Raw genomic sequence first — 144,179 nt, 5'->3', positions numbered from 1 at the left:
ATGTAAAGGAATATTATTCAGCCACAATAGTAATAAGATATTCATATACGCAACCATGTAAATGAAGCTCTTAAATAGTATGCTAAGTGGAAGAAGCCAGGCTCCATGTGTAAAAAAAAAAGTCTAGAATATGCAAAACCAAAGAGACACGAAGTAAATTAATGGCTGTTAAGTGTTAGTACAGGAGGGACTGCAGGAATGACTTACTAATGAACACAGGATTCTTTTTGTGGAGGCAAGGGAAGGTTCTGAGTTTAGATAGAGGTGATGGTTGCAGTGCACATCTCTAAGATGTCAGTTCTCCCCAATTGACCTAAAAATTCAATGCAATCCCATTCAAGATTCTAGTAGGCATTTTCACCAAAACTTACTAGCTTATTCTAAAATTACATGGAAATATAGCTGACTAGACTATTTAACATAGGCTTGAAAATAAGGATAAAGTTGAAAGACATAATACCTGAAAAATATAGCTGACTAGACTATTTAACATAGGCTTGAAAATAAGGATAAAGTTGAAAGACATAATACCTGAATTTAAGATATACTAGAAACTATGATAATTAAAAAAGTATACAGGAGTTGCCATCGTGGCTCAGCAGTTAACAAACCCAACTAGTATCCATGAGGATGTTGGTTAAATCCCTGGCCTTGTTCAGTGGGCTAAGGATCCACTGCTGCTGTGGTTGTGGCTGTGGCTGGCAGCTGCAGCTCCCATTTGACCTCTAGCCTGGGAACCACCATATGCCACAGGTGGTATTGCTCCCCCCACCCCCCCAAAAAAGTATACAAATTGATTCACATATGTATGACCAATTGGATTTTTTTTTTTGTCTTTTTGCCTTTTCTAGGGCCGCTCCCACGGTATATGGAGGTTTCCAGGCTAGGGGTCGAATCGGAGCTGTAGCCACTGGCCTACGCCAGAGGCACAGCAACATGGGACCCGAGCCACATCTGCAACCTACACCACAACTCAGGACAACTCGGGATCCTTAACCCACTGAGTAAGGCCAGGGACCGAACCCACAACCTCATGGTTTCTAGTCAGATTTGTTAACCACTGAGCCACGACGAGAACTCCTTGATTTTTTTTTAAATAGGTGAATTTCTAATTGTAAAAGCATAGAGTATAAAAGTTCTTGATAAAATAACAGATGAAAATATTTATTTCCTTAGAAAAATAAAATCACAAGCCATGAATTGAACAAGAAGATAGATTGAAATTCATGAAAATAGAAACTTTGGCTCTTTAAAAGGTAATGTTTAGAAAATTAGACAGATGACTCACAGAATAACAGAAAATATCTGCAAAACAAAGAATGCTAAAGAATTTTTCAATGCTAAAAAATGGATTAAAATACACATTTTAGATAACAAAAATGAAATATACTAATTGCAAACAGTCATATGAGAAGAGGCTCATTACTCAATTAGGAAATGAAAATTAATTTTACACTGAGATACCAATATACACTCACTAGAATTTACATAGTTAAAGGGACTGACAATAGCAAACGTAGGCAAAGGTGGAGAGAAACTAGAATCCTCATACATTGTTGATGGGATGAGAAGGGGTACAGGAACTTTGGAAAATGGTTTTATTGTTTCTTAACCTTTTCCTATGATATAACTACTACATTCCTACATATTTATCCAAGCTAAATGAAGAAGTATGACACTTAGACTTTTACTCAAATGTTCATAGCAGCTATTCACATAAGCCCCAGTCTCAAAGGATCATAACCTCATGAATGGATAAACAAATGGAGGTCTATCCATACCACCAAATACTACAAAGTAGTAAAAATGAATGCTACTCAGGAGCAATATTCAGTAGTAAAAAAGAGTGAGCCACTGATACAGCAATACAAACATATTATTCAAGCATTATGCTAAGTACAAGAAGTTATAACACAAACCATTCTATATGGACTACATATAAAGTGGCTGCTTATACATACTTGTGCAACTACATCCACACAGACTGTCCACATAAAATTTCAGAAAAGTCAAAACTAGAGACAGAGTAAATTTGTGGTTGTCAGGGAATGAGGATGAGGTGGGAGGATTCCATGAAAAGAGGTGTGAGGAAACCTGTGGTGATGCAAATGTTCTCGACCATGCTGTATTACGAGAGTAAAATACAAGCCACATAGTGATTTAAAAAATTCTAGAGCCATATCTAGAGAGGTAATAAGGGAGTTCCCACTATGATGCAGTGGGTTAAGAATACAACTGCAGTGGCTCAGGTCGCTGTGGAGGCTCCATGCATGAATGGCACAGTGGGTTAGAGGATCTGGTGTTGCTGCAGCTGTAGCACGGGTCACAGCTATGACTTGGATTCAATCTCTAGCCCAGGAATTTCCATATGCTGTGGGTGTGGCCAAAAGGTAACAAGAAAAAGTATAATTAAATTTAATTAAAGCATATATTTTATATAACTCAATACATCTAAAATGTTATTTTCCATGTTTCAGTAGTGTCTCCAGTGCTCAAATACCACATACATCTGGTTGCTACTGTATGGAATAGCATAGCCATATATTATGATTTTGCTGGTTTGATCCCATGCTCAGATTGTGATAGACTGACAAAACTCATAAAATCATGCGCCGAGATTCATACATTTTACTGTATGTAAATTAAAGGGAGTTCCTGTTGTGGCTCAGTGGTAACTAAGCTGACCAGTATCCACAAGGACACATGGCCTCGCTCAGTGGCTTAAGAATCTGGCATTGCTTTGAGCTGCAGTGTATGTTGCAAATGTGGCTCAGATCCCAAGTTGCTTTGGCTGTGGTGCTGGCCAGCAGCTGCAGCTCCAATTCAACTCCTAGCCTGGGAACTTCCGTATGCTACAAGTGCAGCCCTAGGGAAAAAAAAAAAAAAAAACCTACCTAAAAATGAACAACATAAAACACCACCAAAAAAGTAACGATGAGAACGAATGACTCCTGTGTATACTTTCAGAATATATTCATATATCTATCTCCATCATCTATCTATTTATCTGTGTTGCATTTGTCAACATTCATAAAGGAATCAAATGTTTCAAAACTAGTTGTTCTGTATACAGAAAATCAGACAGCAGAGTAAAATAAAAAGTGTGCCTGGAATTCTTTTTCCACAAGTGAGAACACACTGATATATTGTTTTTCACTCTGCTTTCTTGACTGTCTACTTAAAACACATAGTTTCGAAAACACTTGATTGACTCTTGAGTGTTGAGAAATGCAAGACCTTAACATGATCCTAACATACACTAGAGAGAAGACAGAGTAGCCATGTTCCCTTAAGGTATACATACCCCATTAATCAATATCAGTGACAGCAAAGAAACAACGGCAAGGGAAAAGAAGTAAATCCCTTTATTATGGATTCATTCTTCAACAGAATCTTTTCAGCCAACTGTTAATTTGAAATTCAAGGCAGAAATAAAAAATGGCATCTTGTCATGTAGCTTCAGATAAACGGTTGTGCGTTCGCCTGGGCCTCATCGCCCTGGGACTTTACTCTCCTTTATTTCAGTGACCTTCTGGGATAATTATGGTCACCATTTACAGAGCTTATTGATTAAGTAATTAATAAATGATGATAAACCCAGGCATTTCCAAGTGAAGGCATTGCAGCAGCAGCAGAACAGGTGTTGAATACTAACCTTCCACCTGGGTAATTGCAGAGTAAGAAGGACAAGCAGGGAGCACTAGCATTCCAAGGGCCTAGGCTCTAGTTGGGGAAATGGAAGAATTTCAGCCTTTTTCTTCCATCTGCCTTTAATTTACAAATGTTTAAAGCACTGCCCCAAAAGACATATAGAATAGCTACTTATCACACAAATGGGAAGATTGAAAATGCTCACCCTCCCACACTTTTCACACAGAATTACTGTATTTATTCTCTAGTATCTTTATTGTCCTCGGTATCCTGAAAGTCCTCAATAATTTTTTTCCTCAAAGTCCACAAAATGAAAGATCCAGGCTAGGGGTCAAATCAGAGCTTCTGCTGCTGGCCTACACCACAGTCCATGGAATCCTAGCCACATCTGGGACCTACACCACAGCTCACAGCAACACTGGATCTTTTAACCCACTGAGCAAGGCCAGGGATCAAACCTGCATCCTCATGATACTAATCAGATTCCCTATTGCTGAGCCATGACAGGAACTCCAAAATGAAAGATTCTTAAAAGAAGGCCTTTATTTGAACTCAGGAGCAGTGTTAAGATTTTCTATAAAAACATTTTTTAAAATCCACTTGAGTTTATTTCTATGCTTATTTGCGTATACAGTAAACATGAATATGTATAAGCATTAGGGAGAGTATATATGCTTAATATTGGTTATGATTAATTTAAATATCACTTTAATTGTGGAGATATATAAACTGAACTTAGTTTCCTGTTGGAGAATGTAGGATAACACTTATATATATATAATTTAAAATCCTTTACATTAATATTTTCATGTATTCAAATACACATTTTAAACAGGGTTAGAAAATCTCATTGATGTTATGATTCTTTATAATTTTAACAAAAAAATTTTAAATGATGATTTAATCTTTTTAACAAATAATAAACATGATGCGTTATACCTTTATACAATATTTATGTTCTTATGTTTATAATTTCTCCAAAACTTCATGTATATATACAAAAATATACATGTATGTAAATTGTTTTAAAATGAGTGATTATTATTGATATATTTTTAAATTTAAGATGATTATTAAAACCATGACCAGTCAATAGACTCTAGTTTTAAAACAATAAGGTATCAACAGAGCCAAAATCTATACTTATTTATTAGCTAGGGTAATCACAGTTTGTCTCCATATACCTATGGATATTAAGTCTATGCTTTCTATTGCTAATTTGTTCTTTATGTTATTTTAAAAACAAGTCGAACTAGCAAGATGCCAGTCCCATCTCGTTAAGCTTAGACATAATCAGAACCCACCAACAAGAATCCTCGAATGAAGCTAGTAGAATAACTTTCCCTGGTACAACATTTTTCTCCATAGCTAGCTCCAGACACATCTGAGATCCCCAGTAGTTTAGGATGTGTTTCTTGCTAGCTGGTGGGATGGCAAAGTTTATCTGCATACTCTCCCAAGTCATTTACCCAGTAAGACAAATGGGCATTTCCTGTCCAGCTATCTAACTAAATAATGTTCTTTATACTCAGATGTGTTCTTATCTGAGAAATCGAAGAAATAGTTAACTCTCTCCTATTAACTAATAGAGTCATAAAGCCATTAAAACACACACACAAAGACAAGCAAAGTGAAACTTTTAAAATTAACATCCAAACAGATTTGTTTTATTTTTATAGACGTACCTGTGGCATATGGAAGTTCTAGAGGTCTAATCAGAGTTTCAGCTGCCAGTCTACGCCACAGCCACAGCAACACTGGATCTGAGCCACATCTGCAAAGTATGCAGAAGCTCGCAGCAATGTCTGATCCTTAACCCACTGACTGAGGCCAGGAATGGAACCTGGATCCTTACAGACAGTATGTTGGATCCTTAACCTGCTGAGCCAAATGGGAAGATTTTTGAGTTTATGTGTTTAAGTAACTCCCCTTCTGAAAGAAGGGGTACTCCTCCACATAATGCAGGAGTAGAGCGGGAGCTCTCCTGTTTGCTAGATTAGCAGTACTGACAGCTGAGTTTACCACCTGGCGGGCCACAGAGTGAGTGCCAGGTAATCTTCAAATTCACTATGGCTGCAGGATCCAGTAGGTGATCCTGATCCAGCTTCTGTGTCTCTTTCTGCCATCCTGTCATGGATATTAACAGGTTGTTCAGGTGGTCAATTCCTGTTTTCCTGAAGTGAAATATGAAGGCAGATAAGTTTCAGGCATCCTCCAAACTACAGAGAACAGAAAGCATTTGGAGACTTGAAAAACCTCTTCAAGGTTTATTCAGAGGTGAATAAACTGTTCTACTGTTCCTTCCTCTCACAACCACCTTTTAAGGATGTCTATCCAGAAGGGCTTTCCCACTTCAAGGAACTGCGTCTTGGTGAGGCACTGTCCCATCCAAGAAGAGAATCCATGAAAAACACACACCAGGGGCTGACAAGGGAGTTGGACTAGAGTTCCATGCCCAATAACCTCATCAGCCATGAGCAGACTACGAAAGCTTTCAGATGAGTACTTGGCATTGGGCGGTTTTCCTTCTTTGCTCCCACTCCAATGCAGCAGAAACAAAAGAGAAGGGAAGTGATAACCTGTACCTTAGCCTCTCTCCATGAAGAATTTCAGCCAAGCTAGAACTCAGGACAGGAAAAGGGGTAGGCACTAAATCAGATTTGCCTTCTGAATGTTTTCACATTCACTTACTTTGATATTTTTTTTTATTAAAGTGTAGTTTATTTACAATGTTGTGTCAATTTCTGCTGTATAGCAAAGTGACCCAGTCATATATATATATACATACATACATACACACACATACATACATATATGTGTATATGTACATATATATAATTTTTCTTATGTTACTATTTACATTTATTTTTTATTGAGATATAGTTGACATATAACATTGTATTAGTTTCAGGTATAAAATATAATGATTTGATATCTGTCTGTACTGCAAAGCCACACTAAGTCAACATCCATCACCATACATAGTTCAAAATTATTTTTCATATGATGAAAATTTTAAGACACACTCTCTTAGCAATGTTCAAATGTGCAATACAGTATTAACTATAGTCCCAAGCTGTACATTACATCCCCAGACTACTTATTTATTTTATAACCAGAAGTTTGTAACTTTTGACTCCTTTCCCCTAGACTGCCCCCCCCAGCCTCTCTCTGGCAACCCCCAATCTGTTCTCTGTATTTTATAAGCTTGCTTTTTTTTTACTTTTTTACATTGAAAATTATTGTGTAAGTTGTAGATTCTGCTCAGATATAAATATCCAAATGTCTTTAACTTGACTGCATAATTTTTCACCTAAGCTGGGGCCCCTTTGAAAGGGAGAGTGAGAAGTTGCCACAAATAATTAGCACACATTAACCAGTCTACAACAGGTGTAAACTATTATAACTTCGATGCACACAGGAATGTATTGTCATCTGATCTTGGAGAAAAAAGGGAAAAAATTATATTTGTAATCTACTCAGTCAGATGGTTTTAAAAAGTGATTGAACTTTGCTTCCTCAAAAGTAACCTCAATGATAATTTAAAGTAGCCAGCGTACTCAAGCAGGGTCAAGTACATATAAACACATACCAGGGCTTGTGACCACATCCAATTTCCCCATTCCCTTAGAACCGCCAAAAGAAAACAAATCCGTATTTAGATAAGTAGACACTATTCAAAAGATACTGCAATAGTGAACTATCAAATCTCAGGATCTGCAAGCATCTCAAATTTGAAGAGCAAAAGGCTGTTATAGGGAAGGGTAAGCAGGACTAGCAGGAACTTAAGGAGAAACTAGGTAAATGAGTTGGTGAGCGGACAGGTGGTCTGATAGGAAGTGTTTTCTCGTTGTGGTCAGCCAGTTCTCAAGAGGTGCTGTGATGGGTATGTTTTGCATTTTAGTGTTTGTTCAAACTGGGGGAAAGCAAGCGCTCAGGGGCTTGCGTGGAGGAGAGAAGTAGATTAAAATTTGGTCCAGCAACGACAGAGGATAGAGAACAGGCAATAGTGATTATTTGGTTAAAAATATATATGGGGCACCAGGGCCATGGCCTCCCAGTTTAGCCATCTCTCCATCTTCCAATAAGTCTTTAGTCATTTTTCTTTACCTTAATCATGAAATATTTCACTCCTACAGAAAATCTCAGAGGCCGAGATAATAAATAAGCCACCAAGTTATGTTGCTAGATTTGCGTCAAATATTTTTAAGAAAAAAGAAAATCTTCTAAATACAGTTACAACCCACTCAGTGTAACACATTCCCTAGCCTACTCCTGGAAAATGTGACTGTGATTTTTAATTTGTTGTATTTTAATCCATGAATGCTTACATACAATCCACAATATCACTTGCATGTTTCAGACATTTTTATAAATGTTCCCATACTGCAGTGGTTATTATTCCATAACTTGCTTATTTGCACTGCACAATGTTTCATAATTTTATACATTTGATTTATGCAGCTCTAGTTCATTAATTTCAACTGCTGATTGGAGTTATACTTCATGAACATTTCATAATATTTATGAACTCCTTAGTTAGCAGACATTGTTTCTTTGTGAATTTTTATTATTTCAAATCATACTAAAATGAACATTATTTCAGATGTCTCACTGGGTGCTTGTGTAAGAAATTCTGAGGGCCATATATCCAGAATGTGGGGTGTGAGTGGTGAAGCTAGGTTACAGCCCTTGTCTATGTATGAGGGCTTCCTTGCTTTGGTGTTCACTCATACTTGGAATTAGGGCTCTTTGACAAATTAACGTAAGTGAAAAGAAATCTTATTTTTAAATATTTTGTCTTTCCTATAAGTTTTCTCTTCAGATATTTTGTCCCAAAGAGTACTTTACTAATCCTTCTCTTTTTTGCTGTAGAATTATTTTGTGCATCTCATTCTAATATTTTCAATTTATATATTTATTTATAGATAGATTTGTAAACTTTTAACATTTACTCAATTTAATTACACTGAGGTCAGAGATCATATTATATTGTTTAATGATCTTCAAAATTTATTTGACTTTATTCTTTCATTTAGTTTGAAGCCAATATTTGTAAATTTCAATGTCTTTTCATTGAATATATAACTAAATTAGTTAGGCAGAAGATTATATAGATCTATGTTATTTATCTACCTAATCTCTCTACCATATATCTACATATACATAAGCAAATGTTTTTAATTTTACTTATCAAACTTATTATCCTCTTGGAGTTCTCATTGCAGCTCAGTGGGTTAAGAACCCAACATAGTGTCTGTGAGGATGCTGGTTAGATCCTTGGCCTCCCTCAGTGCGCTAAGAATCTGGCATTGCCATGAGCAGTGGTGTAGGTCACAGATGCTGCTTAAATCCAGCATTGCTAGGGCTGTGATGTATACCTCAGCTGCAGCTCTGATTTGACCTCTAGCCTGGAACTTTGGAACTTCCATATGCTTCAGGTACATCTCTAAAAAGAAAAAAAAAATTTCCTATACTCTTACTGAATTTTGTTGCAATCATCAGCTTCAGAGAGAGATATTTAAATATTCCATGTTTGCAGATTCTGTTGGTTTCCACTTACTGTTTTTGATTTATATTTTTGAAGCTGGGCTTTTAGGTGCAAGAAGTTGATGATTTTTATATTTCCTTTTTTTTTTTTTTTTTTGGCTGTGCCTGCTGCATGCAGAAGTTCCTGGGACAGAAATCGGATCCTTAACCCACTGGACCACAAGGGAACTCAAGTTTTTATATTTTCTTTAGTGACTCTACTCCTATTAGAATTTATTAATTTATATTCTTTTTTATCTGCTATTGCTTCTACTATTGCAGCTTTCATATGATAAGTTCTTGGCATATGTTTTTCTATTAACCTATTTTCAGCCTATGTCTGCTTTTGTCTTAGAATTTTTTTAGGCAGCCTATAGTTTCACTATTTTTAAAAAAATCTAAAACCCTGGTTTTGAATAGATTCTCATCTGGTTACTTTTATTGTGTTTATTGATATATTTTGACTCATTTACATTGTCATCTTGATCGGTGTAATAATTTTTAAATCATTGCTGCCTCTTCTTTCAATACCCCTCACCATAGTGTGCCTTCCTGCAAGATTATACTTTCTAGTTCTATTTACAGCACTCTTGCCAAGTGGCTTGATTTCCCCACCGAAACTGGAGTGAAGGTAACGCTTATTATCCCCGAGCAGAAGCATTATAGGCCAGAGTGTGATCTGCCATGATCTCTTCCTTCCCTGATGCAACACTAGAGATTCCTAGATAGAAGATCTTCCATCAGCCCTGAGTCCCAGAGTGAAGATTATGTGGAGCAAAACCAGGCTCAGCTCAAGACAGACATTTAGTGGGAGCAAAACACATACCTTTAATGCTATAAGTGACTGGGAATTGGGGGTCACATTTTAGCATAGCAAAACACTCATGATATCCGATTGAAATATTGATCCTTATGATTCACTATGGTCCCATCATTTTCATCCTTCACTTGGGCAATGCTTGAATAGATAAAGTTTTCTGTTTTCCCCTTTATTTAACTCTGTCCATAGAGAAACTTCAAATTATATTGACAACCTTTCCAGTGGCAGACCTTAAATTTTCAACCCACGAGGTATTTAGAAAGCATTAGCTACCTATTGATCACTCCTCCTCCACAATTGTGGTATTCCTGGCCTGATTTTTAAATTAACCTTTATTTTAAACCATGAGTAATAGTCTTTAGTTTCTTTTAGGTCAGTAATTTATTAAATTTACCCATGTATTTTATAGAAGGCCTATGATGTTCACTTCTGATTGTCTTTCTCCCTCCGGTTTACTGCTCCTTGCCTAGTGATTCTATGGTTGCTTGAATCTTGTCCCTGGGTCTTCTGTGTAGAAATAAGTGTTGTAATAACAGGTTGTGGTTCCTGTCTCCACACTGACATTGGAAAACTGAAGTGCCAATGCAGAGGCAGCAGGCAGCTTTGCTCAGGTCCCGATTGACATGTTGTGTCTTTGTTCTCCTACTCATTAATCCCATGTTCCTACATAAACCTGAACCCCAAGATAGGGGTTACAGTGCATTTTCCCCCAGCCAGGGCCACCATGAACACCCTGAATAGTCATACATTTTGTGCATGAACAAAAGCTTCAAGCCTTATAACTACTCAGAGAAAGGAATTATTTCCCCCCTTGTAAAAGGTGACCAATGCCCCATCCTCCAATCAAACTTACACCTAAGGGGAGGGAGTTTTTCTAATTTCCCTCAAGTTCCTCCATAGCTTAAAGAAACTAGTTTCCACCTCCTTTTACCAATTTTTATTCCTGTTTTCCTCAAAGGTTGGACTCAGCTGGAACTCTCTGCAGCTACATTCATCTCTCTCTCTTTTTTTTTTTTGTATTTTGTATATTATAAATTTTTTCAAACTGGCTTGGTTGTTGAGCTTTCTCTTTGTTAGTGCTGCCTGCCATCAAATGTATTTAGAGCAGGGTAGGTCTTCAATGCTTACACTAGCTACAATCACAATGACATCTGAGTTCTCTCATAATTCATCTTTAAATGCTTCCACCCTCTCTTTGATTTGATGTCCTTATCCTGCTCTGTGAAACAGCAGTTCACCTGACATGAGAAAGGATTCTGTACATTCATGTACTTTTAATAGTTTGTACATTTAGCTGTCTTTACTTTAGCCAGATGTTAATAGGGCTTTGTTCAAGCCAAGGGACTATGCATTGGGTTGGATTCTGGTCCTGTGGAATAGGAAATGACAGCTCGAAATCCAGTTAATTTTATCCAACCACAATAACCAAGGCTCTTTTTCTCCTAAATTAACTAAGCAAACACCTCTACCAAGTAAGTATTCATTTTCTTCCAAAGAAAGCAAACTTGTTACACGATGAAAGTCTATTGCTACTCTAATTAGCATGGTTTGTTGCTCTTTCTTTCTCCCTGTCCCTCTCCCCCTCCTTCTCCTCCTCCCACCCCCGGCCCCCTGCTTATGTGTGAAATAACAATATTGGCTAAAGGAGTATTTCCCTTCTCCAGAGTTTTCTTTCATTCCAGGGCTCTATATTATGTAAAAAGATCTTTGGCTGACCTGTCTGAAGCAGATGGCACAGCTTTCCCAAACCACTTTTCTGGTACGTGAGATGTTTGATGGCTGGATGTAGCCTGTTCTCTCTGGAAGGTGGTCCATATCTCTTCAAAACAGATAAGAAAACTACTCAATATAATTGGAATATCCATCTTTGCCACAATTCTCTCCTGGAATAAGTCCCATCTTTATTATTCCTCAGATGTTTTCTTCTTCTCTCTTCATCTGTGTTAGATACCGCTGTGATTCCTGTACTCCCAAACTCCTAGCAGCTCTCATTTCAATTGCTTGCTCTAACTAGGCTTAATGCAAACACTGGTTTAATGCAAGCTCAGTGCTTTCCTTTTGGGGATATCTGGGAAAGACACAGCAAGAGTTTTCTTAAAATTTTTGGAGGATAATAAATGTTCTCTCTTAATATCGCCCTCATTATAGTTCTTGTAAACTCTAGCTTTGACCATCTACTTTCTGCCCACCTGTTATCTTCATAATTCAGCGCCCTTATTTTGGTGACCTACATCTAATCAGACTTATGTTTTCTATACAGCAATTTTCATTTGTTTCTCTAGTTGAGCACATGTTAGGGCTGAAAATTCCTGTTAGGAAGGATCTCCTATCTCAGAAGGATAGAATTAGTCCAGCCTGAACCAGGATAAAACTACTCTCTACCAGTACCACTCTTGAAGCAAGAACATAATGACTTTAAAAAAACTGACACTTCCCATAAATCAGAAATTAATTCCTGTAGGCATGGAAAACACAGTTATTCATAGCCCAGAACTATAGCTGTCTTATTTATTTATATCAAACGTATTAGTGGTATACACATAGTACATTACTTAGGCATTATTGTAAAAATAAAACAAAAAAAACTGATTTTGTGTATTAGTTTTCTATTGTTGTATAACAGATGACCACAAGATAGAAGCTTTAAAACAATTCTCATTTATTATCTCACAGTTTGATAGGCCAGAATGTTGTATGGGGCTGGCTGGGTTCTCTGCTGAGATTCTTACCCAGCCGAAAGTGAGATATGGTCCAGATTGGGCTCTGATCAAAAGGCTCTGGAGAAGAATTTACTTCCAAGCTCATTTGAGGTTACCATTTCCCTGTAGCTGTAATTTGAGGCCACCATTGCTCTACAGGCTGCTGGCTGTGGACTTCTCTCTCCTCCTAGAGACTACTCGTATTCCTTTTTACATGATTCCTTTCTCTTCAAACCAGAAACAGAGTGTCTGAGATCTTCTCAATCTTGCAATCTCTCTGACTTCCTTTTTGCCACCAAATGGTTAGAACATTGCTTTTAATAGGCTCAGGTGATTAGATTAGATCTGGTAGAATAATTCCCTTTGGTGTAAAAATGAAAATCATGATGGGAATAATACCAGAGAGCAACAGTCATCCTAAAATTCTACTTTATATAGTATGAATTCATCCAGATAGTATAAATCCATTGAACACATCCACTATGAATTATATTCTGGTTTTCTATCAAAGACTTAGAATAGGAAGATGAACAAGATGATGAAAAGGTATCACAAATGAAGAATTATGATTAACCAACTTCTGTGCATCTAATTAAAAAGATTAAAGATATATTAGTACCTCTTGTTTTCATTTCCTTTGGATATACTCCAAGAAGTGGGATTGCTGGATCACATGGTAGTTTATTATTTTCTTTTTAGGGCTGTGTCTGTGGCATATGGAAGTTCCCAGGCTAGGGGACAAACTGGAGCTGCAGTTGCCAACCTATGCCACAGCCACCTATGCCAGATCCCAGCCATGTCTGTGACCTACACCGCAGCTCAGGGCAATGCTGGATCCTTAACCCACTGAGTATGACTAAGGATTGAACCTGCATCCTCATGGATATTAGTCACAATGGGAACTCTCCTATTATTAATATTTTGAGGAGCCCTCCATATTGCTTACTATGGTGACCATACCAATTTCTATTCCCTCCAACAGTGCAAAAGATTTCCCTTTTCTCCACATCTTTGCCAACACTGGTTATATCTCTTGTCTTTTGAAGACATTCATCCTACAGATGTGAGGTGTGAAGTAATACCTGCACTCCCATGTTCACTGTAGCATTATTCACAGTAGCCAAGATATGGAACAATCTAAGTATTCATCAATAGAAGAATGGATAAAGAATATGTGAGATATATATATATAATGGAATATTCTTAGAAATATATTGATATTTAAAGTAGATAGATATCTTTAAAATATTATGCAGCCATGAAAAAGAAGAACATTCTGCCATTTATAACAATATGGGTGGATCTTGGGGCATTATGCTAATAGAAAAGAGCCAGATAGAAAAAGACAAATATTATATGGTATCACTTACATGTGAAACTAAAAAAGGAAAACTCAGACTGTTGCTTGCCAAAGACGGGATAGGGAAAGGGAGGAAATATTGATTATAGGGTACAAACTTTTAGTCATAAGATAAATAAGTCCTTGGGATCTAATATAGAGCCTGGTGACTACAGCTAATAATATGTATATTACATGCTTAAAAGATGATAAGAGAATAGATCTTAAATGTTATCATCACCAAAAAAGATAATTATGTGACACGATACTTAACTAACGCTGTGGTAGTAATCATTTTGCAAAATATAAGTGTATCAAATCAACACTGTGAACATCTTAGACAATGTCATATGTCAATTATATCTAAATAAATCTAGAAAAATTAAATAAGTTTTATAGTGGATGAGTAAAACATGGATCTGCTATCAATGGTCTGCAGCCTAAACAGAAAAGGGTAACATAAGTAGTGTGGTATGTAGCCACATTTACAGGTGTCCTGACAATAGTAAGTGCAGGATTACAGGGAATTTATAAGAAGAGGCAGCTCCATTCTACCAAGTGTAGGGAGGACATGGTAAATCATCAGGAGTTTCCAAAAGAAGGCCACACATAGCTGAAGAGAAGGCTATTATTAAGTTTGCAAAGTAGCAAGGACATTCTATGACAAGGAATCTGCATAAGCAAATTGGAGGTAAGACTTATATTGACCTCTTTGCAAAAAACTAATGAGCCATACAAGGAAGTAAAGATGATATGATAATTTACTCAAATTACTTTTGGAATCTCCATGAATCATTACCTATCCTTTGATAAAGATCTAGATGGGAGATCATTTGTTGACATGGTATTTCTTGTCTTAAAATCCCTCAATGGCCCAGTGTTCCTTTTGGTAGCAAATCTAAACACATTTTGCTCAATAATAAGATATTTAATAATGACCCCATTTTATCTACCCTGATAAGAATACTTCAAAATTTTATCTGTTTGCAAAAATATCTCATTTTCTAGTTGATGTGATTTTTTTTTTTTTTTTTTGTCTTTTAAGGGCCACACCTGTGGCCCAGGCTAGGGGTCAAATCAGAGCTACAGCTGCTGGCCTACACCACAGCCACAGCATTGTGGGATCCAAGCCACATCTGCAAACTATACCACAGCTCACGGCAATGCTGGATCCTTAACCCACTGAGCGAGGCCAGGGATAGAACGTGTGTCCTCATGGATACTAGTCAGATTTGTTTCCATTGAGCCACAATGGGAACTCCTGATCGATTTATACTATGCTAAGACACGTTTCCACACATCATCTTACATTTTTTCAAACTCTTTCTCTGTCCTGAAATTCCCAGTCTACTCCCTCTCCTACTCAATTTCTGTTCTTTATGAGGTAATTTTTATTCCTACTCTACAAAGCTTCCCAGGCATCTGATTTTCCCATCTTTTAAATTTCCTTTCCATGAAACTCTTGCAACACGTAATTAGCACTTCAATAGACACTGAACTTTTTAAAAAATAGATCTTATTATTTAGAACAATTTTAGGTTCACAGTAAATTAAGTACTGGTACAGATATGTCCCATTTACACCCCTCTGCCCCCCCACACACATACATTAGCCTCCCCCATTATCAACATGCCTTACCAAGAGTGGTACGTTTATTACAGTTGATGAACCTTACACTGACATCATTAGGGGGTCATTCTTGGTGACATACCTTCTATGAGTTTGGACAAACGTATAATGGCATATATCCACCATAATAGCGGATACATGTAGAGTAGTTTCACTGCCCTAAAACCCTCTGTGCTCTACGTATTCATCCCAACCTCCCCCCATAACCCTGGCAACCACTGACCTTTTTACTGACTCTGACCATTTTCCCCCTTCTTTATCATTTTACTTGTATAACACACACTTCTCTAACTTGAATCAAGACAGTTTGTACCTTACCCTTGTTGATCTCTACTAAATTAATAAATGTGTTCGTTAGCTATTTACATATCAACCTGCTGGAGTTTCACAAGTCTTTCGGCTTCACAAGTCCATTCTGCCCTTAAAATTTATATAAAAATGTCTGAATGCCCCAGGCGCAGTTGATGGTGTTCTTTTGGTGTCCACATGTACCCTTGTGGCATTTAGCCCCAATATCCAGCTTCAACTGAATTCCTAATCCTGTCTCTATCTCCAGTATATATTGTCTGCGTTCCATAAAATGTCACCCTCAAACTAGATACCATGCTAATCTATTTACTCTCTGGCAAAAGTTTAATAAAATTTTGGATAAATGGGAAAGATATTACATTTGTAAATTACCATCTAAAAATTAGATATCAGTAATACAAATTTTCCGAGTACTTGGTACTATAGATTATCCCACATGGAGTTCTGTATTCCCACTGTCCTGCTAAATCCCTCTTTTGTTCTCTTTATCCACAGGACTTTTGAGGTTGAACTTGGTAGCCCAACACTGCACTTTATTATTCATAGTACACTAATTCTTCCTGGCATCACACCATCCCTACCTTTTGGGCTACCAAGCAATACATCTGGCCAACAGAGGTCATTACCTATGTGTAGCAGAGCCCTCTGCTCCTTGCTAGCTCACCAAATCCTCCCAATATAAAAATTACTGCTTTTCTGCAGTCTTGGTTGGGTCACATTCTTAGACAGAGCCTCTCCAATGTATCCTGTGTGCGCACAAGGGAGGTAGTGTAAGGATTTATGATCCTCTAGGCAAAAGAATAATGGAGGGACTGCTCTTCCAATTATATTTATTAATTAAATTAAAGGTGAGTTTTGCCCCTAAAGAAAGGTGAGATTCTAAAACTAATGATGAAGATATTCCCTTCTGTGTGGGCTGAATTCTTCTCTCTTGAATTCTTCATTTTACTGGAGCTGTGACTCCCACTGTTGCCAAGAGGAATTTTTCACCATACAAAGGTAGGAATGTGGTCCTGGGAATTTAATTATTCCTACAATAAAATTCCTGTTTTATTGAATATAAATAGGTATGCCTAGTTATGTTAGTGACTTTATAGTACTTAAATACCAATAATTATTCAAACAGATTTATTGAAGTTTAATGGCAATGTAATAATAATGTCGGTATGTTTTATATGCAATAGTTGTTACACCTCATTAAACAGGTTGGTAAATGATCCATTGCTGTTTAATTAACATGCAATGACTGTGTTATTAAATCTTAAACTGTAAATTAAATCCTGATTTGAGACACTTAATTTTAAAGTGTGATTGAAAACTTCTTTGGGCAGGAGCCTCCAGAGTCCCTTTCATTTTCCATGGTTCCTTCCTGCCCTGCTCATATCTCACACTTATACCTTAGGAACTGGAAAGAGGGCTGCACTTAATTTATGTGGCTGAATTCTTTTTCTTAATGGAGGAAGGCATGCCTTTCTAGTAGGTGAGTGAATTGTGAATGGAGAATAATTTTATTTCATACCCAATATCTTACATATGGAAGATTACTTTTAAATATATATATATACATATATATGTGTGTGTGTGTGTATATATATATATATATATATGAAAAAAAACAGCCTAAAAACTTACAACAATTCACTCATACTTTCATAGCAGGATATTTTGCAAGGTTGGCAGGCTTTATTCAGCTAATTCAGAACTAAACACCCACTTATTCACCAACAGAAAGATCCATGGTGCATTCAGGACTCTTCAATTTTTGCTGAACCAGCTGGCTATAAAAAAAGCAATTTGATGTTAAGTGGGCAAGGGTAGTTTCTCAATTTTTAATAGTGAGAATCCAGTCCTGTCAAGGTTTATATGTATTTCAGAAACCTACAGACAAGGCTTTCTGAAGCATATGTTGGACTTTGTGTGATAATGGTCCAAAGAATAGTAATAAAATATTCTCCAGATGCTGTGTAACTTTTTACATCTTCTTTTGTGTTTTTCCATCTTGTAGAACACCAAACAGATCCCTAGTGTTAGGATTTATATTCTGTGCATCTGTTCTCCAATGCTAACCTATGATGGATTTCAATAATGTTTTAATGTTGGATAATATAAAACACCCTAAGATAGGTGAAAACTGCATTTTCAAATAATTTCCAATCTCTTGGCTAGACAGTGTTGAGTTATTTTTCCATAATTCTTTGGATAATATTAATAGTGCTAAAAGGTGTGTAAATTTTCAACCTGAATTTTTAAAACATTTAAAAATATCTTCATTAAAGCTTATTTGACATACTTGTATATCAAATTACATTCTTCTCTTCCATATCTGTAGACTGAGAAAAAATAAAACAGATAGTATTACAGAATAATAACTGCAATATTTCATAGAGCAGCATAATCAAAACATTTCTCCTGGAACCTTGCAAACCTAAAAGTAAAAGTGCTGCCTACATTCTACCTTCATGCAAGTATTTGAGCCTATTTGTTCAAAATGCTTGATCCTGCAGTCCATCTGGAAAACGTTCTGCACCACCCACTACCATTATCTCCACTCCACATCTCATCATATCTTTCTGGTGAACATCTCTTCTTTTGAAAATCAGCTCAGCTTGCTTAATTTTTAGAGCCTTTCCTGTCTACCTATAAGGAATTAGCTTCTAATGTGGAATTCTTCGCTGTCAAGGCACTAGAGAAGTATGAAGTGCTTGTGTTTTTCCACGATGGCCTCTCCCTAATTGACTGTAGACAACCTGCAGGCACAACCCATTCCCACGTTGTCGTGAATCATCAGCCTAAGTATGATGGATGCATACTGAGGACTCCACATTTTTATAGAGTAAGTATTTGCCTCCATGATATGTATAAGCATTTTCAGAGATCACCATGATTGCCTTTTGCCTTCTTAATTGGATGCATCCCTTGGTTCTGTGTAAATGTGCATCGTTTTCAAGCTTCCCTCCATTTTCTCTTTTGTCAAACCTTCTTACAGGCAAAGGCTGCCATCCATCAGTTTACGCTGGCATAATTCTATCAGAGTTTCTGCTCTGAAAGATGTTTAAGATCTCATCAGTCATAATGGAGAAGGCACTGAAATCATTCCACTTGTACCAAGCAGGGTCTTAGAACTGTTGGAGCCTTATACTTTTGTGAATTATAGACAGGCTAGAGTTACGTATAAGGCAACACATTATTGCATCAGAACAATATAAATAAAAGTGGCCTAATTAAACTATGAACCCCTCAAATAGTGTGCTATTTAGACACGCTATGTATCTAAGAAAACAGTCTTTATTATGTGCTTTTCTCTAAGGTGAAGAAATCATTAAGAACTGTGTTAATTTGAATTTTCATTCTCATTTCAGCTTAAAATAAAATCTGAGATGGAATTTAAAAGAATATATTCTTATGTAAATGTACAATTAAGTTGTATTAATACATTTTTTGATCCTTTCCTGTCTCCACCAATAGAAGATAAATTCCAGGAGACTTGAATTTTTTTTATTTTTTTGTTTTTGGCAGTGAGCGTGGCATGTGGATGTTCCTGGGCCAGGACTGAACCCACACCACAGAAGCAACTCGAGCCACAGCAGTGACAACACTAGATCCTTAACCTGCTGTGCCACCTGAGAACCCTGAGACTTGGAATTTTTTACTGCTGAAACCTGTCTGCCTAAAATAATAAATACATGTAGAAACCATGCAGATTCATTTCCTGTTTTTATAAATTATATTTAAGTATAAGATGTGTGTGACAGTCTGCATTTATATAGTATGTTTTCATTATTGCTTTTAGTCCTGCAATGACTCTGTGTGGTATGTAATTCAGATTTAAAATTAATATAATTTGTCACATAAGGAAGCAGGTAAATATTAAGAGACCAGATAGTAGCAGGGTTGGTAATAAAACTAGTGTGCTCTTACTCTTAATTCAGGGTTATCTCTTTCCCCAAGATAAATAATTGCAAACTCACTTAAATATGTGAAAATATTATCTGTTCATTTCTAATGTCCAAATACATAGCTTAGTAAAAAAAGTTAAAATTTGAGAGCCATCTTAAGAAAATTTTTCTATTCTCTCTCCTTTCTGATCCCCCTTTCATATATATACATATATGTATACACATCTTTTAAAAATGGCAATTAATACTTGTAATTAACTCATATATGTAAACATTCATATATACATTCCTCCATTTGGGCAAGCTCAGTAACCCTTTATTTTCTTTACGACTATTTTTTTTGAAGGGATATAAAGCACTTAGGAAAAGATGAAGCAATGATTATATACTCTATTTTTTTTTTTGGCCATGCTAACAGCATGTAGAAGTTCCTGGGCCAATGATCGAACCCACTCCACAGCAGCCACCCAACCTGCTGCAGTGACAATGCTAGATAATTAATCTGTTGGACCACAAGGGAACTTCAAGAGGTATATTCTTATTTGCCAGTATTTGGAGAACAATTCACTGGACTTTCCAAGTGATTACTGTATCTCATGCTAAAAATTCTAAGACTGATCTCTTCATATAAAATTGAAAATGTCAGACAACCAAATATCCTATATGTAAAGAAGAGAACCCACTGATTGGCGTGATAGCATGAGGCGTTTTACTGACCCACCGGTGGGAATTATTTATTTATTTATTTATTTATTTATGTTTGCTTTTTGCCATTTCTTGGGTTGCTCCCATGGCATATGGAGGTTCCCAGGCTAGAGGTCTAATCGGAGCTGTAGCCACTGGCCTACACCAGAGCCACAGCAATGTGGGATCTGAGCCACGTCTGCGACCTACACCACAGCTCACGGCAATGCCGGATCCTTAACCCACTGAGCAAGGCTAGGGATGGAACCCAAAACCTCATGGTTGCTAGTCAGATTCATTAACCACTGAGCCAGGCCGGGAACTCCTGGTGGGAATTATTTTAAAAAACAAAAACAAAAATTAAATCTTCTGTAAATGATCCCAAAGGGGGAAAAAAATCTGAATAAATATCTATTCATGAGAGTCTATGAAAATTTGGTAACAAAAACAAGATTCAAATGGGATTACACATTCAAAATAATGAAAAAAAAAAACCAATAATCTACCAAAAATCCTGTAACAAGCAAATCTGTCTTTCAACAAGGAAGACATAATTAAAATATATAATAAAGCCTAGATAAAACACTAAAATTCTTTCAAAAAATGCTGAAAAAATAATTTAAATCAATCATATACCTACATGTAAAAATGCAAAGCTATAAAACTCCTAAAAGGTAACATAGGGGGATTTGTAGATGGCCTTGAGTCTGGCGTTGAATTTTTAGATTCAATACCAAAGACATGATCCCCGAAAGAAATAATCAGTAAGCTGTTCTTCATTAGAATTAAAGACTTCTGCTCTGTGAAAGATATCTCATGAGAATGAAAAGACAAGTGATAGATAACTGGAAGAAAATATTTGCAAAGGTATATCTCATAAAGGACCATTATCCAAGATACACAAAGAACACTTAAAACTCAACCGTAAGAAAACTGACAACCTCATTAAAAATGAGCCAGAGTCTTGAACAGACCTCACCAAAGGCTTCATAAAGGCGTATGAAAAAATGTTCAAAATTATATCTCATTAGGGTATTGCAAATTAAAACAATGAAATAGCACTACACTCCTATAAGAATGTCAGAAACCCAAAGCACTGGCAATACATGCATTTGTTGCTGGTGAAAATGCAACATGGTAAGCCACTTTAGAATACTGTCTGGCAATTCTTATAAAACTAACCATGCTCTTACCATATGATTCAGCATTTTTGCTCCTTAATATTTATACACATGAACTGAAAACATGTCCACACAAAAACCTGCATGTGGAAGTTTAAGCACTTTTTTTGATAACTGCCAAAACCTGGAAGCAACTAAGATATCCTTCAGTAGGTGAGTGGATAAGTACACTGTGATACATGTGAACAATGGAATGTCATTCAATGCCAAAAAGAAGCAAGGTAAACTATCAAGCCATGAAAAGACAAGGAAGAAACTTACCTGAATATTTCTATGTGAAGGAAGCCATTCTGAAAATACCAAATACTTTATGACAGTGTGGAAAGGAAAAACTATGGAGACAGTAAAAAGATCAGTAGTTTCCAGAAGTTAGTGGGGAGGGATGGATTGGCAGAGAAGAGATTAACTTTAGGGCTGTGAATCCAGTCTAAATACTACAGCAGTGGATACATGTTATTGTACATTTATTCAAACCCACAGAATGTATAGCCTCAAGAATGGACCCTAGGTTAAACTACAGACTTTGGACGATTATGATGTGTCAATGTGAGTTCATAAACTGTAATAAATGTACTACTGTGTTGGGGGATGTTGACAGTGGGGAAGGGTATGCAAGCATTGGGGGAGGGATTGTATAGGATAACTTTACACCTTCTGCAGTTTTGCTGTGAAACCAAAACTGTTCCAAAAATTAAAGTCAATGAAAAATCATGTTAGAAATTAAAATACCAAAAAGAGAGAAAAGCATTATACAATTAAAGAGAAAAATCCCTTCCACAACATCCTTATACAACATATTGAGTGCCAAATATTTTCAACATCCTTCTTTCTGTTAGGGAATCAAAGTTTCATGTGAGTTTTGTTGGCAAGATACATTCTCTTTGGTAAGATGAAACACATACATACACCCCCCCCCCCCCGGCAATATTTCAAGGCAATGGACTGGAGATTTGAGAACATATGCAAACTGAAATTAAGTATTCCATACAGAGACAAAGTTTGAACATGAGAAACTGAGAAGGGGAGAGAGGGGAAGCCAGTCACCTGTGCTGGTGGGAGAGGGAGGTGACAAACAGACTGATCCCAGATGGGAAGGAGGATACTTCTTTCTCAGAGTCAAGAGGAGGATGGATAAATATTCATCTGGAGTAAACAGAGGTAGGAGAAATATAGATCAGACACATTTAAATAATTTATTTCATTAAGATAAGAAGCAAAATCTTTCACAGAGGATCAGAATGGTCTGGATATAGTTTAAGCCTTGGAATCAGGAGAAAAGTTTCAAAGAATGGAGAGGAAATAATGTGACAACTATTCGATTAGAGATTATTTGAAGATGCTATCTGGTAGAGTCGAACAGACTGTGGTTGCCAAATGGTGCCCAGATGAGGGGGCAGAGTGGAGGCTGAGGGGTGCTGACTAAGGCTGGATCCACCAAGAGGAGCACCTTTCTCTAGTTCACACAAAAGTGCCCAATGGGTGAATAGTGGCCCTGAAAAAACTTTAAGATGAAATTGATATTTGGGTTTTACTAAAGACCTCTACTCTTATGTGAGCCTAGAGTAGTTGACTTAAGAGAAATAAGTGTGTTTGTGTTAAAAAGTGACTTTTTTTTTTAAAGAGCATCATTTAAGTTCCATTAGTCCTAGAATCTAGAGCACAATAAGGCATTCCAGAGTCATGATGTCTAAATGCTGTAGTGGAAGAAGTAGTCACTTTTAAAAAGCAGGATTTCCTTACATCTTACTTACATTGGCAACATTCCCAAAGCTATTGAGCCATCTAAATAATTTGCCAATATATTTACAGTGTGGATTTAATTGGATAAAATTTCACTGTAGCCAAATGGGTTTTCTCAATCAGTTTAGTCTGGGACTTCCTAGTTTGAATATATAGCTAGTGTTTTTTTGAAATTCTTAAGGACTTGTCTAGTAGGCAAATTCTAAATAAAAGACATTCTTCCAGATGCTCTGGTATTTTAGGTTAATTGATACTTTCATGGAGAAATTTAAGTTGTTTAAAAGGTATTAAAGGCAGTATTGTATTAGACTGGCATAACTTCAATATTGAGGGTGTCTCTCTTAGCCATCTAGTTTCTTTTTCTTTTCTAGGGCTGCACCCACAGCATTTGGAGGTTCCCAGGCTAGGGGTCTAATCAGAGCTGTAGCTGCTAGCCTACACCACAGCCACGGCAATGTAGGATCCTTAACCCACTGAGCAAGGACAGGGATCGAATCCACAATCTCATGGTTCCTAGTTGGATTCGTTAACCACTGAGCCACGATGGGGAACTCCTGCCATCTAGTTTCTAATACCTTTGTGTCAGACAGGAACACAATGAATCTTATCCCAGTTCATGAGGAATACAGAGAGATTATGTGAATGTGAAGGAGGAGAAAGAACATCCTGCCTTTGTATGCCTATCTTTTTTACTACTAAATATCAAACTATACACAATGTATTATTTCACGCCTGAATTTTAGAATTCCCAAATTAATAAAACTTAAATAGTTTAAAATGATTATAACCTCAAAGTCATTTAGGTTTGCCTACCCTGCCTTGGTAGGTGCTACAGAGGATCAATCAACTAATACACATAGTACAGGAGAGCACAGAGTACTGAATGATCCCAGCAAACTGATTTTCAACTGGTGCTGATCAACTGAAATGAATGCAGGTTTTAGTTTGGAATAGTTTATTTCTTGCATATTAAGACCGTTAATTTGATTCAATTATTAGTTTTCCTGTCTTGTGACTGCTACCCAGTATAAATGTACTTATCACTTCTATTTGTTAGTGAACAAACAGCCTTGGGCTGTGCATGTAACCTACATATTACAAATTATATTTTCTGGGCTATCATATGTACAGAAGCAGGGAATTTTATCTAAAAAAGTCCCCCAAGTAAATGTATAATATAAATCACGTGTTCTTATTTTTAGAAGTGAATGTTTCTTTTAAAAACGTAACCACTTTGGTTTCCCTAATTCTCACAACAGTTCCAGAAATATAATCCTTTCTATTTAGCTACACTGGCTCCAGAACTTTGTTTTTACATAACTCAGTAAAGATGTATTTTCCTTTATTTTTTCAACTTTTATATCCATCTCAGTCTTTCCATAATTACAGGGAGAAATAAACTTTCTACCCTTAACTACTAAATTAATTGGATATCTTTCCATAAGACTAATGACATTTCAATACTGTGGCTTTATTTTTTTTAGCAAAAACAACAATAATTTATGTTATAATACAAAGTATTTCCTTAAAAAAATGAAGCTCCAAAGAAAATATTAAATGCTGCAATACTCTCCCATTCTCCCTTCCATTGCCCAAATCAGTCTTTTGGCTTCAAATCTGTTATGCACAGCATGATATCTGCTAAAAATGAGTTCAACCCAACATCTTGTCAGATGTAGTCCATGTTTTGTGTTCTCTTATCTTCTAAAAAGAACAAATAAACCCAGAGCGTAGGGAGGTACTTAGTTTCTAGGGAAGCTGTCTTTTCCACTGTAGCTTTGTTCTTTACTGCAGAGAGAGGCTGATACTAAAAGCTGCTGGAAGAAGAGAGAAAAATAACATCACTAGCACTGCTGATGATCTCAAGTAGAGGAAGATACTGGACCACAAAGCAAACATGACTATGGGTGCAGATACATAATGGGAATAGAATATTTGAATATTTTAATGAATATTCAGATCTAAGAGGATAGGAATAACTTACAGAAAAAATTCATGAGTGAGAATTTTACTTGATATTTAGCTCTCTGGTTATGACATTTCCAAATATTTGCCTAAAATATCCTCTTTGGTTTATAGAGATTGCATACACACACACTTACACAATATATGAGTAATGTAATATGTATGTATGCATAAATTATTATCATTCATTATATGAAGGGGAAAAATGTTTAAAGTGTTGAATAATATAGAGGAATCTTTTCTACAAAATACTTGCACACATATATACAAATATATGTATAAGTAAGCTCAGCAACATTGCTAGTATTAGGAAAAAGAAAAGTAACTGAGAGAAAGAGAAGAATTATACAATATCTACAAATGGAAAATTTGTGCAGCCATTAAAACAATTGAATTAGATTCTGACTCAGAAAAATATCCGCTGCATATTGCTAAATTACATAACAAGAATCTGATCCCAATTTGTGTAAAAGATCAACACAAAATTGTAGTTGAATCTATAAGACACATATTTCTATGCACAGAAAAATTCTTAGAGAATAATAAACATGGAACAATTAAGGGCAAAGAAGGCAGAGAGGGGCTTACACTTGTTACTATATACACTTATATATTGTTTTAATTTGCCAAAGTAAGCATGTCTTTCTTGTTTAACTAAAATAAAAAGAATAAAAGAAAAGTGTACACTGTTTTCAGAATAAATGCATTTTTGCATAGTTCAGAGGGGGAGGAAAAGTGTCAGACTTTGAAATAGTCCCTTCCATTTAAATTTCCGTACATCCGGCCATTTTTAAAAGGTAATAAATATATGTAGTTGATGGCTACAAAATGACTTATTTATCCTTTTCCCTTTGCTTTGAAGTCAAGAAATATTTGTGTTCCCTTCTCCACATGCCTCCTTTCTGCACCCCCTGGTTTCCACGTGGTCTCTTATTACAACATCTTGGAACGGGCATAATAAAACCCCAACTGTTGTCTCTTCACTTTCAACTCCATGATTAAAAGAGGAATAAAATTACAGTAGGGAGTTGCGGGGGCAAGGTATGTGTGTGTGGAGTCAGTTCAGAGAATTCTAGCAAAGCGTGGCTCTGAATTGGACTGAAGAAGCAAATGTTAAGTGGATTCGTTGAATAGAAGGAGATAAAGGAATAACAATTATTCATTTAATCCCTGTTGGGGAAACAGAAACATGTTAGATGTCTTTGTGTATAACTGTAGAAAATTAGTTTCTGGACATCTTCAGAAACTCATAAATATCTGATCCCTTCTTTTCCCTCCAAATCACCTAAATCATGAATAGTGTGGCCATCATCAATGCATAGGAAGCAGGACACTGATGGATGCTAGTTATGTAGATAAACAGAAAAGGGATGCTTAGGCACAGTTTGTTCTTCATCAAAAAAAAGCGTATTATGTGGAAGGGAATCCGTGGTAGGATGATCCCACTTTTAAACCCACATTGGCCTGACTTATGTGTCATAGCAGCTATTGCCTTTGTAATACATGTACATGGAGTTCCAAAAGCATTTGCAAGGCACTTTCACATGTGTTCTGTAACTTTTTCAATGTGCTTGGCAGGTTCTGGCAAAGGATAACTTAACTACCCATGTGTCTGGCATACCTTTACATATTGCAGTTATGTGATTACAGGAAACAAATGAGTACTTCCCTTACTATTTTCAGAATGATTGCATTCAGCCATTGGATATAGAACATTCAATTGCACACAGTGATAGCACAGATTTACCTACATTGTGGTTCAAATTATGTGTCAGGTGTACCAATACCTATTATGGCAAATATTTGTTCACTTCCTTCTATCTTCACTGCCAGTACTTCAATTTGGGAATTATTATTGTTACTACCACTTAAAACACTGAAATAACCATCTGCTTCACTTCCCCAGGTCCAGTTCCTTCTTGATTCAATACATCTCATGTCTACCACGGCCAGGTTAATCTTCCTTATGCCTAATTTTGATAGAGTTCTAAAGTCTTCCATGCCTTGCTTGTGCCTGATGAATTAAGGATAAACCCCAGAGCCTACCACTGGAAGCTTTCATCACAAGGGTTCAACTTACCCTTCCTGTCTTTGTTGTTTCTCATCATACTTCCCACTTGAAATCCAGACAGACTTTCCCCATCACTTCCTTTTGAAGTTCAACCAATTCCTAAATTGTGTTCAACTGGCAAAACACCCAATTTTTCTCAGTGGAGTCAAAGACTGAATTGAGTTTAAAGTTTCCATTTTCGTATTTCTGAAGTGGGCATCTACATCACAGAACAGTTAGAGAAGAGCAGTAGGAACATAATAGTTTATAAATAATTATTAACTGTCTAGTTTTTCCACCAATGACCATTAGATGACAAATTATACCCTTATATTTTAATTTTTCATTTTCTTACTATTACGTTCTTTTCAGGTTTCCCACTTGTTCCCTGACATATTAAATGCTTTTTAAAGAAGCAACTTCCATTTGTTTAGTGTGTCTGCTTTAGTTAAACATTGACAGATCCTAGATTTGAAAACAGGTCATCCAGATTTCAATCTCATCTCCTCTCAGATACTTATGAATCCTACTTGAAATCTCTGCCTTCAATTTCCTCAACATTAAATATAGAGTATCAGACTTCACTTGCAGGGCTCTTAGATAACTCAATGGAGGTAATGTATGTAAAATGTGTGCCCAGGACAATGTAGGTTGTTGATGGATATTTGTTGAAAATAATGACTTGGCAGGCAAAGATGACAGCTGTGTTACTCATTGTATCATCACTCCGGATTTGTGTGATTTGTAATCAGTGCTGATTGTAGATAAAATGAGTAGGAGACAAAATCATTGCAAACTAATAGAAAAATAACTAAACTTGAACTTGAAGTGCCCTCACTATTAGAGACTCTTCTGACATTGCTGCCAGTGTTTCTCCTGGCAAAATCCTGAACTCCTATTCTCTTAATTTCCTCATCTATTAATCAAGGGGGTTATATTAAGTTGCCTCCTAGATCTTATATAATGTCAATATTCTACAGTTATGTTTTTAAAAAATGTGTACCCCTTCTAACTCCAGAAAGAAGAAGGACCCATTCCAAGGTCCTTGGTCACTTATATCTGTATCAGTCAAAATATACCAAGTTACGCTATGGAAATAAACAACCCAAAATTATAGTGGTCTGTAACAACATTTACTTCCCTCACAAACCTGCCCAATTAGCATCTGTAGCAGTAGTCACTGTGGTCACTGGGGGGATTCAAGTGGGAAAAGTGGTGGGGAGCTCTCTTCAATGTAACTATACATACTCTAGGAGTGGGAGAGTTAATTGCTAACTGATGTGAAGGATAAGAGATTATTCCTCCCTCTCACATTTCATTGGTAAAGTAAGTTTTACAGGCAAGGTTGTTCTCCGTGGGGGTCCACCTTGGTAATTATATAATACAGTTTGCTGCATATTTTGATGGCTCTCAGTCTTCTATTTATTTCTATTTTCAATCTTCTTTTTTCAGCTCTACTGTGGCTTTTCCCATTGGCAACTAAATATTTACATTTCAATATTATATTTGTACCTCAACTATTCATTATGTCAGAACCAGCTTGTTTCCAACTTCTGTATATTCAATAATTTCAGAATGATTTTAAACTTCATCATTGCCCATGTAATCACTCTATTGATTATGCTATTGAAATTTTTTCATACTTGCACCCTTACTTTTATTTTTCCCCTTTTCTTTAGTACATGCCTCCTATCTCCTCTGCTATAATACAGTATGTAAATATAATACAATAGCTACACTGCTGTATTGATAGTATAGAACACAGTCAGCTGGAGTAAGTTTTGACTGTGCCCTTCCTTTGCTCAGAGGCATTTAGTGACTCCTCATTACTTTAAAAAACTTGTGCTCCAAACTCCTTAATGTGCCAGTTAACACTTTTCATAGGATACTAGCCCCAACCTATGTTCTCTTGTTTCCATATGTTTTTACTCTGTACTATCCCAATTAAAGAATTCTTCATCCTCTGCTCTCAACACCACAATTTGTGCTTCTCATATTCTTGTCTTTCACTCTTTAGTTCATGAGTAGTTTATATAACTATATATTTCAGAGAGAGTTCTGTACATAGTAGGTTCCCTAACATATGTTTAAGAAGGGGAAGGAAAGGGATAGTCTTTTTTTTTATGTGAGTATTGCCAATTGTCTAGTATTTTGCAAAATACTTTCAAATCATTACCTCATTTATTATTTACTTCAATTTTATGGGATGACTACAATTATCCTTATTTTATGCATGAAGAAAAATGTGGCTCAGAAAGATTAAGAGGAAGGACCAAAATTCAAACATATGTCTGTTGATTCAAAGCCAGCCAATACCTTTCTGTCTAAAACTTGGAACATTTTTTTTTTTTTGGCTACATCTATGGTATATGGAAGTTCCCAGGGCAGGGATCTAATCCAAGCTGCAGCTATGATCTATGCTACAACGCAGCAATGTCAGATCCTTAGTCCACTACACCACAGCGGGAATTCCTAATATTTGGAATTGTTCTAGATGCACCTTAGTTTAGTGTGTCTTTAACTTTTGGGGCCCAGGACTCTTTCTTGGATTTGGAAATTCTCTATTTAGAGCATGCTGATCCTATCAAGTTAGGCTGATTGCCCTTAAAAAGAATTAGTTTTAGAAGCAAATACATTATTGGCTCTCAAGCTCCCTGCTTATCCAGGGTCTAGGTGAGCTGGCAAATATAGTGTTTCCTGAGTTCCCTTGTGGCACAGTGGGTTAAGAATCCTGTGTTGTCACTGCAGCAGTTCACGTCACTATTGTGGCATGGGTTCAATACCTGGCCCAGGAACTTATGCATGTGACAGGGTGCCAGCCGAAAAGAAAATATATATATATAGTGTTTCCCAGTTTATATCATATTGTTCAGTATGAACAATATGATACAATGACAAATATAATGACAATTTCTCAAAATGATGGCATTTTGATATCTCCTTCCACTATTCTACATTTGTAACAATCCCGAGGAACTAAGGAGTATTCAAACTAAATGACATGTATAAAAATAATCAAGTCAAAATTCCTCATATTGTTTAGTAATGGAAACAATATATAGAAATAGATTATTCTAAGATACTTTGCTATATATCAATTATAAAACAAAAGGCCTAAGGGGTCCTTTCTCTCTTTCTTTCCTTAAACAATCTATTATATTTATTCATTGCATTTCAAAATACTCAAAGAATAATTAAAAGTTTAACAGATTTTTCCCTTCCCATCTGCATATCTAGTTCATACTATCATTATCGGCTCCCTTCCTAGGACAAGTTTTCTATGTAAGTTCTTTAGGTAGTTACGGGGAAGGTCAAAGATTCTTCCTGAGATTTTTTTTTTTAGCTTTTTAGAGCTGCACCTGAGGCATATGGAAGTTCCCAGGCTAGGGGTCAAGACAGAGCTGTAGCTGCTGGCCTACGCCACAGCCACAGCAACGCTGGATCTGAGCCATGTCTGTGACTTACATCACAGCTCATGGCATGGTGGGATCCTTAACCCACTGCTTTGAGGCCAGGGATCAAACCCACATCTTCATGTATACTAGTCAGATTTGTTAAGCTGAGGCACAATGGGAACTCCTCTTCCTGAATCTTTTGGGCTTTGTTTTCAGGTCAAAATAATCCTCCTGCTCAAGAGACATTTTGGGGTGGCAAATTTTGCTCCCTTAAAATTGTGGTGACTAAGCTTTAGAATCTCCTCTTAGTGTAAGCCAAGAAAATAAACTTATGAGCTTATAGAGAAAGATGAATGCTTGATACATACCTGAAATTCACAAAGGGTCAATCTTCATTAATGTAATTTTCAATAATAGTTAAACAAAATAGAAGACGCACGTTTTAATTAGGATTCTCTATTAAAAAAATAGCCTGTGCACTGCAGTCCCTAATTGGGACTGAATTCTTTATGTGTTTAATATATAAAAGGCCTATAGCAGGAAGAATAGGTGGTAACAAGAGTTATTTTAATAGCAGTAGAAAGAAACTAAGGAAAAATCAGACCCACCTAAAGAGTGAACTATTAGTATAAAATTAGGCCTTCCTTAATTTTATGACCGTAATATCTCTTCTTAAAGTTTCCCTACCCCTCAGGAATAATTAGAGCACTTCTAACTTTTAAAAGCTCCACGTACTATGGCACCACATATTTTCTTAACGCTCTATCTCTACTGCATCAGCTAATAAGCACTCCAGGAAAAGGATACTTTCATTGGTCTCAGATTTGAAGGAAATATCTTGGTAAAGGAACAATGGGAGCTATTCTTTCTTGCATTTTGATTACTCGAAGTTTTATTTTCTAAGTTAACAAAAAATAGAGATAAAAGTTCCTTAGATTGTCTACAACAAAACAATCTGTGACACAGTTTCCTAGAGTGAATTCAAAGTATATGTAAACAGTTAATATTTCACTTATTGAGCAGTTCACTAAGTATCCTAGAGCTATTTTCTTAAGTACGTATAATGCTTATTACTGGAAATAGGAGACAGGAGGAAAAAAAAAAAAAGCGAATCCCACAACACAGTGAATTGTGATTTAGATATCAAAATTCATCTGGCTCTGTTCAAGAATCAAAATTGAGTTGCAAAGATGATACTGAAAGATATCACTTTTACCTTCCTTTCATTAGCTACCTGCGAGACATTCTAGAGAAGTCAGAAGAAGTCTTGATGGGTCAACCTGTCAGTCAACATAGTAAAGCCATTTAGATATCAGTCACCTTGGCAGGAACAATCTAGAACTGGAAAATTTACTAAAGATTGTACTTGGGAAGTAGTCTCCAGTGTTGGCTTCCTACAACTGTCACCAACGTTAAAATAACTTACTTTCTTAATAAAGAGAGAGCTAGAAGAGAAGAAAACAGACAGAGACAAAATACAAGAGAGAAGAAACAAAAAGAAACCACAGAGAAGCAAAGAAATATGTGTAAAATATATGTGAGCGCCGCACCTGTGTAAATACGTGAGGGTTCTATGAAGTCAAAATTCTCTTCAGCCTTGACACAAAGCAAAAAAAAAAAAAAAAAATTACTTTAGCAACTATCACCCAAGTGCCCTAGGAATCTTCTTATAAATAGATCCTTTGTGAATTGTATTAACCACCATGTATGAAACCTTTCAGTCTGAAAGGTAAATTTCAAGGTGTTGAAGCAAACTTCAGTATAAAGGGTGTTGCTTTTGGAGGAAGGCTGTCAGTTGTTTCATGGGTGCTGTCCAGTACAAGTTGTCAATATGAATAATAAGAGACTATAGGGACACTTATAAGGGGGAGTGTGAGGGTAAATGTTTGAAGAGGGAACTTGGAGTTAAATTGCTGGTAGCCCTTTATATTTTTTTAATTAGAAATTCCATCTAGCAGTTTCTAGCCCACAGGGATTCTGAGGCCAAACCTAGAGGAATGTGTTTACAGAGCAACTGAAATCTGTAGGGTCAGAACCACAGCAATATCAATAATTAAAAACCAGTTTGACTTAAAATTAGTGTCATTAATCGTGTTTTAGAAGTTAACATCTTCTGAAATCTCACCCTCAAAGTTTTCTTCTACCTTCCTATTTTGCTAGTTAAAGCGTGGTTAATGCGTAACTGAAAAAGCCGTGTTTGAAACACGAATGGCTGTACTTGTTAATGTGGAATGGGGTGTTTGGCCTGGGGTGTGGAATGTGCCAGTCAGACCAGCTCATGCTACCCAGATGAAGCCAGTGGAGCCATCTCAGTTCATAACTTTCACACCGCTCTGTGTTTTTCTTTGGGTTCCCTTAATTCAAGGCCTGTGATCCTTGGAAATGGTTTTGTTTTCCCTTGGTCTTAGCTGGGCTTCCTAGAGAGCAGTGCTTGGCACCAGCCCTCTTTCCCAGCCTCACTTGAACTCTTAACAACAAACCTCTTGTAATGACTCCAGCTCAGGGGTAGGATTAGGATATTCAGCCAAGAGACCTGGCCTGTCTCAGCCTCACACCCTCTGAATTTGAAAAGTGGCAAATTTGTCAGGATTTTGGAGAAGATAAGACCTTTTTATTCTCCTATTGACCCTTAGACTCAGACCGTGGAGACAGCAAAGGGACTTTTTAATATATTCATATTGTCATGGTAGTGCATGAAGATTCCAGCACAGAGAGCTAGTTTCATTTTTCAACTCGCATCAATTCAAATTGGTCAAGATAACAACTGTCTGTGAACGTTCGAATTGCTATAACAAAATACCACAGATGGAGTAGCTTATAAACAACTGAAATTTATTTCTTACAGTTCTGGAGGGTGGACATCCAAGATCAAGGCGACAGCATGGGTGGGTAGAGGCCCACATCTAGGTCATAGATGGCTAGTCCTACCTGCACTGGTAGAAGAGGAAGGGAGTTCTCTGAGGTCTCTTCTATAAAGGCACTAATCCCATTCAGGAAGGTTCTGTCCTCATGACTTCAGCGCTTCCCAAGGTCCCCACCTCCTAATAACATCACCTTTTAGGGTTAGGATTCAACATATGAATTTTACAGGGACATATTCAGACCATGACAGCAAAATTTCAAATTCAAAGCTGTGTCTCTCATATGGGAACCCTAAAAGTAATGAATCATCAACCAAATGGACAACCTGAAAACTGTAAAGCAAACTTCATATCAAACGATATTTTCTTTTCTTTTCTTTTCTTTTTTTTTTTATTGTCCTTTGTCTTTTTAGGGCCATATCCATGGCATATGGAGGTTCCCAGGCTGGGGGTCCAATTGGAGATATTGCTGCTGGCCTACACCACAGCCACAGCAACATAGGATCTGAGCCGCATCTGCGACCTACACCACAGCTCACTGCAACGCCGGATCCTTAACCCACTGAGCAAGGCCAGGGATCGAACCTGCAATCTCATGGTTCCTGGTCAGATTCGTTTCTGCTGTGCCATGATGGGAACTCCCAAACAATATTTTCTAGATAAGGTATATGTGAGGGAATAAATTATTAGCTTCTACAGTGCTAACAGATATTCCTGAGCAGATAAAGAACATACTATGGCAAGCCAAACAGAGGAGATCAAATCTATAATCTATAATCTCTCCAGAGAAGTTCACAAGCATCCTGACCACCTACATGCAGCGTATACTGCCACGACTTGATGGTACTGGTCACCTCAAGAAAACCCATGGGCTTGACCTGAAGAACACTTAAATGATGGTTAGTGTCAACATGCAGCTTCTATGAGAGTGTCGGTAAAAACTGATTTGTTTGGCCCTTTCCCATTGGCAAAACTCTATTTTTCCTCACTTTGGTTCTCATCAGTGAAATAACAACTGTTAATGATAATGCTATGGCTCATAATTGCAATTCTGTAGTACCAGTAAGATACTAAATCCCGCTCAGAGCAACTTTAGAGAAAAATATGTGTCCCATTTATTCTTAAAATGTTTCCTTTAAAATTTGAAAAGCAATGTTTGAAATTTTAACTAGTCCCATGAGTATGATATGAAGATATTTAAATATCTAAACAAGGCACATACTAGAAAATAGTTAAGAATTAGTTCACTCTACCCTACCTGATAGTAAACACAAACCAGCTAATGGTATACATAAATATTCTGTTTCAGTCAAAATATCTACTCTATGAATTTACTAATTATGTACAAATGAATATGTACTGGTTAATTTTTTGGGAAAATTACCCATAACATGAATTAAACTTGAAATAATATGCACGTGTGTTTTATAGGTACACACACATATATACACATGTACATATGATATATTTATGTTAATTTTCTGCTCAGGAAATTATTTTGTATCACAATACTTGATTTTTATACCTTTATTCCCAAACTTTATCAAATAGGGAAGAATTCCATGTATTTCTCTGACAAGTTCACTCAGAAACTAATGTCACTAAATCACAGCTTTTTTCTTTTCTTTTTACATTTCATGAGACTTTATTTATGTGTTTCTTATATAATACACATAGGTTAAGTAATTGAAATAGTACGTAAAATTAAATATGTGTGTATCCAAATTTAAAAGTATGTGTTCCACTTTCAAAGATTCACTGGTTAAATTGTTTGTACATATGGGAATGTTGTGTGTGTGTGTGGACAAATACATTTTTTTGGTATACAACATCAGAATAGCCTCTCAATGTATACCGTTATTACTAATAGCCATTAAAATTTATAATAGGCCTTATGAAGAGCAGTTGCTAGAGTTGCCTGATTTGGGATATTGACCTAAAAAAATGAATGTTGATTTTTTTAAGAACAAAACTTAATAATTAAAAACACACAAGCCTTTTTTTGCACACTTTTTAAACTTTATCTTTACTATCTACTGGTTATAGTTTACCTGCCCCAAATGTATTGCAATGGCATAACATATTAAATCACATAAAGACAAATATTAAATGTCTACTAATTACGTAGTTTGGAAGTATTGCATGCCATTAAATTAGGGCTAAAGAATTATTAAAACTGAATGTTGGTATTTGTTTTAAACTTCCTGTCAGCCAAGTTCAAAATAGAAAACACATGGGGTAAAATGACAGCAATAGCGTTTAAAATACATTAAAGACATATATCTATATACATGCTTTTAAAATGGCAATATCTTCGCCATAAACATTATTTGCTTCCTAGATTAAAATTAAACACACATTTTTTTTGATCATCAGTCTAGTTCTGCACTAAATTCAAGAAGGAAATTGCTTTGTCTCACTTTATGTAAGTATTATTGAATAAACTGCATTAAAAACCACACAATTGTGCAGAAGATATGGAAACCACTTTTCATCAGATTATCTTTATTATGGAATAATCTCAGGTATAAACCTTTCACAGCTAAACTTCTATGAAATATTTGTGCTTATGTAGATGTCTAGCATTCAAGTCTAACAGATACACTTCCAACACAAGAGGCACAATGACCAAGTAGAAAGAATTTTAGCTTCACAATGAAAAGACTTATGTTTCAATTCTAGTTCTGCAGTTTTCTGCCCATTTTACTTTTTTGTGTCATTTACACTCTGTAAATCTATTTGTTAGAAATAGTATAATAAGTGGACATTTTAAGAAAATATAAGAATGTATGTGAATTACATGACACTGGATGCATTCAATTTATATATGAATGATACATTCTTCCTAATTAAGGGATCAATATTTTTTCTAAGTAATAATAGCACCATGAACTTGTAATTTATAATTTAAACACTTTTATGTGTATTGTTTAATTTGTAAATTTTAGAAGTATCTATAAGATACGATTATTTCTATTTTTATCCATTATTGAGATGTAATTATATACAAGGTTTATTCATTTTAAGTGTAAAACTGAATAAAACTGTTAATTTTATGCAGTTGAATAATACTACCATTATCAAAATATAGACCAATTACATCACCCTAAAAACTACCCTCGAGTTTCTGTAGTCAATCTTCTCCCAAGACTCCTAGTCCCAGGCAACCACTGATATACGTTAGCAAGGGCACTTTTGCAATTTCTAATTGTGTGTGGTGTTAGGTAAAAGCAGAGAGCTTCTTTGTCTTATTCTTTTTCTTTTTATTCTTATCGAATTTCATTTTTTCTAGCATTATTTATTGACAAGACCATGTCTTCTTATTGAATTACTTAGGCATTTAATTGAAAATCAATTGCCTTTATATGAGTAGGTCTACTCTCTATTCTGCTCCAATGAGCTATATATCTATCTGTATGCTAACACCACACTCTCTTAATTACTATGGTTTCATAGCAAACCTTGAGAATCAGGTAGTGAGTTTTTTCTTTTTTTTAAATCATTTTGGTTTTTCAGACCTATGTCATTAGTCAGTTATTTTAGAATCACATGTTTCTTGCAAATAAAATTCTCTTATGATATTGATTCAGCTTACATGAATCTATAGATCAATTTGAAGAAAACTATGATATTAATAATACAGGCTGATTCATAAACATTGTACAGCTAATTATTCTGGTCTTCAACTTTCCTTTGTAATAGAGTAAGTTTTCAGTATCTTGTAGATTATTCATTAAAACGTTTCATATAAGGTATTTTAAACAGAGCTGTCATTTAACTTAATATTTTCGTACCTTGCACTCGTGTCTTAAATTCATTCATAGTATTTTTAAATTCATGAATTAATTCTGGTAGGATTTTTTTTAAGTTCTTTGGGATATTATATAAACAAAATGTATTAATCATGTCTTTTAGTTTCTGAATTTGATGCTTTAATTATGAGAACCTTACTGACCTTGGACGGACTGTCTCTGCCAATGTTAGCATATTCTAGAGATAGACAATAACTTGCCTCCTAGAAGCATACCTTTCATATGCAAAATAACCAATCCTGAAGATATTACCTAACAGCCTCCTTTATTAGACTCTTAGAATCCAGGCCACTAGCCTCTGCCCTTATCACCCCAGGGCCTGACATCAAACAAGGAAATGCCAAAACTTCTCTGAAACCTCTGAAATTATTCAAACCAGCCAATTCTAAACCTGCTTAGTTGACTTAGCCTACCTTGCCTATTGCTTCTCAGAAAAACACAATAAAGGCTTAACATTCAGTTCCCCTCTCTTTTTGCCTGTAACCAACCTGTGTTCTTTGGTAGAACCTGTGTCTCAAGGCATGCATCCATCTTCTTGATAACTGTGAATAATAATTTTTTTTTAATGGCAACTGTCTCATTTGTTGGACTCACAGTACCTGATTAAAAATAAAATCTAGGAGTTCCCACTGTGGCTCAGTGGTTAACAAACCTGACTACTACCCATAAGGATGCAAGTTCAATCCCTGGCCTCACTCAGTGGATTAAGGATCTGTCATTGCCTTGAGCTGTGGTGTAGGCTGGGAGCTGTAGTTCCTAGCTGTAGCCTGGGAACAAACCTGGGAACATGCTGTGGGTGCAGTCCTAAAACACAAAATAAAGTAAAATAAAACAAAATCTACATTTTAAAACATATGATCATATTGTCTGCAAATATATTGTAGCAGTACTTCATCTTTTCAATATTTTTCCCTGCCTTAATTCAACATAATGTTCAATATAAATGATTACAATATATACTCGTGCTTTTTCCTTAATATAAAGTTGAAAACATTAAGTTGGATGCTAGCTGCAGTGTTTTTGGTTTTCTGCTTATTTGTGTGTGTATATATATATATACATATATTTATCAAATTTATGAAGCTTCTTTTATTTATAGTTTGCTGAGCATTCTTATCATGAGTCAGTGTTGAATTTTGTTAAGTTCTTCTTCTGTATTTATTAGAAGTATTGTTTGATTTTTTAGATGTTAAACCAAACTTGAATTCTCTGGATAAAATTCACTTTGTCAGTATGATATATTTATGGAAAATAATGCTGCAAAAAGGGGGTGCATATATCATTTTGAATTACTGCTTTTCTTTTCTTCAGGAAATATCCAGAAGTAGAATTACTGGTACCATAGACTATGTGGTCTGGGGGATCCCAGGGCTGATGTCAGACTACCATTGTGGGGGGGTGGGTAAGACCCCCGTGCTAATAAGCTAGAGAGAGAACTCTAAAAGGTACTTGTAGGAACCAGTGTCCTTGTGATAAAACATAGTTGCCAATGTCTATGTCTGTAGGGACATGCAAATTGCCTTCTGCCTTTCTGAGAGGCTCTCTGAGATCAGCAAGAGAGTCTGAGCCAGGGTCCTTTCAAATTATTGCCTCTGTGATGGGACCTGGAGTGTGTGAGATTTTTATGTGCACCCTTTAGTAGCAGTCTCTGTTTCCTACAGCCTTCTAACTCTGCCATATGCAAGCCCCACTAGGCTTTAAAGCCAAATATTTCCAGCACTTTTCTTCCTGGTGCAGGTCTCCCAGGCTGGGGAGCCTTAATTTGGAGTTGGACTCTTTGTTCCTTGAGGAAAACCTCAGCAATTATCCTTCCATTTTATGGGCCACCTGCCTGGAGGTGTGGGTCTTGATGTGCCACATCTACACTCCTCCAACCCATCTCTTTGTGATTCTCCTTTATAACTTTAGTTGTGGGAGATTGTGAGCACAGGATCTTCCTACTCTGCCATTCAGGTCCACTGGTAAAACAGTTTTCTTATAAAAAGTAAAACTTCAGGTCTGGTTTTTATTTTCTACTCCATTCTGACAATCTTTATATTTTAGTTGCAGTTTTTGCTCACAAACATTTAATATAAGTATTTGGGATTAGCTCTACTCTTTCATTATCTGTTTTCTACCTCCCTCATTTTCCTTCCTCTGTTACTCTTTTTCTGACTTTTAAAAATTATTTAACTTTTTTTAGAATAACATTTTAATTTTCCTGTTAACATTTTAACTCTGCTTCTTTTATGTTTTATTGTTTGCACTAGAGATTAAAATACATATTTTACCATTTCATGTAAACTATGCAAAATTGCAACCATATAAATTCATAGCCTTCACTATTTATGCTGAAGTGGTGTTGAATATTTCTTATGGGGGGAAGCTTTCAATAATTTTACTGTCATGTGATGGGGCACAACTTTTTGTTTTTTCTGCTTTTTAGAAACATTATATGTTGAATTTCTTTCTTTAATCAAGTTTAAGAAATCCTTAACTGGTATTTCTTAATTTTTCTTTTGGTACATTCTATCTCTCCTTTCCTTCTAGGACTTTAATGACATGCACATTTGATTATTTGCTATTACCTAAAAGGTCCCTGAAGATCTGTTATTTTTTTACAATCTTTATTTTTCTTCACATTAGATACATTCTTTCATCTTCAAGTTCATTAAAATTTTTCATCTATCATTTCCATTCAGTTGTTACATCCATTCAGTAAAATTTTAACTTCATGTGTCTTTAATCATTTTAGAACCTCCATTGATTTCTTTTAGATTGCCAATATTACTCTGCTGAGAATTCTGATATTTTCATTTCTGTGAGTACACCTGCTTTACTTCTTTGAGGACAACTATGATAGCTATTTTAAAACTCTTATTTGCTATTTCCAACATCTAGGCTATTTCAGAGTCAGTTTTCTTTTCTATTGAAAAGTGTTTTATTTTCGTGGCTCCTCTTATATATTGAGTGATTTTTAATTATACTCTGTGCAGAATCTGTTATTTTTTTCTGATTAGTATTGCTTCCCTTGCTTTAACAGGCCATTATCCTAGACTTGAAATGTGAACTTTGTTTCTTGGGTAGAATGTCATTTCGCACTCAGCCTTTTGTCTTTAGCTCAGCTGCTTTGCGTCTATATATATAAGTATATGTAGTTCAGGGGTCTATGACAGACTTTGTGATTGCCTTCTAGGAAAACCTGGTTCTCTTCAGTAGCCATAGCTTCCCTGGCTTCATTTATTAGACCATCTAGGTCAAAATACCACAGTTAGTATACCACCAGCAGCACACACTCTGCTTGTACCATGCTAATTACTCCTGGCTCCAAGCTAAAATCATAGGACCGGGAATTCTGTGTATACAACTCCCTTTATCCCAGTGCCAATACTTCCCAGCAGGGTCTGCCTGAAGCTGATCAGTGTCCAGTGTACTGTGTTTAGTATTACGCCCAGATTTTCTAGTTGTTTTCTTTAGGGAGGAGGGTATGTTTGCATAACAAACAACTAATTATGTAACTATCAAAGCATTATTCCCATTCTGTATCTGAAGACACTGGTGCTAGGTCAATTAAGTAAATTTGGATAGTTAACAAGAAACAGCAATGCAGTGGACTATGTTCTTTATATCATGGTAATATATTCTTACATCACTGTTTGTTTTCAGAGACTATGCTTTTAAAATTAAAGGTATATTTATCAATATCCTGAAAATGAGCAGTTACATGAAGAGCCTGTAATAAATTCTATAGCTACTAATTATAACATCAAACTACTTAGTTTAGAAACACGTGTTAGCACAGTAAGAACTTAACATTTCCAAAGCATCAATATGTTTACTGCAACAAATATATAAATATCAAGAGAAAATAGAATCTATCAGTTGTACTCAGCAACAATTATTACATACAGGGAGTTCCTGCTGTGGCTCAGCGGGTTAAGAATTTGACTAGTATCCATGAGGATGCAGGTTCAATCCCTGGCCTCGCTCAGTGGGTTAAGGATCCGGCGTTGGCTTGAGCTGTGGTGTAGATTGCAGATGCAGCTCAGATCCCATGTTCCTATGGCTGTGGTGTAGAGCAGTTACAGCTCCGATTGGACCCCTAGCCTGGGAACTTCCATATGCTTCAGGGGCTGCCCTTAAAAGCAAAAAAAATTAAATAATAAATAAAAGCAACTCCCCCATTATTACATACATATAGTAGTTATCGTAATAACAGTGAGTCATATGAATATTAATATAAAAATTAATTTTAAAAAATCTTTGAGATATATATATACATATATAATGTGTACCTTGTAATACCAGCCCTGAAGTATATTTCTAGAAATAGTTGAATCCCCACAACACACTAATCTTTTGTTCAAAAATTTAGTTGATATAAGTATGGCCTATATATCCAGAAATTTCCATTTAAAGATTAATCTCTAGCCTCATGGTGAGATATTCTCTTAGGACCAGTGCCAACCTATTAAATTACTGCCTATCCTAACCTATTAGTCACTTCTTTATGTGGTAATGGTGATGATAATGATGACCTTGGTTTTGGAACAATGATAGTTGGCCCTATAAGGGAGAATTTATTGAAGCACCAAATATTATGACTTTATACCCAGGGACAAGAAGTGTTTAACAGGATGAAGATAGCATTCCTTTTACTTCTTCATTGTTTTTCTAGAAGAATTCAAAGCTACTCGGTACTGTAACTTTAACTAGAGTCACTGACTGTGATGGAAAGTAATTTGAATGAGATGCATATTCAAAACTATTTATTTAACCCAGAAGGTAGCAGACAGGGTATTTAAAATAAAGCTTCTGGCACAACATGTGATAACTTTAATGATCATTGTGCTGGAAAACAGGTGTCATCCTGCTTCCCTTCCATTTCTTTCCACCCCTCCTTCTCCCTCTCCATCTGTTTTCCCTTTTCACCAGCTTCTTGTGTGTTTCTGTCTGTGAAAAGCAATTTGCTATCTTCAGTTTTGGGGAGGGAATGCCCCCAAACACTGGGAACTAAGGATGAAGAAACACCTCCTGTTCCCACTGCCACTTTTTTCTATCCTATGTGATAAGATGCTCTGCTCTTTCACAGACAGATGAAATTGATAGATGTGATTTTATAATGAATGTTAAGGTGGTATTCTCTACAGGAATTCCTCAAAGGTTAAATTTTTGGTAACAACTGTGTATTTAATTATTAAAGTTTTCCTTTTTGAAAGAGAATCCTGAAGGTATATCATCCCACTAATGCCAGATTTGAATTCTCTGGATTTCATTGGATACTTTTTGGTTATTCAATATTAGCTTTAGGGTTGGCCTACACATGGTCAAATATTTGGATTAAAAACAGTAAATATTTAAAAAAAAAACAACAACAGAAAAGTCATTCATGAAATTTTCAGGGTCAAAGTGCCAAGCATTATAGCATCTATTTCTGTTAACTTAGTCCAGAGCATTACTGTATTATGCCTAAATAATTGGTCTGCTTGCCTCTAGCCTGACTCTAAACATACCATCTTCAGTGTTTCCATAACCATCATCCATAAACAAAAATATCATGAGGTTACTCACCCAATCACAAATCTTTGACTTTCTACTACATTTAGGACCAAAGCAATTAATTGAAGGGATATTTCTGTCTCTAAACTCTGGTCTGCAAGAATGCAAGAAACATAAATTATTCACCCAATCCTTTATTCATTCATGAATGCATAAAACATTTATTGAGGGCCAACTATGTGCCAGGCATTGTTTAGATATTAGAAGAGAGGATAGTATTACGCATACTAGATAAAAATCCTTGCCTTTATGGAGCAATGAGGGGAGAAAGTCAATGAAGAAATAAACTGGTTTTAGAGTGTCTTAGAAGATGATAATGTCATGCAGTAAAAAACCAGGCTGAGAAGAAGATGTCCCTGTGTGGAGTGAAGAATCACTTCTAAGTAGGATGATCAGAGAATTCTCACTGAGACATTGGATTTATAGGCAGCCTAAAGAGGCTAGGGAAGAGGCTGTATAGATATCTTACGGAGATTCTTCCAGGAAGAGGGATCCTTGTAAGAGTATCTCAAGACAAGAAAGTGTCACATTCAAAGAGCAGTAAAGAGACCAACCTTACTGAAGTGGGGTGAGTAAGAGGAGCGAGAGGGTAGATAAGGACAGGGAGTTAAATGGGACACAGGCTAGGCCAGTGGAAGGGCTTTGGCCTTGACACTGAGTGAAACAGGGAGTGACTGACAGGTTTCAAGTAGAAGAGGGGTGTGGCCCGGATTAGAGTTTATTTTATTTTTTTGTCTTTTGTCTTTTTAGGGCTGCACCTGTTGGAGGTTCCCAGGATAGGGGTCTAATGAGAGCTACAGCTGCTGGCCTACGCCACCGCCACAGCAATGCCAGATCCAAGCTGCGTCTGTGACCTACACCACCATTCATGGCAGAACGGGATCCTTAACTTGATGCTGGAGGCCAGGAATCAAACCCGCAACCTCATGGTTCCTAGTCGGATTCGTTTCTGCTGCGCCATGATGGCAACTCTGGATTACAGTTTAAAATGAGAACGCTGACTTCTCTTTTGTAAATTAACCAAAGAGGGGCCCAGGGCAAATCAGGGGGCCTCTGTGGCTTCTAGGTTAATTCAGATTAGAGATGAATGGACATCTAGAACAAGGTGATAGCAATCCACACAAGTAGATATGAGTATTGCAGGGCCCTCTCAAAAAATAAGACATTACAAATGTTAAAAGCTGACAAATAACACAGGCATCATTAAAATCTTAGAATTTATAAATTATTGTTGTTATTATTATTATTAGCTGCTTGATATACTTCTACACTGCTTTTTCCCTACATGTCGAAAAGCATTTTCCTTGATCACTTCTTCATGTAACAATTTTATGGTAGAGCGAGTAGGAAGATAATTCTCTCATTGAAAAAATCAAAACTTGTTCTTTTGCGTAAGCTTGCTTGAACAAAAGTTGTCTTTTATTTTTGACAGTGTAGAAAACAACTTTTCAATTTCACAATTTCCTCTGTAGCTCTTACCGATGGATGCAAGCCCTCTGAATCTCCAGCCCTTCAATCTCCCTTCCCCTGACCCTTGGAGAATTTCACTGTCCCCAAAACTGCTTTGCCTTGGCTTAATCTTTATCTCCTGTGGTTTATTAATTCCACCTACCATGGCTACCACAGGGCCAGTCCTAGGGGCTGGATAAGCCTGGGTCATAGTGGTCATCCAGTGGATAGAAAAGCCCTGATGCTGTCAGATCCTTCCCCGTGGTGAGTGACAGAGTGCAGATACCGGTAAGGTCAATCAGGAGCAAGTGTTGCTCTGGACTTGGTGGTTACAGAGGTAGTGCTGCCAGCATACTGCCCCCTATTCCCAGCCTCAGGTCCACCTCTGGAATGAGTTCCAGTGCAGGCTGCACTCTATACCTCTAGCACATGGCTAGGCTACCTTCTCCCAAACCCCCACAGGGGTAGAAAGGGCCTGTACAAAGGAGGGTACATGAAGCTTAAGTTTCATTACTTTTAAGTGGAGTCTACTTTTGGAAGTGGAGATGGGAAAAGTAGTCTAATCCTTTATAAATGTTGATGATAAAATCAAGAAGACTTGATGATTGATTGAGAAGTGAATGTAGAAGAAGGAAAGAAGGCAGGGAAAGCAACCTGGTAGTGATCTTTGCAGATGAAAAAGACAAAAGCGGATACTTGTGAATGAGAATAGAAATTCAGTTTTGAACATATAAAATTTCCATTGGTCACTGATGTACAAACAGAAATGACAAGAAAGGCAGCTGGATGTACGAGTCTAGAGATCAGGGAAAATAAAAACATAATTTTACAATGTGTATAGGTGTAAAACTGTCATGTTATATACTTCAAATATACAATATTAATTAATCCATTCATATATAATAGGTATTTGTAAATTATACCTCAACAAAGCTAGAGGAACAAAAAGAGGGGTGGGGAAGGGGAAGGAAGATGTAAATTTGGGAGTCTTTAGCATATGGATAGGATTTAAAGTCTTGAGACTGTGTGAGATTAAAAGGGAAAACAGGAGAGATTTCCAAGTGCCCTACAGTGCACTCCCACTTTAAAGTATCTGAAAGATAAGAAAGAGTCCTGAAGAAGGAAAAAAAAAAAGTAGTGGCCAAGTGAGGTAGGCAGAAGAAGACAGAGACTGAGAAAGATAAATGCTGCCCTTGAACCCAAGGGAGGAAAGTACAAGAGGTGATCAGCTTTGTCAACTGCTGTTGACAGATCAACTAGGAGAAGAACTGAGAACTGATGACTGAACTTTAACAAATACACAGATTTCACTCACAGCCTTGAAAACTAGATGTGGATAAATACTCCCTTGCAGCAAGGCAAGTGAGGGATTAAGCAGCTGGTTTATGGTCTGTTTGTCTACCTTTACTTGGTTAATGTTTCTAGGAAAGAATGAACTCAGTAACTCCATAGTTTTCTACCCTTGCAGCATATTAATAAGAACCTTGTAGAAAATAAACCTATGGTACTGGAGGAGAGTCTTTATCCATCAAATTATTTCAGTAGAGTATCATTGATTTACAGGTTTATGAGGCTTGGGTTCCTGAAAAATGTTGCATAAACTATGTAATTATATGAGTATAGAAGGGAAATGTCTCACTGCCTAAATCTCTCCTGTCATGTAAGATAATGGTCTATTTCTAATGGTCTATATCTTATGTGTAAATAAGTCTCTATTTCAATTAGAGACTACTTCTACTGACCTGGGCCAGAGAGACCATCTAATGTTGCAACAAAGAACACAGGGAGACCCTCTGCTTCACTGATGCTACCAGATTGCTTATATTCTTGAAATTAGTAGTGATGCTTGATGTAGTAAGAGATCTCTGTAAGTCCAGACAATCTGATCCTTAGTTTTAGCTAGGACCTCTCCTAGCTAAAAGAAAAAAAAAAAATCGAGAAAAAAGTAAGGGTATAAACACTCTCTCTAGGATACTTTTTACCAAAAATAGTAGAGGAATGAGGCATAGCTATAGGGGAGATATGCAGTCAAGATATATTTTGTCTCTATTTTTCATTCCATGTTTAGAAATTCCTCTGAATTATCTAAAAGTATTAAAGTCAGGGGAAATCCAACCTGCCTTCAGAAATGCTTACATAAGTTTTCCCAAATAATGGACTAGAATGTTTAGAGCAGCATTATTATTTTTAATAATTCTAAGCTGGAAACTGCCCAAATATCCATCAACAGAGGAATGGATCTATCAATTATGATATACATATGCAGGGGGAATACCATACAGCAATGGAAATGAACAATCTACAAACACATGCGATGGTATGAATGGGGCTTACAGGCTTAATGTTTGAGCAAAAGAACTAAGGCAGTAAAGATGTGCAAAGTTTTAATGTAAAGTACAATAAATTTATATAGTTTACTGTATTTATAATGCATATCTATCTCCAAAGAGGGTCCTCATCAGAGGTACTGAGCATTAGCACTTCAACACAGGAATGGCTAGGGGCACACAATTCCACCCACACTAGTAAGTCTCTCAAAAGGAATGCACACACAGTTCACCACAAATAAGCAGCCAGTATTTTCATCCTAAGCTATCTTAACACCTATAATTTTAAAGATATGCTTATTTGTTATGTGCGTCCGTGTGACGCGTGTTTTTAGACATTTTATTTGAGGTACAGTAGTTGACCCTTGAACAATGTGAGGGTTTGGTGTGCTAACCTGTGTCAAAGTCGAAAAATCCGAATATATAGTCAGCCCTTGGTAAGCATGGTTTCTCTGTATCCCACAGTTCCTCATTCATAGATTCAACCAACCATGGGTCATGTAGTAATGTTGTATTTACTACTAAAAAATATCCACTCTTAAGTGTACCTCTGTGTAGCTCAAACCTGTGTTGTTCAAGGTCCAAATATATATACACATACATATATACATATTTAAATACAAAAGTCTTTATGGATCATAGTTGTTATACTTTTACAAATGAGAGAGATTAAGTTACTTTCAAAGATCACAGGATGGGAGTTCTACTGTGATCCAATGGTTAAGGATAGGACTGCAGTGGCTTGGGTTGCTATGGAGGCTAGTGTTTGCTCCCCCCATCCAGCATAGTGGGTATAAGGATCTGGTGTTACTGCAGCTGTGGTTCAAATGCAATTCCTGGCCCAGAAACTTCCATACACTGCGGGTGTGGTTAAAAAAAAGAAAAAAGAAAAATTACAGGACAAAGAGGTAAGAGTCAATGTTTAAACGGAAGTCTTTCTGACACCAAACCTGGGACTCTTTCTCTCCAAAAGGCTACTTTATCCACTTTCAACTTATTTTGTCATGTCTTCTGTGATTCAGATGCTATGCCATAAAGGGCATAATCCAGAAATTTGGAAGTAGATATTAGTCTCTCTAGAATGCGATGCCTCACTTGCTTCTACTTAGCATTAGCACACTCAAGTCCCTTGAGGTATTCCTCAGCTTTCCCTAAATTTAATCCCCCCTCATAGTGACAGTTAAATGATTTAACACAATAAAGTGCTGTGTTTAGAGCAGACCAACTACTCTTACAAATCACCCGGACATCTCATTGGCATACCATAGGACAGGTTTATATCTCATTCATATTACAGTCCAACGTAGGCGGAGGAATGGCACGAATCAGCTCTACGCAGTCATTTGGGGACCCAGGTACCTTCCATCTAGTAGACCAGCCATTACTTAGGTCTTAGGGTCCATGCTCTACTCTTTGAATATTACTGACAAAAAAGAAGAGAAAGAGGCCATGGAGAATTGCACTGGAGACTTTTAAGAGCAGGATTTGGAAATGTGGATGTCATTTTCAGCAACATTCTAATTGGTACAACTTAGTCACATGGCAAGGTCAGGTGAGAAATGTAGACGTAAAAAGGAACAGGAAAATGTAAACTGCTAATCCTTTTTCTACAAGTGCTCAAAAAAACTCTTGGCATAAGTAAGAGCTCAGTAATGGAATCGATTAGGTAGGAGCCATTATTCATCAAGACATAAATTTATAACATCATCATGACCCAACTAAGCAAAGAAGATGGATTCAATTATCCAAGATATGTTAAAGAGAGAGTGTACCAATTGTCTGCTAATCCAATTAATTTACATTATTGAGGCTATAAAGAAAATATGGGCCCTTACCCTTAAGAAATTTTATGTACTTTTAAAATACCAATATCAACAGTAAAAATAAGTATCCAATTTATATTCATTAAAATAGCTTTATAAAAATACTATCCATGATTAGCTGTGTGTTACCTTAGAAAGAAAGAAATGGAATTAGTTTCATTTTACTAATTCACACATTAGGCAGTTCCTTTTCGTTTCTTTTTTTTTTTTTTTTATGGCGGCAACTGTAGCATATGGAAGTACCTGGACCAGGCATGGAATTGGAACTGCAACAGTAGCCCACACTACAGCCACAGCAACATGACACTATGTTGGGTTCTTAACCACCAGAGCCACAATGAGACACTACGTTGGGTTCTTAACCCTCTGAGCCACAATGAGAACTCCCCTTTCCTTTATAATACAATGTTATAAACAATGTCGAAAACTTCATCAACAAGAATATACGCAAGAGTAAAATCAAATCAGACAGAAGTGAATTAACTCAGACTGGACTCAGGCAAGAAATAGGTGGGAATCTGCAACACAGATCAGTAGAAAGGGCCAAGAAATTAGGCTAAAATGTGATTGAGGCAAAGTGGGCATAATACAGTGAACTAAAAAGAGAGCAGGATAGAGATGAAATGCAGTTTCAATAAGAAATGTCAACTAAGTGTGATGTGATTGAGACTGGAGAAGGAAAAGGAAACTAGCCTAAGAGAAGGGTATGTCCATTAGAAAATAAAGACTAGGAATATTCTAAAGACCTCATCAAACGTAGACAGAAGGAATGATACCGGCAGAAGGTACTTAGCAGGGTAATGCGTTCAGAAAACAAGGACAAGGCTAGTTCCAAGGATGTTGATGCACCATGCCAAGGAGTTCCCAGATAAACTAAATTCTACTGGCTGTGACGTTTAGTGTTTACTTCTGGCTGAGGGGCTGAATATTGTTTCTAGAGAAGAGAAAGCTCTGAGGCTAAAATAAAGTGGGAAAGTACAGTGTAAATAATGATGAACTGCCGAGGACCAGGGCTTCAAAGCCATGATATCTGCAGCAATGGGATTAAAGTATATACCAAAACAAACAAATAAAAAAACAGAAGAAAAACATTGAAATGTCCTTATTAAGCAGAATCTCCTCCTGACTCTTTCTTGATTTGCCCTGACATTTAATTTGCATGATCAAATTTTAAGGGTTTCTTTCCCTATATATATATTTTTTTTTATTTCAGGAAGGGCTTTTTAGAATATATACTGTCAGGAAGAGGTGACTAAAAGGAGAGAGATGTTTGGCAGGTTGTGGTTCTCACCAAATGGGGTGACAGAGGAAGATCTCCTGCTCTAAACAGCAGCCACTACACAGCCTTGTTCCCCACATCTTCTTTGGCAAAACAGTGGGTATAGAACTAGATGCTTTCTTAAATCAGGTAGAATTGTTTTTCAAACAAGATCATTGACATCTTAACTCTGGATAATTTAGAAAATTTCTCACATATCTTACAGCTCTTTAAAGCCTAAAATTTCTTTGCATTGCAAAATGGCTATGGACAGTAGAGAGTAAATATATATTGCATCTTTATTTTTGACAAAAAAAAAAAAAAAGACCGAGAGAAATGAAATTACTGTCTCTAAGTCACAGATCTTCTAATTGGTGATTCTGAATATGAACACTGATTTATAACCCAAGGCTCTTTTCATAGTCATATTGCTGACATTAAAAGCCAAATTAATCTCCTGATTACAGTGCAGGTAGGATTGCCAGGCAGGATAAATGAGGTTTGCCAAGTCAAAAGATGTCCAGTCAGGAAAACCATGAATCCATGTGAGTGCACACACACACACACACACACACACACACTTACATGTGTACACACACATACCACGTTTAGTTATAACAAAACAAAAGGGATCATTGCAGTCACAAGGTAGGCAGTTGACTGACTTTAAAATATTTAAGACGCAGATATGACCAAAGAAGATTTTAAATCTTTATTTTAATCTCTCCAAGCCCAATAACTCACTGACCTATCTAGTTTAAAGAAAAATAATAATGTGGGTGGCACTAGTTGGTGCCAATATTGCTTAGACATTTATTTTGAGTCTGGAATGAGAAATAGAATCAATAGACTTTAATAACTTATTTTATTCTTTTATTTAGTCATTGATTCTACAGATATTAACTGAATCCTTCCAAATTTTCAAACATTTTACTATGTGTCAGGTCACAGTGAAAATGTAAATTGCAAAAAATAAAAAAGTACTTATTTTCATTAAAAGTATAAATATTATCACAGGTCCACCTCTGATTAATAAGCATTATCACTTCTTCTGACCTAACTTTGCTTACTTTTACACTATCCTCTGCCAGATTTAATTAACAACATCTATGAATTATCAAAACAACCGAATAATATAGAGAAAAAGGTGGCATATATCACGAATCTAGCATTTTCTTTGCCTCAATTTATTTCTTCATTTTTTTTCCTATTATAAATCCTCGGGCTTTTTAATCTTCTCATCTGTCAAGTTTGACTTTATTACAAGGCATATGCTTATAACAATGAGTGCGGTGAATCTGTGTTTGCCCCGAAAAAAGGGTTCAATCAAAGAAGGTCATTTTATTCTGATTTGAGAAAATTTAATTATCTGCTGTCTTGATAATTTGCATATTTTACCCAGAATGCACTGTAACACATTTTCCTTTAAAATTATCATGACCTATAGATGTGTCATTTTTATCCTTGTGGTTACTGTTGAGTAAAGTGATGGACAGATTGCAAAAGTTCTGCAATTACTGCTTCAGTCATATCTAACTGAATACATGTTAGGGGAGAATGGCGGGCAGATTCCAACTGTCCTATCTGATTCTTTTTTTTCTTTCTCCAAATCTGTCAGCGACTGTAATAGCATTGATACAATCTCTGAGCTGCTTGTCTACCATGACTTATACATTTTAAATTTAAACTAACTTCCCTTTTTGTATGTATCTCATATTTCCTAAAGCAGTGGACTAGTAAACAGAAAGGTATACACCATGAAATGGGCAGGTAATACTTTCCTTATAAACATCTTGAGAGAACAAAGAGATAAACAAAACCAAAACCAACCACATAAAGAGAAACAAAGACTGAAACAAACAAAAATCTGCTATAACATTGTTATAGCAAACAGTGGGAATTTATAACCATACTGTATTGCGCATCACATTGTGCTGAGATTAAGAAAATCACTTTAAACAGCCTTTGATTAATGAGACACTCAATAGGTTAATTGCACTAAATTTTGACCTGGATTTTCTTCTAAAGACTAATTATAAAGTTTAAAAACTCAATCTATAGCCTTAGAAAACATCATTTTCAGAACCCTTATTCTTTCTTTCATTCTGTTTTCTATTTTCATCCTTTATCATTGTGTTCTTGTTTTGTTTGGGCTTACTGTTTTAGGACAGGGCATTTAGCTCAGGGTCAATAGGCCAGTCTTGAGTTATGATGAGAAGAAAAAAAAATGCCCCATCGTTATATGCAGATCTCTAAGGGCACTACATTTTATTATTAGTAACTAACTATGCAATTTATTAGCATATTTGACACTTTCACAAATGAAATGGGTCTTTTTCTTTTAGGGCCGCACCTGTGGCATATGGAAGTTCTCAGGCTAGGGGTCAAATCAGAGCTGTAGTGGCTGGCCTACGCCACAGCCTCAGCAATGTCAAATCCGAGCCATGTTTGCAACCTACACCACAGCTCATGGCAATGCAGGATCCTTAACCCACTGAGCAAGACCAGGGATGGAAACCTGCATCCTCAGGGTACTAGTCAGGTTCACTACCACAGAGCTACAATAGGACTCCTGATCTTTTTTAAAAAAAGTGTAGTCATTTTTTTTTTTAAAGCTCACATTACTTGTTTATTTATTTATGGTCTACCTGCTCTACTAGATGGTGAATTCATGAGCACAGGTCCATATCTGTTCAGGTTGACTGTATTTTTTTTTTTTTTTTTTACAAGACGCCATCAAACTTCTGGAAGAGAACATAGGCAAAACATTCTCTGACATCAACCTTAACAAATGTTTTCTCAGGTCAATCTCCCAAAGCAACAGAAATAAGAGCAAAAATAAACAAATGGGACCTAATCAAACTGACAAGCTTTTGCACAACAAAGGAAACCAAAAAGAAAATAAAAAGACAACTTATAGAATGGGAGAAAATAGTTTCAAGTGATGCAACTGACAAGGGCTTAATCTCTAAAATATACAAACAACTCATACAAGTCAACAGCAAAAGAAATAACCACCCAATTGAAAAATGGGCAAAAGACCTGAAAAGACATTTCTGCAAGGAAGATACACAGATGGCCAACAAGCACATGAAAAAATGATCAACATCACTGATTATCAGAGAAATGCAAATCAAAACTACCATGAGATACCACTTCACACCAGTCACAAATAATAAGTAATAATAAATGATAATAAGAAGAATAAATAATAATAACAATAACAGCCATCATTAATAAGTCCACAAATCACAAATGCTGGATGGGGTGTGGAGAAAAGGGAACCCTCCTGTACTGGGTTGGTGGGAATGTAAGCTGGTATAACCACTATGGAGAACAGTATGAGGTACCTTAGAAAATTATACATAGAACTACCACATGACCCAGCAATCCCACTCCTGGGCATATATCCAGACAAAACTTTCCTTAAAAAAGACACATGCACCCACATGTTCACTACAGCTCTATTCACAATAGCCAAGACATGGAAACATCCCAAATGTCCATTGACAGACGATTGGATTAGGAAGATGTGGTCTATACACACAATGGAGTACTATTCAGCCATAAAAAAGAACAAAATAATGCCATTTGCAGCAACATGGATGGAACTAGAGACTCTCACACTGAGTGAGATAGGTCAGAAAGAGAAAGATAAATACCATATGCTATCACTTATATCTGGAATCTAATATATGGCACAAATGAACCTTTCCACAGAAAAGGAAATCATGGACTTGGAGAAAAAAATGTACTCATGGATGCCATCTAACTCTCACATTCCCCACACAAACCTATTTCAGATACAGAAAGTAGAGGGACCCTTTCATATTTTCAATTTTATTAATTTTACTTGTGTTTTTTTTTTCCTCCCTGAGAATAAGAATCCTTGTTTCAGAGACTATGGCTCTCTTAAATAATCCTGAGGAGCTTTTTGTTTTCGTTTGTTATTTTCTCCCTTTGAAGCACGTTCTCATTTTCTTCTGCTGATAGGAAAGCTTCAGATGTTACTGGTGCAAAATGAGCATTCAAATAGTTTTAAATCTCTGAGAATGTCTTTATTCTGTAATATACAAGACTTCCATGAAGGCAAGTGCTATACTTCCTTTGTTTTCCTGCCTCAGTCCTTAGCGCTCTAGTGGATTGTCATAAATATTTGTCAAATGAGTTTTTCATTACATAATATTATTGAGCTTCTGTGCTAAACACCCTCTGTGCATTATTTCAATATAGTTCACAAAAACCCTATGGGGTATATACAACAATTACTTTCATTTTTAAATGGAGACATTGGGTTTATGAAATTTACCCAGATAAGCAAACAGAGCTCTGACAGCAATCTAACTAAATGTTTCAGGCTGCAAAGCCCGATCTTTGGGCATTTCTCAGTCACCAATGGAAATGATTCTGCTGTCTGCTAAACAAGTCATGTGTTTCCCTCTAACCTTCAGTCTTTCTTGTAGTTAGCTTGAGACCCTGTCTCTCTAGCTAATGGGCTGTGATTTAAAATATTGTATGTTACTTTCAGTCTGAGATAATTTACAATGGGTGTGTATTTTTCTCATCTTCTCTTCTCCTGCTGTAGCAACTCCAGACGCCAGATGTTGGTAATATCCTAAGATGGTAAACCCTCCATCAGCTCAAGTTCCTGAGTGTCTGTGTGAAACAGAGTCACCCTCTACTCCCAAAATATGCTTTAGACTTGTAAGAATATAATGAGATTTGGGGGTTAATTTGTTACTTCAGCAAAATCCAACCTTTTCTGACTAATAGAGTTTCTTGTGAGAAAGAATATGATCAATTATTAAGTTACTAAATTAGTAACTGATTGATTTCATTGGTTCTGAATAAGAATATATTATGCTGGAGTTCCCGTCGTGGCGCAGTGGTTGACGAGTCCGACTAGGAACCATGAGGTTGCGGGTTCAGTCCCTGCCCTTGCTTAGTGGGTTAACGATCCGGCGTTGCCATGAGCTGTGGTGTAGGTTGCAGACGCGGCTTGGATCGCGCGTTGCTGTGGCTCTGGCGTAGGCCGGCGGCTACAGCTGCGATTCGACCCCTAGCCTGGGAACCTCCATATGCCACAGAAGCGGCCCAAAGAAATAGCGAAAAAAAAAAAAAAAAGAATATATTATGCTAAGAACACACAATTTTCATGATTATCAGTAGATGACATTATATTTCACACTGAAAACTTATTCGAAAGTCATGAGATTTCTTAGTAGAGGAACAAAATAAAGGAACAAAAAATAAGGATACAGTAAAATACTATCCATAATAAATTTTTGAGAATATTTGCTCAAGCATTTTTTTCTTCCTTTTAATCTAAGAGGACACAAGCTATTGAATTTTAATATTCTGGACATTTTTATTCTTCAGTTAATAATATCTACTTTATTCTATCTGATTATAAGCCACTTTTAAGTCAGGCCTGTCCGAGACTTACAGAAATGTGGGAGAAAAAGGTTCAAATGCCTGCTGGAGATGTTAAGGTGGAGGGGGGAGAAGAACCAGGCTAATAGATAGCTGCCGTAGAAGGCCTTAATTCTTTTGTATAAAGATTTCAAGACACATAGGAGTCAGACTTTCAGTGTTAGTCTTTGCAAACTATGACTCATTCATGTAATGAGGTTCATTTGTTCAAATTGGAAAAAAGATGGTTAGTCACCGAATTGTCTTTTTTACCATAAGAAACTTTACTGTGGGAGCAGAGAGAGCGTATTGTCTCAACAAGGCAGAATGCAAACTATGCATTATGGCAACAATGACCTATGTGGGTAAGTTATCAGTGAAGTTAGGTTGCTTAAGGTCATGCTTTGAGCTGGGGTCCAGGAGACAGAGCCTTTTATGTGATCTCAGCCAAGTCACTAACCTGTGAGGCTGTTTTGTGTAATTTGTAGAAGTTTAAGTGATATGGGGAAATAATGTCTAGGCCTGCTATTCTACAAATCTCTACAATAAATCTATAAAATAATAAAAATAATGCCTAGGATTGGTATTCTAAACATCTCTAAATCTTATAGCACAGTGGTCAAAACATATGCTCTTTAACAGTTTTGTAACCCAGAACATATTACCTAACCTTTTCGTGATGAGGTTTCTTGATGTGTAAACTGGGAAAAATAATAGATATCTCATAAGGTTATTATGTAAATAAAATTAGGATAAATAAACATAAATAATTAGAATTCTGACATGCAATAACCACTTAATAGGTGAGTAATGTTGTAAAGAATACATATTTTCCAAATTTTTTGTTTTTGATTTATCAGACAATTCAGCTAAGTCCTCTCTTAAGAATGATCTAATTTGAGGTTGGCTAGGATTGTGCTTACTTAATGCAGTCATAAACTGTATAATCAATCAGTCAAGTTCTTATACATTAATTCTTAATGTCTTTCTTCATGTTTTCTCCCTACAGAGTCTGATCTCATGTTCTCTTCAGAGTGATTTGGAATTGACTGAATGTTAGCATGCATGATATTATTTTGGCACATTTGCATAATTCCTTTATGCTTGTTTTATGATTGAAGTAGTGCTCTAGTGAAAAAGTTCTTTAATAAAGTTACTTTTTTTTTTAGGGGTGACATTACAGCTTAAGAGATTTATTTGTTTTCTCTATTCCCAGTACAAAATCAATAAGATGTCTTCCTCAGCTGGAAACTGATCTAGAATTGGAGGTAACATACCTGCACTAAAACTCAATGAGTTTCCTTGCACTATTTGTGGCTGGGACTAGAATAATCAGTGGTCTGTTCCCAGGAAGCCAGAAGTATGATAAATACAAACCTTGAAGGATGGGAAAGCACATTAAGTGACAGTAAGATGAGGCTTTTGCCAAAATTGTGGCTTTCTCTGATGATTTAAAAAGAACTCAGTAAGAACAACTGGATTGGTGTTTAAACAGAAGTAAGGGAGTTCCCGTCGTGGCGCAGTGGTTAACGAATCCGACTAGGAACCATAAGGTTGCGGGTTCGGTCCCTGCCCTTGCTCAGTGGGTTAACGATCCGGCGTTGCCATGAGCTGTGGTGTAGGTTGCAGACGCGGCTCGGATCCCACGTTGCTGTGGCTCTGGCGTAGGCCGGTGGCTACAGCTCCAATTGGACCCCTAGCCTGGGAACCTCCATATGCCGCGGGAGCGGCCCAAGAAATAGCAACAACAACAACAAAAAAAGACAAAAGACAAAAAATAAATAAATAAATAAATAAATAAAATAAAAATAAACAGAAGTAAGAAGAGGCAAGCACGGTGGTAAGGACAGAAATTAACCTTAGTGGATGCTTATGGAAAGGTAAATGTCCTAGAGACTCAGTCTTCTCATTCTCTTAGCAGATAAAACCTTATCCAACTCTGCATTTTACTTTAATACAAATGATTTTTCTCTTATGAAACCAGAGGAAACACACACACATACATATATTTTAACGTCAAAAACTTTTCTTTTACGTATTCAGGTGTACCATATATTTTTGGCCCCTAAATTACAGATTAAGTTAGAGAGATATGCTTAAGTTCTACTATTATTCTTCATTCCTTTAATACCAAGGCAAAAAACATTGCAGTTGAAGACTCAGAAAGATGTGTATTGGAAAATTAACATAACAAATGCACATATTTTGAATGTACAGTTGCTCTAAGGCTTATAAGTTCTACATAATTCCAAGCCAATCTAATTTCCAGGTGCTCAACTCAACAGAATCTCAACCAACAACCTTGGGATCTTCTACGTTATCTTCCAACAAGGATTAATTTAGTACCTGGAAAAGCCTTGCTGGGGTGTCAGAAATTGCTAAACCACTCACTGAGAATATAGTCAATTTAAGACAGAAACGGGGTGCTCTGCTGACAGTATAATAGGTGAGCTTTGTTTATACTGTAACTCCAACATTAACTGAAAGACAAAGGAGAAATAACTTTGTAAGGAATTTTAGAATTAAAAGAGTCAACTTACAATGTGCCTTTTTTCCTAGAACTCTGCCATGGCCAAACATAGGTTATTCAAGCTGAGGCCTGCCTGTCTCTTTCACAGTCACACTAGCATCTGACACATTCAGGGGAGAGGAAACTATAATCTGAGCCAAGATACTAATTATAAAGAACATGAAAGGATGCTAAATTTGGGTTCAGAACAAAAGCAAAGAACTGTTCTTTTTAAAATCAGTTTTAACATTTGATCTTCTTAATCATTCATGGTGGTTTAATAACATTGGAAAATAACTCTGCATGAAAGATTAGTAAACACTGCTAAGAAAGAATTGGCCCAGAGATAAGACTACATTTGGTTAAGAAACCTGGCTTCCTATCAGGGTCTCCCTCTTCACATAGCCAATCTTTGTGTGCTTTTTGCAATAGAAGACATCTCTGGTGTGTCAAATTGTCACTTGATTTATTCATAACAATTATTCATAACAATTGTTTTACAATTTTTGTGCTTGACGTGAGGGGGAGGTTCTTTTGAGTGAAACCTTCATGATAAAGTGCAGTGTACAGACGATTGTCACCTGAGAGGGATGGGAGCTTGTTCTTATTCATGTTTTCTCATTCTGTCCAGCTCTTTGCTTCTTAACTATGTTTTAATGGCACCTTGCAGTCTGCTCCCCTCTTCCCTTCATCCCTTCCAGCTTCACAAACCCAATTCCTTTTGAGCTTGTTGCGCACCCTCTTCCCAGAGGAGGACAAATTGGTTTAGCTTCAGCACACCACCTTTGTATATCGAGATCTTTACCAACTACAACTCACATTCAAGCCTGGGAAAGATTCCTCAGTAGTAGAAGAGAATCGTGTACTGGTTCTGTCAGTTATCAAAGAGAGCCCAAATATTGTCAAATTGTCTCAATGCCTATAGAATTTATAGTATAGCTACAGGAATTAGTATCAAAAGCACTTTGAGTATATTTTTTTCCCCTAAAAGCTTAGGTAAAGTTTAACTCTTAGAACCAACATGAAACCCGGATCCTCCAGGGTATAGAGGTAAAGTTGTTGCAAAGAAAATACTTGCCCAGGGAGAGACAATCGATTTTGAACCTTGCCAGATGAATCTAAACCATAACATGCTCTAAAATGCTCCAGGGGAAAAGAGTCCTCTGTGTTTCCATTCTCTGAACTTTCTTCCTGGATAAATTCAGGCAGTTTTCCAATTCATGAATATTTCCCTCCAGCAAGGTCTGATCATTGTAAATGCATTGCTGGGATGGAAGATTCCCTTCTTTGGCAGAAACCCAAGAGTAAACAGTTATGTGCCCAGGAAACCAAGCTCCCGGTCCCGGGAAGGTCAAACCGAGATGAACTACAAGGAAGTCACTTTTCAATCATACTTATTTCTTCTAAATTAAGCAGGGCTGGAAAGCAGAGACACCAGAAACACTGCTATGAAGATAAGTTTGACTCATTTCACAGCAGTAGTAAACCCAGGAAGCTGACTCAAATGAGCAAATGCCAGTAACACAGGTAAACAAGTGTTCATACCTGTTAACAGCTGTGTGGGTTTGCTGTGCCAGGTGTGCTCTATAAACTCAGCTCAAAGCTACATGTATCATTTATTAAGAGTTATCAAAATGCATTGTGCAGACTATCCCTCTGGCAATTGTCACAAATAAAGCTGGGTGTCATTTGTCAAGAGCCTCAATTAAGAGGATTCACAAGTACAATGTAAATCAGAGATCATATCAGAAAGGCTCCAATAAAAATTCTGTACTATTACTAATAGTTAAGGATAGCTCTTCCAGAGCCATAGTCCTAGAATATTTCCACAAACCACACAATGCGCATGTTCTTAAGAAAACAATGAAAAACTTTTTTTTCTTGCTATTTTTTTTTCTTTTTTGGCAACTACAGAGAGGGAGGCATTTACAATCATGTTTAAAAATTGCAAACTACTGATTAAACTGCTGCAAAGCCCATTAAAAACCAGACTTTCCAATGTGTAGATTATATTATATATTCTGTTGTAATAACAGGAGAGAGACTGAACTGCAGTGTTTCTAGGTGTTAGGTGATTAATTCGATTGTAAATTTCTCCCACGGCTATATGGCATACTTAATAAACTAAATATTCCTAACATGAATCTGAACCCCTTGAAGACTGAATCACAGAATTTATGAGCTGGAAATTACCTCAGGAGTTATCAAATATACCCTCCCTCTGATATGTTAAGCTTTTCGAGAGAATCCTTTCAAAGTTGCTGAACTTCTGCTCAAATATTTCTAATGATAAAGGACTCAGTACTTCACAAGAAATATTTCTGAAGGTCACATTCCCCAATTAAGCTAAATTATCTTCCCCATAATTGTATACACTAGTCCTAATTTGATCCATTTGTTCCTTCTGCTTCTCATGGGAGTGCAGATTTCATAGAGGCAGAGGCTGTGTTCGTCATGTGCATTTTTACCTATATCGTTCAGTATATGTCCTGGCAGTGGACAAAAATACTTACGCTTTTTGGATGAGTGAAGCAACAGAACTAAGCCTTCTTATCATATCTAGCTAATCATGAAATGGAAGGTCCCAGGCTAAGGGTCGAATCAGAGCTACAGCTGCTGCCCTGTGCCACAGCAACACAGGATCTGAGCAGCATCTGCAACTTACAGCACAGCTCACAGCAATGCCAGATCCCTGACCCACCGACCGAGGCCAGGGATCAAACCCGCATCCTTATGGATACTAGTGTGATTCGTTTCCACTGCACCACAATGGGAAGTCCTCATGAAATTTTTAAGAACCATTAAAAATTCTTTAATTTACATCTCATCTTTCAATTTTTACTCATATTTTTACTATTCTGATGTATGTGTGTGTGTGTATTTTGAGAAAGAGAGAAAATGTGCCTTATATTAACACTAGTATTCCTTAGCCATTAACAACTTTAAGATGGTGAAATCACTTTTATTTGGTCAGAAGTGCTTTGTCCTTGTGTATCAAAATCATGATCTACAGATATAACTCACAAAGAGGACACCATCCATGCTGTTAATTTCCAAATTTCCTATTTCTATCAAAGTCATAGATTCAGTATTATAAAGAACATGCATTTCTTCATTTCTATCAGTTTTTTGAAATTTACCTAAAAAATAGTTATTAAAACAAAGATAATTGTAATTAATGCTATAGAATTCTCTAGGGCCCTACTAAATTTAAATCATAGTGAATTTTACATTTTGTCTTTTTTTTTCTTTCTTTAAAATTCAAGACTTCAGAAAATTAGAAAATTCAACATTTTATCACTCCCTCCTGACTTTATGTTGTATAATTAATTCCCAGATTCATTAGCAGCTAGAGTTGACATTTTTGGGCCAATCATTAACAAAGATTATGAAAAGTTCCAGGGGTCAATTCTTCCTAAGAATAACAGTTCACGTAATAAGACATTTATTTAATACCTACTATGTACCAGAAACAATTCTAAGTACCATCCCTTGTAGAGATTGTTTATTTGGAGCGGGAGGAATCAAAGAATAAATACTTAATTATGAGTGAAGAAATATGTATTAGATGATGACTGTGGAAAAATAAGGCAAGTCACATGTTCTGGCCAGTGGATGGGAGTGACAATTCACTGGTCAACTTGCAAAAGTGACATTTGAGTAAAGAAGTAAAGGAGAAAGGGCTTGGTGCTAAGTGGGTAATTTAGGAAAGCAGACAGAACAGGCTATTTAAATGCTATTCAAACCTTACTGTGCATATAAACAAAGACTAGTATAAAGAGAGTCTTACAGATAAAGCCTGCTGGGCAATATAATTTGTTGGTACAGTACAGTCTGATGAAAAACAGATATAAAGAGGAGAGGAAAAGAGAATGATTTTAGTTATAAAAATCAGTCTTTCTTATAAAGTAGACAAGCACATCCCCCAACCCTTAATCTCAGCATGATACTCAGCTTTTGCAATTTTCATTTGCGGCCATTATCTGAACCTGTTTTACCATACTTTTTCATTTTCATGTGCCATCTCTCTTTTGGATTCCATTAGGTGTTAAATGCATAAGTGCAAAGAATATCACTTGGGAGCTTGATTCACATGAGAATTCTAGAGCCAATTTTGCATTCAGAAAGGATGGGAAAGGTTTCAGGAAAGCTATTGAATTTTCATACAGGCACTCAAATGAAACCGTGAAACCATCTGAATTTATTCATTGCTACACACATATCAAATAAATTTGCATTACTATTTACTGATTTTTCTTGGCTCTATGCTAAACCAGGAGTGCAACTAGACTTTATAGAAATTCTAATTATCCAAAAAATTTTAAAAATATTAAATTATTTTAGGGTATGTTATGCATGCAGTATATGTGTGTGAGCTTCCTCTCTCTCTCATAGACACTCCTCTAACAGATTTCTGGAAAACAGTTAAACCAACTGTGTCGGAAAGAAAAAAACCTATTAGAGATAGCGTAAATCTTCAACACATTATCTTTTCTTTTCCTTCTCTTGCCTAGGTAACATAATTCAATTCTGCCTTGGCCACTCACCTTTGACAGAAAACTTTAAGGTGATGATTCTGTGGAGGAATTAACTTTGATAAAATAATCCTATCCTTTGGATATCTGGCTTCATGTATTTGTCATCATTTAGAAAAGTGGTTGAAATGATACCTTCAGGATGGAGACTTAAAGAGACTGAATAAATGCTGAATGTCTTTAGCAGGCTTTGCCCATGGCTTGAGTATAAAATGGATCGCAGGAAATATATTTTTTTTCCTTCTGCAGAGAGCAATTCAACGTTTATCCATTATCATAGAAACAATTCAATTAGCGGCTCTTTGGGACTAGAATATAGCCCTACTATCTACACTTTAATAGCATCTATATATCATTGCAATCTAATTTCCAGGTTGAACTGAATGGAAATGGCAGTTGCTCATAGTTTTTTTTTTTTTTTTAAAGTTTAAAATCATACTATTTTGGTTTCATATCCATAAAGCTCTCCTGGTATACATATTAAATGTTTTCCTCTAATTCACACTCTGAGTTCTGTAAATTAATATTGCTATTTTGATTTTAGTTAGACTTTTTAATTTTCAGATAAATCATTTGGATGAAAGGGAATTGTTTGCCAGTTGGAGCCTGTCTGCATTATCAGTGAATTATTCAGCAGCATTCTCCCCCATGGTGCACAGAATATCAGGCCCGCTTTTCCCCTTCACCCCCTGGTGGTTTTCTCCTTCTTACTACTGCATTTGAGTAGAGCAGAGAAAGCAGAGGCCATGCAGAAGAAGGATTCCATTTTACTGGGGTAGAACAGTCATGAAACAAGGGCCTGTGTTTAATGCCTCTGGTAGAAAAACAAAGGCGTTGCAGTTACATTCATCTGCTCTCTCCTGACTTGATGCTCCAAGCATGGAGCAGATGAAAGGGAGGAAGAGTTCCCACTGCCAAAGTTAATGAACATGAAAATGTTTACCATCTCCTTCATAAGTATTGTAGCTTGAGCAAGCTGTTCCTCCTGGTCTCTTCTGTTTCATTCTCCAAGAATAGAAGATCTGGTAGAAATCTGTGCTGTAAAAAGTAACTGCAAACAGGGTGGTGCTCCTCTGTAGAGTAACTGCAGGCCCTGTCTGCAGTCCATCCTGGCCTAGCTCTCCTAGATCCAGAGGGGACAATGTGGCTTAGTGGAAGAGCTGGAAGATAAGCTACACTGTATATATAAGGGCATTCCTTATGGTCACTGTGTGATCTCATTTTTCCTGACACCATCCTCATTGCAGCCTTTGCCACTTTAGCTTTGAAGTAATAACTTGTTCCCAGCCACTGGCATCCTGCTTATCCCTCCAAGCCATTACACTCTGCCAGAATCTTCCTACCAGTGGGCTTTGCATATGTCCTTCCTCTGCTTTAATGCCTACAATTGACCCCTCATGCTCCCTGCCAGATAGAGCTGATAACCCCTTAATCAGAGCTTTTCATATATTCTGTTCTTCTTTTTCTCTACTGTTTTAATTAAGGCCTCTGTTCAAATCTAGCTTTCTGGGTCTTTTTTTCTGAATAGACAGAAATATCTTTTCCTTATATAGTGTGGAAAGCCTTCTTGCCCTTTCTTTGTGTTCTGCTTTTTTTTGGTCGTCTTTTTGCTATTTCTTGGGCCGCTCCCATGGCATATGGAGGTTCCCAGGCTAGGGGTCGAATCGGAGCTGTAGCCACTAGCCTACACCAGAGTCACAGCAACGCGGGATCCGAGCCACGTCTGCAACCCACACCACAGCTCACAGCAACGCCGGATCGTTAACCCACTGAGCAAGGGCAGGGACCGAACCCGCAACCTCATGGTTCCTACTCGGATTCGTTAACCACTGCGCCACGACAGGAACTCCTGTGTTCTGCTTTTATTAGGAATCAGCTTATGCCCTACCTGGCCTTTACAACATGCCCCCTTGGAAAAGCGTCTCTTTAAATCTTATTTCCCAACACTTTTCCTTCCAAATCTTGGCATGCTGAACACAGCCTGCTTTGCATGTATGCTCTGCTTGCCTGTGCCTTAGAGAACAATCTCCCTTTCCCATTATCACCATCACCTCCCTTTCCTCTTTGTCTCCTGTGGGTCTAGGGTATTCCTACATACACCCCAAGGCCCAACTCATTTATTTACTTATTTTGCCCCAGAGTTTTCTCAACATAGCCCTAAAAAGAATTAGACTCCCTCTCATCTGCATTGCCATTAATCTTTATCTTTTTACACTTTTTATTGCATGCACATCTTTTTCTTTTTATGGCTGTACCTGCGGTATATCAAAGTTCTTGGGCTAAGGGTCCAGTTGGAGTTGCAGCTGGCAGCCTATGCCACAGCCATGGCAACAATGGATCCAAGCTGCCCCTGTGAGCCATGCCACAGCTTGTGGCAATGCAGACCCTTAACCCACTGAGAGATGCCAGGGATTGAACCTGCGTCCTCATGGACACTATATGGGGTTCTTAACCCGCTGAGCCATAATGGAAACATGCATGCACATTTTTCTGAGAGTCAGTGTTTATTTATTTATTTTTTTTTCTTTTTGTCTCTTTAGGGCCGCACCTGTGGCATACGGAGGTTCCCAGGCTAGGCGTCAAATTGGAGCTGTAGCCGCCAGCCTATGCCAGAGCCGAAGCCGAGTCTGCGACCTACACCACAGCTCACAGTAATGCTGGATCCTTAACCCACTGAGTGAGGCCAGGGATCGAACCTGCGTCCTCATGGATACTAGTCGGGTTCGATAACTGCTGAGGCATGACAGGACCTCCAAGAGTCAGTGTTTAAATGTTTGTTTCTTCTACTTTTAACTTCTCTCTTTTTTTTTTTTGTCTTTTTGTCTTTTTAGGGCCACACCTGTGGCATATGGAGGTTCCCAGGCTAGAGGTCCAATCAGAGCTGAAGCCGCCGGCCTATGCCACAGCCACAGCAATGCAGGATCTGATCCAAGTCTGCGAGCTACATCACAGCTCACGGCAATGCCAGATCCTTAAGGCCCTCAGCAAGGCCAAGGATCAAACCTGAGTCCTCGTGGATGCTAGTTGGGTCCACTAACCACTGAGCCATGACAGGAACTCCTACTTTTAACTTCTTAAGGATAGAGAAGATGAGATATATTTGTTTACAAATACTCCAACCTTAGCATAGTAATGGACACACATTTGGTGCTGGGTAAGGATTTATTATTAATAACTATTTGCCTTGGTTTTCCTTTTCATAAATTTGAAGTAAATTTCTCTGTTTACATAATCATAATCTTTTTATCTACCTCATTAAAAGTAATCATCTTTATAAGTGCTGCCCTTAAACCGGTGAGTATCTTTTTTTCTAGGCTGTCCAAGCATGGCGAAGCTGGAGGGTAAGAAGTTATCCAACCAGAAAGAGCTGGAAAAAAGTGCAGTATTTTCTTAAAGCAATTCAACAGGCAGGAGAGAAAAATCTCTTTCTGATTTTTAACAGAAACCAGGCTTAGGTTACTGCACAGTGACAGACTGTGATAGTGACCTTTCAACTATCATCCCAAGAAATAAACACTTTACCATATAAAGCCTAGCATTAAGAGAAAAAAATAGATAACAATAGCTGTAACTATGGGAACCCTCACTTCCCCAGTTTTGAGTTTAAAAAGAAATAATAAAATCTCAGAGGGATTTGTTCTATCATCCCTAACAAAAGGCTCTTCTCAGAAAAAAAGAAATGACAGCTTGTAAGTTATGAGACATACACATCTGATGCAGGCCTATCAGTCAACCGGCCCCTCCATGGGAAGAAAGATGAGTGATGAAATTCTGGGATCAGCAGGCAAACTCAAGAAATGGAAATTCAGACAGCTATCCCCGGGCCCCTACTATTTTGTACTGGTTCTCTTAAAATCCACTTCATCCCAAACACTACAAAAAGTTAGCAAATATTAGTGATATGGATTCCTATTCTCAGCAGCTCAGGAGGCAGAAATGAAAGAGTTATAATACTGTGTACGATGTTGCTCTGAAATAATTTGCATTCCAAACGGGAGCAGAAAGTTATAGGGAAAAATTACATCCCTCTCGGCATGTTTTCAAGCTAAATTTGGGAAACCAGAAAAATCTGAATAAATTATAAAGCCTACACCAAACACCTTAGAAAGTGATTTAAATTAAATCTAAGTCTTTAGTGTTCCCAAATGACTATTTGACACCTTGACTTTTATGTGTTAACAACATTCAAAACTGTTCTTTTTCATTACTAGATCTGTCTACTTAAAATTAGATCATAAATACTTTTTGAAAAAAAAAGTATAACAAAAGATTGTGCCTACATAGGAAATCTCAAAATGGATAATTTACACATAGGGATTATAATCTTTTTAACTATTTTGACTCTAGGATCCCTCTCTTTCAGTCTTCCTATTCTTCTCTCTTCCTCTCTCTCTCCCCCTCTCTCTCTCCCTCCCTCTCTCTCTCTCTCTCTCACACACACACAATTTACATACATATAAATATAAAGCTTGTTGCTGAAAATAAGAACTTGAAAGGATTTACATTCTTATATATATATATATATATATATATATATTTTTTTTTTTTGTCTTTTTAGGGCTGCACCCATGGCCTATGGAGGTTCCCAGGGTAGGGGTCCAATCAGAGCTGTAGCCACCTGCCTATGCCAGAGCCACAGCAACTTGGGATCTGAACCGAGTCTGGGACCGACACCACAGCTCATGGCAACACCTGATCCTTAACACACTGAGTGAGGTCAAGGATCGAAACCATATCCTCATGGATAATACTCTGGTTCTTTAACTGCTGAGCCACGATGGGAACTCCCAGGATTTATATTCTTAATAGTGCAGAAATACAGACTGAAATCTTATTCTCAATTTCTTGAAAGATTTTTATACAAACTAAGAGTCAAAAAAAGAAAAAGAAGAAACAGATGAAGAAGAATGAGGAGGCAGAGGAACAGGAAGCGAAGAGAAGCAGGGGAAGAAGAAGGTGAAATAATAGGAGTCTGACATCATGGTAAACTCTATAGTAATGACAGTGAGCAAGGGAGATGAACCCTGGGCTGGCAGCGGGGCATAGGACTAGGCAGTATTTAAAATGTGTTCAAAATGATTCACTTGGAGTTCCCGTCGTGGCTCAGTGTTTAATGAATCTGACTAGGAACCATGAGGTTGCAGGTTCGATCCCTGGCCTTGCTCAGTGGGTTAAGGATCTGGCATTGCCGTGAGCTGTGGTGTAGGTTTCAGACTTGGCTTCAATCCTGGGTTGCTGTGGCTCTGGCGTAGGCCGGCGGCTACAGCTCTGATTCGACCCCTAGCCTGGGAACCTCCATGTCACGGATGCGGCCCTAGAGAAGACCAAAAAGAAAAAAAAAAATTTACTTGTGCAGTTAAATTATTATTCAAGGGCAAAGGGTCTTGTTTACCCTGTGGTCTCAGGCACCTCCTGGCAACTTCCTTCTCCCTTCAGTGGATATGGGCACTCAGTTTGAAGAGCAATTTCATAAAGAAGGTTTGCAGTTTGGCCCATAGATCCTTGCCACTCCTTCTCTACTTCCCTGATCCTCTCCTTGCCTCCATGTTGCTCAACTGCTTAGTGCTTTAATTTTAAAGCAAAAGTGGTCAGTGTGAAATGTGAACAGCCATGTGGCAAAAAAGACTTGCCAGATGTATTCAGTCAGGGTTTTTCCAAAGAAACAAAACCATAGATCTACAGAAGAGATTTATTCTAGGAATTGGCTCTTGTAGTTATGGAGGCCAAGAAGTCCCAACGTCAGCCATCTGCAAGCTGGAAAGCCAGGAAGCCAGTTTCAGCCCAAGTTGAAAGGTGGGAGAAGCAGGGGCATGATGGTGTAAATCCTGATGTAAGTTGGAAAGCCTGAGAACCGAGTGCCAACGTCTGAAGGCAGGAGAAAAAGAATATCTCAGTTCAAGCAGAGAGAGAGTGAATTGGCCCTTTCTCTGCCTTTTTGTTATATTTGGGTCCTCAACAGATTGAATGATATCCACCCACATTATGGACGGCCATTTGCTTTCCTCGGTTCACCCATTCAATCACTAATCTCTTCTCAAAATACCCTTACAGGCATACCCAGAAACAATGTTTTCCCAGCTAGGTGGGCATCCTTTAGAGTGGTCAAGTTGACATGTAAAATTAACATACGCACACACACACCATGTTTCCTCACTTATTCTGGCACGTGGTAAATGAGAATATGTGTATGTATATTTCAAAGTCCTCCTGGATTATAAACATCAAGAATAAGGAAAGTATTTTTCTGCTATTTAATATAAAACACTAAGCTCACTGTTGCATCGACTTCTTAAGACAATATTGTAGTCAGAATAATACATATGAGATATCTTTTCTGTAAACTAATGGAGGGATTCTACCTCTGGGGCTGTCAATTACCTTTCAGTGATGCTAAATTCATTTGAAAAACAATCTGTTTCTGAAGCATGGATTATTTATCGGAATAAACCAAAACGTTATGCTCAACAGTTAATTGTAGATACTGCCTCAGTTACAGTGTTGCTCTAATATTATGTAGTTACAGATTTCTACTTTGGTTACCTTTGACAAAAACTTGAATGCTCTGCTTCTTTTGCGTTAAATAATTTATACTGTATTTCATCACCAAATAGAGGCTAAAATCACACTAAGGTATCTAAATAAACCTATAACCAAATCAAGATTTGTCTTGACTATTTTTACATCTTCTATTGAGGCTTCCTTCTCCTTACCTGTTACCTCTCTTCTAAAAAGCTAAGTACTCCTCATTCCTAGTTTCATTCTCACCTGTTTTCTCTTTTATGTCTTTGTTTATCAAGTTTACAAGTAATTATTAACATAGTAATGTTCATAAAACTGGTCTTTCCCACTTTCTCTCCATCATGTTGTCATTATACATATGGCTCCCAGGGACAATTTTTAAATGAAGCATAGAACATTTGGGGAACAAACAATATTCAGTATTGGACACTGTGGTTGCCTGCAACATATTACCCCACATGCCACCACTGAGTTGTCTGGATGAACAACTCCATCTCTAGTTTGATAATTAAGTCTTGACTTTATCCTTGAGTTAGAATATTGGTTCTCAAGTATTTGAATCAGAAGGAAGAAATTTAGTGGAGTAGTAAAAGGGAAAATATCTGTAAAGAAGAAAGAGTTAAAGTTAGGGATATGATAGTGCCCATCTTTTAACCATAAGAAAAGCCACCTAGGGATACAGGAGACATAGAATAGGACAAAGATAAAGGAGTTGGAGAGAAATATATTTGTAGTAGTCCTAAAGACATCATAAACCTCAGGAATAAACCCTTATCTGGAGCTTGCTCATACTTTGTAATTACATGGAACAATAAATAGCTTTAATTATTTAAGCCAGTTGGAGTTGAGTTTGCTATCATTTGCACACCAAACATTTGATTGATATGCTCTCAGTGTAAAATCATTTAAAATTTCTAAAATGCCTCCTATAAAGCTTGACTATGGCTTGACTGAATATATCGACTCTAGCATTACTAGCCAAGTGGCTTCAAGTATAGTCTCATCAGCTGAATTTTTTTCTTCTGTAAAATGGGTATTACAACTCTTTTATAAGAGTAGTTGGGATTATTTGATAAAATATGTAAGTGATTAGAAATCAAATAAAATAATTGGTAAATGATAGCAGCAATTAAAAAAAAAAAAAAGGACTTCAGGCTTGGTTGTCCATGAATGTAAACAAATGGCAGACACTGATAGTGTTCCATCAAGTACTAGTTAACAGAGAGAAGCCTTTGACAACTGACTACCAGCAATATTATCCCCTTAGGAGGGGCATCTAGAAGTTATTCATTCAAAGAATACTTATAATGGATTTACTGTTTGTCACCAACCATTCAAGATATTAGAGATACAATGGTGAACAAAACGAACAGCATTTTCTGATTTCATGAAGTTTTCCTTCTAATGATGGTAGTCAAATAATAAAATGCATATAAAATACATATAATATGCTATATGGTGATGAGTTATCTCCATGATTGATGGAGGAAAAATACAGCAGGAAAAAGGAATGGGTAGTTTGGGGAAATAATCTATTTTAACCTCACTAGGGAAGTGCTCATGGAGAATGGGTGAGTTGTACAAGGTCTGAAGAAGATGAGAGTGAGCCTTGCAAACATCTGGGTGAAGATCTCCCAGGGTGAAGGTACAATGTGTGGAAAGTGCCTGGGGAAGAGCAGCCTCAGTGAGCTCAAGGCATCATTTCACTCTAAAGTGTCCAGATTGAAACAATAAATTCTGTGGTCATTCCACTTGTAGGTGAATTCATTGACCTTTATATTAGAGCAGAGGTCAGCAGACTAAAGCCAACTTCTTTTTTTTTTTTTCCCTTTGGTACAGTCCATGAGCTAAGAATCATTTTTACTTTTTAAAATGGTTGTTAAACTAAAACAAAAGAATTATATTCTGTAACATGTTAAAATTATACAAAATTTAAATTTCAATATTTATGAGTACATTTTATAGGAACACAGCCTTGTTCATTGATTTGTATTTTGCTTATGGCTATTTTCCTACTACAGGGTTGTAGGATCCCTACTGCAGTTAGGATTGGGGCTGCAAAGCCTAAAACATTTACTGACTACCTAAGCCTTTACAGAAAAATTTGTTGACTCCTGCATTAGAGTATAAAGCTTCCTATAAAAATTATCTTTCACTATACATTATTAAATCACCATATTATCCATGTGATATTGATTAATTTAATTATCCCTTATAACATAAACTTCAGTGCTAAAATATAAAATTACTTAGATTGCAGATATGAGGGCCAGAACCTGATTCCTGGTAGATGTATCAACTTAATGAGTTCCATCCAGTTAAGCTTCTTGGAATATTGTGTGATAGACTTATTCTGCATCATCCAATGATGGTTTTTATGGTATCTTTTTTTTTAATTTGCCAATTTCCAATGACACTATTTGTAAAAATATTCCAAGGCTCATTAGCTATTTGAAAACTCACAGCTCTGAAATTACTTCAAATGATAAGTGTGTTCTAGTACCAAGCTTGTAAACAGGTATTACATATACTGCTGCAAGCTTGCATAAGTACTACTATTCATGCATTATTTAAAATAAGAGTAGATCAATGAGGCCTGCTAAACATTTCATAAAGAAATATTTTTATTTCCAAGAGTCGGGGCGGGAGGAGGAATAATTTTCTCTATGTGAGAGTACCAAACATTTGGGTCAGTGTGGTATCAATTTTCCATCTGTTTGATTACTGTCTCAGCTACTTTATGCTTAGCTAATTAAAATTAAGTGCAAAGTTGTGCTATTACTGTGAAGCTATGGCACCATTCACACAATTGATTTAGATAGGGAAAGCAAATTTAGTTTGGGAACCAATGCCCAGGCCCAGTGCTTAGAGAAAGACTGGGACAAGACTCACTTTAATTATCTACTCTAACACAGGTTTAGCTGTCAGTTTATCTCTATGGTTTAAATAAAGTTGCAGCAATGGAGAACCCAGGCTAGAATTTTCTAGTATATTTGGAAGTAATACGGAAGAAAAAAGACACGGATGAATTAACTGCAAAATTTCAGGCTTTTCGTTACACTGAATTATCTTCCTACTCTAATTTTAAACACGATTCAAATATATATATATATATATGCATTTTATATATATATATATATATATATATATATCATGCTTTTGCTCAACAATTGCAGATGCTATTTATTTAGTGTCTGTTATACATTAGTTTTTGTAAACATGAGCTCTGACCCATAGCGCTTATATTTACTCCTAATCCTACCTCTTAATGGCTGTGCAGACTGGAGGGAAATTACTTAATCCTTCTGTAATTTCACCTCTTGTACACATTAATAGGGTTTGAGAATAAAATGAGATAGTACAGAAAACAAGTTCAGAAAAATTGTGGCATCATCATTATTACTTTACTTTTCATCTACACACCAACACTTCAAAGTAAGAATATCATCTTTCTTGCAAGGAAGGAACCTCATGATTAAGCAGGCAAGGGGGCTACAGTAATACAGCTTATAAGAGACATATTTAAGAGTTCCCTTTGTGGCTCAGTGGTTAACTAACCCAACTAGGATCCATGAGGATGCGGATTCGATCCCTGTCCTCTCTCAGTGGGTTGGGGATCTGCCGTTGCCGTGAGCTGTAGTGTAGGTTGAAGACGCAGCTTGGATTCTGCATTGCTGTGGCTCTGGTGTACAGCTCCAATTTGACCCCTAGCCTGGGACCTTCCATATGCCGCAAGTGCGGCCCCAAAAAGCAAAAGCAAAAAAAAAAAAAGGAAAGGAAAGAAAAATAAGAGACACATTGAAGACTGAAAGACAAGACCGACTGATAAACTCCCTTTCATTCTTCCTACTTGATCCCATTGACTTTTTTATGGATCCCTCTATTTACACATGCAGTGATTCTGTCTTTAACAGCTTACCTGATAAATGTTATCAGGAAGTTTTGAAGTTTAAATACTTTTTTTTTTTTTAATTTGCAAAGGAACAAGGTATGGAATTATACACAGAGGGAGTTCTTTTCGGTGAGGGTAGTTTCTTTGAACTCTTCAAATTACACACACAGCAAGCCAGATACAACAACAACAAAAAATCATCTACACATCTCTCCATGAGAGAAAGTGACAAGAACATTAGAATAAGTTCTTAGTAATAATCTCTACTGCAGGCTTACTTGGAATTCCAGAAGCAAGTGAAAAACATTTGGATGCATTTTAAGAGATAATTGCTACCAAATAATTTATGGGTACAAAGCAATACTGAAGAAGAAAATATCACTAGTTATAACCTAGTAAATTAAAACCAAACAGTCTACATGCCTGGTATCGTGTTTAAGATTAATTGGATCATAGCAGAAAGTGCACATTATGAAGATCAAATACTAGGAGAAAAGTCATAAAGTTTGAAAACATATCAGTGTGTCCTCATCCCTGTGGATGCCTTTTATTTATTGTCAATGTAAACAGATGTTAATGACATTCTTAAGAGCTAGAGAGAGAGAGAGAGAGAAAGAGGGAGGGAGAGAGAGAGGATGAGAATTTCCCTGAAGATAAAGGAGAAATATGAATCATAGAAAAGTCTATAACTTAGATTTACAAAAAGCTTATCTTCCAACCTGAAACCAAAATGTGTTTATTTTCTCTGCATTAAAACTAAAAACTCATTTCAAACTGTAAGGACAAAGGCAAGGAGGCATGGTAAAAGGGGAGAAGAGGGATAAATAGGTGGGGAGGTGGTTTGGGTTATTCCACTTATTTATTAGCTAACAATGTTACGTTTAGTTGGCTAAGGAGTACAATTTTTCTTTGAATCATACTCTTTAGAATAAAACAACATTGGCTTAATGAGGTTATGCTGTAAAATAATGATTCTATTTGATTCTTGCTTAGAACTTGTTTAGGAATATTTCCTCTTTTATTTTTCCAGTGAATACTGAATCCTACTGCACCATAGCTCCCATTATTTCAAAATACACTGAGTGATTTAGGGGTCTGTTTTATTCCAGACAATAAGCTCTGTCAGTAGGAACCATGCACAGATTTTAATATGTCATTAATGTTCAATATACACTTCAGGATTACAAAACGCTACAGATGTGTGAGAATGTCTGCAATTCATTTAGAGTAAGGTTATTCAACCTTGGTGCTATTGGCATTTTGGGTTGGACAATTCTTTGAGCTAGGAGGCTATACTCTGTTTCATAGTATGTTCAACAGTGTCCATTACCTCTACCTACTAGGTGCCACTATCTACTAGATGCCTCTGCCTACTGATGTATCACTCTCTTCCAGCCACAGATTTTTAAATGTCTCCAGATAGTTGCTAAATGTTCCCTGGGGAGGGGAAGGACAGGTAAAATCATACCCAGTAGAGAACTTATCACTTAAAGAATTAACACACACACACACACACACACACACACACACACACACACACACACACACCTCTCACTGAAATACATTCTAGCTGAGTAGAATATGAATTCACATGTGCCTGGCAAGTTAACTTAGATAACTCACTTCTTTTTCCTCATCCAGGAAGCATTTACTGATATAAAAAAAATCACAGAGACAAGCAAACCCCCTTGAAAAGAACTTATAGTTTACACACACTTGCTATTATTATAAATCTGCCTGATAAACCTACATGGGCGAAGCTGGGTAACAGAAGCAAATCACAAACAGGCAGGGTAGAAGGAGCAATCCATAAACAAGACTAAACAATAGCACCTGACATTTTGAGGAAAATATTGAACCCACGCACGGCCTAGAGACCCTGGAGAGTTTTACGTATCCTAAAGAGGAATGTGTATAAGCAGTAAAAGACCTTTAATTCTTGGAAATCCAAGATACTTCTTGGGTAGAATTCTATCCAAAGACCAAAACACAGAGAAAGAGAAGCTATTTCTCTTGCAGCAGAAAATAGCCAAGACCTTGTTTGAGAGGATCTGGAAGCATCCTTTGGTGGCTGTGGGCATTGTGACTGGCCATAAGGAGCAGCAAGGAAGGAAAAGCCCCTGATGGTGCAGTTAAATGACATCAATGTAATGTTGCACAAGGTTATCAGGAGTCTGGGCCCAAGGAATAGAAGGAGAAGAAGCCATGAGCGTGCAGGCAGCAGAGCGAGTAGAAAGCCAATGTAGTCCTGACAGTCCACAGGGGCTGAAATGGCCCTGAAATCTCACTAAAAATTTACATGGTAGGATCTGCATCCTGAAGGAGACTGGTGATGCCAGTGATGGTAAGGCCCTAAGTGTTGGTGAGCACATCTTCCATACCCCTTGAAGTTTTTCTAAGGGGACTGGAGGGGGAAAGAAAATTTGAAAGGGGTGATGAGTGTAGGTTGATTCTCTGCAATTACTTAGCTGAGTTTGCCAACTCAAGAGCAGAATTTCCTCCCATTCCCCTTAGAAGCTATACCTATGATGCAAAGTTTGTTAGAGGTTAGGTAGTACATCAATGGACTTAATGGTATTAACACACTAAAAGAGAAAATAAATAGTTACAGAGTCATTTCAATAGCTACCAAAAGGTGTTTTACAATTTAACACTGACTTACGACTGAAACAAACAAATTCTGATGAAACATTTATTAAAGGTAATTGCCTTGTACAAATAAAAGATAGCCAGCAAATACATATGGCAAACACACTAATTAGAGATGGAAAATTAGAAGCATTGCCTTAAGAGCAATCCACAAAACAAAAATTCATACTTTATACTTCAGGATTAATCAAAATTTTACAAATGTTCAAATATGTGATAAAGAAAGATAGAACAATAAGAACAATAAACCTAAGAATTGGAAAGAAATAAGTCCATTTCATTTTCATTTCCTCTTGTCTCTCTCTTATTTATTTATTTATTTATTTATTTATTTATTTATTTATTTATTGTGTTGATAGGATTGGTGCTGAAAGCTTTCATAGGTATGAAGAGTTTAGGTTCTTTTAATGTGGTTTATCTCAGAAAGAGTTCAGTGGACTTTTCTCTACATAAGAATCCCAAACTCTAAACTAGAAGCTGAGTGTATAAAGTAAAAAATTCCAGAGCTCTTTGGTGGTACAGCGCGTTAGGGATCCAGCACTGTCACTGCTATGGCTTGGGTCACAACTGCAGCACAGGTTCCGTCCCTGGCCCAGGAACCTCTGCATGCAACAGGCTCAGCCAAAAAAAAAAAAAAAAAAAACAAACAACCACTTTTCTCAAAAAATCCATATGCTACAGAGGTTAAAGGTTTCAATAATTGAGATCTACAGTCAGAAAGATTCTCAGTTTTATCATCTTAATAACTGTGATCATGGGTCAAGTTAAATAATTTCTTCGTGTCAGTTTCCTCAGGTTAAAGAGAGGATGAAGGTGATTCATAAATGTATGTATTGTCAACCTGATCATTTAAGCTGACAAACATTAATTCAAATTTCTACCTTTTACTGTATTTATATATTTATATAATTTTCTTTTGCAATTATTTCTATCACACATTTCAGAGTCAGACAATAATATTATTTTCATCATAAATTTTAGAGCCACTGTACAATTTTGTTTTTACTTTATTAGAAAAATTTGAATTAAAATGGTGATGAAATACCACTACATACCTATAAAAATGGCCAAGATCTAGAACAGTGACAATACCAAATCATGGTAAAGATACAAAGCAATAAGAACTTTAATTCACTGCTGGGGAGAAAGCAACATTGTATAGCCAACTTAGAGGATCTAGCAATGATGCTCTTTGACATCAAAGGAGCTAAAAACTTATGTCCACACAAGAACTATCAAATGGACATGTATAGCAAGTTTACTCCACACTCCCTAAAACTGGAAGGAAACAATATGTTCTTCAGTAGGTGAATGGATAAATAAACTATGTTACACCTAATGAAATATTATTCAGTGCTAAAAATAAATGAAATTTTAAGCTATAAAAGGACATGGATGAACTTTAAATGCATACTAAATCCATGTGTAAAAGAAGCCAATCTGAAAAGGCTACATACTCTATGTATGATTCCAACTATATGACATTCTTGAAAAAGTGAAATTATGGAGATGGTAAAAAGATCGGTGGTACCATAGGTTGTAGTGGAGGGATAACAGTTGGAGGGCAAGGAATTTTTAAGGCACTGAAATTATTCTGTATAATATCATAATAGTGGATGTACATAATTATACTTTTGTGCAAACCCATCGAATGTACAAGACCAAGAGTGAAAGCTTATGTAAACAATGGGCTTTGGATGATAAGGATGTGTCAAAGTAGGCTCATCAATTGTAAAAAAATGTACACTCTGTTGGGGAATGTTGCTAACAGGGGAGGCTGTGGATGTGCTGGGGCAGGAAGTATATGGGAAATTCTATACCAGCTTATAAATTCTGCTATGAACCTAAAACTGCTCTGAAGGAGTAAAGTCTTGAAAAAAAATCCCCTTGGAAAAGAGCAAATCACAACCAACCGTGAGTACCTTGAAATGGACATGTCAACAGGCAGTGGGGTGTCCAGGACCCAAACACAGGCCATTTTCACTAAAATACTAATTGTAATAGAATGCTCAGTGTGAATCTAGTTGCTTATTATTCTGTGGCACTAATAAATCAAATTATTCAATGACAGCTGTGAAAAATTGTATTTTTCTTTTGTAAAAAAGTTCACAGAAAAATGTGAACAGTTGGAAAATTAAAAAAAAATAGCTGCAAATCAAATTGTAGCAGATTTTGTGATTTTGACCTTTCCTTCCCCACTCCCCTGCCACCTTAAACTGGTAAAACATGGGTAACACTTATAGAAAATTCTGACAAGACCACATTAAGGAAAAGTGATTTCCCTTCCCTCCTAGTCCCCTCAAAAAAGCCACTTATTTTGATAGCACAATCAATGAAATACCACTTTTTCCAGCTAGTCAATTTCCCTTATACATGTTTCATTCCAAAACCAAATGTTTGACATTATTTTGCTTTAGAAGGTTACTTTCACCATCTTTCATTTTCTAAGCACTGTTGCTAGGAAAAGAAAACAGATTATAAATTACTACCTCTGAGTATATGAGTTAATATAGTTCTGTGTTATAAAGGGTGTCGTCAAGTGTTTCTTTTATAATTGTTCCGCTCTATAGGGAACTTGAGTAAGTGAATCATTTATGAGAAAGACAAACTCAATTTGCTCTTCAGCATTAAATTTAATTTTGGAGAATTAAGCATTTATTCATTTAAAAAACTTTTAATGAAACTTACTGTGTTCCAAAGACAGTTCCGAGAACACAAAGAAGTTAAAACAAAGATCCTAGCCTTCAGGAACACACAACAGAATAATGGGGAGAGAAATGTAACTCATCCTAGAACAGGTGGTAATATAATATGTGATGTGCTTTAATGTGATATGTGCAAGGTCTAGTAGAAGACATCTGAATTTAAGTGCCAGAGGTGAAAAAATCCAAGGGGTAGACATTGGTTAGAATAAAATAGAGACAGGGTGAATTATAAGGAGAAGAGTGAGCCAGGAGGTAACTCAGGGGCTTGAGGTGGCTCAATCCTGCAAGCTCTTTGGCCTTGCTGGAGAGCAATTTATAAGATGATTATGCTATGGTCTGAATGCTTGTGTCCCTCCAAAATTCATGCGTTGGAATCCTAACCCTGAAAGGTGATGATATTAGCAGGTGGGGTGTTTGGGAGATGCTTAAGTCATGAGGGTGGAGGACTCATGAATGGAATCAGTGCTGTATAAAAGAGAGAGAGAGAGACCTCCGGAGAGACCAGTAGCCCCTTCTAGCATGTGAGAACAGTGAGCAGGTGCAGGCTATGGACCAGGAATAGGGTGCTCACCCAGCCATGCTGACACATTGATCTTGGACTTCCAGCTTCCAGAATTGTGAGAAATAACTTCCTGATTTTGCAAGTCATCCTATCGCGGCACTTTGATACAGTAGCTTGAATGGACTTAGACAGGATAGTATCAGGAGATGATGACATCCATAAGGACGCTATAATTGTGTGAGCCAATTCCTGTAATAGTTTTCTTAAAAATCTCTCTCTCTATCCCATTGTTTCTGTTTCTGTGGGGAACTCTACTAATATAGCAGGTAATGTATAAGTCTCCCCAGGCCTAGGTAATGATGAGGTTTAAATAAAGATAGGAAAACTAATGGGCAACTGTACTTGAATCAGCAGGATAGAGCTGAAGTTTGGGAATTTGGCATCTGTAGTTTTAAATCCTAGCACCTTTCTTACCTTCCTGGGTAAGCACATTTAGAAAATGAAATACCTTTAGAAAATGAAATATGCTTTCTTTATATTTATGGAAAAGAGTAATTCTCTATAAGCATCAATAATATCAATAACTTATATTTATTAATCACTCACTCAGTGCTAGTACTCACTTAAGCCTCATCCCAAAGCCGTGGGAATAGACAGAGTTATTATCTCCATTTTAGAGCTTCAGGATTGGAGGCACAGAGATGTGTAGTAATTTGCCCAGTGTTACACCACTAGTCAGTGATGCACCTGGTGGCCAAGTCCAGGCAATTCACTTCCATTTAAAAATATCACACTTCACTGGCTTTCTAAGTGGAGTCAAAGAAAAAAGACTTCTCTTACTTTATAGGCTACTTTGACAACTTGATCTTCTTCCTTCACTTACACATTTTTGCCATTCCCATGTTCTAGATCTTCATGAGCTAGTTTGATTATACTGCCAATACACCCATTTAAAATATCTACAAAGAGATACCTCATGATACAACCACATTTCATGTATTTTGGTAGAGATTACCATTCCTTAAGAAGCATGAACAGCAGACACATTTGCAGGTCATCAGTATCCAAAGTAAGACAAAAACTTAAAAGCGTAAGTTGTGGAATACATTTGAAATGTTTTCCCTCCCAAAAAATTATTTTCTCATAACTGATTTTTAAACTCAATTCTTCATAACTTAACCACCACCTGTATGAAAATAATAGTGTATACTAAAGAAACATTCAGAGGATATTTGAATGAGATGAAGTTATATCCTGTTCTTAATTTAAGTGGCCTTGGAATCACTTCTTGAAATAACTGCTCATGAAATCTACAAGTAGTCAACTTTTCTGAATTAATATTGGGTTGCCTCAAATACAAACACTTGAAAAAAATAGCTCTAAGGGATTATCCTTTATCAAAGGACCACTATGATTTCAGAGATGTCATTAAGACTATTAAAATCTGGATAGGTTTAACATCATTACAAAATAATGTTAACTTCCTAGTTTTTTCATCATCATTATTATTATCATCAATGTCACTTAATGACTGGTCTTTTGCAACTGACACTTGTATAAAATAAAGAGGAATTTCTGTTAGAAATTTTAGAAGTCTAGTATTATTAGAAAATAGATATGGTTATCTTTCAAATTCTGTAAAGATTCATGATATTTATGTATATACTTTTGAAAATTTACTCTTGTGTACATGGGCTAATAAGAAACTAAACTTTTGTTATAATATTAATACACTGATTGTTTTATTTGTGATTTATGATACATCCAATGTGAAGAATTTATTGTCTGTGATTTGGTACTTTAATACTGATCTAAGATATATTCTGTTTCAGTTTGACACAAATTGTTATGTTAAATGGGTTAACATTGCTTAACATATGTTGGTTGTATTTCAAAATGATTTGGCCCCCTTTAAAATGTCAAATTGTCGAGTCATTTTTAGACGATTCTAGTAATTTACTCAGACAACCTGGGTTGTAGGTAAGATGGATAATAAGAAACAGCTGGATCAGCTATTCTGCCATCAAGAGATATTATCATAAAAGAGAGAGGTTTATAGATACAAGTCCACAAAATTTTAAAATGACAAAGTATCACAAAGACTATATAACCAAACTGATACAAGGAAAATGAGGTCAAGAAGTGACTTACCCAAAGACACATGGCTAGTTAGCAGAGAATCAGCCTAGAATCCAAGTCTCTGTTTACCCACCCAATCCGAATGAAATATGTCCTGCCATTTGAGTGAAATATATTGTGGTACAAGCCAAAAAGCATGATTCTTCTAGTATTGCTTTACTTGCTCTGAGGAAAAACAACAAAATACACCATTTCTGGGAAACAGTAAGTCTCTGGGGAAAAAATATAAAAAGAATCTGACAAAGTTAAGTCCAAAACTGTAGTTAGCTCTGGTGACAAACAGTAGTCTGTAGCTTAAACCTTGCCTTTAAACTTTTTTACAGAATAGGCTGTGGATACTTAAATGTTGCAGTACATTGAATAGCAGTCATCCAAAGATATCAAGCCCTAATCCCATGAATTTGTAAATACTGACTTATTTAGAACAAAGGTTTTTTCAGGTATAATTAATTTAAGACTATTGAGATGAAAGGTTACCCCAGAATATCTGGGTGGACCCTAAAGGCCATCAGGAATATCTTTATAAGAGAGAGGCAGAGGGAGACTAGACCCAGAGGAGAAAGTATGAAGATGGAGCCAGGGATGTAGGGGTGAAGCCACAAGCCCAGTGTATTGGAGTTCTCTGGAGAAGCAGAACCAATGGGTGGGTGTGTGTGTGTGTGGGTGTGTGTGTGTGTGTGTGTGTGTGTGTACAGGGAAATTTATTGGAGGGAATTGGCTCTTGTGATTGTGGAATTTTGGCACATCCAAAACCTTATGGGGAAGCTGGCAGACTGGAGAACCAGGAAGAACCTATATCATTAAGTCCTTAGGAAGAATTTCCTCTCACTCAAGGGAGGTTCTATTAAAGCCTTCAACTTGACTGGATGAGGCCCTTTCACCTTATGGAGAGCAAGATTGCTTTACTCAAAGTCTATTGATTTAAGTGTAAATCTCGTCCAAAAAACACACTCACTGAAACATCCAGAATAATGTTTAACCACATCTGAGCATCATAGCCCAGGCAAGATGACATAAAATTAACCATCACACTGAAGGTTGTTGGTGGCCACCAGAAGCTAAGAGAAGCAAGGGACAGATTCTCTCCTAGAGGCCCTGCTAGGAGCATGGGCCAGCTGGATATTGGACTTCTGGCCTCCAGCACTGTGAAAGAATAAATTTCCTTGGTTTTAAAACATGAAATTTTGGTTTTTTTGGCTACACTTGTGGCATACAGAAGTACCTGGGTCAGGGATTGAACCCATACCACAGGAGTGACCCAAGCCACAACAGTGACAACATTGGACCCCTAACCTGCTAAGCCACCAGGGAACTCCAGAACCACTAAATTTTTGACAATTTGTTAGATAGCCTCAAAAAATAAATGCAGACATGTTTTCTATTTTCTATTGGCTTTTTTTCTTTATTCTACCTTTTGTAATTTTTTCCCTAAACCAAGTATACTTAAAAAATCAAAATCCACCATTTAAGTCTCTAAGTCTGTGATCTACAAATAGCTTTTAGCTGTGTGTCTTAAAGTTGTGACTGTCTTAATTCATAAATTTCTATAGAAGACATTTACATTATCAACATAAATATTTTAATAAAAAAAATCAGAAAAAAGTGACTCTTACATAAATTAACTCAAGTCCATCTCTTTAATAGTCACTCTTTATAATTCTCAATGGAATGTTTCCTTAAAATCAGCTTTGCTAGAGGCGTGATAAGAAAGTAAATTTTAGTTTTGACTGCTTCAGGATATGGAGGCAGTGAAACATTTTGTTCATGAATTTTAATTACACCATTTGTAAGTAGTTTATTGTGGAATGGCCCAGAGCCAGCTCCTGTGCCCTGACAATGCACTTAGGTGACAGTGAGGTTCTCCCCTCCATATGGCACATCAAGGAAAGGAGGCTACTCTATACTCATTTGATTTATTTTGCTAGAATAACCTCAAATTTATTATTAGGCTTTACCTCTTCTTCATTACCTATTCTACTGAGTGTCAAGTTAAAATCTCGGTGTGGAGTCCATTCTTATAGCAGTAACAACGAGGATCGAAAAGTGTGGCTTGGACAGTTAACAGGTCAACAACAAATTTGTATAAAAGGACCAAATCAGAGGGGAGCTGTAAAAATATGAGAGGAGAACATAAGCACGAGAAAAAGAGAGACACTTATTTTTGCTCTCTCATGGAAAGATATTTCTTTTCCATTATTTCCTAAAACTGAACTCACATCCATTCATTCATTCACTGAGTCAAAAACTGTTTTGAAAACTACTCTGTCTGAGAACTGTGCTAGGTACTACTGTAAAATTCCTAAAGGGTTTCCCAAGAAGTTTCTCTGTGATGTTACCTGACACAAGAGGTTTAGAGGCTATATAATCTTAACAAAGACACTGAAGTCGACTTAAAAAGTTTGCTCACTACCAAACTTGGCACAAGAGGTTGGAAGACCATATAACCACAACAAAGGGATTGAAGAATGTGAAACTAATTTGCTTACTGAAAAAGTTCTCATGACCATTAATATATAAATATTCATTATAAATCTTCAAAAGAAGTATTTTTATTCAGGTTTTTTCTACGCTTATTTGCCTGAATAATCATTTTTGTGTCTTTTTTGTTTTCATTACAGATAGTATTTTGGAAAAAAAGTTTTAAGGAAATATAACTTGGAATTATTGATATAACATAAGGTTCCAATGGAAGATTCAGTTTACTCTCAATTTTTTTGTTAGTAGAGACAAGACTTGGATAGATTTGAATAGACCTAGGATGAAATTTGGGCAGTACTTACATAAACAAGTCATTTTTAAAATACATATGTATACATTATATTCTTTGTATATGTAAGTGCAGTGTTTGGATAATATTATACTGTAGAGAGTTATTTTGAAGATGGGATGTAAGAATATATTAAATTAATCAAGTACAGTGCCCATCCTATAGAAGTTTAATAAATTATAGCTCCTAGGACAATGATAATGACAATTATGATAAATAAATAAAAGAAGAATATTTCTGACAACAAAACATAGTAGCCCATATGATAGAAATGAATCCCGGGCCCTATCTGGCCTTTGTGGGGCAGCATTTTTAGCACCGGAAACATTGTTCTCTTGTTTTCCTGGTTATATTGTATATTTCACTTCCTTTAACTAACAAACTTGAGTCATGGCCAATCCCATAGAATCCTCTTTTCCTGTCTACCTCCTTTCAACCACGTCTGTGAGTAGAACTTTCTTTTTCTTTTTCTTTTTTTTTCCTGTTATCTCCGTCTCCTATGCTGAGAAACATTTTACTAAGGAACAGATATCCTGAAGGAATGAGAGAGAGGCTCTGTCTGCTACATGTTGTGAGAAACCACTCACTGGTCTACTCTTCCCCAAGTGTGAAGCTCCTCTATATCCCTACTCCATCAAGTATTTAAAGGAAAACAAAGCTACGAATTTGATGGAGTGAAGGTGACTATCACAGAAGACTCTATTTTCCATATGGCAGAACAAGTAATAGCAGTAATCTCTCTTGAAAACCTTGTCCTCTTCCTCTTTGCAGACATGGAGAGAAATGATCTAATGGGTACAGGTTCTTTTTAAGCAGAAAAGTGGGTGTATGCAGGCAAAAGGAGAGAAGATGCTTTCACATTCTCAATGTGAGTGGTAGTTAATACCAACATCTTTAGTTTTTGTATTCAATGGTTCTCTCATTCATTCTCCTTTCATAAAGCAATTGTTGATCAGATACTATTATATAGCAGGCCCCCAAAATAGAGAATACATTTTTGAATTAATTTTGGATACTTTACACTTACATTGTATTTTTAATCTACAGAGTTTTATGATTTCTTTAGGAGTTTAAAAGACTTTCATAATGTTGGTTGGTGAACTGAATATTTCTGTAACATTCAGGTATCATCACAATTCAAGTGAAAGCTGGGGGTAATTGAAAATTTTCACTTCAAGAAATACATGTTTTCAATATTCTTTCATAAGAAACTGTTTTAAAGGCAATTGGTTAAAACTCTGTAGCTGTCTCAAAATCTGTAAAATAACTCATCTAAAATACTCATTATGTTTCTGATAGAGATAGAAAGAGAGGGGGGAAGAGAGAGAGAGATAAAGGGGGGAAGAGAGAGAGAGATAAAGAGAGAAAGAGGCAAAACAAATAACACGAAAAATCAAGTTGAATTTAAGGTAAGAGACTGTGATGAAGGGAGAAATGTTCTTATAATTTGGGAAGGAACTACTGAAGTCATATATGATTCCATGAATCACCTTCTGCCAAAATCTCAACAAAATCTTAAGCCATTTCCAAAAGAGTCTCTTTATGTCTCAGACATGAAAATGACTGTAGTGGTCAACTCCCAACTTTCTGCTAAATCCCCTAGAAGTAGTCAAGAACCCAGAAGTTAAAAGGCTGTACATGTAAACCTATTAAAATATTAAACTGGGATCTATTTCATTTCCTGAAGTGTTAGTAACTGCCATTGGAAAACAAACTCCAGGAGGATAATATCTGAATAAGTGTTAGATTAAGAAAGGGGAGCTATACTAACGAAAAATTAGCTCATTAGCAATGAGTAATAACATAATTTGAAAACATTTATACAAGACCCAAGAAAAACAAATGTGGAAGCCTGGCTTTCCAAACTGGTAAGAGTCTGGCAAAACTTTATTTGGACTGGACCAAAATTTGGTTACTTTCCAGGCTTTGAAGCTGAATCAACTCAGACAGAATGAAACATCAGATTTTTTTTTTGGACAGTTATCTGTAATTCAATTATTACATATCCTTTTCCAAAGTCCACTGTATAATTTGGGCTTCATTTTTTTTTATTATTATTCCCTCTATTTGATTAGAATCTGGAACTAGGAAAGGTGTTAATGACACTAGAGGGACCATGGGAGTATTCAAAAGTCAGTCACATTGGTTTGAAGAAAAAAAAAACAAATTTATGTTGGGGAATGAAGAAAAAACACTACGTGCACTGATTATATCTCCCAAAATGTAAGTACTCATTTTAAGGGTAGTATAGTAAAGTTATTTTTTTTTAACAAAAATTGGGGCATATGGTTGTTTGAACAAAATTTATTCTATGTGAAATATTTATAAGAGGTTTGCAATTTTAAAAAATTAAACCATTGCTAATTACACAATTAGCAAATCAATATTTTTAAAAATATTTACTCCGGAGATCCCTAGTGGCTCAGTGGGTTAAAGATCCAGTGTTGTCACTGCTGTTGTTCGGACCTTAATGTGGTGCAGGTCAGATCCCCGTTGGCCCAGGAACTCGCGCATGCTGCTAACACAGCCAAAAAAAAAAAAAATTATTTTTCCCCTCCCCCCAAAATTTATTCTGCCAACAAGAATACAGGCTTATCATGTAAGGAAAATGGTGTATTCAACTTGGTAGAGCCTAGCATGTAAATTCAGGACATTAATCTTGTGAATTGTTGAATAAAATCTTGCAGGAAATTACAAATTTCCTGGAAGACCCAAATTGTTTAGTCAGCTTACATGTAGGCAGTCAACTCAAGCAAAAAATAAACCTTTGTTGGGAAAGGGTTTCTTAAGAGGAGCTTTCCTTATGAGTTGTGTTAGAATTGCAGTGGTTACCCATTTCAAGTAGCTCATGTCTCAATGTAGCAAGATAATGGACTAAAGCACGGCTAGATTGGACAATACAGACATCATATTGTGGTGTTTGTTACAGATTGACATGTGGTATTGCTTAGCTTACATAGTGATGGCAATACATATTAGTTTAAAACAGAGGATAGAAGTGATGGAATTTAGTTCTCCCAGTCAATTGGGGTTACAGGACTTCCCATCATCCCTACCTCTTTCTGCTCTTCTTCCTGTATAGATTCCTGACTCTTAAACTTGAGAATTGTGTGAACTTCTTTAATAGGAAAAACTATCCCCAATACAGTATCAGTGATGACTTTATCTGAATTTTGATATTCCTTTCTTTGACTTAAAACTATGACTCATTTTTTTGATAAAACACGGTTTACCACTCTGCGTTTATTCCTCCTTTGGCTTTTAGTGCATTGAAAATAATTCACACTGAATGATAACTTTTTAGGCAAAGGATAGCCAACCATCAAATAATGCTTGTTGGATGAAGTTTAAGGACTCTTTTGACTTTCCTGCTATTCAACAATGGTGTCCCGAGGGGAGGAGCAATCTCTATTGTTAATATGTGCTTAGAGGTGAGCTTTAAAAGTTTTAATGTTATTGCAATGATCTACTTCAGAACAGAGTTGTCCAATCCCAATTTTGCTCCATCCTCTTATCTCCTCCCCCCAATTTCTTATTTTTTCACTCACGATTCATGATCTGGTATAAGTACCTTGAGGCACTTAGTTTTAGGGGTGTATGTGACAAGCTTCCACTTATTTTTGAAGACTCTCTTCTCCCAATGTCTTTTGTACAGCCTTATGCATACAGGCAGTCTGTAACAAATTCCCTCAGAATGTACTCAGATATATATTATTTCATACTGTTTCAAGAAAGCATAGCTCTACAAGTAATCAACAAATGTTTCCTGTGTTAAAATATGTTTTAAACAACCAATACACAAAATACTTCTCACAGGCTATATATATATATATAAATACGGTAAATGAAAAGCATAGAAAACAGTGAAAAACAAATGGCACTGATGCCTCTTTAGAAATAAAATCAGTACATGACATATATGCATGCAAAAATATTTGGTTACAGAATTCAATGTCTGTCCTTAGGTTTTTAATTAAGGTTAATTCTCACTTTTATCTACTTATTTGCTACCTGGTTTAGTTAGCATACATGTTTGTATGAATTTGGAAAATGTAGAGGAGTTAGCAAGCTACAGAAACAATCAACTTCTAATGAGAGAATGCATGCAGGCCTATGTCTTATTTTATGGGCATATTTTGATTGTTAAAAAAGAACTGAGATAACACATTGGTTTATAGAATTAGTGTTGACCTTTTACCAAAGGATTCTTGTCACAACAATTCCTATCACTCATTCACAGCAGTGTTGTATCTGGAGGTCCAAAGGGGACTACAGTAGGAAAATGAACAAACTTTAAACATCAATACTTGTGAAATTCATGAAGCATAGCTAGAATAAGATTGAGTATCAAGTTCACAGAAGATTAGGATAGGCTGAATAATGCTCACTTCCCCATCCCACTGCAAGATGAACACATCCTAATCCCCAGAACCTGTGAATATGTTATTGCAAAGAAACTTTACAGAAATTAATTTATGGATCTTGAGATGAGAGATTATCTTATGGTAGATTCAAAGCAATTGTGAGGTCTCTTAAAAGAGGCAGGGGGATAAGAGTAGTAGTAGAAGATGTGACAAAAGGAAGGGAAGCAAGAGGTTGGAGTGACGTAGGGGAAAGACACAAGCTAAGAGCTGTAGGCAGCTAGAAAGGGCAAGGGATGTATTTTCTCCTAGAGGCTCCAGGGGGAACTAGAACTGCCAATGCCCTTGAAGTTGATGAACTTCTGCAAGCCAGAACTATGGGAGGATAAATGCATAATTGTTTAGTGTCACTTTATTGGTAGTAAGTTATTACAGCAGCAACGGTTAATAGTAAACTAATATGGAGATGTAAATCTTTAGGTAAGGATAGGAAAGAGAACCCCAAAGAACCTCAGATGAATTTAATGATGTTCTCATTCTCTTTTTGAGGGAAAACTTGGGAAAAAATAGGACTATATATATATGGTAGGCTTATCTTCCTGTTTAGTTACTTTCTTTTTAGGCTGACATTCTAAGATTTCCTTCTCTAGATAGAGAAAATTTTTCAGCTATCTTGTTCTTCCTTGTAGCTACCTTGTAGTAAATTTTTCAAATCTTCGAATATTTCTGGTATGTTTTTTAAAAGTAAAAAAAGAACAAACAAATTGAAATTGTAAAAATGTAAGACACTTTTATCCCAAATGTCAAAATAAAAAATAGTGAATTTGAAACCCATGAATTATCTCTTTTTTCCTTGAGACAATGGGAATATTTTAGCTATACTTTAGACTCTCTTAACGAGTACGTAGGACAAGACAGCTTGGCAATCAAACGATCTTCCCTCTCTCTGCTGGGAAAATTTGACGTTTGCAATCATAATGAAATGGAAGGCAGTGAGGAACTTTACATTGGTAGGGTGTGTATTTACATTTTATAATATTGCAAGCAGTTAAGAATGACCTTTTTGTGTTAGAAAGCCTCAGTCTGCACCTCAGTATGCTTTCTTCTTACTTATAACCAAAGACAACAAGTTAACTGAATCTCTCTAGGGACTAAGAAAGCCAACTATCCAGATAGGTGGTTGTGGGACTAAAGAAGGGTAATTCATACGAGGTACTTTTCATCACACTCAGTCTCATCAAATCCTCAAACGACAGTTATTGTCACTTTATTAACATTCACGTATCAGCTTTTACTAATTCCCATTAATTATGTAATTATGGGGATATAGTAGGCAAAGACAAAACAAACAGACACATTATGGTTTAAAATCAAAGACAAAAACCTGACAATAAAGGATATGTGATAGAAATAATCATTTTATTTTAGATTTTACATGTGAAATTTACAAATAGGTTTTTAAATTTAGATATCTAGGAGTTCCCGTCATGGCGCAGTGGTTAACGAATCCGACTAGGAACCATGAGGTTGCAGGTTCGATCCCTCCCCTTGCTCAGTGGGTTAACTATCCGGCGTTACAGTGAGCTGTGGTGTAGGTTGCAGACGCGGCTTGGATCCCGCGTTGCTGTGTCTCTGGCGTAGGCCAGTGGCTACAGCTCCGACTGGACCCCTAGCCTGGGAATCTCCATATGCCGCGGGAGCGGCCCAAGAAATAGCAAAAAAGACAAAAAAAAAAGATATCTAAACATTTACCACTTAGGAATAAAAATTGTAAACAATGTTCATAAATTTCAGATATATTATTGACAAAGAGCTTGCATCTGCAGATTATTGAATGCCAAAACAAGAAATTGAGTTCATTTATCATACGAAGTTTAATGGCATAACTGCCTTGCTCTGATGCCTGTAACACTAAAGCTAAATCACTTGGTTCCCTTCTAGTCTCCAGCTGTGGATGAAGAGCTTCCCCTTGTCAATTCTATAAAAGTCAGCCAGAGGCAGTAGATGGATAGCTGGGATCAAGTCAATTTTTCTGACTCTATACTCTAAATCTAGAAATTGACCTCTTCAATTATTCCTTACTGAATTCTTCCCATAATTTCTCCTCATAAGAAATTTCCTCTGTGGACCAAAGCTTTAATAATAAAGCAGTCTTTGACTTAGTTTCCTCCTCTGACCTGTCTCCCTTTGCTAGTCCTTTTAGGTGCTGAGATAATGCTCTGGAATTCTAGCACAGATCCCGGCCAGAAATGCAGTGCATCCCCATGAACATCCTGAATGATTTCCTTTGACAAATTTTAAAAATGTGCAGACAATCCCCCCTCATGAAATTCATTTTACCTTCCAATCTGAACTCTTTCCTCTTGCCTACTGAAAATCACATTCCTGATAATATGTCATTCTTTCTCTCAAGACCTTTCTCATTCTGAAGCCCCCTGCTCTCTGAGGTCTGTTCATTCTAAACACTAGCAGAGACATATCCTGGTTGTTTACCAAGAAGCAACTGAAACAAACACTCCACTCAATCCCAGCCTTGTAACACTTTCTGGCTGAGCGAACACTATGTTGCTAGAGAAAACGGAATCCCAACATATCTGAATGACCAATAGCCATGCTGGGCCCATCAGGGACTCTGCAGGTGAGATTACCTTCTTGTGTGTTCCAGTGGGTGCACTAGGGGAAGACATTCAAGACCTGATACTGAAAAGGATTCAGGCTGTCTCAAAGGGCATGGCACAGATGCAGACAGCGAGAGGGTGGTATGTCTGTGTGCTGTCTTTAGTATAGGACTATCCTGGGTTTACGTAAAGCCACTGGTATTCAATTGCTATGTAATTGTAGTCAGTCAGTGATCTCACAGTGTCACTGCCCTGAGTGACAAACTCCTCATCCATAAACAGGAGGGTAGAAATCTACCTCACTAGAGGTGAGGTTTAAAAATGAAATAATTTATTCTAAGGACCTGCCACAATCTAAGTACACAAAAAAAAAAATCAGTGACAATAATAATAATAACTATTACTGGTATAATCCTTGTATTGTTATCAGTCTCACCCAGACAGTCTTTTAGCTTCCACATATCTCCCTCAGAGCATAGACTGTCAATATATGACTTTTTAATTTTGAAGGCTACCTTTTTTTTTTTTTTTGGCCACATCTGTGGCATGTGGAAGTTCCTGGGCTAGGGTTCAAACCCACACTACATCAGCAATTGGCCTGCTACAGTGACAATGCCAGATACTTAATCCACTGAGACACAAGGGAACTCCATCAAAGGAGCTGCCTTTGAGATTCACTTCAACAAAATTCCTTCTACACACAATTTTTAAGGGGAGCTATTTTCCCAAGACCCTTATCCTCTAATACAGTCTTCCCCATTCCTCAACTTCTTTTAGCAACCTCCGCACAGGGAAGGTGACCAATTTTTACAAGCTTCAAGCTTCAAGTTGTTCCCTGGAGAAATGAAGGTTAGCCCTTGAAACAAAATCAGGCCATATGTGTTAAGTGCCAAAATTGAATATATGCTGGATATAAAAATTTTAAAGCAAACAGTGTTGCCAGAGTTGTAATAATGGCCCATAGAAGAAATATGTATAAACATGCATTATTTATTTGACATTTAGTCCTTTGCAAAGTGATTCGATGTTTCAGAGCCTAAAAATATTGTGTAATTTATTTAATATTTATACAGCAATTTACATTTGTTAAAATCTTCTGGGACATTTATTACCTTTTGATTCATACTTACCCAGTGTACAACTTCCTTCTTACATATTAACAGAGAACTTAAAAATTGATCACTTTTTCAGCCTCAGTATGTTATCATGTGATAAATTACCGTCAGATTACATACTCAATAGTTTTGTAACTTGCTAAACTCCAACAGAAGCTAGATGCAGCCTGTAGGAAACAGGCCAGCATCCATGGTAACGGCATCCATCTTTGTGCTTTATCTGGTCAATGCCCCTTCTAGGAATAGCATTTAATTCTACAACTGACACTTCCAATCTGGATGCATAGGAGTTTAAGAAAATTTAGTAGCTTAAATATTCAATAAATTCAACTTTTTTTTCCATAAACCTACAGTGTTCAAAGCAGAATTAATATTTTTTAAATTATCAAGCATCCATCTAAGCTTTTAGAATATGTCTTGATTTGAATAGCTTCATTTAAGGCAATTCAACTATAATATTCAACACCTGATCTAGAGCAGTCTACAATGAACAAATGTAGGAATCTATATATAAAGGTGACCTTTCCTATATCCCCTTTTCTATCTATAGCATAATCAAGATGGTTCATGAGCCTGGGATTTTGAAGAAAGAAGGAATACCTAAACTATCCAAGAGCACCACTGATCTGACATTTGCTTGGGGAGTGTCACTAGAATTAAGCCATAAATCAGTACTCTCAATACTACTTCAGCCATTGATAAGAAATTGCAGAGCAAGGTGATACAATGGGTCAGAAAATAGTCTATTTGATTGCTTACCCTAACTCAGTTTTAAGTTAAAGAACAACTTTAGGGAGTTCCCGTCGTGGCGCAGTGGTTAACGAATCAGACTAGGAACCATGAGGTTGCCGCTTCGGTCCCTGCCCTTGCTCAGTGGGTTAACGATCCGGCGTTGCCGTGAGCTGTGGTGTAGGTTGCAGACGCGGCTCGGATCCCGCGTTGCTGTGTCTCTGGCGTAGGCCAGTGGCTACAGCTCCGACTGGACCCCTAGCCTGGGAATCTCCATATGCCGCGGGAGCGGCCCAAGAAATAGCAACAACAAAAAGACAAAAGACAAAAAAAGAATAATAACTTTAGGAATTGCTGATATTTAAAATTCTGTTGATTAATATAAGCATATAATTACTGTTTTTCAATAGGAATTACTTGAATTTATGAGACTGTTTTTTGTATGGATGCTAACTTTATTAAAAATAAAATACTAAACCCTTTCATACCTCCAACATCATTGACTAATTTATACATATTTTCTCTCTTCCCCAGAAGATACAGAAGAGAGCAAAGCTGTGTGGGCATCAATCAACAAAACTGGCGTCATAATATTGACTCTGCCACTTTCTAGCTGCAATACTGCTGAGCTTCAATATTGTCCTCTATAAAATGGGGCTAATAATACACACCTCACGGAGTTATTGTGAGAATTCATTTAAGTAAATGAAGCAACTGACATGCAAAGTGATTATGTAACTTGCCTAAGGTCTCCCAACTATGAAAAAGACTGCATGTATCTAAATTTCTGCCTTTGACACTAAGTTAAGTGCCTTTTGAACTACATATCATTGGTGTTGGAAAGAGTACACAATAAACTATAATGTGCTTGACTATTTCTGTATAGAATCTTGTGCACTGATTCTATTAAATTCAAATATTTATAAACCTCATGCATTTAAATTTTCTGTCATGATGTGTAAACATTCCACTTTGAATACGTAGAAAGAGAAGGAGCTCCTCTAGGTTGCAAGCATATTACACAGCCAGTTCCGAAGGAGAACTAGTTCTTCCTATCATGTAGAGCTTTTGAAATAGGTCCACACATTATTTAACACACCTCTCTTCTAAAAGTGCAGCCTGATGCCCTTTACCTTGATGACTTCTTTCTAATGACGAGAGAACATGGCAGAGGTGACTGTGTGTAAGACCTCTGATATGAGATCATGAAGACATTGCCTTTTCCTGTTCTCTTTCTTAGATCACTTGCTCTGGGTGATCTGGTCGTGAGGACCCTCCAGCAGCCTTAAGGAGAGAGCCATATGATAAAGAACTGAGCCTTCTTGCCAACAGCCAGCAAGGAACTGCGGCTTCTTGCCAACCACTGGACCATTTTGAAATCAAATCATGAAGTCTCAGTCAAGCCTTCAGACAACAGCAGCCTAGCCCAAGAAGTTTTCTGCAACATTATGAGAGAACCTGAGCCAAAATCATCCAACAAATCAACCGTGGAATTTCTGATGCATAGAAAATGTGACACAATAAGTATTTATTATTTTAAGCAACTGAGTGCTGCAGTCATTTGTTTTGTAGCAATAGTTAACTAATATACTGCCACTCTAAAATATGATCACAGAAATTTCACCTAAGTCCTCTTCCTCTTTTTAAAGTATGAAGGAATCAAACTAAAATCCTTTTGAGATCTATGTCACACAACAAATAAGTTTTCATGAGTCCAGAAGACATTTTCACGTAGCATTAAAGGGTGTGATAGATCCAAGAAAGGAACTAGGGGTGTGTGCCATGTGACAATTATTTGGGTAGTGGTGGTTTGGGCGGGGGGGAAGCAGTGTAGCACCTTTTAAAGACAACATGGGAGAACATGGGCCATAGTAAGTATTAGACATTCTTGTAGTATCCCAAAGGGATGACGTTCCCCAGTGGACAGTAGAACTGAGGTTAAGACTCAGATCATGACTTGAACAACAAGGCAGATCATAAATCCACGAGAAGGAAATTTCCATCAGAACTCAGTCAAAGACAGTGGGAGGCTTCAGCTGACTCCAAGTGTCTGGGGAGGGAAACTCAGCTTTGTGGATTGTGCATACAGTTCCTGCAAGCAAACACAGCCAGAATCTTCCTACTTAGGAAATGTTGCTGAAGCACTTCAGAGCATCCTGCTGGCATTCTTTTTAGACAAATTCAAGTCATGAATAGCAGCTGTGCTCCTTTTCCAAGCTGGAATCTAATCTTTTAGACTTAGATTTCCAGTTCCAGTTATGGAAGAAACAGAAGAGCTCCCTCTATAATTTGCTTAACCATTTTAACATCTTAACTTGGTCTATATTTTCAAGATGAAGAAACTATGGAATAAAACAGCTGTTTAATAATAGCTACTAGTATTATTCACAATACAAAGCATTTTTATTATAATGATAAAATTTTAGCACTTTTGTTCTCAGCACATTTTACCTTTCTCAGGTCTATTCACCTGTCACAAGAAACATGCCTACTTAGCCCTTCACATATTCTGGGTACATCATAGGCACCAACAGACTTACTGAAGGAAAAAAACATATATATTTAATTCCTCATAGATGAAATGCTAATTGGTGCATTGTACTTCTTGGGTGAAAGGCATCGTCCTCTTTGATCTACAGAATGATGAGCTTTATTTGGAACATCAAAGCATTCCATAAAAACTGAGTAAGTAATTTGAACAGTAACATAAGCATCAAATTATTGTTCCTTCCAGGGGAAGGGTGGGCAGATAAAACAGCATCACATTTTTTGACAAAGGAGATGATCTTTATAAATAAAAGGCCTGTGTTTTAGGTATAACATATTTGGAAATGAGTAGTTTCAATTATTGATTTATGATGTTATAAAGATTTGGATTCTCCTCTTGATAATAAAGAAAGTTTGGTTGTTTTTTTTTTTTGCCATTAGCCTGCTCATTGCTCTAACACTGATGTTAATGAAGTAAGATAACTGCAGTGGTTTCTACTATTTATTTTCTTCTGAAAGAGAAAAAAAGACACCTGAATCTCTCTGATAGCGCATGCTTTAATAATGTTATCAGTTATCAGTATAGGAGAAGTATGAGTAATTTCTTCAGTGTAGACAGGCAAACTAGAGGCAAAGGTCCAAGATTAGAGTACAGGCTTTAGAGAAAAATACTAAGACTGCTTTTCACATAGTATATAGACATATCCATAATGAAAGAAGAAGATCCTTTATATTATCAAATAACCTGGTTTAAACGAAATACCAGCATTTTTAGCAACATAGATGGACCTAGAAATTACCATGCTAAGTGAGGTCAGCCATACAATGAGACACCGACATCAAATGCTTTCACTGACATGTGAAATCTGAAAAAAAGACAAACTGAACTTTTCAGAACAGATGCTGACTCACAGACATTGAAAAACTTATGGTCTCCGGAGGAGACAGTTTGGGTGGTGGGGGGATGTGCTTGGGCTGTGGGATGGAAATCCTGTGAAATCAGATTGTTATGATCATTATACAACCACAGATGTGATAAATTCATTTGAGTAATAAAAAATTAAAAAAATAAATAAATTTTAAAAAATAACCTAGTTTAGTTCAATAAAAGATGAAGCTGCACTTTTTAGACAAAATCCACTAAGCTAATAAAGAATATCTGTATTTCCATGACCTCATCTCTTGCATTTCTTCTTTAGAACCTAGTTTGGCTTGATGGACAATAGCTATTGGGCACTAAAGCTCCTAGATAATAAACTCAATGTAATTAAACAACCCATTTTAATGAATTTCCTCTGGAAATGTTTAACAGTAAATTCTCATTTCTTACAGTCATAGCTCCATTCTCCGTAACACTTAATCTCCAAGTGATGGAGTGAACTTTAAATAGCAATTACAGTTGAAAAGGTTCACGTTATGTATATACATATACCTATGCATATGTTTATGCAAACACATGTGCACATGTGCTTGTACACACACACACAGTGTTAAGTATATCTTTTCCTGAGGGAGCCTAATAAAAGTTCTAAACTCTTACCTTTCTAACTGGCTGACAACATTTCAAATTGTTGACAGAGGGTAGAAGAGGTATTGAGAGGCATTGCTCTATCACCTTGGGTGAGTCTGAATCACAATCAATAAGTCTTTAATTGATACTAAAGAGGATTTAGTCAGGTTTCAATGTCCCTTTATATCGTACTGCAGAATAAAGTTGTTCTTTACTGCTGCTTCAAGGCAGTAGATGATTTTGAAAAATACATGTTTTGCTTCTTTCTTTAGCTTTTAAAATAAGTACAGAATATGGATAATCTTTACTTTGGAGTTTTGGGCTTTTTCTTTCTTTCTCTTTTAATTAATACAATTTCTTACTGATTGGTGAAATACCTTTGAGTTCTTGAGAGTGACCAAGTGGATTCCTATTACTTTAGCATTTTCTCTTTCATACATTGACTCTAGTTTATCACTGGGCCCAGTCGACTTTATCTGCAAGTGTAACCCCACTCTACTCACTTCTCTCTCTCTCTGCTCTCCATGTCCCAGTTCAAGTCACCCTTCTCTCTCACATGAATACTTTGATGACTCTGATCTGGGCTTCTTGGTTGTTTTTGTTTGTTTATTTGTTTGTTTTTTCATATCTGCAAATACCCATTGCCCACACAATAGCCAGAATGAACTTTATAGAATATAAATTATGGTCATGTCACTTCCCTGTTAAATCCTCTAATGACAACTACATGACTAGCAATGCCTTCCATGTTCTGGCCCTTTATGATATCTCTAATCCCTTACCTGATTTCACCACCCCTGGTCTTTCTATTCCTCGAATGAGAGAGATCTGTCTCTGGGGTGCCTTTGTTCTCACTCTTCTCTCTCCTTGGAATGTTCTTCCTGGGACCTGCTGTCTCCTCCCCGTTATTCACATCTCACTCAGAAAGTCCCTCCATAGCCTTCTCCAACTAAATTTGCTGTTCTTACCCACTTTCAAACATATTTTGTTTCATTAGTTTATTTAATTGCCTTCATAGGTCTTTTGCTTATCTGGAAAAAAATGGTAACCATTTTTTAAACTTATAGTTTATGGTCTGTCTCCAACACTGGAATGTAAACACCATAAGAGCAAGAACCTCATCTGAATTGGTGAATATTGACCCTTGCACAGTGGGGGGCACATTATAATGTGCTCAATTAATGACAGATGTTGTTTGATTTTTCCAGAAGTTTATAATTTTGGCGTATTTCTTTGGAGAAAAAAAAAATACAAAGTACCCCAAAAGTGATATTTACACTAAAAATCCCAAGGGAAAAATGTGATAGAAGAAAATATTTTTTCAAAAAATATATTTACTATGCCAGAACCTAAACTAGAAAAACAAATAATTACATGTTAAATATCTAAAAATGAGGGAATACTTTTCTTTTATAATTATTTTTTCATTGTTATACATTATTGTATCTTATGTATACATACCAAAATATGTCATAATACAATAATATGTGAAAAAATAAGATGTGGCAACAAACATTACTAGGAATTACGTGAAAGTCTATAGCATTATAACTTTTAGCACATAAAATCATATTTTCAGTAATACTGACTAAAGTATATTTTCCCACTGATATAAGAAAAACTATAAACAAATAAAAATAATCTTATTGAATAATAATATTATAGATTATTTTATTTTTTATTTATAAAGTCATTTTTAATGTAGTTGGTATACTGTTTTTCAAAAAAGGTATCTGATATATAAGGAAATAACAGAAGGAGGGGTAAGTGTGATGAGCTGGTTACATTTAGAAGATCAACTTATAACAAGCCAATTTCCATAGAAAATGTTCCCAGGCCCTTGCTTCTATAGTTTAAATCTTTGCCACATTAAGACTCAACAGAAATTATCAGTTTTGAAACTGGCAAATTTCTTGGTTTCCCCGTAACCTTCTCTACTAAAGAAGGAATCACATCCTATAAAGGAATATGTATTTTGTAAATTCCTCATTTACAGAACTTGTTGGTCAATCTGCACTAGCAACTTCAGAGTTTGGTTTCCAAGTACTTAATTTTGTTTAGAGAATTTTAATATGTTCCTATAAGTTATCCCAGTTTGATATCAGAGATTCTACACTTTGTGAATTTTGGAAGGATGGACAGAATTCAAATTCAATGTGTAGAGTTAACAAATTCACTCACTCTGTGTGTTCTGGAACTTTGGGGGTTTTTTTTCTAGGTATTTGTTACTTTCAGACAAAGTTCAATATAATTACAGCATTCAAAGGTAGTTCAAAAGGATTTAGTCCATTGCTCAGATCTCAGGGGATCTTTGAAGAAGTAAATTAGTTCCAGCTGAGTATCCATTCAGAAACATTGTTCTTATACATGTACTCAGATTTATAATTGAATACTTAAAAAATAATGTTTTATTAACCCAATACATTTTATATTTTTAATTGCTAATGTAAAGGAGAGAAAATTCAGGTTTCCTAAGAGCTTCAGATGAATCTAATGAGGAAATATAATACTCTGAGAAATAATGTCTGTAAGTACTAATGTCTTCAAGTACTAGACATAATAAAGCCTTACTATATTCATAATACAAGCATATTTTTAGTATGAATGCCCCATGACATTTTATACTATATTTTACATTGTTTTCCTACCAAGGTGCTTCAATGTTCTTCTTAACGTCTGTGCTCGATTTACTTTTCAAAAAATGCAATATAGGTGATTCTCCAGAGGAAGTATGGGTGCTCCCCTGACCTAGCCAGGCTCTGTCCCCTGAACCACTGACACCATACAGTCAGATGATGTTATCTGGAATACACTAGGAAACAAGCAAGTTTGTTCCTTCAAAATAAGAACCAAGATTCAGAGTTTTTGCAAAAATAAATATAGCCTGACTGGGCTATGTAATTGGTCATCCTATCCTCTGGCAAATAGTCAATATACCACTACCAAAAAAGAGAAAGGGCAGTGCTACTTGTGTATAAAAGTTATAGAAGGAGCAGCTTTCCCTAGGCACTTTTGAGAGCAGGTCTGGCTTCATAAAAATTATGAAAAAGCACTGGAGCAAACAGATAAAAACCTAACTTACTGGCCCTATTTCACTCAACACAAATGTTAGCAGAGGTTCACCAAGGTCACCCAGTATCTAACTCGAATTCGAAAACTTACACTAAAGTGACAGAGGAAACTTGTTCCTTTGAGTAAGAAGGTGGAGTGGGAAGGGGAAAAAAAGCAGAGAGGAAAAGGCATTAAGAGCTGCTCAGCTGGACAATGTCATGGACAAGAAATGGCTGGAGAGACTGAAACAAGATCAGTATGGCGACATCCACAGCTTTCACACCCATGTCTTGGACAAGCCACTGGAACAGGAGGTGGCAGAGTGACTCTTCGGATGCTGAGGAAAAAGATGATGAATAAAATGTGGGAAGAAGAGAGCTGTGTAAGATGATGATGTGGATGAGAGGGACAAAAGTGAACGGCTGCCTATTTGCAGTGTTCTCATATGGTATTTTCTCTGTGTACATGCATCTCTGTTGTCTCTTTGTGTCCAAATTTCCTCTCCTTATAAGGACACATCCCCACTGGATCAGGACCCAATCTATTGGCCACATTTTAACTTAATTACCTCTTTCAAGGCCCTTTTCCAAATAGAGTCACATTCAGAGGTACTGAGGCTAGGGCATCAAGTATGAATTTTAAAGTGTCATAATTTAGCTCATAGCAACAGTGTATTCACTGCACATGTAAGATGATTTTTATTTTATTTTATTTTGTTTATTTTTATTTTTGGCCTCACTTGTAGCATATGGAAATTCCCAGGCCAGGGATTGAATCTGAGCCACAGCTGTTACCTTCGGCCACAGCTACAGCAATACCAGATTCATAATTCACTGTGCCAGGCAGAGGACTGAACCTATACCTCAGCAATGATCCAAGCTTTTGCAGAAACAATGTTGGGTCCTTAACCCACTGTGTCACAGCAGTAACTCCAATATGATTTTTAAATTTTTCTTTAAGCCTATTAAACAAAATCATTTAATATTGTTTTTGGTCATTCAAATATCTGTATGCAGGTCTGATCCCGTTGCTTGTTTCTGCTTACTCTGGGCTCCCTATGGCTTGTTACTTTGTATGTTTTCTGATTTCTCTTTGTGAGCTCATATTTTTCAGAACTTTATGCATATAGGCTTTTTAATATCTGTGTCTAAACCATGGCCTACAAAGTGTATATTCTGCTAAGTAACCCTTGGCATTAACATACAGGAGCACCTTCAATAAGACATTTTGCTTAGATGTTCTTGAACCCTAAAAGTAATATGAATAAAGGTTCCAAAGTTCCATCATAAGTCTGTGATAGTAATTCTCAGTTGACATAATTCTCAAAGGCATTTTTTCCTAGAGTATCTACTGTAGTAAGAGGTTTTTAGAGTTTCCAGCTTTATGAAAAAAAAACAAAAAAGGTTACAATCTTGAATTTCATCTTGCTCAGATCCAAGCCTTCTTCTCTCATTCCATGGTTAACTCATTAAAAACAAGATCTATTTTATCAGAGATTGGAAGATAATCTTGGACAGCCTCATCTGTGTCCTGTGCTTTGTTTCTTACAACCTTATGGGCTTTATTCCTCTTGCCTTCTCAGTAGGTCAAAATGTGCATGGGAAGAGTTGTTTTGTTTTTCTTTTTAATGTTATCTATGTCTTAGGCTGTCTATATCTGTCTATATAGAATAGCTAGCCTATTGTATTACCAGGAAGAGAAACCAACATTTATTTATTTATTTATTTATTTTTGTCTTTGTGTCTTTTCTAGGGTTGCACCCACGGCGTATAGAGATTCCCAGGCTAGGGGTCTAAGTGGAGCTGTAGCCGCTGGCCTACGCCAGAGCCACAGCAATGCGGGATCCGAGCCACGTCTCCAACCTACACCACAGCTCACGGCAACGCCGGGTCCTTAACCCACTGAGTGAGGCCAGGGATCGAACTGTAACCTCTGGTTCCTAGTCAGATTCGTTAACCACTGCGCCACGACGGGAACTCCAACACTTAATTTTTAATGTTTCTTTTTTTTCCTAATTATTCATAAACAGTTACATATGCTCTATAGTTATACCTCTGTCGTTAGCTTCCTATTGCTTCAATCCTGATGTATAATGAAATATTCAAGCTTTAAAAATGAAAACATTAAGGAATTATGAAATCACGGACTACCTGGCATATCTATCATTGTCTAATATAGTCATTCTTCATATATGCAATTTTTTCATGCGATTTTGAACCATTAATACCTATTTATTGAACACTCATTGAAGGTGACACATCTTACATACTGTCATTTGTATATTGTTTCACTTAGTCCTTAAGGAAACTGCAGGGACCATTTTACTATCCCGATCTACAGACATGAACTTGAGGCTTATTGTGATTTAGTAACTTGCCAGAGTTCACAGAAAGTAGACATCTCACACCCTCTTCTAAAATCTATTATCCTAAAAAAATTGCCTAAATATTAATGGACACAAAATTGTGTGTTTATTTATACAATTCTGCCGAATTTGGTTCTCTGCAATTTAAGGAGTAGTAGTGATGGTGAGGTATGCTTAAAATTATATAAATAATAATACAACGCTCATGCTTATGAGGCATTATTTCTTGTAAAATCTCATACTGTATTCAAGTTTATGAGTCCAATTTATTGGTAACACAATAATTATAAGTGAAAGATAATTTAAACATATTTCAATTCAGCTGGTTAAAGTCATTTACATATGAAATTCACTTGTGTCTTACCTCTACCCTTTTTATTATTAAATGAAGCAGTTCTCATTTTAATAAAACTCATTTTCATAAATCAGTTGAGCTACTACAATTGTTGTTCTAGTTCAAGGTTTAAAAGCATGAAACAAAAAAAGGATGGCAAATTATTCTTTATCTACTGTAGCCCCAGCAAGTTTGAATGAAGAATATTTAGCAAGAGAAAGCATTACAACCCATAATGATTGAAACTAGGTATCTACCATGTATATACATAATAGCACAGCAAGTTGGGAAACAGGGGGGTTACCTGGTATCTACTGGTTTCACTCTACTTACTCATTTGTGTGGCATAATTGGCACATTTTAACTTCTTAAAGAAAAATTTTGTTAAAAAGATTTATTTTAAGTTGTGTTTATACAGGTTCAAATTGAATAAGGATTTTTTAAATGGCATATGTCATGTAAAGAGACTATTTTTTTTTTTACATTTTACAGTTTGTTTTCTGTTAAAGCAACTAGGTATATCTTTTAGTTTCAAGGACTAAATATTCCGTTATTAAAGATTAATACAACTTCTTCATTGATTGAACTTTTTGATAATAGCAGAGAATGTGGCTTTTTCAGATGTCATTTACAGTAAAGAATAAATTAGAGGAGCATCCAGTATTCATATGAATGCTGACAGATGTTACTGTCACATTGGAGAAAATAAAAACATCCAAAATGATGAAAAGTAAACAAACAAAAACTGACAAAGTTTAATGTGAATTAAAGTTCTAGCAACTTTCATCTAAAGCCAGTAGCCAATAATTTTAGAATCTATGTTAACTATTTTGTGTGGTTTCATTCTTCAGCAGCTAAGCATTACAATTTATTGTTACCTTTAATTGATCCACAAAGTGAAAAATCACTGCACAAAATCTCCATTTCTTATTTAGCATAGTATAGATATTATTGTTATTTGCCTGAGGCCAGCTCACATACTTTAAGCAAAACTCTATCCTAAAATGACCATTTTTTAAGGAGAGCAGTAATATTTACTCTGTTCTGCTCAGTGAGGTACAGCAGTCTTCTTCGACCATGACAGGCAACACATGCCATTATTTGCAAAAGAACTTACCAAATGGAATTACCCATTTATCATTTTATAATAGTTGTATCTACATAATCAATTAAATTTGCTTTTTTGTGTTTAGTCTCATCTATAGAAGAGTCATATGTACTTTATCCATTATTAGGTGCCCAACAACAAACATGGTAAGGTTTGCATAACAGGTTACAATGCATAATTGTTAAAAAAAAAAAGTACACCAGGGCAAGAATTTAAGTGAATCAGTACAAATGAATATAAAACACTAACAAATTAACCAGTAAAAAGCAGACGCTAACAATCAGGAAAGTGTGTTAATTTATGAAGGTACAGGTATTAAAAATAACTCATAAAACCTTTACTGAAATATATCACATAAGAGTCACAGACAAAATGGTGAATGTAGAGTTAACAGCCAGCAAAATATGTGCAAAAGGGATTTAAAATCCACTTCTGGGGAATTCTTTTCATTCAAAGCAGAACATTTTATATCAGAAATTCACAAAAGTTTCCCTCATGGCACCAGTCAGTGTGGTTCTACAATATCAAAGATTTCCAAGGCTAGCTAGGAAAAAGAAATTAGTGTAATCAGCCGGTGAAAGCTGTCTGGTTGTGCAAAGTAAACTGCATTATACAAGGAAAGGAACAGTCCCTTGATGAGCTTCCACAAATGAAAGGCACATCAGCTCACTGAGAAATGAATTCTTCATTAAATGAAAGTGAAAATGTCTTATATCTGAATACATTTATAATTGCATACTACATTTAGAATATTTTATTTTTAAAAACTTGGAAACATCTAAAATTAAATATAAGCATATAGTTTATCAGCCACTACCAATAAAAGGCAGATATACAAGAGGCATATACTTCTGCATAGAACTCCATGGTTTCAGCCCAGAGTATCCCTAAGGTCCTCTCTAACATCTAGACACTAGGATTTCCATATTTTATATCACTTAGCAGAAGGTGGTCAGAGGATTCCATTGTCAGTCCTACGCAAAATCAGTATTTCTCTAAGACAGTTGTGTATTTTAGAAATGGAATTTCTTTCTTAATTGAGCATCCAAGAATTAGGCCTAGTTTCCTCCACACTATATTCATTTAGATTAAATAAAGGACAGACTATTTAGTCTTGAGTCATCTAGGAAAGATGAAACATATGTGAAAGAAAGAGGAAAGTTTTTTCAGAAGATTTATTCAGTTAACTTGCTGTGGCCATAATACAGAATTTCAAAACCACCTTGATGAGCTAGTTTACTCAAAGCCTTTGTCTTTGTGAATATAATAAGCTTTTGTTATTAGACAGAAGAAAAGATGAATGGTGATAAAGAAGGCTTCAGATGCACATATAAATTTTGAAATATGTTAGTCTTCTTGCATTTTAATATATGAAGTCAAGGGATCAAGTTGCATAATAACTTTTTCAAGGACTTTTCATGATAAGAGCTGTGACCCTACGACTAGAAGTGAATAAAAGAAATTTAAAGTCCAGAGTTTAACAGTACCATTTATAAAGAATCAACAGTGCTAACTTTTGCAGAATGGATGAAAGTTGCAGATAATCTTAGAAAATTACAGTAAAAGAAATCTGATGATCATTGTACATTTAAGTAAGATTGCACAAGAAATCTTTGTGTTTGTTTCTGCTTCCTGGAACTTTAAAACAGAAGGGATTTCATTTAATTTGTCTAATTCCTCATTCTTATTGATAATGATGTCTAGAAAGTATCTTGTTAATCTCTCTAATGTTAATTTCACAGACAGTGCTAACCAGATATTATCATATTTCTCCAGGTAAATTCTATTTACATGAGATTTAATATCCATTAGATATTTAATTTTGAGTAATTTTTCCAAGGTAATATTGAAGATTCCTATATTAGTAACATGATAAACATACTCTATGGCAGTGCATTTAGGACACAATAGTACTTGTAAGCTACCCAAATGTGGAAACTGTTTTCTTCAGATTCTGCACAAAAGCTAACATATAAAACACTTCTCAGTGTTTTGGAAAAATAGTAACTCCTTTTTTTTTTTTTTTTAAAGGCCCATGGCATATAGAAGTTCCCAGGCGAGGAGACAAATTGGAGCTGTAGCTGCCAGCCTACACCACAGCCACAGCAACGTGGAATGTGATCCACATCTGTGAACTATGCTGCAGCTTGTGTTAAGGTCAGATTCTTAACCTACTGAGCAAGGCCAGGGATCAAACCCACATCTTCATGGATACTAGATGGGTTCTTAACCCACTGAGCCACAACAGGAACTCTGACTCAATTCTTTTTGAATCTTAAAAATCTCAAAGCTTCTATTCGTATACCTTGTTAAATTAAGCTTTTCTTTACAAATGATATCTTATCCTGAGGCAATACATTTTCAAGTAATCTCTCTTGTTAAAATGGACAATAAATAGTCATTCGAAAAACATGTTAGCTAGATTGTTGTTTATATAGCATCAGCAGTACTATTTATGATGTCACCCAAAAGCTAAAGGTAACATAAATGGTTGTCCCCATCTTTCCTTTAAGTTACCTGACTTTCAGGGTATAAGATTAGACTCATTAGGACTATGCTTCAAAAGATGCAGTTACATAAAGGAAACTAGTAAAATGAAGAAAGAACTCAAGAGAGACAAATACTGGAGTTCCCGTTGTGGCGCAGTGGTTAACGAATCTGACTAGAAACCATGAGGTTGAGGGTTTGTTCCTTGGCCTTGCTCAGTGGGTTAAGGATCTGGCGTTGCCATGAGCTGTGGTGTGGGTTGCAGACGCAGCTTGGATCCCGCGTTGCTGTGGCTCTGGTGTAGGCCGGTGGCTACAGCTCCGATTCCACCCCTAGCCTGGGAACCTCCATATGCCACAGGGAGTGGCTCAAGAAAAAGAAAAAGACAAAAAAAAAAAGAGAGAGAGAGAGACAAATATTATGCATTCGTTTATTCAAGTATTCTGTCACTCAGTCATTATTTTTCTAAGAGTATGTAGTTTTTTTGGTTTTTTTTTTTGTCTTCTTGGACCTTATATTTTAGCAAGAAGATAAAAAACAAGTACATAAATAAGGTAATGTAAGTATTGATAGATAAGTAGTATGCTTATGTGAATAGAGACTAAGAGTATTTCAGATCAGGTGGATAAGGGAAGAAGTTATTTCAGCAAAGGCATGCAAGATGGAAGAGGGTGAGGCCCTTTTTTTCTAGGGAAACAGATTTGCAAGAAGAGTGGGAAACAAGCTTAACATGTTTGAGAAAAAGGAAAAAAACAAACAAAAATGCCGAGTGGTTTAACTATAATAAGCAAAGTTTAAAAAAAAAAAAAAAGAAGAAGAGATGATATTTGATATTTGAGTGGAGCAGGAACCAGATAAAATAGGGGAGAGTAGTTCACTGAAAGGAACCGAAGTAACTTAAGAGATTTAGAAACAAGATTTTTACTTTAAAATAGTGACACTGACTACCGCATGAAAGAATATACTATGGATAGGTACAAAAATGATAGAAGTGAGACAAACTAGGAAACTTGCATAATTAAGGCAAGAGATGGTGGTTTGGTTGGGGTAGTAGTAGTGAAAGTGATAAAAATAGATTTGGGATACATTTTAATGCACTGTCATTTTCTAAAATTGAAAATACTAAGGAATATCAGGTACGAGTGCAAATATCAAATGTTAGGCTAAATCCATATTAAGATTAAGATGCCTGCTAAATTTAAGTAGTTGTGTCAAGTAGGTGAATGTGGAATATGTAAGTCCAAGGAGGAGATTAAAATATAGAAGTTTTTGATGTTTTTAAAGCTACACATCCCAGGGAAACTGAAAATAAAGGTACAAAAAATGTTCAAGGGAGTTCCCGTCGTGGTGCAGCGGAAATGAATCCGACTAGGAACCACGAGGTTTGCGGGTTTGATCCCTGGCCTCCCTCAGTGGGTTAAGGATCCGGCGTTGCCATGAGCTGTGGTGTAGGTTGCAGACGCAGCTCGGATCTGGCATTGCTGTGGCTGTGGCGTATGCCAGCAGCTGTAGCTCCGATTAGACCCCTAGGCTGGGAACTTCCATGTGCCTTGGGTGCATCCCTAAAAAGGACAAAAAGACAAAAAAAAAAAAAAAGTTCAAGTTCTAAGCTCTGATGTACTACAACATTTAAAGATTGTGAAAAGAAGGAGGATTCCTGCAAAGAAGACTTAGCCAGAGTGGTCAGTGAGATAGGAAGAGAGTTAAGAGTGTGGTAATCTAAAAATCAAATTAAAAAAAAAAAAGTATTTAAAGAAAGATGGAATGATCAACTGCCAGAGAAATCTCAAATATCATGACTGAGATTTGGTCACTGAGTCACTGAACTTGGAACATGGAGACATCACAAATATTAATAAAGGTGACTTTTGGAGTTCTTGTCATGGCTTTGTGGTTAACGAACCAGACTGGCATCTATGAGGATGTGGGTTCAATCTCTGACCCTGCTCAGTGGGTTAAGGGTTCAGCATTGCCATGAGCTATGGTGTAGGTCGCAGATGTGGCTCGGATCCTGTGTTGCTGTGGCTCTGGTGTAGGCTGGCAGCTACAGCTCTGATTCAACCCCTAGATTGGGAACCTCCATATGCCATGGGTGCAGCCCTAAAAAGACCAAAAAAAAAAAAAAAAAAAAAAGGTGACTTTAGGGAGTTTGGTGGGAAGAAAATCTGACTATAGCAGATATAAAAAATACTAAAGGATGAAACATTAGTAGACTATCCAAAATATAACTGAAAAACCATGGTAAATAGCATAATCTCACTGAAAATATAGGCCTTTACTACTGAAAAAAAAAAGTTTGTATTTTTTAAGTTTTCATCAAACAGAAAATTGATCATAATACTAAATAGCTTATAATGTCATTTGACCAAGAAAAGTAACCCTACAAAATTGTAATTGATTTGAGAATTGCCAAATTCAATTTATCAGTCATGAAAAGAGAAAACACAAAGCTGAAAGTATAATTTAAGAATGCTCTGGAAAACAATTATACCTTATGAATAACTGGATCATTCAGAAGATGAGCTATAAGAACAGTAACTTTCAGTCTCAATAGCATCTTTGCTGTCTTCAAAAGTGCAGTTTAGAAGGGTCCTACAGGATGTTTCTTATGGTTAGAATAGAAAGATGACTTTTTCATTTAAAATTACTTAGAATTGTAACTGATTTCTTTCATGGCCAAGTCCAACAGAAATTTTAAAATATTCTTAAAATTTATCTACCTCTTTTTTTAAACTAGACGTACTTCCTGGGTGGCTTTTCTACCATATATTTTTTTGGGGGGTCCCTTTTTGTCTTTTTAGGGCCACACTCATGGCATATGCAGGTTCCCAAGCTAGGGGTTAAATTGGAGCTGTAGCTGCAGGCCTACACCACAGCCACAACACACGGGACCCAAGCCGCGTCCGCGACCTATGGTACAGATCATGGCAACACTGTAATTTTCACAAGTAACTTTTTTCAGTTTTATTGAGGTACAATTGACAAAATTGTAATCCATTTACAGTACACAACATGATGATTAGATATACCTACATATTATGAAAGGATTGCCACAACTGAGTTAACAATTCACCACTTCACATTTCATTTGTTTTGCATATGTGAGAGAATACAAGTCCTACTTTCATAGCAAATTTCAATTCTACAATACAGTGCTATCAACTATAGTTACCATGTTACAAATTAGATCATCAATCCTTATTCACCATCATGTAATTCAAAGTTTGTTGTCTTCAACCAGCCTCTCCTTCTATACCCTAAACCCCAGGTCCTAGCAACCACCCTTCTACTCTCAGTTTCTATGAGTTTGGCTTTTTTATATAAGTAATATCATGCTGTAATTCTAGAAATGTCTTTTTCTGCTTGGCTTATTTCACACAGCAGAATGCCCAGCAGACTTTCACTGTGGTGAAAATGCCAGATCCTTAACCTTCTTGCTATGCCACAAGAGAACTCCAACAACCCTTCAAAGGCAGGGTTGAATTTGGTCTGCTAATATTTTGTTGAGGATTTCTGCATCAATATTCTTCAGGGATACTGGCCTGTAATTTTCTTTTCTTGTAGTGTCTTTTTCTGGTTCTGGTATCAGGTAATGCTCACTGCAAAATGAGTTTAAAAGTATTGTCTCTTCTTTTAATTTTTAGAATGATTTAAGAAGTATAGGTATTAATTCTTCATTAAATGTTTGCTAGAATTTACCTGTGAAGCCATTAATTCCTGGGCTTTTGTTTTTTGGGAGGTTTTTCATTAGTGATTCAAATTCCTCATTATCACTTAGTCTGTTCAGATTTTCTATTTCTTCATGATTCATGAAAATTTTAAAAATTATCCATGTCACCTTGATTATCTAATTTGCTTGCATATAATTGTTCCCAATAGCTCTTATGATTCTGATACTCTGTTATCAGCTTTTATTTCTAATTTTATTTACTTATCTCTTTTATTTCAGTCTAGCTAAAAGATTGTGAATATTGTTAACTTTTTCAAAAGGCTAACTCTTGGTTTCATTGATATTTTCTACTTTCTTCTATTTCATTTATTTCTTCTTTGATCTTTGATATTTCTTTCTTTCAATTAACTTTGGGCTGAGCGTGTCCTTCTCTTCCTGGTTACTTTAGGTGTAATGTTGTTAATTATCTGAGCTCTTTGTTTTCTCTTTCTGTAGGTCTTTATTGTTATACTTCCCTAGTATCGCTACTTTCACTGCATCCCATAACCTTGTTATGTTGTGTTTCAACTTTAATTTGTCTCAAGGTATTTTCGATTTCTCATTTGACTTCTTCCTTGACCCATCAGTTGTTAAGGAGCATATTGTTTAACCTGCACATTATTTGTAAATCTGTCAGTTTTCCTCTTGTAATTGATTACTAGTTCCCAATCACTGTGTCAGAAAAGCTTGATATGACTTCAATCTTCTTAAATTTACTTTATTTATTTATTTATTTATTTATTATTTTTTTTTTCTTTTTCTAGGGCCATACCCATGGCATATGGAGGTTCCCAGGCTAGGGGTCTAATCGGAGCTGTAGCTGCCGACCTACGCCAGAGCCACAGCAACGTGGGATCTGAGCCGCGTCTGCAACCTACACCACAGCTCACAGCAACACCAGATCCTTAACCCACTGAGCGAGGCCAGGGATCGAACCCACAACTTCATAGTTCCTAGTTGAATTCATTAACCACTGAGCCATGACAGGAACTCCAATCTTAAATGTATTAAGAATTGTTTTTTGACCTAATATGTTCTTTATTCTGAAGAATATTCCATGTGTATGAGAAAAGAGTTTGTATTATGCAGCTGTTGGATGGAAAATTTTGTATACGTCTGTTAGGTCCATCAGTTACAAATAACAAGTTTAAGTCTAATGTTTCCCTATTGATTTTCTGTCTGGATGATCTACTAATTGTTAAAAATAAGGTATTAAAGTCCCCTACTATTATTGTATCGCTGTCTGTTTCTCTCTTCAGATATGTTAATATGTGCTTTGTATATTTAGATGCTCTGATGTTGGAGCATGAGGGATTTGATTTGTCTTTGAAATTCAAACTCATATTTCTCCTTTCTAAAATTTTCCCCAACATTGCTAGTCAAAAGCTTTGGCTTGTCTGTTCTACTGAGTTTCTCTGTATGGGTCTTTGTATTATCTTACCATATTGCTTTAATTATTTGCTAACATGGCCTTTTACCCCTTCAGAGTGCCAATTCTTCATATTATAGATTTGAATTCTGCTCAACCTTGTTATTTGGTATTACTGATTCACCCAATAACCTTCTTGGGTCACAGTATATACCCAAAACTATTAGATAATGTAATGAATTAGTTGTTCTGTGAACTCCTCAAAGCGCAGAAAAAAAGAAAAAAGTAAATGTGTCTATTTTTAAGTTTATTTTCTCAATGTTGATAACTCAAGTAATCTATTTTCAAAACAATAATATAAGATTATCTTTAATGAAATTTTCAGAATGTTTTTATTAAGTGAAAAAATTGTGGAGTCCATATTTTCTGCTCTTGCTGATTTTATCCAGTTTTTCCTTCTTGTTTTTTACTTTATTTACTTTATTTACTTTATTTTTTACTGTATTTATATTTTCATATGTATTTTCTTATTTTCTGTTAAACATTAAAATGCTTTAGGCATTTGCACAGTCAATAGGTATCTTAACAATTTAAAAATATTTTCAATTCAATATTTATTGGATAAATAAAGAAACATATAGGGAAATGGCCAAAATACTACTGTGGTACAGGTCTGTATAAATGCAATTCAAAAAGATGTATTGTCTGTCCTCACAAATCCTACATTTAAATTGGAAAATAAACATTTAAAATGTAACAGAATAGCAAATTTATTCACAAAACTCAGATGAGTAAAACATGGAATCTTTATCTCCAGTAATTTAATCTTCCAACTTGTGGGAGGGGATAGGAGGGAATGTTGTTTAAAATGGTCAATTAACAGTATCAGTCTTTTCTAATTTGCACAGTATCATTTGAATAAATATTTAATCACTTTGAACACAAGATCCCTAGTGGGGCTGTTTCTGTCTTCACATTTTCTTTCCCAAGACGAATTTTTACTACAAAAGAAAGCATGTGGTTGTCAAGGCTTTGGAGAGCAGAGTGCAAAGGATGGAGGTGGTGTCTGGATGTGCTATTGGTCCATCAGTGAACCAGGCAACTCTTCAGTGGGACTCTTGATGATTATGATCCTCATGTGTACTGTAGAGGGTCTCTCTCGGGTTCTTTGATGGAATCTACATATTAGCTCCTGGTAGGATTCAACTCATGGTCTGTGTTCTCTCTGCATAGCAAATGACCTAGGAAGCTGACCCTCTCCTCTGGTTGACTGATTTACCTCAGCTGTCTTTGACACTGTACTACCCCAAGGTCTGACTGTGATTCTTGTTAAGCTTCATGACTTAATGGCTCATTCTATAGCTCAAGGGCAAATACTCACTTGGTATATACGTGAACACTCCTTCTGGCAAGCCCCTCGATTGAATCAGTTATTTTATACTTTCCCGGCAGGAAATGTGGTTCCTTTGATCTCCTTTCATGCCACATGGGAATCAAGACTGCACAAGAAGAGCTATTTCAGGCTATCTTTTTACTCAACCATGCCCTGCACTTTCAGTGCCCCCACATTGCTACAGAGTCTTCTGTAAAGCAGAATTCTCTTCAGAGTTAGAAGTCAGATCAAACTCTCCCATGATTTGTGCCTGACGTATCTAACCCATACACTCCTCTTTTTTCTAATGAGGCATAATTAACAAATAATATGATAGTCATATATTAGAGCCACAACACAATATTTTAATATTTGCATATACTGTGAAATGATCACCATAGTAAGTCCAATTAACATCCATCACCATACATAGTTACGAAATCTTTTTTTCTCCTGTGATGAGGACTTTAAAGATTACTCTCCTAGCAATTTTCAAATACACAATAAAGTTACAATATAGTCACCATGAATTATTTATTTTATTTCCCATGAATTATTTATTTTATAACTGGATAGTTGTACCTTTTGATTCCTTTCACCCAGTCTTCCCACACCCAGCCCCCTACCTCTGGCAACCACCAATCAGTTCTCTGTTTCTAGGGGCTTGTTTTTTTTAAGATTCCACATGTAAGTGAGACCATCTGATATTTGTCTTTATCTGTCTGACTGATTCGCCTCAGAATAATGCCATCAAGATCCATTCATATTGTTGCAAATGACAAGATTTCATTCTTTTTTTTAGTTGAATAATGTTCTATTGTACGTGTATACACACACACACACACACATATATATATACAGATATATATCACATTTTCTTTATCAATATAGCCACAGATTGACACTTAGGTTGTTTTCACATTTTGGCTATTGTAAATAATGCTGCAAGAAGCGTGAAGTACATCTATCTTTTCAAGTTAGTGTTCATACTGTTTTCCACAGTGGCTGCACCAATTTACACTCCCACCAACAGTGTATAACAGTTTCCTTTTATCCACATTTTTACCAACACTTGCTATTTTTTGTATTTTTGAAAACAGCCATTCTAACAGGGGTAGGATAATATCTCATTATGATTTAGATTTTCATTTTCCTGATGAATAATGTATCTGCACATACACGCTTAAGTTTGAGCCCAAAGTGAAAACTAAACAAATGCATTCATGTTGCTTCCTTAACCTGTATCACTTTTCCTTCCCATAGTCCACGGGGACTAAAGGCCAAGCTTTACATAATATCTTCGAACTGGAAAAAAAATTTCCATACATTGTAGTTATTCACCTCTTCTAGTAAGCTTTCATCCTGCTTTCCTCCCTGCAGAATTAACATTGGTAATGTTGCTAGGAGAACACAAGCTCATCAATAAAATAAAACACACACACAAAAAAATAGTTTTCCTATAACAAGACTATGATTAGAGAATGAAGTATATGACTATTTTCTATCTTGAGTATAGAGTTTTAAATTGAATTTCTTTATAATCCTTTACTTTTTAATTATTATTTTATCTCATTTACTTACATCTGCTACTTCTGGTGTTAGGACCCAGTTTTATATTTTATTTATTTATGTATGTATTTGTTTTGCTTTTTACATACCCATGGCATATGGAAGTTCCCAGGGTAGGGGTCCAATTGGAGCTTCAGTTGCAGGCCTACACCACAGTCACAGCAACACAAGATCCGAGCCATGTCTGTACCCACACCACAGCTCATGGCAATGCTGGATCCTTAACCCATTGAGCAAAGCCAGGGGTTGAAACCCGCATCCTCATGGATACTAGTCGGGTTCATTACCACTGAGCCACAACAGGAACTCCTGGACCCAGTTTTTTAAGTCATCAATGGCTGGGATACATTTTGGAAAAAAAAAAAATAGAATCAAACTATAAGATTTCTAAGAATTTTTTTACCTATAATGTGAATAATTTGAAGACCTTTAGATTATTCTCATCTTCTTCCAAGGTGTTGTTCTATGGCCTTGTCCATTATGAAGTACTTAATTCGATATAAATTACAGCCATCTGTGATGACGTTATGGATTTAAGTTTTACACTAGCACCTGATCAAGAGAATTATTGAATTTGATATACATAAGGTAAAAAAAATTGGGAGTTCCCATCGTGGCGCAGTGGTTAACGAATCCGACTAGGAACCATGAGGTTGTGGGTTCGGTCCCTGCCCTTGCTCAGTGGGTTAACGATCCGGCATTGCCGTGAGCTGTGGTGTAGGTTGCAGACGCGGCTCGGATGTCGCGTTGCTGTGGCTCTGGCGTAGGCCGATGGCTACAGCTCCGATTCAACTCCTAGCCTGGGAACCTCCATATGCCGCGGGAGCGGCCCAAGAAATAGCAACAACAGCAACAACAACAACAACAAAAAAAGACAAAAAAGACAAAAAAAATTGGCATTTTTGCCTGTTTCATAAATTAGTCTATACAGAGAGTAGAGCAAGAAGAATTTGATATAGAATAGTGACAAATTAATTTTATATTTTGTTACTAAATACCTACTTTCTGTATGATTTAAAAGTTCTGAATAGAACTGCTGAACTATGCATCATCTAGAAAAGGGAAATCTGTTTTTTTCCTCTAAATTCAACATAATTACATTCTTACTTATCATTCAGCTAAAAGGCTAAATGTCAACTTTCTCAAAGTGAAAAATAGCTAATTCATTCTGCACTTAAAATTCTGAATTACTCTGAGGTATGGGAAGAAAAGCCTTTTAATTATTAGAATTACTACTAATGGTGAGACATTTGGATCCTCCCCGGTTTTATGGTTTTATGAGAACATAAAATCATGTGATCGATTGTGGTTTCATTAAAAATTCAAAATACCCAAAATAGTCCACATTCAAGGAGTATCTTCTGATTAAGGAGGGGGTTATTTTTCATTTCATTATTACTATCCATAATAATAAACTACCATTTTTAGTACTATATTAGGTAATGTATTGTTTTTCACATCGAGTCCTAACAACCAACCTATGATTGTTTTATCTTATCCAAATTTTATAGGTGAAAAAGTTAGATCTCAGAGAAATTAATTAGCTCATATTAGATTCTCCAGTCACTAAATAACAATTCACAGTACATATCTGACTCTCAAGCTCATGTTCTCCTGGCTACACATTGCCACATCAATAGAATAATCCATGAGAACATTTTTCAAAAAGATATGATAATATTTCAGATTTTGTATATTGGACAGGCTAAGAAGCCCTGTAAAACTTTCTCTTAAGGATGAACTTCTCTGTTGAAAAGTTTTGGGCAAGGATGTATGAGGCAGGGACATCAAACCAAGAGGAATAAAGCCAGATAAGAAGTCACGGAATATGTAGACGTAAGTGGACATTTATTTGTGCCTCTAGGAAGACTTCTCTGAGAACTGCTTTCCTCCTCTGACCCCATGAATGCTGATATTCTTTGTGTGTGCCACTCTGTGCTGACTGTTTCGGTTTTTAGCTATGACCTCACTTAACTGCAACTTGAATTGGGAAAATACGTTTCAAATAATTAGCGATTGCTACTTACTTCACCTGTTACTTTCTTTATCTCCTGTCCCTTCCCAATTTATCCCCAATTAACAGCAGGTCTCTTTCTGGTTTTTGAGTATCATCAGCTGAACCCTGAACAAACCCAGCAAGCAGAGAAAGCTTCTTTGTTAAGTGAGCCCTGGAGAACAGCAGAAAGGGATAATTTAATAAAACCTATGTGGAAAAATTCTCATACTAGAAGGAATATATGTTTTCTTAACTACATTTTGGGTTGGATGAAATGTAGGGTAACTGCTGGACCTGCACTCTCCTCAATATTGCAACAGAATAAGAGTTACCAAAGCAAGACAGAAGCCCGGGTAAAGCTGCCATTGGTGGAATGGGACAAATAAGCACTACAATGATACCACTTCTGCAGGGGAGCAAGGATCTGAAATAAAATTTAAATCAAATTTGACTTAAAATCAAAAAGACTGCATCATGACTACATGATTGGCCAGAGAATGTCACAGCTGCATTTACTTACATTTACACCTCTCTCCACAGCCTGAGATCCACTAGAAACCAGATACGGAGCCAATCCTGGCATAGTATGGGACCTGGAACAGAGTTACAGTCCATTAACTATTTCACAATTAATGAATAAATATTGTTTTATTTCTGAATCGACTATAGAATCATAGTTTCAACCCTGCTTTTAGATAAGAAACTATGTGTTCAAACCAAGTCTCACTCGGAATGACAAAAGGTAAAGAAGAGTAGGCTAATTATCTTAGAAATAATTAAGAACAAATTTATTTTAAATCTCATTTTATCTATAAATGTCAAATTAACTTGTCCTTTCTTTTCTCCAAGGTCACACTCATCTTTCTTTTAATAGAATAGTCTTAAAACTTATTTAGCAGATAACTTTTTTTTATAATGAAATCTTTAACTCTCAACATGGAAAAGTGACAAAAGTATTTCAGAAACCCCTTAGGGAATCTGATTCTTTGATGGAAAATACTTCATTATCTGCAGAAGGTTTGGAACAAAGTTTCAAGAGTGCAAGGGTCCAGGGAGCACAGTCTGAAAACTGCTATTTTCATATAAGAAGTTATAATGGTTATTGACAGAAAATTGATGCTTCAGGAAATTACCATTTTTCTGTTATGGCTTCAGTTCTTTCTTTGGGGCACTTTTCCAAAGGGAGGAAAGAGGAAAAGGATATTTTACCAATATCTTGGTTCAAAGAGAAGGAAAAGGTTTTGATCTGTTTAGTCTAAAACATCAATACCAAAGGTGAATCATAGTTCTATGTGCTTGCTTTCCCATAACTGTATTTTCCAAGGATATTAATAAACCAGTTATTTAGTAATAATAAACATATTCATAATGTTTTAGTATAAATACTATCACATTTTCCAAAAGTGAGCAGCCCAGGATATTAATGAATATATAAATGAGCTATTGCCCATTTTTTCATCGGGGGGAGAAAATAATACGGCACCTCTAGAAATGAAATCCAATAAGAGAAAGTGCTTGCTTTCTGCAACTATTGTATAACTCTGTCTAAATTAAACACTCAACCTTCTCCCATTCAATCTCTTCAAAGCTACTTGCTATCCTGTTTCCTCAGGTTAAGTGTGATGAGAAACAGATCCAGGGGTTGTGAACTTTTCTGGGATGAAAGATGTCATGTGACTAAAATATTCAGTGATTAATGTACATTCATTTTGCTTTTGATAGCATTCGATGTTGATTCAAGTTTCTGAGGTAATTAAAACCCTGACTCGGCGAGTTACTGCTATGTGTAGTTTGAACTGCTGTGATCTTTGGAATATTTTGTGCCCACATGATTTAAGGAGCTGGCTTGAAGTAGATGACTTCAGCTCTTTTGCTGTCTCTTATTCCAAAGTCCAGCTAATAACACCCAGTTTTAACTTAAGCATTAGCCTTTTCTACTCAGCAACTCTGTAGAAGTGCCCAAGGAAGAACAAATAGAGATGAGTTAGTTCCCTTTGTGACTCAGTGGTTAATGAACCCAACTAATATCCATGAGAATGCAGGTTTAATCCCTGGCCTCGCTCAGTGGGTTAAGGATCCAGTATTGCCGTGAGCTGTGGTGTAGGTCACAGATGCGGCTCAGATCCCGTGTTGCCATGGTTGTGGCATAGGCCGGCTGCTATAGCTCCAATTCGACCCCTAGCCTGGGAACTTCCATATGCTGCAGGTGTGGCCCTAAAAAGCAAAAGAGATTGATAGCTGCCTAGGAGAGGAGGCAGCTCCAAGAGTATCACAAAGGGGCAAGAATCTACTTGAGTCCTTTCTGTGTAAATACATCAGAGCCCATCACTGTTTGTAACTAAGATCCCTCACATCTTGTCTCTAAAACCTCCCTGCCCCCATTCCCTGCTTCATTTCAGAATTCATGGATCTTGTATCTGTACTGCCTTAGTACATTTTAAAAATCAAAAGGTACATCTATTAGTAAGTATTTCATTCTGCATTATGGTATGATCAATTTATGCCTTTTTTTTTTTTTTGCCACTACTAAGTCAGTCCTACAGAGAGGTTAGGAACTATCACTTATCATTTGGTCTATCATTTCTTATATGCCTATATGACAGCCTCTATCCTATAAGACAAAGGACAGTACCTGTTTGGCCCACATTGAAAGTCATTAAATTAATCCTGAATAAACTCTGATCAAAAGGAGTTCAAAAACATTGAAAGGAGATAAGGTAATGCATTTTGTTTCCCACCATGCATTATTTATTAAGTACAAAAGGACACAAGGCAGTTATACCATTTATTCTAAAACAGTAGTTTTTAAAAAGCATTGATACCAGAAGCATCAGTTCTGTCTGTATTCCTCTTTATTAGTTATCTTAAAATTTCTTAATTAAAAAAATGTGCATTACTCCAATGTATGTCTAGAATTATAAACCTTTGGAATTTCCTCATTCATAAATGTAGGTTAATAGAACTGTATTTTTTTACAGCTTTATTGATATATTATTGGCATACAATGAAGTGTACATATTTATAAGACAGAATTTGATAAGTTTTGACATATGCATGTGTCCTGGAAACCAACCCCCAAAATCATCAAAAGTCATCCCATATTTTCAATACCTCCTTCTCACACTCACTACACTGCCAAAACGTAGGCAATGACCTACTTTTTAACCTCTCTAAATAAATTTACATTTTGAAGAAATGTTGTTTCTAAGACCATTGTTTCATAATTTTGTCTTTTTTCTTTTGTATTAGGCAGGGAAGCAAATCTATGCCCTGTTATTCCATCTCATTTGGACGTGTAAGTATAATTTAGATTTTAAGATCAGAACTGTATTTTTGAGGAATACTTCAACAAAAAATACATATCAAAGTTTTGTTCTTTATCAAGATTTTGTAATACTTGATATTCATGCTAATAAAAAATACAATATAAATTTTGTAAATTCTTGCTTTCCATCTGGCACTATGTAGTGTGTCATAGAAACAATGAACAATTGTAAAATGTGATTACTACTCCCAAGCAGCTTGCAGTATCGGCATAGATATAGGAGAAGTTATTAATTACTTATTACATAGTCTTCACAAGTGGGTCATTAGTTTGTAAATCCTTATTTATGTATACTCAATAGTACAACTTTATATTATTTTCTGCTTCCAAAACTACGTATCTGTGAAAAGGTTAATGCTGAAATTACAGGAATAATAAATATTAAATGCCACAATGATATAATTATAAGGTCTATTACTGACTTTCAAATGGAGACTAATAGCTTATGATAAGAACAATCTGTCAAACAAATAAACAAATAGTTTTTGTAAAACTGAAGTCTGGATCTTAATTAACACTTAGTCCTACTTTTTTTTTTTTCTGAAATTAGGTATAATTATTCTAGTATCCAATAGTGGATATATGAGTTACGCAGTACTCCCCTCTTTGCCTTGTAAACTTCAAGTAACTAACTGCTCACTTATGAAACTTAAAATTCTTCGGAGTTTTTAGTATCAGAAACTTGTGAAAAAATAATAAAAACCATGAATATAATTTGCTTTCCATGCCATAGACTTTAGAGTTTGTCTCCCCTCTGAGGTTCCAGATGTCTTAAGGGTCAATCTTTCCTGAACCTCTCATCTTCCTCCTTTGATCTGAACTGCCTTCTCAACCCCTCCCTTTCTCATCATGAGCAGGGAAGGGTCAGCCTTCTAAAATCATTAGTTCTTTTTCACAAGGTATCAAAATACAGTAATATCAGTAAAGTCTCAGTGTTAAGGATAACAGAGATTTTTTTAACAAGAGTTAAATTTTTTGTTTGCTTTTACTGAATTCAAGTCTTTCATTTCATGTTAAAGTTCAGAGTCAAAGCTTGCCAGTTTCTATATCCTATCTATCTATCTATCTATCATCTATCTCTCACTACCATATTTCTTAATTTAAGCTAACACACAAAATGAGTTCTTTCCTTAAACTATTGTCTATATCATGCATCTAACACAAGTATGTTACACTCTATTTACACTACCAAAGAGGTCCTTTGCAAAGGAACTAACTGAAGCCCTAGTCTTTTTGTTTGCTTGTTTGTTTTTTTAATTTACAGACAGTGTTAAGTCTGAGTTAGAGTTTACCAGCAGAAATAAATAATTAAGATCCTGGATTGCTGAATGCCATGTGGAGAAGAATGAGCTTCACTGGCTGGAGGAAGACTCCCTAGAACATATGCCTGGTGTGAACCGGTATTATTTACAAGTGCAGAAAATCTGAAAATACCATTATGGAAGGAATGTACCCCATGGTTGCTATAAGGAAAGTAGAGCCTTGGTTTTCCTCTTCGCCTTGAAGTCAATCGGTTCTGCTATTCCCCAACTACAGAAAGGCATTACAAATGTGATTAAAAAATGATTTTGTTGGATGTCTGACAGAACAGTTCCTACTGAGAAAGCAGTCACAGTAAAAGAAAAGTTTAAGACATATATTAATGAAAAATAAATTTCTAAAGAAGACTCAAATTATTTTCAGAATCTGGACAAACTTGAAACCTGAGTTACTGTGAACTGAGAATACTCTGGAAAACTGTGGTGATGACAATTTAGGCTAACAGCAAAGAAGGTCACATGGCAATCATAGTCTCAAGATTTTTCTCACCATTACTCAGTTAGTAAATGCTAGTAATCTCCAAAAAGAGACTGTTCTTGGGAAATTTCCAAAAAAAATAAGTTAGAATAAGTATCAAAGATCATGTATGCTTATTTACACTAAGCTTTGGAACACTTTGTGGTTCATCCATTCTAAGTTATTTATTACTGAATTTTTCTCATGCTGAGAAGTGCCCTAGCACTAAGAATCTCACACTTTATTTTGAACCCCAAAGCTTTACATCAATCATTGGTGTATTTCAGATCCCTCAAGAACAGAAGCTCTGCTACCCAAACCCCAGCTAACTCCTGGGAAAGGTACAAGTTAAAAAAATGCCAGAATTTCTGTTCATACCAATCAATAACTTTCCATTTATTATTTCGTGTTCTTTTTTCCTGTATTTTTTGGATTTTATTGTGTCTTTACTATATTTTCCTCATTTGTTATGAGGGATTTAATTAGAAACTGTCTTGTGGGTTTTTTTGTTTGTTTTTGTCTACTTGGCTTCTTAGATTTGTTGGTTTATTATTTTCATCAAAGTTCAGAAAACACTGTCTTATTTTTATATACATATTTTTCCTAACTCTTCACCTTTTGTGACTCCAATTACAGGTATGTTGAAATGTTTTACATTGGCTCACAAGTACCTTTCATTTTTTTTTTAAAGTTTTCTTCTCTTTGTCTAATTAATATTGCTATGTCCAATCCCATCCAGTTAATTTTTAAATAATATTTCATTCATTTTAATCTATTTTTAATCTTTTATTTCATTATTTATTCATCTTTTCCTTTAAATATGTGAACATGGTAGTAACAGCTGTTTCAAGAGCCTGTCTATTCTATCAAACAATCATTTTTGGAACTGGTTTTACTGGATGTTGGACACTGCGAATTTTGTTATTAGGTGCTGAATTTCTTTGTATTTCTTTGAAGAAAACTGAGCTCTTTTTTTGGTAATAAGTTAAATTACTTTTTGTCCTAATAAGTTCAGGCTGCTAAAACAAAATACTATAAACCAGGTGGCTTATCAAGAGAAGACATTCATTTCTCATAATTCTGAAAGCTGGGAAGACCACAACCAAGGTGCTAGTTGATTTGGTGATGTGGAGATCTCTCTTCCTGGTTGCAGATGGCTATTTTCTTGCTGTGTATTCACATGGTGGAAAGAAAGCCAGCTAACTCTCTCATCTTTTCTCTAATAAGGGCACCAGTATAAGGTGCCCTTATTCATAAGGGTTTCATTCATAAGGGTTTCATGCTCATGATCTAAGTACCTCCAAAAGGCTCTACATCCACATGCCATCACACTGGGGATTAGATTTCAACATATGAATTTTGAGGAAATACAGATATTCAGTCCATAACACTTGCAGTTCAATTTATCCTTTAGAGGTTATTTTTAAGTTTTGCTAGTCAGATCTAGTTTTCCTTATAAAGTAACTAGCATAGCATAGTTGAGCCCTGCTACTAAGGAGCAGCCCTTCTTGGATCTCTACTAGGATGCTCTAAGTGATCAATGGACTGGTTAGAATTTAATGCCTCATTATCCTGTGTGAATGGGGGGGGGAAATCATTCGACTTCCATGTCACTGGTTTTTCTTGCTCAGTATCAAATCTATTCCTATTATTCCTTTACGGTTGGAAGAGGAAATTCCTTCAATTTGTAAAAAATAATTTGGGCTATTTCTGAGCCATATTTTCTTTAACCTTTACATTATTATTTTTTTAATTTACCAATGTAATCTTAATTCCCCAAAAAGTACTTTTACTTTTTTCCTCTTTCATAGCAGAGCACTACTGATTTAGTAGATACAGCATCACCTTGAAGGAATTACTATACTTGAAATTTATGACATCAAGTAAATTGTCTTAATTAAGAAATGACACACTTGTTGTGTGAGTTACATAAAATATACTTGGACTAAACCTTAACTTTAATCCCCATAGAGGCCATCAGGAACTAACCAGGTAGACTGCAAGAGAGCTCTCCCTGAGAGTTCAAAATGGCACTTGGGCTGCCTCACCTTGTTCCCCGGCTTTGGGGATGATGCCCAGAGGGTCTCCATTTACCTTAGGAAAGGAATGGGGTAGGAGGAAGGGTGCACCCCTCTGGTGGCTTTCAAAGAGATCCAGCATGCTAGGAGGAGGGGATAGGTCCCTCACCTGTCCCTAGCCCTCCTTGTGGGATTAGAAACTTGTGTGGGAGACAGAACCAGCCTCGGGAATGGGCTGCTCTCAGCCTCACCCCCAGAAGCCTTGGGGCTGGCAGACACTCTTGGTTTCTTCAATAGGACAGTTTTATCATGTTTCTTTTGTTTGACTGTTCAGAGACATTCCTAGATGCAGCTGGGTCAGACACAATTATAACTGACTCTTTTTCAGTTTGAGAAAAAAAAAAAAATCCCAAAACAACCAAGTTTAAGGAAACATACTAAAATCAACCTAACAGGTTTCTTTCCTCTGTAGCCTTTGTATTACTGAGTCTAGTATGCAGATGTTTGTAAAACCATAAGAATTGATTATTCTCTTGATGAATATTCATGCAGCTAGTAACAATTATTATCCATTTATACTCATCATGCATAGATCACCTACTTCTAGGGGAAATCACAAGGAACTGGCTGTCATACTGCACTGCTAAAACACTGGTCTATTCTTTTGATATTCTGTCCACTTTCACTGTATAATTACCGTAATAACTCCAAATATACATCATACTCTTCTTGGCCTTTATAAGATTTCATAAAAAAGTAAACATTCATCAATTTTAATGTCACCTTTATTTGTAAAGAAGCAATCTAAAATTAATTTGAGTGTTTGTTTTATAAATAAGCAATAAATGATTATTAAATGATTCATTCGTTAATACTATTATTTCAAAAAGCAATTCAGCTCCCCGTAATGTCATAAGAAATTGATTCTATTTAAATAAAAACTCCATAGGAAACACCTTCTATTCTTTATAAGATGAAATTTAATAAAAATAAAATAATTTAACATCTAAAAATTACTATTTATAATACCACTGATGACACTATTGGTTTAATATATTTTATTAAAATTATTGCTTTGTGACAGGATCCAAGTGTTACTTTTCAACATGTTCTATTACTGTTCACAATTTCAACATTATTGATTGTACCTTAGATCAACTTATCTTTGTTTAAACAAAATTATTTTGTCTACTCTCTGACCATTGATTAGGGTAGAGTGAAATTAATGTTTCAAATCAATTTGGTTCCAGTAAGTGTACTATTTGACCTTCTCATTATCATAAACATGTTTTTCAATACCCATTAACATTCTAACATTAAGTTGTTCTGTAGGTCTTGGTAGAAACGAGAGTTTATATTTGCTAGCACATAATTACTTTTTGATACTTTACTTTGAGTCCAACCCAAATACATTATTATTTTAATCCAAATGTCTACAAATTCCACTATCAGGAAGAGACTGAGGCTCAGGCAAGGTACCTCAGTATGATTGCTCCTCGAAATTTTCTTAGTAAGGATACATTTACATCAGACACGCATTCAGAAACAGTTCTTCTTTCTTAATGTGTTAAAGGCAACCATTCCTAATTTTCATCCTTATTCCTATAGATTTTTCTACCCACATTGTGCTACTTAAATGGCCATCATTTTAACTTTCGCAATAGGATCTTATATTTTTCTTCTTAAAGACACACTATTGGATTCATCCAGTAGCTAAGATTTCTTCTTCATCTGTACTATGATGTTATCCTTTATTTCACTGAAGTGTGCTTTTCAGAATCCATTAGCAGAGGCTCAGAGATATATTTCAAAGTACTCGGCATACATTTAGAGTTCAGATTTTCAGGGTGAGTATTCAACACTCAGATATATTCTATAATTACTAGGCAAGGCAGATAGTTTTATGGTGGCTACAATGAGAATAGTTCCTCTGATTGCATAACTGTTTAATACTGAATCTAAGAAAGCACATTTTAAGTACCTAAATATGAAGATTATTTAAATTTATGAGTGTATTATATGCTTAAATCTCTGAGACCTGAAACAAAGCTTTTCAGAAACCAGACACTTCAGTCATGGAACGGGGAAATGGTCAGGGTAAGGGGAGGATAAAGGTTTGGAAGCTACAGGTAACTCTGAGGATCTACCAGCAAGTAAACTCAATTGAGACGATCTGCTGGCTACATATTCAAATATACAGTTTATTAGTTAACTATTTTTAAGACCACCTGGCTTAAAAAACAGAAACTTAGTTTTTCATAATTCTGGAGGCTGTAATTCTGTGATCAGTGTGCCAGCGTGGTTGGCTTCTCTTTAGAGATTTCTTCCTGACTTACAGATGGCAGGGATATACAATAGAAGGGCCCTAATCCTATCCTGAGAGCTCCATCCTCGTGACCTCATGTAATTATATTATCTCTCACAGGCTCCATCTTCAAATCCCATCATTTTGAGAGTTAGGACTTCAACATATGGATTTTAGGGGGGAGACAAACATTGTCCTTAACAGAACATTCATGCACTGGGGAAATAAATCATCAGGAAAAAACTGTACAACTGCTCATCAATTTTAAAGTTTATGCTAAAACATTACTTTTATTTAGGCAAGGTTTTGGGTCATAGTTTTGTCATTTCATTCCTCTCCCTTTATTGTTATCTCATTGAGCCAATTTATGGACCCAGATATTAGTTCAAGATCAGAATAGAATCTCAGAATACATTTTAGAAGAAGGTTATCTCACTATACAGACATCTCTAACCAAAAAGCATGTCCTCATTGTAGCAGCCCATAAAATAGATATATCAAACCCCAAACTGAATCATTCTCCCAACTAAGCAGTAAAAATTAATGCTTACAAATCATAAGAAGAGCAATGGTTTCCATTTTTCCCAAATCAAATAAAGTACTCTGTTCACAACTTTTACAACACTTGGGGGCCTAAAGTGTTAGGCACAGATAGAATACTCCAAAGAAAACAGGCCACAGAAGATTAAAAAGCATAATCAATAGTAAATCCCTAGGTTGTAGAGTCATGCATTCTTGAGTATTTCTGTCAAATCCCAGAAGATTACAGTTATTAAAGATAATATTTTTGGACCTGACACTTTCACTTTCCACTTAAAAGCATCTTGGGTGAATGTCATTATTACTACTAATGCTATGACCACTCTAACTGCTACTGCTGTTATAAAGGATATATCATGTGTCTGTTTTCAGGTATCAGGAACTGTTCCCTACTCACTCTTTTTAAGAGATTAATTGCCTTCAGCCATGACTGAATTACAGTGACTGACATCTGGAATCTACTTAAGAGAGGTTTGTTATCAGTAGCTCAGCTCTTGATCTTATTTTGCAGGCACTGTTACTTCGAACAAAATTGTCTTTCTCCAGGTTCTCATAAGTGAAATATCTGGGTGTAGTTATAATGTTCTTTCATTGCTAAATGAGTGTTTTGGTTGAGTATTCTGGGGAGTTTCAGTCTGAGATATGAATCTGAATTTAGCTACTCACACCTTCTGTCTTGCTTTTAACTCTTCTGCCTTCTCAACACAGACTCTACTGGCCAGGACCTAAATGAAGAGTGTACATCACATGTTAAAACAGTTTTATGTAAAAACTAAGCCCCAAGAAAGCCCTGCAGTAGTTCTGTAGGGGAGCTAAGTATGTGTGCCATCAGATTTCTTTTAGTGATACCATGATTATGCCTGCATTATCAAATTACAGAAATTAGAACAAAGTAATCATTTGCTCAACTTCTAATTCATATTCAGAGACACTGAGAAAATTCATTGTTTTTAAATTTTGCTTACTGTTTTTAATTATCTGAGAGAACTGGCCCTGAACTATGTACAGTGGGAGATAGCCAGGCGGTATACCTGAAAAAAGTTCCCTTAAGAGTGGGAATATTATCATTTTCTTATCAGAGGTCCAATCAGAATTGTATTACTTTGGGCCAATGATTGCTGCAGTACTTACAGAACAAGGGATTCTTATAAAACAATGTCAAAATCAATTGTAAAGAAGTAGAGCCAGGGATAGTGCTTCCATTTAAGATTATGTATTCTCAGAGTTCCTGTTGTGGCACGATGGTTAACAAACCCGACTAGTATCCATGAGGATGTGGGTTCAATCCCTGGCCTCGCTCAGTGAGTTAAGGATCTGGCGTTGCTGTGAGCTGTGGTGTAGGTTGCAGACTTGGCTTGGATCCCATGTTTCTGTGGCTGTGGCGTAGGCTGGCAGCTATAGCTCCGATGGAAACCTTAGCCTGGGAACCTCCATATGCTGTGGGAGCAGCACTAAAAGGCAAAAAAATAATTTTAAAAAAAGATTATATATTCTCATTTTCCTTACAGAGCTATCGTATAATTTCATCAACATACCTAACAGCATCTATAACTTTACCTCTGATTGTTGCAATGGTCAGTGGAAACAGTTCCCAGTAAATACCTCATTATCTATATAGAAAGTTAAATAGTGTTCCTTTACTCAGAGACTTCAGAGACTAAAAAGGGAGTATAGAATAGCATCAGGTTTGTTTTTAGCATTAGAAAGACAGGGATTTAATTCCCAATGTGGAGTCTTACTAGCTGTGCCATCTTTGCAATGTGCTCATACCTATTTTTTGCCTCCTTTGTGAATTGGAAAAATTGTATGTAACAGGTAAATTTATAAGAATTCAATAAAGGAATGTGGGCAATACGTTTAGTACAGCATTCAATATATTATACTAGTAATATGTTACCATTATTTTCACTTAATTCATGGAGTAATTATAATAATTTCGGTTATGAGATACCTTGGAAGATCTTTGAGGCCAGGGGTTCTCCAGAACACATAGATTTCCATTATTATCTGCTTATGAATATATCGAGAGTAACTTCCTAAAGACTCAGTTGAGCTCAGAAAGTATTGTGATCAAATAGCTTGATCAAAAGGCTACCAAAATATAAAACCCTATGAAAATACTTCAATCAGACTACTTTTAATGGCATAATACCCACAGACTATCAGCCATATTATTTATTTTACATTCAAAGTGTAGTCACGGAAAAGTGTTCCATATTTGACATTCATGTAGGTTGTTTCAGCTTTTACTTATATTGAACTTTACCTGGTGTGTGTTCCTTATTGAATAGGGGAAAGGAGAGTAAAGATAGTGAGGATCACACCTAATGGTGTTTTAAAAGTGACCAGAAATGTGCTAAAGATAGCTGATCCTGCTGTCTACTGACCATTTCTACGAATTTTCTAAGAAAATTCCCTTTCCTTTATTTTATTTTATTATTATTATTGTTGTTGTCTTTTTTGCTATTTCTTGGGCTGCTCCTGTGGCATATGGAGGTTCCCAGGCTAGGGGTCTAATCGAAGCTGCAGCTGCCAGCCTACGCCAGAGCCACAGCAATGCCAGATCCGAGCCGTATATGCAACCTACACCACAGCTCACGGCAACACCGGATCGTTAACCCACTGAGCAAGGGCAGGGACCGAACCGCAACCTCATGCTTCCTAGTCGGATTCGTTCACCACTGCGCCACGACGGGAACTCCCCTATCCTTTATTTTAACTCTAAGATTCAAAGTTATTGTTTGAAATAACTGTCCCAATTGTGTGTGTATTTTGCGTGCTGATTTGAATCACTTTACCTTTCATCCATCTTCTCAGGCAGTTTTTCCTGCCAAATGTTGTATTTTGTGAAAATTTGTCTTGAGTGATGACAATGGCTAAATTTTCAGAAAGTATTTTAATCACCTGCATGTTCCTTATCCCGTATCTTTAATATCTTCTGTAAGCGCATGCTCTACATCTTTGCTTTACCTGAAAAACAGTCAGCCCCTTAAAATGACACTTGCTCATGGAGCAGATCACATTTTATTCTTACAGTCTACATACCTCATTGATAGGGACGAAGTAGGCACAGGAAGGTGTAGAAGTCCTAATAAGGGACCATAGATAAAGAAGGAAACTTAGGGGATTTGGAGAGATCACTGAAAGTTAATAATTGCTCAAGAAAGCCATCAGAAAAAGGCAGGCTTGCTTGACTAGCTTGACTAGCGGAGGTGCAAGAATTGCCTCAGGTCATTGGGTGTGGGATGCAGTTGAGGACAGCCTTTGGCTGATTTAAATACACACTTTACATACACCAAGAAGGAGCTACTACTCCCAGAAAGAAAAGTGCGGTATTTTAGAACCCCCACTCCCCTTGGATGATAAAACTGTAGCCCACCTAATCCTCAAGGCAGAGCCTCCTTGCCTGCCTGCTTGCATCTGTCACCAGTGTCCTATCTTAATAAATCTGTTTCTTGCCTATCACTTTGTCTCTTTCGGAGTTCCTTCTGCGCAGAGGCATGAAGAACCTGAACCTCAGTGAGTCCAGACACCGGGTGAGTGATTCTAATTTAAAACCATAGGTTTAAGTCCCAATCTGTGTTTAGACTGGGTTCGAGTGCCTACATGCAGGTTCAAGTCCGAGTCTATGTTCTGGCTAGGTTCAGGCTGTTAGTGTGTCAGTTTCATCATGACCAGAGGGGTAGATATTTTCCCAGAAACTGATTATCCACAGAGCATGAATCCCCTCCTTTTTGACACATTCATCTTGCTTCTTTAATGCTGTGTCTCCCTTATCATCTCTGGTCTCCCTTATCATCTCTGGTCACACTGGGTCCCAGGTGTGAGCCTAAAAGATACTGTCTACACATGTTGTCTCTGGTTTTTCATCTCCATTCTTTTTTTGCATAAAGTATTTCACATATATAGTAAAGTTAGAAAATAAGAGAATGGCATACATGTGTATAAGACAATACACATATATATTTGACATTTGTCTGAATATATACATATAATAGGACAATGTACGAGTGTGTGCGTGCAAGCGTGTATTGTGAACTAAAGTTTGGCACTTGCCATCAGCCTCTACATGGAGTAGAACATGAGCCATTGCAACTGCCAGCCTTCAGCACCCCGAATGGAGCTCAGGGACTCTGCTCTGGGAAAACCGGAAAGAACGCGCCTTCAGATAGTTGGATATTTTCAGGAGAAGATTTTCTAAGCCCAATTTTTGCATCTTCTCATATTTAGAAAAACACTAAAATCCGTCAGTGATGACATGTTTGTGACTAGTACTAACCTTCACGAGACCAGCAGAAAACTTCTGTAAAATGTGTGCATGGCTGCATGTACCTCCCCCTTCTCCTTTATGACTTAGATCTTGATAGTCCCCCTTTCCTCTTTGAGGCAGTATTTCAGAGCTACCCATTAGCTCTGAAATACTGCCTCCTGGGCTGTAGTTAGTGGGCAAAACAAAAGACTTTATGGTCACCTGCGAGAACAGCCACTCCCAGGGGTGGGCCAATGAGCCCTGAGGGAACTCAGGGAAGCATATCAAAGGAGTGATTCCAATAAGCCCAAGTCCTCCCATAGAAATGGTTTTCTGTAAACCTGGCTATCTGTAAATCTTTTGTTTCCTACTAACTCCCCATTGTTGCCAAAACTCATACATCCTAGCTTCCCCCCTCACCTCCTCCGGTCTCCCAGGCTTAAGTCCTAATTTTATCCCAAATAAAACTTAACTCTCAACTTTCTAGTTTTAACAGATCTTAACATTTTTATCACAATTTCTTTTTTAACTCTTTCTTTTCTTTCTCTTTCCCTTTCTCCTCTTCAATCTTTCTTTCCTTTTTTCAAAATACTTCACACACAGTGAAATCTCTTGTTCTCCTATATTCCTCTCTCATTCTTTCCTCCTGTAGGACTATTCCTAAGATTGATATTAGTGCATTTATGCCTGTTTGCACCCTGTTACTATGTACACATCTATTTTGTATGTTTTTAAAGCTCAATATAAATAATTCAGAAACTTACCTCTTTAGCTAAATAGCATATTTTGAGAGGTATTTTTGTTAACATTTTATAAAAATGATTTTTCAATAAATATTGATATACATTTTCCCTAGGAATATGTTTGAAAGATTTCTAGGGTTTATATTCTGAAGTGGAACATTTGGATTTGATATGTGTGCATAGCTTGAACTATATTAGATAGACTGAAATTGTTGTACCAATTTATACTCTTAATATCAATGTAGGGAAATTCTAATGTCTATATCCTCATCAATATTTGGTTTTGTCTCACTTTCTGCACTTTCATCAAGCTAATGAATGTGTAATTACTACTGTTACCAAAAACGTTTCATTCCAACATGATTCCTACCTTCACAACACCACTGAATTTGTTCTTATAAAGATCACAAGTCCCTAAACTATCTTATCTAACGGATACTTTTCAATCTTCATCTTTCTCAGCAGTATTTGAAATAGCCACTTCTTATTTCCTAAATATGGAGTCATTGATTTTTTTAAACGAATGACTTAATAAATTAATACAAAGTTCTCAATATTTGACAAAAGAAGCAATTCCTCAACCCACAAAGCAATAACATTCTTCCTTTCTTGTAAACTCATGAAAAGACTAATTTCATTAGATAGTAATTGGATGTCTATAAGTTCTAGTGCACATGCTAAACATAAAAGATTTAAAGGGGCTATTCTTCGTCATTCAGTATGGAACAGAGCCTAAAGTAATGTACCCTTAGTAGATATGTACCTAATAAATAAAATAATAAACTTGATTTCTTTGTCTTGTACCTATTATATTACAAAAGTAAAATATGTCTAACTATATTATGATTGTCTGACTCCTCTTGTAGAAAAATTATAGCAAAGGGGATGGCTTTTTCTTCTTTATACCCTGAGGTCATAGAGGAGTGCCTGACCAGGACACATACTACAGAGTTAACAAATATTGGTTGAACATATGAATGAATCAAAACGTAAGGTAACAATTTCTATAAAATTTCTGTTCTAATGAGAGCTCAAATAAAATTTTTAAATTTTTATTCCACTTCTTGTATTGATAGCTAGAGATACTAGTGGTTTAATGTGAGAAAAAGAGCATATATACGTATGACTGGATCACTATGCTATACAGCAGAAATTGCCACAAAGCAGTAAATATTGAGTCATCCATACTTTAACAAAAAATGATAAAGAAAACAATAAACTAGTAAACTATTTGATCATAAAAAAAAAATCATGTGGAGGAGTGCCCTTCGTGGCTCAGCAGTTAAGGAACCTAACATCCGTGAGGATTCAGGTTCACTCCTACCCTTGCTCAGTGGGTTAAGGATCCAGCATTGCTACAGCTCCAATTCAATCTCTACCCTGAGAACCTCCATAAGCCTCAGTTGTAGCCCTAAAAAGACAAAAAGGAAAAAAGAAAAAAAAAATCATGTGAAGAGAAGGGGTAGTGATTAGTATTGTAAAAATACAGGCATTTTTCTGAGAATGGGTGGGCAAAAAATGAATGTGGGAAAACCATTTACCTCTTCATTTGAGTTGAGACGAGGACAGAGATATGGGTACAAGTGTTGAGTTTCCCTGGACTGACTCAGATGAGTGGATCCCAGTGCTGTCTTAGTACATTTATAGCCTGGTTTCTGATCTCTTATGCTCCCATTTTGGCATGATTTCTGAGTCATCTGCATAAAGACTCCTATAAGACATTCTTCTATAGGGCATGTCAATGTCAAATGCAGCAATTTGAACAATGTTGCTTTGGTGTAAACCAAATTAGTTCTTTGAACCTATTTAAGTGCATGTTGCTCTTACAGAAAATATAACTTTTTAAGTCCTACCCTTTCAAATACAAGACATATTTTCCCTTACAACTCTCATATAGTAGGCATTCAATAAATGTCTATGGCATTAATTAAATAAAATTTCCTAAGATGCTGTTCAAAGAGGAATTTTTGGTAAAAGGGAGAGGATAAAATCTTCAGACTACTAAAATTGTCACAGAAGTGTGAACTGGTTTGGTGGGGAAAAAAGAAGGTTCTATATACCAGATTCTTTGATAATCAGACTTGCTTACTTTGGAAGGATACAGAATGCTTTTACGAAAGTAACATATCAATTTCCTAGGTGTAAAAATGCTTTAAAAGAAACAACAGTAAAACTGGAAGCCATGTCGAAAATAGATGTTATTTATCTATTTATTTTATTTATTGTTAAGGTCACGAGAATACTGCCAATCAACGCTACTTCCTAGAATCAGGGCTTTAGTCACCTTGACACCACAAACTACTCTTTGCATTCACAAATCTCGAAGACACCCAACTTTGAGCTCTCAGAATATTCAAAAGGAATCCAGATAATCTGCTCCTAAGCAAAAATGGACTACCCAAAGTCCACAGACACAACATTTGCACAACTGCCTTTGTTCCTGACATGGAGAACCATCCTCCACAGGGTCTCCAGGACAGGATTAACCTGTGCACACTAAGTGGCCATTTATTACTGAAGAGTGCATGCCCACGGATGAATTATTGTTACGCTGCCAAGTCTACTTCCAGTCCAGTCTCAAGTCATTGGAAAGAACAAAATGGGAGTTCCCGTCGTGGCGCAGTGGTTAACGAATCCGACTAGGAACCATGAGGTTTCGGGTTCCGTCCCTGCCCTTGCTCAGTGGGTTAACGATCCGGCATTGCCGTGAGCTGTGGTGTAGGTTGAAGATGCGGCTCGGATCCCGCGTTGCTGTGGCTCTGGCGTAGGCCGGTGGCTACAGCTCCGATTCGACCCCTAGCCTGGGAACCTCCATATGCCGCGGGAGCGGCCCAAGAAGTAGCAACAACAACAACAACAACAACAACAAAAAAGACAAAAGACGAAAAAAAAAAAAAAAGAACAAAATGCAAAAGCCTTAAAACAAACAACACAACAGATTGAGATTTAAGGAGAAAAAAATGTTTAAATAAAAGTTTACGGGGAAAGCGTCCATAGGAAACTCGTTAGCTAAGCCTCTGAAGTTGTCACACATTCTCCACACACATTTATTCGCCTCAAAATGTATAATGTAAAGCCTTACTGGGTAAGTGTCTCCCTTGAAAATGTGAAAGTCTTTCTTTAAGACAGGTATTGATCTGTAGTACCTGTATCCTGCCTGCCTCCTAGGGATATTTAGCTCTTAAGAAAGAAACCTGTAAATCGCTCTAAACACATCAAAGGGAAGGCGTTAGACAAGTGTGAGGCATGAAAACCACTCTCTTTAAATGAAATGCTGTCCCCTGAATTGCACAGTGTGAAAGATTGCAAATATCATTCTCTGAGAACTTTCATTAATATCTCACAGAGCACTCCTTAGTATACATGTAGAATGTGCCAGATCTAACTCTCGGCTAAAAACTTAACATGCAGACAGTCACAGAATAAGAAACAAAACCAAAAAAAAAAAAAAAAAAGAAAAAAGAAAAAAAGAAAAAATTTTGAAATACCTGAGAAATGATGGATCAGAAAGTTTCTGTGTGTGTTTTTGATCAAGTATTTGTCTGTTTTTTCAGCTGGCTGCAGAGGATTAGATTTACAAGAGAACATGAAAGGTGCACAAGTATGTACATTTTTTAGGTGTGAGATTGCAGAAAGAGGATGCCAGTGAATTCCACCTCCAGAAAAGGCAAAGGTGATCAAAACTGTTGATTACTCCACTATCAATCCAAACTAGCCTAAAGAAAATGTTCAGGCGTTCCCACCATGGCTCAGCGGAAACAAATCTGACTAGTATCCATGAGGACACAGGTTCAATCCCTGGCTTTGCTCAGTGGGTTAAGGATCCGAAACCGCCGTGAGCTATGGTGTAGGTTGCAGACAGGGCTCAGATCTGACGTTGCTGTGGCTGTAGTTTAGGCCAGTGGCTACAGCTCCAAATTCGACACCTAGCCTGGGAAACTCCATATGCTGTGGGTGCAGCCCTAAAAAGACAAACTAACAAACAACAAAAAAGAAAATGCTCAGACTTCTGGACCAATTAAAAATAGCAGGTGCAATCCTCAGGTTTGAGGAAAAGGCACTAATTTTATAAAATAAATATCTTTTTGGAGAAATTTCAGGCATAAGAATGGAAATGATAGGATTCCATTTTGATTGATTTTGATTGAAGAGAGTTACAAAACATCTTGTCTCTGATAACAGCTTTTTTTAATATATAATCATTTTTATTTTTTCCATTATAGCCGGTTTACAGTGTTATTTCAATTTTCTACTGTACAGCTTTTGACACAGCCAAAGAGAGAAGTTGGAAAAACAATGGACACAGCAGCTGAATGGAGAGCTTATGTGTATGTCGTATACTGGGGGGAGGTAACTTGGGAACGCAGGGGAGTACAGAAGCGGGTAAGGCATCCCAGTGAGGAGGAAAATGAAAAAAGAGAAATTAGATGTAGGCTTCACCTGCTTCCCCACTTTACAAGAAGTTTTTTCTACGGTGAAAACAAAAGGAAATATGAAATTAATTTAAAATGTATATGTTGACTGAAAAAAAAAAGCATAACATGTGAGTGGTGAATTTAGTTTTATTTGGGGTAAAATGAGGACTATAGCCCAGGAGACAGCATTTCAGACAGTTCTGAGAAACCGCTCTGAAATGGTAGAAGGGAAGGTCAGTATTATATGTATACGATTTTACTGAAAGGGGTATGTGAGGTCAAGCACACATTTTGGCAGAGGCTTGCTGCTAGTCACGAAGAGAGGTGTCACCATGAAGGATTTTAGCGCTTTTCTAGATAATGAGGAAATATAAGAATTGGGCTCATAAAATCTTCTTCTGAAAATATCTATCTGAAGACCTGTTCTGCCAGTTTTCCCCAGAGCAGAGTGCCTCATTCCTGATCTCCACCCTGAACTCCTTTCAGATTTTTTTTTTCTTTTTGATGATTTTTATTTTTTCCTTTATAGTTGATATATCCTTTCAGATTTTAAAATTTATTTTAATCTATAAAATAGGAAAACAACAATTTAGAAAAATACTTTGAAAAGGGAGGTCCTTAGAGGAAGGGCTAGATGGAAACAACAAATGGAACTAGAATTAGAGTTGCTCTATTATGGAAATAAAGACTTTTAAAAAACTGAATTTCAAACAAATAAATATTATTAACATAATTATGTCCTATGCAATAACTTTGACACACTTTAACAAAAAATTATTTTTTATTTAAAATTCAAATTTGACTTGGCAACCTATATTTATCTGGCAACCCTGCCTAGATTAAAATTTGAGTAGGAAAAAGCAAAGATGAATGTTGGTGAAGAAGAGGAAAGAGAAGACATGTGACATTATAATAGGCCATACTGACCCCAGGAAATTTTTTTTAAAAGTGAAATCTGCACAGTTTTAAACTAAATGCCATATGGTGCCATGATATACTCCTTCTCAATTAGTTCCCCATACCCCATTGAACATCCACTACAGAAAGCTTATGCGAGTGGTTTCATGGGGTGAAGGGTTAATATAAAGGAAATTATAAGAGAAAAAATGAAAAGCTAGTCTGGATTACAATGATTAAAAAATCATGTGCAACCCTGATCTCAGCATGGCTAAAATCAGGGTGCAAAACAGTGACACCAGCACCGCATTTCCCTTTCCATTTCTTCACAACACGCTCCATTCTCTAGGTGACAAATGGCTGAGGTATCTCCTTTGTTCCATTTCTCATGTTTATTTGTCTTTTTAATTTACTTTTATTGGAGTATAATTGATTTACAATGATGTATTAGTTTCAAGTGTACAGCAAAATGAATTAGTCATACATATAAATATATATTCATTCTTTTTTCCCATAGGTTATTACAAACTATTGAGTAGATTTTCCCATGCTATACAGCAGGTTCTCATAGCAGGTCCTATTTATACAAAACAGATAATTAATGAGAACCTACTGTATAGGTAGGTTCAGTAGTATGGATGCATTATTCCCACCCTCTCAATTCTTCCCTTCCCCCCAGTGGTTTCATCTATGGTAAATGTAAAATTGGTTTTGAAATCTGTGAGTTTGTTTCTATTTTTTTAAATAAGTTTTTTTTTTTGTATCACTTTAATTAGATTCCACACATAAGTGATATCCTATGATATTTGTCTTTGTCTGACTTGCTTTATTCAGTATGAAAATCTCTAGGTCCATCCATGTTGCTGCAAATGCCATTATTTCAATCTTTTTATGACTGAATAATATTCCATTGTGTATATGTACCACATCTTTTTTTTTTATCCATTCCTCTGTTGATGGACATTTAAGTTGCTTCCAGTCATGACTGTTGTAAATAGTGCCCTAATGAAAATAAGGGCACATGTATCTTTTCAAATTATGGTTTTCCAAGAGCATGGTATATCTTTCCATCTGTTTATGTCACCTTTGATTTCTTTCACAAGTGTCTTAGAGTTTTCAGAGTACAGGTCTTTTGTCTCCATTGGTAGGTTTTTTTCCCTAGTAGTTTTGTAGTGTATTCTTTTTGATATGATGGTAAATAGAATTATTTCCCTAATTTCTTTCTGATCTTTCATTGTTAGTATATAGAAATGCAATAGATTTCAGTGAATTAATTTTGTATCCTGCAAATTTACCAAATTCATTGATGAGCTTTAACAGTTTTCTGGTAGTATCTTCAGGATTTTCTATGTATGGAATCATGACATCTCTAAACAGTGGTAGATTTACTTCTCCAATTTGATTGCTTTTATTTCTCTTTCTTTTCTTTTTTTTTTTGTCTTTTGTCTTTTTGTTGTTGTTGTTGTTGTTGCTATTTCTTGGGCCGCTCTCGCGGCTTATGGAGGTTCCCAGGCTAGGGGTTGAATCGGAGCTGTAGCCGCCGGCCTACGCCAGAGCCACAGCAACGCGGGATCCGAGCCGCGTCTGCAACCTACACCACAGCTCACGGCAACGCCAGATCGTTAACCCACTGAGCAAGGGCAGGGACCGAACCCGCAACCTCATGGTTCCTAGTCGGATTCGTTAACCACTGCGCCACGACGGGAACTCCCTCTCTTTCTTTTCTGATTCCATCAGTAAATCTTATCCATTCTCTCACAATAGCTGTAGAGAAGTTTCATTGAATTACCTAGGTTATAGTTGAATTACATTTTTTATTATACCTGAGCTAGACAATATATTCAGAAATAAAACATTCTGATTGGCGAGATCTGCGCTGTATACTCATAGTTGGAACCAGAGATCGAGTTATCTCACACTGAAACAACAGGCAAAAGATGAAGTCTTAGATGAAAATGAGATTATTTGCTAAAGAAAATAAAGTTATCTACACTTCATGGCGAAAAAAACAAATAAATAAAATAAAACACAGCAAGTTTCCATTATAAGCTTTAAATAGAGATAAATCTATCTTAATTCAGATTTTAAGGGCAGGTGGCAGTGACTGACATCTGTGTTATGAATATTTTATTTACGTCTCCACTTTATTTATGGTAAACATCTGAACCTTAGGAACTTATAATTCCTTTTATTCTCCATAAAATCTGTCCCTGGTAAGTGTTTAATAAAAATAGAATAAATTAGTAAACGAACAAATGAATGAAAAAAGCAAATGCCATGTTTTGATAAATAGATCCAAATACTTTCTATATAAAGTGCTAAAAATTGAACCAGCAGAACAACCTTTACGTTTTAAAAAATAACTTTCTCTTTAATTATATATGTGAGATGGTAAATAAATCAAAAGAGAAAAATGTGGACTTCAGAACTTGTTATATCTGTAGAAATATTTGAGTTGGGAGACCACAGTCACTTAATTGTTGAAATGATGTTGAACTAGTTACTCATCCATGGCATAGGAAGAAAACCTACCTTAAAGGACTGCTATGAAGAGTAAATAAGACTACATATATGCAAATGCTGAGCACAAGTTTATAAACTTTATGTACATTGGGATCAATCACCAAGGCGTATCTAGGAACTAGCCCAATACTTCACGCATTGGAAACACTTGAAAAATGTTTTCCTAATAGAAAACTGAGTAAGGACAGTATTGAAAATTATCCTGTAGTGTGTATGTGTGTGTGTGTGTATGAGAGAGAGAGAGAGAAAGAGAGAGAGATAGTTGGGGAGGGAGGGTTGGGGAGAATAGGTTATATAAGGGCATGAGATAAAGTAGTACAAATGCATTGTCCTTTAGCATTCAAATATTTTTCAAGCTTCATTCTGATTCTATAAATAAGCATATGTCAAATATGTCAGGAATACATCAAATTTCACTGTGTATTTAAGATTTCTACTTTTTTCACCATTAGCTCTTATTAGATCCAGCAACTGAAATATATTTTGCTGGTGCTGCAGTTTTCTATTATGGATATGTAATAAGACTGACAAAGAAATGAGAAACTAAAATTACAGCTTTCTCCTTTACCCTCATTCCTCTCTGTTACCCTTTAAAGAAGATCCATAAGAACTTTTTGTCTGTTACACAATTCAACAAAAAAAAGTTATCTATCTTTATTATATTTGGTAATATAGAGGGTCTTTTTTTAATGGCCAGAAAACTTTGTTAAATCTAATGTGATATGATTGTATCTCCACATGTTTTAATTAACTTTTCAAACTTTCTGTGTTAACTAATACTTATATTATCTATAATAAGCCCCACATGGTTACATAAAACCATAGCATAATGCCCACTGAAATTCCAAGTACATAAAAATGATCTAAGATACAATGAATTGAGCTTATTGATGGTCACCACCTAATTATGTTAATAAAAAACAAAAACATAAGTTTAAAACCAAAGGGAATTTCTCACAGTTAAGACTGTAGGACAGGAGTTCCCATCGTGGCGCAGTGGTTAACGAATCCAACTAGGAACCATGAGGTTGCGGGTTCGATCCCTGGCCTTGCTCAGTGGGTTAAGGATCAGGCGTTGCCCTGAACTGTGGTGTAGGTCGCAGACGCGGCTCGGATCCCGCGTTGCTGTGGCCCTGGTGTAGGCAGGTGGCTACAGCTCCGATTCAACCCCTAGCCTGGGAACCTCCATATGGTGTGGAAGCGACCCTAGAAAAGGCAAAAAGACAAAAAACAAAAAAAAAACAAAAAAAAGATTGTAGGACAAAAAAAAAAAAAAACCCTCTAACATTAGGATGACTGGCATTGCAATGGTTTATCACATTAACCTATTAATTTTTATTACATGCATAGCACTGAACTTGCTGGTAGCTACATAACATAAATAATATTAAAGTCATATCATGTATCTAATTGTTGATTCACAAATGTTAACAGTATCTTTGAGATATTTGGTATATGCTGAGACTTTGTTAAGTACTTTAAAATAAAATGAGCATTTCATTGATTATAAAAGTAATTTAGGCTTACAAAACAGACATATAGAAACCACGTACCAACAACTGAAAATTTTCAACAAATCCATGATGGACAAAATCTCTGATATTTTAGAATATATTCTTCTAAATCATTTTCTGTCTTCAAATACAAATATTCATCCTAAAGCCTGACTGTGTATTGTGTAGGGGAATGGGTGGTTGTTGGCTAATGGATTTAAAAACAAGGAGTTATTAGAAAAGGCTTTCCTATTGATATTTGGGAGCCTAAGGTCCAGTGGAGACCCTGAGAGAGCTGACATGTGTGGCCAACACACACGGAAAGTATAGAATATGATGTAAAGTGAGGTGGGAGAATTTGAGAAACTGAATTCTGCCAATAATAGGAATGACCTTGAAAGTGAATTGTTTCTCAGCATCTCCAGATAAGATGTCACCTTGATTCTGGTATTGAGAGACACTAGACAAAGAAGCCAGTTGAGTCTATTCAAACCATAGAACTGTGAGATAGTAAATGGGTGTTCTGTCACTACATTTCTGGTAATTACTTACGCAGAAATAGAAAACTAAAACAAATGGGAAGTTATCAGTCAAAGAAGTGTCAGAATTTGATTCACATTTTAAAAGTTTCCCTCTGAGGAAGAGAAGAGGAGAAGAGAAGGAAGAGAGCAAAGGAGGAAGGAATAAATCCTGAGTATACACAGAAAAAGAAGAAAGATCAACTGAGGAAGTTTTGCAGTAATCTAGGACCAAGGAGAAAGCAGATTAAAGGAAGAGTAAAGGATGTAGCAGAGGAGATTTTAACCTGTTCCCATGAGGAATGTGCTACTTTGTCTGCCCATTTAAAGAGGATATTTCAGGAAGGGATATAAAGGATAGAGCTAAAGTCTTCCATTCTTCTTTCCAGATCTAATGTCACCCTTTCTCCCCTGGCCGTGTGCTCCTAGAGGTTGATCTGCATAGATTAAGAGAAGGGATTTTCCTGGCCTCTGGTCTTGACTTGGTTAAACCAAAGGAGCTGCCAGTAACAGATGGGAGGGAGGGAGGAAAGTGAAGTCAAAGTATTCATTTTCTGTTTCCTGCCTATGGATTACTGCAAATTTTACTAAAATTGACAGCTGCTACTGGGCTGCCCACTTCCTTTGCCTCCTTCTGGCTCTGGTACATGCTCCTTCCTATTTTCCCCTTCAGACCCAGGAATGAGATACTAGGGAGCTGCACTATCACAGCCTATGACCTCTTCATTTTAAATAGTTCCATTACAAAAACTGTACCCATGGACATTACAGAATTTTACATGAAGTAAAGAGAACAAAGATAAAAAAAAAGGACCTAATCTTAGAAAATTTCAATAATTTTGACATTAAAAATAATATGTAGCTTATATTTATTGAGACAGACACTGTATACATTTTAGCTATAAAAAAAACTGAGGCTATAGAGGGGCAAGAGTTGTTTTGTTTGTTGTTTTTCTTCCCCCAAGGCCATGTATCTAGAGAGTAGAAGAGCAGATAATCTTACTCCAGCATCTCTTAAATGGATAAAGATAATCCTGAAATGGAGACAAATGCATTAGACAAAGGGGAAGCAGAATAGCACAGGGTTATTTTAAGTCTTTCATGGATGTGAGTGACAATAGTGCCAGCCTTCTAAGCATTTTATCAGCACATGATGATATTCTTTGGATTCAGTGACATGGAAATTTTGGTTTCCTCTTTTTTGCAATTATAAACAATTGTGCAAAAATAAAAAATAAAAAATAAACAATTGTGCAATAAATGTCTTACATATATACATCATATGCTTGTCTTTATCTAGAAGTGAAATAGCTGTATCAGCAAGTATACCCATTTTTAAATTAATAAAAATTTCCACATTGCTCTCCATAAAAAGAGTAGGAAGTAGACTTTTATACCCCTACTGATAGCATAGAGGAGTATACGTTCCATCAAACCTTTGCAACATTGCTATCAGTTTGTTTGCTGTTTGTCAGACTAAAAAAATATTATTTTAATGTTCTTTAGAAGCAGTTGATTATTAGAAAGGGAGAAACTCTATGCATATAACTTTTGGAAAATCATTACCTTTATGAGTATGAATCCGATAAAAGAACATTGATGAGAAACTCCGATAAGTGATACCTTCTTAATTCCTGTTGAAGTCTAAGCCCATGATGTCCATTGTCTTATTATCTCTGACTAAAATTATTCATGAAAAAAATGCTGCTACACTCCATTTACCTTGCAGTATCTTACTGCCATACAGCAACTTTCAGCATCAGATATTTGTCATGTGGCTAAATACATATTCATTGAGAAAGATGACTGCTGATAATTGATGATGACAGTGATGACAGTGAAGACGATGACAATGGCACCCATGTCTTGATGACCTCTATGGTTAGGTGCTTTTCTCTCATTACTTTTCAAGAAAATTTTACTTCTTGTATGTAATTACAGGGAGGAATTGAACTATCATCTATATTTCAGTTCATTTTTTCTGATGAGTGCAAAAATGAGCAGGAAAAAAGATAGAGTTGAAAAGACAAAGAGACCAAAATAAATAAATAAATATAAAATAAGAAACAAAATGAAATGCGAATTTTGCTCACTTCTGATATGTATATTTGAGTGGATATTTCTTTGCTATCTTTTTTTTTGTCTTTTTTTAGGACTGCATATGGAAGTTCCAAGGCTAGGGGTCAAATCAGAGCTGTAGCTGCTGGCCTACACCACAGTGCAAGGCAATGCCAGATCCTTAACCCACTGAGCAAGGCCAGCGTATGGAACCCACATCCTCATGGATACTAGTTGGGTTCTTTACTGCTGAGCCATGATGGGAACGCTTTCTTGGGAACGCTTTCTTTTTGTAGTCAGGCTCATTTTCTAGAGTCCCATCTATGATATATTTTTATTTGTACTCTTAACTTCTTAGTATAGTTAAAGTAATACATCTCCTATTTAATAATCTCCCACTGTTATGCATTGCTTCCTTTCTCTCACTAAAGCATTTCTCTAGTATTTTATGGCTTACTCTAAGTAGGTCTTCTATTTGAGCCACATATTCTTTATAAAGAGAAATTCTGAAGAAGAAAAAACTTAAAATATATTTTTGGTATTGGTGGCCCATGTGTATAGGATTGGAGAGCTTGGCTCTAAAACAATGAGGCAGATAGTATTGCACATGTGCGTGAAATAGGTACTTTCCTTCAGAAGAGAGAAATGTAAAATTCAGTAAATTAACTTTTTCAGGAACAGAATTTATTTAATGGCTATGGAGTCACATGGTTGGAAGCAAGAGGAGTTTTATAAAAAGACTGACAATAATTGTTTTATTAGAAAAATGTAATAACGGGAGTTTCCGTAATGGCTCAGTGGTTAACGAACCCAACTAGAATCCATGAAGATGTGGGTTTGATCCCTGGCCTTGCTCAGTGGTTTAAGGACCCGGCGTTACTGTGAGCTGTGGTGTGGGTCTCAGGCACAGCTCAGAACTGGCATTGCTATGGCTGTGGTATAGACTGGCAGCTACAGCTCTGATTTGGCCCCTAGGCTGGAAAACTCCATATGCCATGGGTGCAGCCCTAAAAAAAAAGGACAAAAAAAGAAAGAAAAATGCAATAACGACTCAACAAAATATGTTGGTGATGGCAAAATAGTGCAAAGAAAAACAAATAGAAATTAAATATATCAACCTAAATTTGAACAAAATGCTCAGAAATATCCAATTTTAATGTTTTTACTTTGGAAAACAACTGTCCATTATATGAGTCTTTCTTCTCTAAAACTCATTTAAAATAATTTTAACTAAAAACTCCCATCATCCAATCATTATTCACTGAATAAAGTTCATTTTCCACCTACAATGCCAAATAAGCCACAACAATTTTCATGCTAAGAATGAGGCTCAAAGATACCTAAGAACCTTTGCATATCAAAGCTTAAATATCATTTAATGACATGTATATAATGATGAGTGATACAGGCCAAGATGTAAGTGACCAAAAAAAAAAAAAAAAAAGAACTTCCAGATGGTGCTTTTACATGTAAATGTTTCTAGGTTTATTCTTTTAAGTTTTGTCTCATTGTTCTGTTGCTTTGCATTTTAAGAGGTGGCTTTATCATAAATTGC

General features: G+C 36.3%; 1 pseudogene; it reads left to right on the top strand.

The window, feature by feature from the left end:
* Window positions 1–68,127: 68,127 nt before the first annotated feature.
* Window positions 68,128–99,815, top strand: LOC125136761 (protein MAK16 homolog; annotated as a pseudogene).
* The last annotated feature ends 44,364 nt before the right edge of the window (window positions 99,816–144,179 follow it).

This window comes from Phacochoerus africanus, chromosome 9 (assembly GCF_016906955.1).
Source record: "Phacochoerus africanus isolate WHEZ1 chromosome 9, ROS_Pafr_v1, whole genome shotgun sequence".
In the NCBI taxonomy this organism is placed as follows: domain Eukaryota; kingdom Metazoa; phylum Chordata; class Mammalia; order Artiodactyla; family Suidae; genus Phacochoerus; species Phacochoerus africanus.
This window is presented reverse-complemented; position numbering and strand designations above follow the sequence as displayed.